The following is a 144179-nucleotide window of genomic DNA, read 5'->3' on the forward strand; positions in this document are numbered from 1 at the left end:
AGAGGTAAGGTTTTGGTTTTAAACTGGAGACATTGCCATCTGCAACAATATCAGGGAATTTTTGTTAATAAATACAGGTTCCAGTGTTGGGTAAGAAAGTAACAGTGTCTAACACAGTCTGGATTTGCTTTGGTTCTATCTAAAACTTAGTAAATTTCAAGCTATCTGCAGCATAGCATTCTAAACTTCCTCTTTTTTAACCCGAAAAGATATCTTTTATCAACTAACTTGGGGACTCTGTTTATCTCCCTAGCCCTTGACTTAGCAACAAGTAGTTACCTTGAGGCAATCCAAAATAAGCTTCATTCGGAAACAACCCCTTTGCCTGTCAGCTCACCTCTTAGCAGAAAATACTTAATGGAAGATGCCTGAGAAAGGCTAGAGGCCACAATGTAATCTGCTAAGGCTCACCACCTCATAGCAGCGCTTATGATGGTTTATGTTTGATGCACAGAGGTAAATATTTCCAACATTGCAAGGCTTCGTATTATAGGACTTTGGTCAATTTATACTGCAAGGCACAAGCAGAAAGCATTTCCATTAGCAAAGCTATATTTTCTTCATATCCACTTGCAGAATGGCTAGCTCTACCCTAATTTATTCCACTCTTGAAGAGTTTTGCTAAAACAAGAAAGAAGTAACCAGCATATGCCAATTATCTGATTTTTTTCCTTCAATATCCTTCAAGGCTATATCTTTGGTCAACATGTGGTCTATATCCCATTTACTACAGGTGACAACTTGACCAAAAGTTTTTCTGCTACATAACAAGGATCACCAGCTTGCAATATCTGGGTGCTCACCACTCATAGCCTACCTCTATCACTCAGCCAACTGTACATTGTTCTACACTCTATAACTGTTGGACCCCTATCTAATCAAATTCTCTATTAGTTAAAACTGCATATAGCTGCCTATGACAGAACATTAACAACAATGTTTTCATCAAAATGTCTCTCATGAGACAAGAGAGCGATATAGCACACTCGTGATGTCATCAGGAATCAAGCTTCTTCTGTTGTTCTGCTCAGCCATCTTCAGCAAGTGACTCTCATCCTTGTGATCAAACTTTGGATGTTTTATAGAACTGTGTCATAAAGGATGTAGGGAAGTATTTTTAACTTGGGACATTTTCACTTCCAAACAATGTTGGAGTTCTCTTTGTAAGAAAGAAGGGAGAGTGGATATTTATTAGACAGATAGCAGTGTTCGCCACAGGTTCTGAACACCAAGCTGGCGTAACACACTTGGTAAGGTGCATAGAGAGAGTTTGTCTTGTGAACTACAGCCAAGTCCTGTGGGAACATTTGATTTCAAGTGAAGTGTGATAGGAAGAGATCTTCTGATCCCCTTTACTACATACTCTGGTAGAAAAAATATGGAATCATGATGACATCTAGTTGATTATCTTAATATTTTGATTAATTCACCTGTTGCCAGAGTAATACTGTATAACACAACTCCATGGTACTAAACAACCATCATTTGTTTTCTTCCTATATCTGTGGATTGTTTGGGACTTGGATGATCTAGGTGGGGCTCAGCCAGTCTTGGCTCCAGGCCGTAAGGACAATGTTGGTTCAACATGATTGTCATTCTCCTGGCATCAGTGGACTAGCTGATATCTGTTCTTCCCAGCCAAGAGCCAAAAGCACAAAAGGGCACACCCATCCATGCAAGCATTATTTCAAGCCTCTACCAGTATTATATCTGCTAACGTCCTATTGACTAAAACAAGTCACATAACTAAACCCAAACTCACTCTGCTTCCTTAAGTAGAAACTCCAAAGACACATAGCAAAATGCGTAGATACAGAGAAGGGTAAAGAATTGAGGCTAATAATCAAATCTACCATAAGCCGGTGCATTCATAATATCTAACAAGGCACTCATTTCCAACTTAAAGCAAGTGGGACAATTTTTATGTATTCTATTATAGGAAAATATATATAAAAACAAAAAAATAATTTTTAGACAATAAGATTTGTTTGTAAGAATGCATGGTGTCATTCTTCACTTTGTACAAGAGACAGTGATAGTAATAGTTGCTTCATTTTGTGTTCTTCCTATAAGAAGGGAAAATTACTCCATAGTTTATGTCAGAGAACTTCAGACTCATAAAAAGATCAATCAAGGGACCCTAGTTATTTGCAAATACTTTTGGAAAGTTGTGGTTTATATTTTTAAAGATAAATTTAGAGATAATATATCTGTTTATGCCATGGAATGTTATTCCTGGAAGTATTCTATGAAACTGTTTATTCCAAAATCCAACCAAGTCTAGGAATTATTTTTCTACCTTCTTTATTGATGAACAATCAGTCTGTACTATACTTCCAGTGGTGGGATGGCCACATTTTCAGAAGGCAGATCATTCTATTGTTCCATAAGCCCAGTTGGCAAAATTACAGAGTCTTCCTCCCCTTGCTCTTAATTCTTAAAATCTAGAAAATGTTTTGCCAATTTTATTTCAAAACATATTCATTACTAAGGCTGTCATAGTAAATTGCCACAAACTGAATGTCTTAAAGTAACAGAAATTTATTATCTCATAGTTCTGGAGAGTAGAGCCTAAAATCAAGGTATTGGTAGGACTATGCTTTCTCCAAAAGAGATTCCCTCCGAAGAGGACTATGTTCTCTCTAGCAAAGAATCTTTTCTTGCTTCTGGTGGCTCCTAGCATCAGGTGGTTCCTGGCAATCCTTGGCATTCCTCGGCTTATAGTTAAATTACTCCATCTCTGCCTCTGTCCTTATAACACCTTCTTCCCTTGTGTCTTCGTGTATCCTCTTCTCTTCTTATAAGGACACTGGTCATTGGATTTAGAGCCCATCTTAACCAGTATGATCTCATCTTAATTTAATCGCATCTGGAAAGACTCTATTTCTAAATAGAGTCACATCCTGAGGCTCCAGGTACACATGAATATTGGGGGGACATTATTCAACCACTAAGAAGACCATTTCAAATATTTGAAGAGATATTATGATCCCACTTTGGTCTTATCCTTTTAGCCTAAAACCCTGAGTACCTTCAAGTGTCCTTAAATTATTTTGCCACAGACCTTTACCATTTAGGCCAACTTCTTTCAATTATATTCAAAGGCAACCATAAACTGGTGTTGTGAACTGTTAATAGGTAATTTTATTTATTTCAAGCATAACTACTTTAAAAACCTTCACGAAAAGTTATTTGTAACTTTTCATACCCAAGAAATAGTACGTAATTTTGTCTAACTAATAATTTAGCCTGGTGAGCAAAATACCTGCCCCTTGGATCCTGTACTTGGTGATCCAAGATGAGAAAGATATTACATTAGAAATCATCTGCTGATGCTGACTCTTATACTCCATCGGGTGCTTTTTTTATTGTATTTTACTACCTAAGTCAAAGACCAATACTGGTCAAGACTTACTACCCACGATTGAGCTGTAAAGAGAATGCTGAAAAGGGCATCAGAGGCTACTGAAAATATAGGTCATACTCTGCTAGGGCAAAAATGCCCCTGGCCCAGGACTTTATTAGCATTAGAGTTTCATTACTGCCCTTTCAGCTCTGCTTCAGAGCCTCCCATTGAAACCCAGGGATTGCAAAAGGATGTGAATATTGAAAATATGCCTTATCCTACCCTAAAACACCACAGTAGGGACCACATCTCAATTAATTCGATCAGATAAATAAGAGGTAGAATAAATGCAACTTTGTAGATGAATGTTCAGCCTCTGAACAGATATGGGCTTGCATGCACAACTCTTGATCAGCTACTTACTCATTAAATGTGACCTTGCTCAATTTACTAATCTCACTAAGCCTCAAATTCTTCATTTGGAAAATGGGAATGATAATCATTTTATAGTTTCGTTCTGTTTTTCAATACGCGGGCCTCTCACTGTTGTGGCCTCTCCCGCTGTGGAGCACAGGCTCTGGACACGCAGGTTCAACGGCCATGGCTCACGGACCCAGCCGCTCTGCAGCATGTGGGATCTTCCCAGACCGGGGCACGAATCCGCGTCCCCTGCATCGGCAGGCGGACTCCCAACCACTGCGCCACCAGGGAAGCCCCCATTTTATAGTATTTTATATGTATTTTATAGTGTTGTTTTCAGGACTAAATGAACAAATGCATGCAATGTACTTAACAGAATGTCTGGCACTCAGTATAACATTAGTTGCTTTCATTAAAATAGTGGGAAACAAAAGAAAACAATTTCAAAAAGGAAGAACAAAGTTGGAAAACACACACTACTTGATTGAAACACTATGATACCACATCAATCAAGACCGTGTGGCACTGGCAAGGGACAACAATAATTTGATTTGAAAATAACAGGTAAACTATTTGAACACATACTTCACCAAAGAAGACATATGGATGGCAAATAAGCACATGTAAAGATAGTCAACATGCTTAGTCATTAGGGAAATACCTATTAAAGCCACAGTGAGATGCCACTACCCACCCACTAGAATTTTTAAAATTCAAAAGATTGAAAACACAAAGTGTTGGCAAGAATGTGGAGCAGCTCTAACACTCACACACTGCTAGTGGGAAAGTAAAATGGTACAGCCACTTTGGAAAACAGTTTGGCCGTTTCTTACAAAGCTAAACATACTCTTAGCATATAACCCAGTATTGCCCTCCTAGGTATTTCCCAAGAAATATGTTTCTACGCAAAGACCTGCACATGAATGTTTATTGTTGCTTTATTTCTAATCACCCAAACCTGGAAACTACCCAAACCTGGAAACTACCCAAATGTCCACCAACTTATGAATAGATCAAGAATTGTGGTATATTCATATAATGGATTAATGTTCAGCAATAGAAAGAAACAAACTACCAATATGTGCAACGACATGGATAAATCTCAAAAACACTGTGCTAAATAAAAGAAGCTAGACACAGAATACCACATACTATATGATTTCATTGTATAATGTTCTAGAAAAGGAAACTCTATAGAGACAGAATATAGATCAGTGGTTTCATGCCAATAGCTCAATGGGCTGCAGTAGTGGGGAAGGGATTGACTGTAAAGGGACGTGAGGCATATTCTGGACATAATGAAAATGTTCTATATTCTGATTGCGATGTTGGTTACATAACTATGCACATCTGTCAAATCTCACCAAATTCCATGCTTCAAAATAATAAATTTTATTTCATGTAAAACATACTTCAATAAAAATAGTTTATTATAGTAACATTTAAGACATTATAAGGCAATGTTTGATTTATCAAAGGAGACAGAAAACTAGAGAATCATATAGTCATCTGAATGTTAATACATCTTGTCCAATGAACCCATTTTTTAATTAATTTTATTGGTGTAGAGTTGCTTTACAATGTTTTGTTAGTTTCTGCTGTACAGCAAAGTGAATCAGTTAGATTGACATATATACACTACTATGTATAGGATAGACAACTTATGAGAACCTACTGTGTAGCACACGGGAACTCTATTGAATGCTCTGTGGTGACCTAAATGGGAAGGAAATCTAGAAAAGAGGGGATATATGTGTACATAAACTCATTTTTTAAAGGAGGACAAAAGTCCAGAAAGTGAACGGATCACTAATTGATTACACATGAATTGACCTTGATCATCTAGGAAGGCTTTTTTTTTTTTTTTTTTTTTTTTTTGCAGTGCACGGGCCTCTCCCTGCTGTGGCCTCTCCCACTGCGGAGCACAGGCTCCGGATACGCAGGCTCAGCGACCATGGCTCACGGGCCCAGCCGCTCCGCGGTATGTGGGATCTTTCTGGACCGGGGCACGAACCCGTGTCCCCTGCACCGACAGGCGGACTCTCAACCACTGCGCCACCAGGGAAGCCCTAGGAAGGCTTTTAAATCGAATGCAGTTGCCATAGAAATGCATTGCTAAACCCCCATTAATTAAATAAAATCCACAGCCTTCCTTCCTATCACTCCTCAGTTTTAGGTAAGTGTTTTAGGTAAGTGACTGGTGTTGGTGAGGAAGAAATTTTCCTCTACCCTTCTAGGATCTTCTGTCTGTTCTAAGAAATAAACTGAGATGAGGGAGATGAACAGAAGAAAATCAAACAAAAGTTTAGTAACATGTACACATGGGAGAGACCCAGGAAAACTGAATAACTCACCAAAATGGCCCAAAATTTCACCTTAAATACCATTTTCAGCTAAAGACAAAAAAGAATGTTGTGGAGTAGGGGGTGGAGACTTCAAAGGGGAAGGGAATTGACATGAAGATTGAAAAGCAAATGTTTAGTAAATAAATGTTTGTTGGGCCCTGCAGAGACAATGGGACACAGAGTGGATTCTGATCTCTAAGAGTTTCTCCCAGCACACCTAGCCCATATATTTTTTTAACATCTTTATTGGAGTATAATTGCTTTACAATGGTGTGTTAGTTTCTGCTGTTTAACAAAGTGAATCAGCTATACATATATCCCTATATCCCCTCCCTCTTACATCTCCCTCCCATCCTCCCTATCCCACCCCTCTAGGTGGTCACAAAGCACCAGGATGATATCCCTGTGCCATGTGGCTGCTTCCTATTAGCTATCTATTTTACATTTGGTAGTATATATAAGTATATGCCACTCTCTCACTTCGTCCCAGCTTACCCTTCCCCCTCTCCGTGTCCTCAAGTCCATTCTCTACATCTGCGTCTTTATTCCTGTCCTGCCCCAAGGTTCTTCAGAACTTTTTTTTTTAGATTCCATATATGTGTGTTAGCATATGGTATTTGTTTTTCTCTTTCTGACATACTTCACTGTGTATGACAGATTCTAGGTCCATCCACCTCACTACAAAGAATTCAATTTCATTTATTTTTATGGCTGAGTAATATTCCATTGTATATACATGCCACATCTTCTTTATCCATTCATCTGTCGATGGACACTTAGGTTGCTTCCATGTCCTGGGTATTGTAAATAGAGCTGCAATGAACATTGTGGTACATGACTCTTTTTGAATTATGGTTTTCTCAGGGTATATGCCCAGTAGTGGGATTGCTGGGTCATATGGTAGCTCTATTTTCAGTTTTTTAAGGAACCTCCATACTGTTCTCCATAGTGGCTGTATCAATTTACATTCCCACCAACAGTGCAAGAGGGTTCCCTTTTCTCCACACCCTCTCCAGCATTTATTGTTTCTAGATTTTTTGATGATGGCCATTCTGACTGGTGTGAGGTGATACCTCATTGTAGTTTTGATTTGCATTTCTCCAATGATTAGTGATGCTGAGCATTCTTTCATGTGTTTGTTCGCAATCTGTATATCTTCTCTGGAGAAATGTTTATTTAGGTCTTCTGTCCATTTCTGGATTGGGTTGTTTGTTTTTGATATTGAGCTGCATGAGCTGCTTGTAAAGTTTGTAGGTTAATCCTTTGTCAGTTGCTTTGTTTGCAAATATTTTCTCCCATTCTAAGGGTTGTCTTTTTGTCTTGTTATGGTTTCCTTTGCTGTGCAAAACCTTTTAAGTTTCATTAGGTCCCATTAGTTTATTTTTGTCTTTATTTCCATTTCTCTAGGAGGTGGGTTGAAAAGGTTCTTGCTGTGATTTATGTCATAGAGTTCTGCCTATGTTTTCCTCTAAGAGTTTTATAGTGTCTGGCCTTACATTTAGGTCTTTAATCCATTTTGAGTTTATTTTTTGTTAGGTATTAGGGAGTGTTCTAATTTCATTCTTTTACACATAGCTGTCCAGTTTTCCCAGCACCACTTATTGAAGAGGCTGTCTTTTTTGCATTGTATATTATTGCCTCCTTTATCAAAGATAAGGTGACCATATGTGCATGGGTTTATCTCTGTAGCCCATATTTTTTACAGATATTTCTGGTGATATCTCAATTCTAAGAACAGACTTTCTATCTAAATTCTTTTAGGCAGTTAGGGGAAACGTCAAAGTTTCTTCCTGAGTCTTGGGCCTTGATTGTTTTCAGCTGAAAGTAATCTGCATGCAGGAGACATTTTGGGGTGGCAATTTTTGCTTCCGTATACTGGAAATGAAATGTAGAGGAGATGTGTAGACAAGGAATTGGTAAGAGGAATTCCTACTTATTCCTGAAAAACCTCCTTTACACAGTGATTTTAGGAGCCACTTTGCAAGGTGACAGCATGTTGACTTGGGAAGTCAATAATACAATCTTGGATGGCTGGGGGAAAACAGCAGAATGGATGGAATTTTTGAAAAATAAAGGCTCTTGAGAGTGAAGCAGCATGTGGGTAGGAAAACAGAGATGCTGTCAGAGTAATGTGACTTTGAAGATCAAGGTGTGGACCTTGGTCCGGCTCTGAATCAATAGGGAGATATTTTGTCAGTTTAGTCTCCAGATTCTCTCAAGAGAGATCTGAAAACTAATTTGACTGGCCTAGGGAGCCATTTGCTGGAGAGCATTCTTGATTGGAAAAATGATATAAATTGTTTGAGAACTGAGAGTGTTTATTGAACCCCTCTGAGTAGAAGGGCTGGGGAATAAAGTGGACATCAAAGAGCTAGATTCTAGACCTGGCTCTGCCAGGTTAACCTGTGTAGACTCCTGGGCTTCATCTCAAATTCCTCAGTGGTTAAGGAGAAAGAAAAGAAAAGATAATTCTGGGGTAAGTGGGTGATGCTAGAGACATATATAATAACTGACTGGTTATTTGGGTGAGACAGTCTAATATAAATGGAATGATATGGGCTGTGCCTCTCTATCTAAATACTTATAGTCTATTCTTTGTAGGACTGCAGGCAAAGCTGCAGCCTTTTTTTTTTTTGTGGTACGCAGGCCTCTCACTGTTGTGGCCTCTCCCATTGAGGAGCACAGGCTCTGGACGCACAGGCTTAGCGGCCATGGCTCATGGGCCCAGCCGCTCTGCGGCATGTGGGATCCTCCCGGACCGGGGCACGAACCTGTGTCCCCTGCATCGGCAGGTGGACTCTCAACCACTGCACCACCAGGGAAGCCCTATACTCTATTCTTTTTGAGAAGAATAAGCAATATCCCAGGGAGTTCATATTTGAATTGATCTCTAACTTAGTTCAAATGAGGAATGATTCCAAGTAGGTGATCAAAAATTAATATATGTGTCCAGGTAACTCTCCAATGGGCACTGAGGTTCAAAGGCAATGAATGTACAGAAGGAGGAAATAAGATCATGTAACTAAAGATCAATAGGAGACAGTGGCTTGATCTATAAATACCATGTCCAAGAGGGTAATCTCAAATTGAGCATATAAGGTTAAACGCAACCAAATGTCACATTCCTAGTAGAAAAAGATCAAAGAAATCAGAAATAAGTGCTGTGGAGCCTTTGGTGTAATGCTGATGTGCAGCATAGACGAAAACCAAACTGCTCACTTCCCAAATGGCATCTATCCTTCTGTCAAAGGAAAAAAGAAAATAGAATGGGCATCCATGAAGACAATATAATTTCAGGGTGGTGAAGAAGAGTTCTTTTCATCTGAAAGGCACTACCCTTTAACAGTGTGGAAAGCATAATTCTCATCATTGCAGCTGAAGGAGAAAATAAAATCTAAGGTTAAAAGGAATGCGGCATGCAGGAAAATGGTGTCCCACTAATCCGCTGGAGGGAGCCACATCAGTGGGAAGGTTTCTGCAGAGAACAACAGATAAAGAGTCACCTCAAATTGTGTGTCTTATTTTTGTTAATACTTCACGAGTGTAGCCAAATAGCATGAACTTCACACAAAAATTTAAGAATGTATTTTCAGAGGAGGCACTGAAAGACTCAGAGCGTGTTCCCAGAATTGAAGACTAGCTTGGTAATTATCTTTCTAATTTGAGTAATAATAATGGCAATTACAATAATTTACATTCAGTAAGGTGGGAAATTTCCCCATGATAACTAATCCTATGAAATCACCATTAAACAAGTACAGTTTTCCATAAAATCTACCAAGATAAATGGAATTGGCGCTCACAGACATGACAGTTAGGGAAACTATCCTAGCCACTCTATCTTTACAGCCCCAGAAAGCAAGACTTATTGAGACCAACTGCACATTCAGTAATGGACAAAGGGCACAAAGAATGTCACCTACAACCACCAAAGCCTTCACGAATTTCTAGATGTGGCCCTTCCAGTGGACAGAGTGGGGTTAGTGTTTATCACGTGGCTCAGCCACGTGTCCCAGATGTCTTACTTCTTTGTGGACTTCTGTTTTGTTCTATTCCATGTATTTTCCTGTAGTATTGGGCAAGCAACAAAGAGGCATGTGCCCTGAGCGCGCTGATGGCAAATGAAGCAAAGCAGGAACCGGCCTGCTGGGGAGGGAGTGGGCGGAGGGAGGGACTCACCAGGTTGACAGAGCTGCTGACCTTGCTGTTCATGAGTGCCACGAGGCCATTCACCAGGTCGCTGGAAGAGAGGGAAGGCTGCTCAGGTGCCCGCTGAGGCTTGCAGGCGCCGTGCATCAGACACAAGCCAGCCACCTCCCGGAAGGAAACGAAAACCCCCGTGGGAGACTGGACATAAAAATAAAACCCTGCACATAAGAAGGTGCAGAGGATGCTCAAGTGTTTGCAGATGAGATGATGTGGCATCTGGGATCTGCCTTCTGTGGGAGGGTGTAAGCAGATGGCTGAAGAGGATGGAAGCTGAGTGATGGGGCTGGTTTCCCTGCTTTGTATATTTCTGAAATCCTTCAGCAATTAAAAAACGAAAATAAAGTACGCACACACACCCCCAAAAAACTCTTAAATTGTGTATAGCACAGGGACCCATATTCAATATCCTGTAATAAACCATAATGGAAAAGAATGTGAAAAAGAATATATATATGCATATATATACATATATATATATAACTGAATCACTATATATATATATATATAATTGAATCACTTTGCTGTATAGCAGAAATTAACACAGAACTGTAAGTCAACTATACTGCAATAAAATAATTTTTTTGAAAAAAAGAAAAAATAAATTTGAATTGGAAGCACATGCAAACAAGGAGTAATGTGGAGCTCATCATGGATTCTAGAAGAAAGGAAGTCAAGCAGTACAAATTTACCAGCACTCCTCAGGTGAGATTCTTCTAACAGGCCAAACAACAGAGCATCTTAGGTACAAAATATGACAATGGCTGTGGGAATACTGTGCAAATGTCAGATATATTCTAATATAAAATACTCTTTTCCATGATTTTCCTGGCTTAATGACAGTCTGCTTGTCAATTATGTTTTTCTATAGAAATGTCTAGTGTTCTGATTGGTCAGTCAGTGTCTTGTGATTTTGATCAATTTGGAATTTGGCTCAGTTCTTTGACCTGTCATAACCCAAAGAACTAAAAAAAAAAAAGTTTTATTTTGTATACAGTACTCTGGCGGACCCTGAAACTAGACAACTCAGCAGGGTAAAAATGCTGCATAGGCTTAGCATAAAATACCTGCCATTTTTTTCTACTATCTCACCATGACACCCCAACCTTATTCATATTATCCCAAAGCTATTTACCATCTGTCTTAGACTCTTTTGGTTACAAATAATAAAAACTGAGCTGGGCAAATAATTAAAGCAAACAAACAAAACAAGTGAAAAAAAGTGAGGTGTATATGATCTTCTTTTTACGAAATGGCTTTCTCTACTTCTAGGCATGCATGGTAGAATACAGCGGCCCCCTAATGCCCAAGGTTGCGTCACCTCTATTCAAACTCAGTATATGATAAACTGAAATCTCTCATCCACATTTCAAAAAACTTAGGGTTAGGGTTAGGGTTAGGGTTAGGGTTAGGTTTTCTAAATACTGAAATCAGAGAATTTGATTGTCCCACCTCTGATCCAGCATCCACCCCCAGGCCAAACAACTGTGGCTACAGAGGGGTTCACAAAGTATTGACAAGACAGTCATAAGAGGATGAGAGGGGCTAGATAGACTGGGTGGATGGGTATCGTTCTCCAGAAGAAAAGTCTTCATGTCTTCAGAAATGTAGCAAAATATTCTGTGCATCAGTGCTTCACTAGCTGTAATACATCTATGAATCACCCGGGAGGTCTTGTTGTACTGATTCTGATTCAGCAGTTTCTGTGGGGCCTGAAAGTTTGTATTTCTAGCAAATAAGGTTGATACTCTGATCTGTAGGTATACTCGTCATTCAACCCAAATCGCTGGTCTCCTGTTTACACTTCAATGATTATCATCCTGGGACAGCCAGCATGGTGAACTACTCAGATCCTGATTCCAAAAAGGAAGCTGCCAGGAGCAGCACAGCTAGCTGAGAGCCTCCCGCTATCCTAGCCTTTAGGATCTGTCTAGGCTTACAAACTGAGGCCAAATATTGTTTGGGCAGCTCCCCAACAGTGAGTGAGTACAGTCATGTTACAAGGCCTTGTCATTTCTGTGCCAGATAATGGAGCTTAGGTGATGACGTCCTGGGGCAAGGAGCAGGGCAGAGAGGCTAGAAAACGCACCTGAGAGTTGGAGTGGAGAATTAGCAGCCCAGCAGGGTAAATGCTAAATTTAAGGTCTAAACAGAGCACTGCACTATTGGGAAAAGGGAAAGAATGGTTGTGGAGAAAGGTGACCTTCCTTAAATCAAAGAAGAATCAAAACATGACCTTGATGTCTGTCTTTAGATATTTAAGAATTGTCTCACGGAAGATGGTTTTAAGTTTTCTGTGGTGCTTTAGAGAACAAGACAATGTTTCTAATAGAAAACATATTTCAATAGAAGGGAAACACTTGTTTTCAATGGAGCTACCCTACCATTATATGACTTATGAGAGGGGGTGAGTTTTCCATTGCTGGAACGATCCATGAAACGATTGTTGGAACAGTAGCTTGGTTGATGGTATGATCAGATTAATTATAGTTAACTAGTGCCAGAGACCAGACAGGCCTAAGGGAACATATAAGCTACTGGGGTGAGGACCAAGGTCCTGGAATTAGGAGGCGTTTGATCAGACATTATTTCCCAGGTCTAGTTAGGCTGTATTCCAGACATCATAACAGGTGCTAGTGACCAAAACTCTCTCATTGACCAAACTTTGTCAGGTTCCTCTAAACTTTCTTCTCAATTAGGACTCAATCTTTGGACTTCTGTGTCTATCTTTGTACCACACAATTTTAGCAAAAATTCTGCTAAATCAGTTTAGCAACAATCCCCACCCTGGATTTTTGATTACCCCTGATATCTCACCAAATTTCTCATCCCGGAGGGGGAAGATAGTGGAAGAGTGAGACGTGGAGATCACCTTCCTCCCCACAAATACATCAGAAATACATCTACACGTGGAACAACTCCTACAGAACACCTACTGAATGCTGGCAGAAGACCTCAGACCTCCCAAAAGGCAAGAAACTCCCCCACGTACCTGGGTAGGGCAAAAGAAAGAAGAATAAACAGAGACAAAAAAATAGGGACGGGACCAACACCAATGGGAGGGAGCCGTGAAGGAGGAAAGGTTTACACACACTAGGAAGCCCCTTCGTGGGCGGAGACTGTGGGTGGCGGAAGGGGAAGCTTTGGAGCCATGGAGGAGAGCGTAGCAATAGGGGTGTGGAGGGCAAAGCGGAGAGATTCCCGCACAGAGGATCGGTGCCGACCGGCACTCACCAGCCCGTGAGGCTTGTCTACTCACCCGCCGGGGCAGGTGGGGCTGGGAGTTGAGGCTCAGGCTTTGGTCAGAGCGCAGGGAGAGGACTGGGGCTGGCGCTGTTAACACAGCCTGCAGGGGGTTAGTGCACCACAGCTAGCCGGGAGGGAGTCCGGGGAAAAGTCTGGACCTGCCAAAGAGGCAAGATACTTTTTCTTGCCTCTTTGTTTCCTGGTGCGTGAGGAGAGGGGATTAAGAGCACTGCTTAAAGGAGCTCCAGAGATGGGCGTGAGCCACGGCTAACAGCGTGGACCACAGAGACGGGCATGAGATGCTAAGGCTGCTGCTGCCACCACAAAGAAGCCTGTGTGCGAGCACAGGTCACTCTCCACACCTCCCTTCCAGGGAGCCTGGGCAGCCCGCCACTGCCAGGGTCCCGGGATCCAGGGCCAACTCCCCCGGAAGAACACATGGTGCGCCTCAGGCTGGTGCAACGTCATGCCGGCCTCTGCCGCCGCAGGCTCGCACCGCACTCCGTGCCCCTCCCTCACCCTGGCCTGAGTGAGCCAGAGCCCACGAATCAGCAGCTACCTTAACCCTGTCCTGTTTGAGCGAAGAACAGATGCCCTTCGCTCTGTTGAAGAGGAAGGAGGAGCCAAATCCAAATCCATGAAGAGGAGGAGCCAAATCCAAAGCTGAGACCCAGGAGCTGTGTGAACAAAGAAGAGAAAGGGAAATCTCTCCCAGCAGCCTCAGGAGCAGCAGATTAAATCTCCACAATCAACCTGATGTACACTGCATCTGTGGAATACATGAATAGACAATGAATCATCCCAAATTGAGGAGGTGGACTTTGAGAGCAAGATTTATTATTTTTTCCCCTTTCCCTCTTTTTGTGAGAGTGTATGTGGATGCTTCTGTGTTAGATTTTGTCTGTATAGCTTTGCTTTCACCATTTGTCCTAGGGTTCTATCCATCCTTTTTTTTTTAACTTAAAAAAATTTTTTTCTTAATAATTATTTTTTATTTTAATAACTTTATTTTACCTTACTTTATTTTATTTTCTTTCATCCTCTTTCTTTCTTTCTTTCTTTCTTTCTTTCTTTCTTTCTTTCTTTCTTTCTTTCTTTCTTTCTTTCTTTCTTTCTTTCTTTTTTTCTTTCTACTTTTTCTCCCTTTTATTATGAGCCATGTGGATGAAAGGCTCTTGGTGCTGCAGCCAGGAGTCCGTGCTGTGCCTCTGAGGTGGGAGAGCCAACTTCAGGACCCTGGTCCACAAGAGACCTCCCAGCTCCAAGTAATATCAAATGGTGAAAATCTCCCAGAGATCTCCATCTCAATGCCAAGACCCAGCTTCACTCAACGACCAGCAAGCTATAGTGCTGGACACCCTATGCCAAACAACTAGCAAGACAGGAACACAACCCCAACCATTAGCAGAGGGGCTGCCTAAAATCATAATAAGTCCACAGACACCCCAAAACACACCACCAGATGTGGACCTGCTCACCAGAAAGACAAGATCCAGCCTCATCCACCAGAACACAGGCACTAGTCCCCTCCACCAGGAAGCCTACACAACCCACTGAACCAACTTTAGCCACTGGGGACAGACACCAAAAACAACGAGAACTACAAAACTGCAGCCTGCAAAAAGGAGACCCCAAACACAGTAAGATAAGCAAAATGACAAGACAGAAAAACACACAGCAAATGAAGTAGCAAGATAAAAACCCAGACCTAACCAATGAAGAGGAAATAGGCAATCTACCTGAAAAAGAATTCAGAATAATGATAGTAAAGAAGATCCAAAATCTTGGAAATAGAATAGAGAAAATGCAAGAAACATTTAACAAGGACCTAGAAGAACTAAAGATGAAACAAGCAATGATGAACAACAAAATAAATGAAATTAAAAATACTCTAGAAGGGATCAATGACAGAATAACTGAGGTAGAAGAACGGATAAGTGACCTGGAAGATAAAGTAGTGGAAATAACTACTGCAGAGCAGAATAAAGAAAAAAGAATGAAAAGAACTGAAGACAGTCTCAGGGACTTCTGGGACAATATTATATGCACCAACATTCGAATGGTAGGGTTTCCAGAAGAAAAAGAGAAAAAGAAAGGGACTGAGAAAATATTTGAAGAGATTATAGTTGAAAATTCCCTAATACAGGAAAGGAAATAGTTAATCAAGTCCAGGAAGCACAGAGAGTCCCATACAGGATAAATCCAAGGAGAAACATACCAAGACACATATTAATCAAACTGTCAAAACTTAAGTACAAAAAAAATCTCAAAAGCAGCAAGGGAAAAACAACAAATAACACACAAGGGATTCCCCATAAGGTTAACAGCTAATCTTTCAGCAGAAACTCTGCAAGCTAGAAGGGACTGGCAGGACATATTTAAAGTGATGAAGGAGAAAAACCTGCAACCAAGATTACTCTACACAACAAGGATCTCATTCAGATTTGATGGAGAAATTAAAACCTTTACAGACAAACAAAAGCTGAGACAGTTCAGCACCACCAAACCAGCTTTACAACAACTGCTAAAGGAACTTCTCTAGGCAAGAAACACAAGAGAAGGAAAAGACCTACAATAATGAAACCAAAACAATTAAGAAAATGAGAATAGGAACATACATATCGATAATTACCTTAAATGTAAATGGATTAAATGCTCACACCAAAAGACACAGACTGGCTGAATGGATACAAAAACAAGACCCATATATATGCTGTCTACAAGTGACCCACTTCAGACCTAGAGACACATACAGACAGTGAGGGGATGGAAAAATATTTTCCATGCAAATGGAAACTAAAAAAAAGTTGGAGTAGCAATTCTCATATCAGACAAAATAGACTTTAAAATAAAGACTATTACAAGAGACAAAGAAGGACACTACATAATGATCAAGGGATCAATCCAAGAAGAAGATATAACAATTGTAAATATTTATGCACCCAACATAGGAGCACCTCAATACATAAGGCAAATACTAACAGCCATAAAAGGGGATATCGGGGCTTACCTGGTGGCACAGTGGTTGAGAGTCCACCTGCCAATGCAGGGGACAGGGGTTCGTGCCACAGTCTGGGAAGATCCCACATGCCACAGATCGGCTTGGCCCGTGAGTCATGGAAGCTGAGCCTGCATATCCAGAGCCTGTGCTCCACAACGGGAGAGGCCACAACAGTGAGAGGCCTGTGTACTGCAAAAAAAAAACAAAAACAAAAAAGGTCTTCCAACAAACAAAAGCCTAGGGCCCGATGGCTTCACAGGCAAATTCTATCAAACATTTAGAAAAGAGCTAACACCTATTTTTCTCAAATTCTTCCAAAATATAGCAGAGGGAGGAAAACTCTTTCTATGAGGCCACCAACACCCTGATACCAAAACCAGACAAGGATGTCACAAAGAAAGAAAACTACAGGCCAATATCACTGATGAACATAGATGCAAGAATCCTCATCAAAATACTAGCAAACAGAATCCAACAGCACATTAAGAGGATCATACTCCATGATCAAGTGGGGTTTATTCCAGGAGTGCAAGGATTCTTCAATATACGCAAATCAATCAACGTGATACACCATATTAACAAACTGAAGGAGAAAAACCATATGATCATCTCAATAGATGCAGAGAAAGCTTTTGACAAAATTCAACACCCATTTATGATAAAACCCTCCAGAAAGTAGGCATAGAGGGAATTTTCCTCAACATAATAAAGGTCATATATGACAAACCCACAGCCAACATTGTCCTCAATGGTGAAAAACTGAAAGAATTTCCACTAAGATCAGGAACAAGACAAGGTTGCCCAGTTTCACCACTCTTATTCAACATAGTTTTGGAAGTTTTAGCCACAGCAATCAGAGAAGAAGAGGAAATAAAAGGAATCCAAATCGGAAAAGAAGAAGTAAAGCTATCACTGTTTGCAGATGACATGATACTATACATAGAGAATCCTAAAGGTGCTACCAGAAAACTACTAGAGTTAATCAATGAATTTGGTAAAGTAGCAGGATACAAAATTAATGCACAGAAATCTCTGGAATTTCTATACACTAATGATGAAAAATCTGATAGTGAAATCAAGAAAACTCTCCCTTTCACCATTGCATCAAAAAGAATAAAATATCTAGGAATAAACCTACTTAAGGAGACAAAAGACCTGTATAGAGAAAATTATAAGACACTGATGAAAGAAATTAAAGATGATACAAACAGATGGAGATTTATACCATGTACTTGGATTGGAAGAATCAACATTGTGAAAATGACTCTACTACTCAAAGCAATATATCTATTCAATGCAATCCCTATCAAACTACCACTGGCATTTTTCACAGAACTAGAACAAAAAATTTCACAATTTGTATGGAAACACAAAAGACCCCAAATAGCCAAAGCAATCTTGAGAATTAAAAATGGAGCTGAAGGAATCAGGCTCCCTGAGTTCAGACTATACTACAAAGCTACAGTAATCAAGACAGTATGGTACTGGCACAAAAACAGAAAGATAGATCAATGGAACAGGATAGAAAGCCCAGAGACAAACCCATGCATATATGGTCACCTTATCTTTGATAAAGGAGGCAAGAATGTACAGTGGAGAAAGGACAGCCTCTTCAATAAATGGTGCTGTGAAAACTGGGCAGGTACATGTAAAAGTATGAGATTAGATCACTCCCTAACACCTTACACAGAAATAAGCTCAAAATGGATTGAAGATCTAAATGTAAGGCTAGAAACTGTCAAACTCTTAGAGGAAAACATAGGCAGAACACTCTATGACATAAATCACAGCAATATCCTTACTGACCCACTTCCTAGAGTAATGGAAATAAAAACAAAAATAAACAAATGGGACCTAATGAAACTTCAAAGCTTTTTCACAGCAAAGGAAACCATAAACAAGACCAAAAGACAACCCTCAGAATGGGAGAAAATATTTGCAAATGAAGCAACTGACAAAGGATTAATCTCCAAAATTTACAAGCAGCTCATGCAGCTCAACAAGAAGAAATCAAACAACCCAATCCAAAAATGGGCAGAAGACCTAAATAGACATTTCTCCAAAGAAGATATACAGACAGCCAACAAACAGATGAAAGAATGCTCAACATCATTAATCATTAGAGAAATGCAATTCAAAACTACAAGGAGATATCATCTCACAGCAGTCAGAATGGCCATCATAAAATCTAGAAACAATAAATGCTGGAGAGGGTGTGGAGAAAAGGGAACACTTTTGCACTGCTGGTGGGAATGTGAATTGGTACAGCCACTATTGAGAACAGTATGGAGGTTCCTTAAAAAACTACAAATAGAAGTACCATATGACCCAGCAATCCCACTACTGGGCATATACCCTGAGAAAACCATAATTCAAAAAGAGTCATGTACCAAAATGTTCATTGCAGCTCTACTTACAATAGCCATGAGATGGAAACAACCTAAGTGTCCTTGATTGGATGAATGGATAAAGAAAATGTGGCATGTATATACAATGGAATATTACTCAGCCATACAAAGAAACAAAATTGAGTTATTTGTAGTGAGGTGGATGGACCCAGAATCTGTCATACAGAGTGAAGTAAATCAGAAAGACAAATACCGTATGCTAACACATATGTATGGAATCTAAGAAAAATAAATGTCATGAAGAACCTAGGGGTAAGACAGGAATAAAGACACAGACCTACTAGAGAATGGACTTCAGGATATGGGGAGGGAGAATGGTAAGCTGTGACAAAGTGAGAGAGTGGCATGGACATATATACACTACCAAACCAAAAATTGATAGCTAGTGGGAAGCAGCCGCATAGCACAGGGAAATCCACTCAGTGCTTTGTGGCCACCTAGAGGGGTGGGATAGGGAGGGTGGGAGGGAGGGAGACGCAAGAGGGAAGAGATACGGGAACATATGTATATGTGTAACTGACTCACTTTGTTATAAAGCAGAAACTAACACACCATTGTAAAGCAATTATACTCCAATAAAGATGTAAAAAAAAAAAAAAGTTTCTCATCCCCACCATTCCCCAGGCCATAAGTGATCACCCTGGCCTGTCTTCAGCAAGAATCCTATCAAGTCAGTTTAGCCAGAATTCTCCCTGACTCTTAATGTTTTCTCTCTGTAATTTTCCATCTCCTGACCTCCACACTGCTCCTTCGCTACAAACCCTATTTTTCCAGACAGTATTCCAAATTGAACCCAGCTGTACACATACTGAGGTCTCTTTTGCCTATTGCAATAGTTCATGGGTAAAATCTCTTTTTACTGCTTTAACTACTGTCCGGCTCTGTCTTTTCTTTAACACTGAGGTTATCCTGGTTAGTAACATTCACCTGTTTTCAAGGATGATATACGCTAGTAGAAGGAGACAAACATTAATGAAATAATTACAAAATAAATGTATACTCATAAATGAAGATGAAGACTATGAAGAAGAGATATTTTTAAATGATTTAGGCTATAAGAGATCAGAGACTATTTCCCTGTATATATGATACCTGAGCTAAGATCTCAGGAGTGAGAGGGTTGCCAAGGCATGTGTGTGTGTATATGTGTGTGTGTGTGTGTGTGTGTGTGTGTGTGTGTGTAGTCAAGGGGGTGTATCATACAAAGTCTTGGAAGGAAGGATACAGGTTATTCAAAGAGGGGAATTGAAGAGAGTTTGCTGAGGAGAGTATTACAGAGGTGTGGAAAGCTGAACAATAAGGGCTGGGAAAGCACACAGCTATCAGCAGCAGTGGAAGCCTGCAGAGCCAAGACAGAGGTTGTCCCTGTAAGCCAGGGAGACCCAGATGTAGGAGGAGTCTAGTCTGATGAGGCTTTTGTCACAACTAGGGGAACACAGCCTCTCAAATCCTAAGAGAATTCAAATGAAATAGTCTGCAGAGGCAAGCATCTCAGAGCACAGGACAGGGCTGAGACAGGTGGAGAATATCTCTAGAGAGGCAAGTAAAGAATAACCAGCACAAGGGAAAGAGTGGTACAGGATAAAGATGGAAGGTAGTCTGGTGCTTAGACCATGTTAAAGAATTTGGACTTTATAAAGAACAATGGAAATCAAAATGTCAGGGCCAATCAGCAGCTCGGGAAGTGTTTGGGATCAGAAGGTCTCAGCTGGTATCAGGAACCTGCTGTGGAAACTGGATACTTGGTCAAGACTTTAGTCCTTGGATTCCTGTAGTGATGGGAGGTTAGACTATAATGAATTGTGAAAGAATTTTCACCTCTGGTTAATAGTGGCTGCCTGGAATGCTTTGTTGAAGAAGATGCTGAGGCACTCTCCAAGTTGAGCAGGAAGAGTGCCACTATTGATTAGTGATGTGCAATCCCATTAATCTGTTTTAGCAGGAAGTGGGTAGATCACATCCTTGGACACGTTCAAAGTGCAAGATCTTATTAGTGATCACAGATTTCAAGTTTGTTTTTTTTTAATATTAGTGGCTTAACTATTTTAGAATTAAATTGACTCTAGAAATTCTGAGGCTTCTAACAACTTGATAAAGCAGTTGTGCTGAAAACTTCATTGTTGAAGAAGGCTCTTCAAAAATTGAAAATACTTAAGAGAGAAAAGTTAAAATCTTGGAAAGAAAATTTTCCTCTGTATTTAGTAATATTTAAAGATCATGTTTTGATATAAAATTCCTTCTGGTTTACATTTTTAAATCTTACTTATGGGAAAAGAAAAATAACTGTGTTTAATAAATTGTTAATCAGTTCTGAAAATTACAAAGGAAGTAAAAACTTGCTATGAGATTCACTTGCTCATTATACCCAGGATGGGTGGGGGAGAATATGGCATCCTTAAGGTTTATTTTACACAAAGGAGATCTGTGTGATTTGAGGAAAGGAAATAAGGTATTCATGGCTTTTCTTTGAGTATGAAGAATTAATGAATTAATGTCTATTTTAATTTATCTATTATCCATAATAATATAATTATTTATTGAGCATTTACTAGATACTGGTCACTCTGCCACGCATTTATATGAATTATTTCATGAAAGCCTCATACCCAATGCTATGCTAATAAACCAGCTCTTTAAAATTAAATTAAATTAACTTTTACAATAGCCCTGATTTGTAATGTTTGCCAATTTTTGTGAATTACCATGAACAGTTTAACAACCAGCTCAAGAAACTCCTGACTATTAAACAGCTGTCTCTCAAGAATTAGTACAAGCTTGGTCCAGTACAATATTACTTAAGAAACTGTATCTGTTAGAACACTGTGCCACAAACTGCTGTTGAAAAGAGAACTACAGTACAGTGGCCGAATAAGAGGAGTTTATTTCTCTCTCACATAACAGTCTGGGATGGGCTAGAGGTCTCTGCTTCTCAAAGTTATCCTCTAATCCAGGCTGGAGGGTCAGTCTGCCATCCTCAATTGCATAGCTTCAAACAGAGTTCTAGCAACAGCCTTTGCAGACAGCAGAAAGCAGAAGGAGGAAAATCAGGGCAATCGCTCTTAAGATTATCTGAGCTGCCCATATCCTTTCCATTCACATTCTTATTGTAGTCACTTAACCACACCTACCTGCAAAAGAGCCTGGAAAATGCTGTGGTAGCCCTATGCCCAGCTAAAACATGAGTGCGTTCTCTAGGAGTGGACAGGGCCCCCATGAGAGTCAGTCATTTCTGCCACACACCGCTGCACGGAATGGCCATGAGGCAGGAGCGTCCTGAGGTCACCATTTAAATCCCAGGTCATTTTACCAGCTATCTGATTTTCAGATGAGTTGTCTCAGTTTCCTTGTCTGTAAAATAGAGACAATAATAGTACTTACCACATGGGTTTTTTTGGTAAGGAATAAACAAGTTAATAATATTGAGACCTTGGAATAGTTCATGGTACATTGTAAGCATTCAGTTTAAGGTAGCTAGTGATTTTCTCATTTAGTAGACATGGGAAGAGGCATATGAACATCATACAGCTGACAAGCAATGATGAGAATTTGCGTTTTCTCCCTCCTACTTAATTCTAGACGTTTTTGACAAATCATGTTGACTGCTTTGCTTCCCTATCACGCTTGTATCCTAGCCTAAACAAAAGGACTTTCAAGGGAAGAATCAAAGTTGTAAACAGCAGAGGCCAGGAGAGGTATAATCGTATTTGCAATCCTGAGAAGTTTTCAGGGTAAAATTTAAATGACAGATGAATCCTGTGGAAATGAAATTCTTTGTTATGCGGTTTTGGCCAAATCCCACGTCAAATAATTCAAGCACAAAAATGTATACCAACCTGCAGTGACAATCTTAACACTGTGGTTGGGTGGTGGGCAGATCGACACAGCTTTGTGAAAAGCTACTGAAATACGGTTTTGAATTACTCATTATTATCTGGATTTCTAGGATTTTGTTCCCTTCAATGAATATGAATAACTCAAAGTTAGTTGAACATATATAGCAATAGTAATTTTAAAAATTATGGCCAATTTTTTTTTAATTCAAAGAATGGCATACATCTTCTCCGGAGTGAATTCCCCACAGACTGGTATTTGAGATCATTTTCTTGTGACACCACTCATTTTCCTGATGTGGCAGGTACACTAACTTGCCACAATTCTGGAACTTTGTCAATCAAAATTCATTTTCACTGACAAATAAACACTCATCTTTTCCTGGTGGATTCTATATTTTTTCCTTGAACTTAGTTGCTCTGTTTGACAGTGTTAATGATTCCATCAAATGTCCTGATGGAACTAAAGAAAAGAAATAGAGAGACATCTGGGGTTTCTCTGAAACATTGTCCCCAAACTCTCTCATCATGGGACTAAGAACAGGGCTAGTAGGATTGTCTAGTGCCCTGAATAAATGCAGATCACTCTACTCCTCTCTCTGCCTGAATGATTTTTGTTTGTCATATTGCAGTTATTTGAGGAGCCATGAGGATGCCCTGAGAAATGAGGGTAAGTAGGAAGGTGTTTTGCCGCAAGGTATTGTGAGGTAGCACAACACAAGGAGAACCTGAATTGGGAAGGAAGAGAACCACAATGGGAGACAGCATGCCAAACCTTGTCTGGAAGGTTACATGGTCTGAATATGAGAGATTGAACATCACACTCAAAAACCAAAATGGAGTGTGGAAGGGAAATAGATCAGGACTATTTACTCTGCTGTCACCAGAGAGAGAGCTCAGATCCATTTTTATTTGGTGTCTGGATTGTGGTCCCTGGGTCCCAGTGGCTGCTGGGTTAAGAAAGAGAAATCTTGTTTCTAAAGACAAAGCCGCTTCCTCAAATCTGGGTCTGAGAAAGGGGACCATTTTCCCACTCTGGATCAGATGAAGATCAGTTTCACATTCTACCCATGTTTGTGGCATCCCAGTGCCTTCACATTTCTGCCCATCTACTTTCCCTCTGCAGATGCTGTGGCACTACTCCCCTCCACTTTTTACAATATGTCCAACTTTACCTGTCCACTCTCCTATTCACTCAGCTCCTACAGTCTGTTTTTCAAGACTGTCATTTTGAGTAAATGCTCAAGAAAACAAATCAAATACAATGTTTGCCTGCAGTGCCTGTTTTTTTATTAGGTACACTTGCATTCTCAACAGCGTGGCCAGGACGTGGCACTAAACATTAGGTCATGTGCCATTGGTGACTTACATCTTTTTTGTTTTTGTATTCTTAATACACAAAAATCACACCATATCTGCAAATTGTATGTGGTTTTTGGATGAACATTATCTCTATAATTATGATTTTTTAACAGAAAACAGCACATGCACCACCTGTCCATCTTTCAGCTTAAAAAATGATCAACATTCTGCTGTTCTGTTACTAATGTTGAATGTTTATCTTGTTTTCCATACCTTGCAATTATAAATATGCTGCAAAGAATGGTACTTAGGGTATATTATGTATTTAGTTCATCTCCTTGGCACAGATACCCAGAGGCAGAATTTCTGAGAGTACTCCATCCCATCTGTAAGTACTCCACGTATCAGGGGGTTAAACAATGGTCCACTGGTTCTGTATATGCTCATGCATTGCCCATTAAAGACAAGCCTTACTCTTTTTGGTTGCTTTGCAGATAAGGAATGATCCAAAGTGGGCTCCAAGCTCAGGGTTAAGGACTGCTTTACGCTGTGGGCAAGTCTTTGGGGATCACTTTATGAATGTCACAGAAGCTGTTGCTGTGATTGTAGAGAAATGTGAGGAGCACGGATCAGAGTCACAGTCAAAGTTGCAAATAATTTCTTTGTGTATTTTAACCAAAGAACAGTTTGCACGCAAATTATTTTTTTCTCCCTCCCCCAAGCCCTTCTTGACAACACAACAAATGATAATCTGAAATCAAACACAACACTCTACCTGCAGGACCCGATACTGACAGATGGAGCTGTGTTTAAGTAGCTTCATGTTGCCAGTTCCAATAAAGAAAAAGTACACAAAAGCCCAAGTCCGATGGGGAAAGAGCAAGCTCTCTGAATTTTAAAGGGAGTCAGGTAAGCATATTGGTGATGAGAATCATCCGACCTGTCAGTACACGGGGCAACGTTTCCTCTGTTTGGCTGGAAGAGCCATAGCTGTGGCCTGCGGCCAACTCAACATGGGTGGTGGAGTGGTGGAAAGTTTGGGGATGCTAAGGGCTTTCGTTTAGCTTAGATGGGGCATGAGGGAACCCTGCCAGATTTTTGATCCATGTTAGGCTGGTGGGTGTGCAACAGCTGCTTTTGTTATCTGAGGATGAGGCATCCTGGAGCTGTGGGACTGCTCTAGGCTTAATGATTCTGGGGTTTTGTTAAATAAAGGCACTCAGATGACATTCCAGTGAAGGATAAGGCCTCAGAAGGCTCCAGAAAGGAAAACAAGCTTTATCTTGAATTTTTGGGTTTGGTTCTTATGGGGTGGCTGTTTTGTATCAAGTTGAAAAACCCATGAAATACTTTGTGGGAAGAAAAAAAAAAAAGGGTTTTGTCCTCAACCTGATTTGAATTTGTTCCAACACCATCTGGAGAGAATGTTAAATTTGGTCTCTTTGATCAAATATGGCAAGGAACTTTGCTTCACTCTTTGTGGCCTTTTTTTTTTTTTTTAAATTGAAGTAGAGTTGACTCACAATGTTGTGTTAGTTTCAGGGGTACAGCAAAGTGATTCAGTTATATACTCTTTTTCAGATTCTTTTCCACTATAGATTATTACAAGATATTGAATATAGTTCCCTGTGCTATACAGTAGGTCCTTGTTGTTTATCTATTTTATATATAGTATTGTATATAGGTTAATTTCAAGCTCCTAATTTACCTCTCTTCTCCCCACTCCCTGCTATCCCCTTTGGTAACCAAAAGTTTGTTTTCTGTGTCTGTGAGTCTATTTCTGTTTTGTAAATAAGTTCACTTGCATCACATTTTAGGTTCCACATATAAGTGTTATCATATGTTATTTGTCTTTCTGTGTCTGACTTACTTCACTTAGTATGATCATCTCTAGGTCCATCCATGTTGCTGCAAGTGGCATTATTGTATTCTTTTATATGGCCGAGTAATATTTTATGTTTGCAGACTTTTTAATCCTCACCTTTCAGGAACTAGCTTATATCTGTTCCATAGCACTCACAGCAATCTAGAGCAGCGGTCTCCAACCTTTTTGGCACCAGGGACCAGTTTCATGGAATATAATTTTTCCACAGACTGGGGTTGGGGGTGGGGGAAAGATTTTGGGATGATTCAAGGGCATTACATTTATTGTGCAATTTATTTCTATTATTATTAATTGTAATATATAATGAAATAATTATACAACTCACCATAATGCAGAATCAGTGGGAGCCCTGAGCTTGCTTTCATCTGCCACTCATTGATAGGGTTTTGATATGAGTCTGCAAGCAATTGATTTATTATGGTCTCTGTGCAGTCAAACCTCTCTGCTAATGGTAATCTGTATATGCAGCCACTCCCCAGCAATAGCCTCACGGCCTCAGCTCCACCTCAGAACATCAGGCATTAGATTCTCATAAGGAGAGTGCAACCTGGATCCCTTGCGTGCACAGTACACAGTAGGGTCTGCGCTCTTGTGAGAATCTAATGCCGCCTCTGCTCTGACAGGAGACAGAGCTCAGGCAGTAATGTGAGCAATGGGGAGTGGCTGTAAATACAGAGGAAGCTTCTCTCCTTCACCCACCCCTCACCTCCTGCTGTGCGACCCAGTTCCTAATAGGCCACAGACTGGTACTGCTCTGTGGCCTGGGGGGTTGGGGACCCGTGATCTAGAGTTCTTGCCAGAGATGTCCTGGGTGCTTCATTGACTTGGAATTGGCTTCATCCTGATGTCCTTCAGTTGTACTGGAGAGTCGTCCTGTATCCCTGTCACCATCTTTAAAACCCACTGATACACGGAGTCCACTAGACTTATTGGTTAATCTTTTTGCCAAGCTCTGTAGGAAATACTGGGGTTGCAAAGATAAATAAGACAGTCACTAAACTTGAAGAGTTCATAGGAGGGACAGGAGGCAGACATTAAATACATCATTATAAAATAATGAGCAATAGTCAGGGCAAGTTTTATAACTGCCAGAAAGGTTATGAGGAGACCGTGACACATTCTACCTGGGCTTGTTGGTAAGAGCTGCCCAGGAAGATCTGAGGAGAGTTCACCAACTGCTCATTAAGAGAAAGGTAATCCACAAAAAGTTACTATTTATGGAGTACTCAGAATGTGCCAGGTTTTAAGCTAGGTAATTTAATTTAATTAAGTGCATATAACAACCCCATGCATTAGATATTATGAGTCTCAATGTACAGCTAAGAAAGCTGAGAGAGGTAATGAGTTGCAAGATACCCAATAAGAAAGGGTCAAAACACAGAGATGAATTTAGTATTTTTCTGACTTCAAAGCCTGTGCTCCTTGCTCAATATAACACTGCTTTTGAACAAAGAGAAGTGACAGAGGTGTGCACCCAAGCAGAGAGGTGGAGTTACTACCACCAACTTTTCCCATCTCTTCCTTTACCTTTTTCCTGCAGAAGAGACTCAGTATCCTGACATTTTTCTCTGCCTTCTCAGTCACCTGATTGTGACATACTAACTGCATTCCCTTCCTCACCCCTTCAAAACATGCATTCCTTGACAGACTCCCCAAGACAAACCTCAGAAACTCATATTCCTGTAAGAACAAACCAAAAAAGTGAAAAATCCAACAAAATCTTCTAAAAATGACTGATGGGCTTCCAGCCTCCTCTAGAGTCTAGATGGCTTTGCCGTGTCAATGGTCAGGGCAGCCTGGTATCAAACCATGATTTGTGCATTTTTTGCAGAGCTCTCTGCTGGTCTCAATTAACTAAAAGAACACCTCTACTAGTTTGGTCACAGCCCTACAAAGGCATATGGACAATTTCTGAAGAATAGGATGAGCTAGGACCTTAGCAAACTCCAACAGGAACACTAAATACAATGCCCCCCTCCCGACCAGGTAGAAGCCAAGAGGATAGAAACTCTGACTCAAGAGTTACCACAGACCACAGGTTTTGACTAGTTATTGATCAGCTGAATATTGATGAGTTATTGATGAGCCTCTCTGTTGTCTTTGGACATTTATTATGCACCTTTATTTGTGTAGAAGGAATGAATTATTGATCAAATTTCACTCTACCGCAGCACATGGGGATGCACCTTGGTTTGACTTAGCTTGTGAAATATTTCACGGATTTAGTGACATTTACTCAATGTGCAGGTGCAATGGCCATGTGTACTGTGTGGTTATACTGAACAATGTCTCATCACTTACCTTGCAGTTAACCTTGAGAACAAAATGGGTAATACTGGCCTTTCTGACTAGAGATGCAATGCCTGTCTCACTAGTCACAAGCCCTTATTAGATGCCTCAATTTTCATAAGCCATTGACAGTCCAAACCTAGCCCAGCTGACTATTAAAGCACATTATTTTATTCTTAACTGGTAGTAAATAGTTTGTCATATGAATATTCATATGTCATATTCAATGTCATATGAATCCCCTAGGGCAGGGGTCCCCAACTCCTGGGCCACCAACCGGTACTGGTCCAAGACCTGTTAGGAATGGGGCTGCATAGCAGGAGTGAGTGGCAGGCGAGCGAGTGCCACTCCCCATCACTCCCCATCGCTTGCATTACCGCCTGAACAACCCCCTACCCCGTCCGTGGAAAAACTGACTTACACGAAACCGATCCCTGGTGCCAAAACTGTTGGGGATCTCTGTCTTAGGGGGATTCCCATGCATATTCTGATTTCATAGGTCTGGGGTGAGTCAAGATTTGGTATTTCTAACAATCTCTTAGAAATACTCCTGATTCTTTGACCACGCTGAGTAACAAGGTTAAAGACCACATTCAGCGTCCTTATCAGAGAGCAATCTCTAACACATGGCTACTCAACCACTTTTGAGGATCTAGAGAAATGAATAAATTATGTAGACTTTGGAAAATCCTCAGTAAATAGTATTTATCTCAGTTGAGCTTTTGAGGATTTCTCTAAAGCGTTAAACAATACTTCAGTGTATGTTAATATAATTTCTTGTTTAACTCTCAAACAGGCTTAAGAAGTAGCTACAGTTATTGCATTTATAGATGGGAAACTGAAGTTCAAATGGTTTCAGTAACTCACCCAGCCAGCCAGCGCTTAAACAGCAGAGCCAAACTTGGACCCAAATTTACTGTGATTTATTCTGCCTTTTACTTCTGATTTCATTTTACTTTCTTACTCTTAGTTCCATTTTCTATTATTTTTCTTAGTTACTTTAAATATATCTTTATTGTTATAATGCATGGACTCTTTATGCTATCTAAAACACTTGGTTTTCTTATTCATTAAATTTCTTTATTAAATAAATAATTCAAGTATGAAAAATTTGAACATGGAGCAAATCATAATTAAGGAAACACAAAAGCGCTTCTACTTTCTACCTTCAGAGATAATTCTTAAAATCCTGGTTACTCCCCTTCCATGTATATGCTTTGTGATTGCCTTTTTTCATTTAGTCATATAATTTAATCATCTACCCATACTAATGAACATACTTCCAAAATGTCATTCTTAATAAGATACTGGTTTAAATGAGTAGAGACTAATTTATTTGTTCTATCTCTTGTTCTTGGGTATTTACATTGTTTCATTTTTGTTTGTTTTAGGAATTTAAGTAATGTCACAGTCAATAATACCCTGTGTATTTGTATCTGTGCACATTTTTAACTGATTTTTTTCCAGTTACTAAAGTGACACAGAATGTTATTTTTGAACCATCTTTATCTAAAACAAGTAAAGAGGAACTCCCTTCCATTCTGAATTCCATTTCTCTCCCTAGAATCCTCTCAATTGGGGTGTTTCCTTCAGTACCTCTCTACTTTGATACACAGATGTACATAGTGAATGGTTCTAGGATTTTTTATATGAATGGGAGCAAACCACAGGCCTCCTGAAATCACATTTTATAAGATATATTTCTTAAAAAATATACATTGCTTGGTGTAAATGTCAGAGCAGCCTTTCATTCCACCCTGCCATGACTGCCCATTGTCTTCTGTTTATCTTTGTCAGGTTGGTAAGTGATAATTAGTACTCAGTAGTACTTTTAAATTAATTTGAATTCTATAAATATACACAAACACATTTTTCTTAACACTTTTAAAACATTGCTTCTATCTTTAAAATTCTCTTTGTCAGTCCTTTCCCCACAGTCCTTGCCCCTTCTTCCACCCTTCAGGAGTAATCACATTTAAGAATTTGTATGCATTATTTTAGACCTTTTCCCAAACTTACATATTCAAACAGACAAGTTTACACACACTAAGGATATATACTGCCTTATATGTGTGTGTGTCCTTTTTAAATAAGTGATATAATCTACAAGTTGCCTTGTGAAATGAACAATATTTCTTAGCGAACAATTCATACAAGTGTAGATCAGTGTAACTATTGTGATTTGAGGCCAGATCATTCCTTGTAGTGGGAGGCTTCCTTGTGCATTGTAGGATGTTTAGCAGCATCCCTGACCTCTACCAGATAACAGTAGTACTTCCTTCCATCCCCTTGCATTTGTGACAATCAAAACTACCTCCATACACTGCCAGATATTCCCTGGGGAGCAAAATTGCTCCTGCTTAAGAACCAATGATACAAATGTACCTCATTCCTTTTTCATACTGCATTACATTCCAAATCATTTAGCAGTGTTTTCCTGTTACAATGTTGCAATGGAAATCTTTTTACAAGAGAACAATTCTCTTGCGAGATAATATGACATAATGGAAAGAACACAGTTTCTGGAGCCAGACTACCTGACTTCAAATTATAGGTTCAAAGTTTGTAAAATGGGGATACCAAAGGGAACTAATGAGGATTAAAGGCATTTAAGTATGGAAAGCATTTAAACCAGTGGAAGCAATTTATCAATAAATGATACCTATTATCACATGACTCCACAGGCATGCGTGCAAGTGTTTCTCCAGGATAGAAACTGAGCAATTACATAGCTGGATTGTATAAGAGATGTATGTTTTTAATTTGAAGAGATGTTGCAAAATCTCCTCCCAGAGAAGTATAGCCATTTATACATCATCAATAATATATGACAGTTAGTACCTCATGCACTCACCAGCATTTTTATATCATGTTCTAATACTTTTTCTAATCTTGTGGAAGATAAGCAGTATGTCATTTTTATTGTAATTTGCATATTCCTAATTTCTAGAGTTTGAGCAATTTTTCATACATTTATGGGCTATTCACATTTCCTCTTCTGTGAATTGTCTGTTTCCATTTTTTGCCATTTCTACATTTTTTGTTTCTCTTTTTCTTATCGATGTGTAGTACTTCAACTATTTTGCTTAATAACCTCTTGTTTTATGTGTTACAAATATTTTTTCACAGAGTCGCACTTGATTTTTAACTTTGTATATGGCAATTATTGCAATGCAGAGATTTAAATTTTCAATGCAGTCAAATGTATTGATCTTTTCACTTGGATTTTTGCTTTGGAGGGGTTCCTGTTTGAAAGAAGGCAGGTTATGAACAAACTGTCAATTGATTGGGAATTATCTATCTTACCAGTCCAGAGAAAATTAGAAGCAGAAAATAAGATGATAGAAAAGGGAATAAGAGAAAACACAAATATCGTGCATGAAGTAAACTAATATTAATGAATTCACCAATATGCACTAGGGCTTCCCTATATATTAAATCCATTTCACTGACAGTTGATCATTTCACACTTCAGGAGAAGACAGAAAGAATAAATGAAGATGCCATCATAGTAAGCTCATAGTAATTGCGGACAGTCAGTGTAGGAGCCAAGTTTAGTAATAACTCCTGAACAATTATGGTACAGTTTAATCATTGGATTTGGCAATAAACCCTGACATATTTTGAACATTCTGTTTGAGTATGGCATTCCCTGGAATTATATTTACATCATAAGTGGCTGAAAGAAACGTTGGTGTCTTTGTTATTTTAAAAATGAAATATTTTGAAAACGCTGCATCTCTATGAAGTTAAACAAAGTGCTACTATTTCTGAATCATAGTAACATGGCATGAAAATTTTTGTACCCACCTTACCTTTTCTGGTTGTGGTGAATACCACCTCTCTGACTGGATCCCTGCTGCTATCAATCTAGAAATAGGGATGGTCAGAAAAACAAAGCAAAATGAGGAAAGTGACTTGGACTCTGTGAGCATAATAACACATTGCAGTTATGTCAAGTGCTGGTCAACCTCACCAGTTTAACATTTAACCATAAAGCTGAGTCTGAAAGAAAAATTTTCTTCAACCCCTCAGACCAGGGGCAAAATCTGATTTTATCCATCCTCCCTCTCAACAAAACTACATTTATTAAAAAAGAAAAATAAGCTGTGTGTAACCATCTAACTTTAGTCAGGTTAGAGGGTAAGAGGAAGAAGAAATAAGACATTGTGAGGAAGTTAGGGGATTAGAAGACCAAGAGGCCATGAGGGGAAAGGGAGAGAAATCATAGAGGAGGGCTCCTTTATGCCTCTCTGAGGTGGACTAAGTGTGGATTGACAGGAGAAAGAAGGAGGGAAGTTAAGAACTGTTTCCATTCCCAGGATTTGGTGCACAACTCTTCTTGGGATGGACTTCTTGCCTAGTTTAAGTTTCAATATCTTGTAAAATACTTCCAGATACAGTGAAGTATTTGCAAAGACTAAGGGAGAAATAGTGGCTGGATACATAAGCAACTCTTTCCTGAGGAGTCTGATAGGAGGAAAAGCCTGCAGTAAGTGAAGGCAGTAGCCTTACCACACAGCAGGTACATTCCAGAAAAGCCCTTCATTTCGTCTGCATCTGGCTTGGTCTGTGGAACTGACAGGTGGTTACGAATCCTGGGTGAGGGCAACCAGACTGATGGAGGGTAGCAAATCAACTCTTTCCCTGAGCAGTGATAAACTTATGCATTAGAGACAACTCTGCAACTAAGGAAAGACTTGAACTTCAGTGAAATGACCCTTAATAAAAAGAAAAGGATGACATGCAAGGAAGACATGTTTTACTTTTATGCAGCTCCTGTATTCCTGTAAAGTTGGATGTAAATTAAATACATTTTCAAAGGATAAAAGTATTTTTGCACTTTTTTAAGTGTAAACTTTTTATTGAAGTATACATGTATATTTCAGAAAAATATCCAAGTAATTAGTTTCAGCTTGGTGAATCTCTCAAACTAAGTATGTCCATGTGACTGGAACCCAGGTCATGGCCAGCTCCCAGGAAGACCCCTCATGCCTCCTCCAGTCACTACCCACCTACCCCAAAGGACCTCACCCTATCCCAACATCTAACAGCAGAGAGCAGTTTTCCTAGTCTTGATCCTGATAGTAACATCTAATCTAAAGTCATAAAAATTTTTCTTATGTTTTATTATAAAATGGTATAATTTAGGGGCTTCCCTGGTGGCGCAGTGGTTGAGAGTCCTCCTGCCAATGCAGGGGACATGGGTTCATGCCCCAGTCCGGGAAGATCCTACATGCAGCGGAGTGGCTAGGCCCGTGAGCCATGGTTGCTGAGCCTGCGCGTCCAGAGCCTGTGCTCTGCAACGGGAGGGGCCGCAACAGTGAGAGGCCCTCGTACTGCAAAAAAAAAAAAAAAGTATAGTTTTATATTTTATATTTAGCTCTAAAATCCATTTTGAATTAATTTTCACATAAGATATAAATTATAGGCTGAGGTTCTCTTTTTTTAATATATGAATGTCCAATTGTTTGTTGTAAAAAAAAAACAACAAAACTATCCTTTCTCCATTGAATTTTCTTGGCACTATTATCAAAAATAATTGGCTGTGTTTCCACATGTCTGTTTCTAGCTTCTATTCTTTCCATTTATCTATCTGTAGATCCTTTCTCTAATACTAAACTGTCGGGATTATTATACCTTTATACCAAGTCTTAAAATCAGGTAATGTATTTTTATTCTTCTTCTTCAAAGTTGTTTTGGCTATACAAATCTCTTTCCCTTTTCAAACAAATTTAAAAACCAGCTTTTGATAGCTACAAAAAATTCTAAAAGGATTTTAATTACATTGAATCTGTAGATCAATTAGTGAAAATTGACATCTTAAATATCTGCTTCATCACATCCATGAACATAATATCTCTCCATTTACTTATGTCTTCATTGATGACTTTCATCAGACTTTTGTAGTTTTCAGCTTGAAGATCTTGCACAGATTTTATTCGATTTATGACAAAGTATTTCATTTTCCTTGGTGGTATTTTAAATGGTACTTTTATTTTTTACTTTTGATTTCCAGTTGTTCGCTATTAGTATATAGAATTGCAACTGATTTTTGTATATTGACTGTGTCCTTCAGCCTTGTTAAACTTATTTATTCATTACAGCAAGAGAATATAGAAAGGAGAGGACAAAGGGACTAAAGTTAGGAAGGGTTCTTACTTGGAGTCAAGATAAACAGAGCAGAGCAGCCCGGAGAGATACAGAAAAGGAACGGAGATGAAAGGAGGCATGGTCAGAGGCAGTATTATTTAATACTCCTCTAACTCAGGTCGTCTTTCATCAAACTCTTGAAAATCCCAGAACCTGCTACACAGTGCATTATTCAATTATACATTTACTTCACTCCAATTTTGTTTAATATCTTCAAATTTTACTTCCTCTACTCACTGCCATCCCTTCAAAATTCTTAGATGACTTTTGAAGTCAGGGACAGGGCTTAAACACTGGCTCACGGAACAATCATATCTCATTCTCTGTCTCTCTCCCACCCCTAACTCTTTTCCTATATTTTTTACAATGTTGAAACAAGCTGGGGATCTTTTCTTTAACAAACACGTATTTATCATGTACTAGGTGCAAACTATTGTACAGGAGACTGTGGGCTTGGAGTTACAGAGCAGGAACAACATTACAAATAATTAACAACTTGTACAACATCTAACCTATTTGAAAGGACAAAGCCATAGCCTGGGCCAGGATCCTGCAGACCCTGCTGGGCCAGGTGTCAACCTTTTAGTTATTTGAATGAGGGGACATGGGGTGTCCTGAGGGAAGGGGTGAGTGACTCTTTACCAAAGGTTATAGTCGAATTTCAATACTGTGATAACGGCTATGTCCCTATCCACAGTGGTCCCAAGAACTGGAGAGTTTATTGCTCTTGCTAATCAGAAAGACAATATACAAATGAATGATGACAATATCATGAGGAATATATTGAGTTCCTCAAGAGGGCATGAGGGAATTTTTATTGAAATTCAGGGAGGTAAATAGCATTTCTTTTGGGAGAAAGAGTAAGGACATGTCAAATGGCAAAAATAAAACAATGTAGCTTGATGTCCTTTATTCAAGGAGAACAATCTGTGTATTAGAGGAGTACAGTGCCTAACAAGTAGTGGAGCACTCTTCCTGAGGGATCTTGGGCAAAAACGAATTTTATAGAGTGTTAGAGGCAGCATCACAGAGATAACATGGTTGGCTGGGGTTGCATATATTGAGACAGGCTGGGACCTGGGACCTGGGATCCTTTGCTGCAGGGCTTGCCCCTGGACACACGTCTCTTCAGCTCCTCAAGCAACTTAATACAAAGAAACTATAAGGGACCAAAAATAACTGTGTGCATGTGCAGTTGGGGCAAATTACGGACAAAGAGATACAAAAAAGACTAAAAAACAACCCAACTGACACTTCTGAAGAGCCGGGAACAGAAACAGGGTGCTGGGAGCAAAAGCAGGGTGCTGCACATGCCCCCTGCACTCAACACCACTAAAGAGATGGACAAACCACCTAATGCCCCCCTCCGCCTGACCCCTGGACACACGCCTACCTTCACCCCATATAAGAAACCAGCTTACTGCCCACTTCGGGGAGTGAGCGAGCAAGCGAGGGAAACTGTTGTTTGTTCTCGCTCCCCACTGCTGCAGCAGGGGCCCCAATAAAGCCTTGCATGAATTTCTTGTCTGGCCTCTTATCAATTTCTATTGATTGGGGAAAGCCAAGAACCCTGGTCGGTATCAATATGACCTTATTTAGAAACATCAAGGAACAAAAAAATAAGTGTAGAGCACAGAGTGGCTAGGCATTTGGGGATAGGGCTGCCTGGAGTGACTGCATTTCTGGTCAAGTGGAGTATTTATAAGAACATGAAAGTTCCATCTGCTGACGTGGCATTCCAGGCAAGAGTAACTCCAACTTGGGCTTAGATGTTTACTTCAACAGACATTTTTGTTGAGTCCCAAAGACCTGTGTTGTTAAAACAGAGCTGGTTGTTAAAGCAGAAGCAGTAAAGGTAAAGAAAGTTCACAGATTAAGCAAAGGCAGAGAGGTAAAAGTGCACTGGGTTTGCCTGTAACAAAGAGGCCCAGGAAAACAGTGAGAGATAAAAATGGCAACTAAAACAACAATAAAACAACAGTGGGGGGGGAAATGAACAAATTTTGGGATTACCGATTGATTCTTTGGACATTACAATATATCATAGAATTTTGGGGCTGAAGAGGGACTCAGGGATCCTACAGGCCAAACCCTTCAACCCTTTTGTTGTATAGGTGAGGAAACTGAGACCTGTGGGCAAAAGGGAAGATTATACAATTACTGACCTCAGAAGCACAGGCTTCTCAGTTCACAGCCTTCTCCCCCAGGCCTCATTGCCCTCCTCTCCTCAAGTTTTTTAAAATGCAAAATAAATAAATGCCTGTAAGCATTAGCTTCTGATGAAGAGCCTTTGATTTCTCCCCGAGAGGGCTGGCATCCTGCCTTACTTCCTGAGAATGCATTCAAACAGATTCCACTCTTCAAGTCTCTGCTCTCTCTTCAGGTGCTTTAATAAAAGTGAGCACTGTAAGTGGATGCTCTGGTGTCCCTCCACACACACAGAGTCAAAATCAGCTTTCTTTCCTTCTCCGAAGCAACGATAGCACAGCTCAGCTGTCTGCTGGAAGACTGATGAAAAACACGTTATATAAGTTTCCTCCTCTTCCCTCATCTTTTCAGACACAAAGCTAGTGTCCTGAAGGCTTTTCTCCCTTCCCCTTACTCTCACTCCTACATTAGACTTGCTTGTTATTAAGCAAGTTGTTATTAAGCTACATTCTCTTCTAAGATATTATTGGGAATCATTTTATTTCCCTTTCTGTCATTTCTTCTACCAGTCAAGAGGAAAAGAGATAAAAAGCCTGCTTTGAGAACAAGTAGGAAATCTCACAGTTTTGAACTCACCCAATGTTCATCTCTTCCTGTAGATTTTGGGCTTAATGGACAATAATCGTATTTCAGGACCCAATAACAGAGCTGAACATTTTACCCAGCCTTTCCCTAATATAACTTTACAATTCTGACTTTGTAACATTTAACTCTTCTGAGCACAAACTTTTAACCTATTTATGACTCTTCATAACAGAGTTTTATTTCTTAAATATTATCTCCCATTAGTATTATGATTTTTATTTAGACTGTAAGGTTTTGAATAATTTCCACTGACATTTATTGCATTCTTTCTGTGACTACATAGCAAGCTCTACTAAACGACAAACATACATCAGCACAGTTAGTGGCCACAATCAATCCTCTGAGATAGACATTTTTATTATCTTCTTATACATAGGGGGAAACTGAAACTTAGAGATATTTAATTACTCACCCCCAGTCTTCTAGCTAATAATTAGGAGAACCAGAACTTGATTCCAGACAGCATGAGTCTCATACTTTCAGACACATCTGCAATATTATCCAACCCTATTCCAAGATGTACTTTATTTTAACCAGCCCCATTCCAAGTAGTTAATTACAGCATAGTACCCTAAAAATGCACTCTATAAATTTCATTCACATTGGTCTAGTGATTTCAGAGAGTAAAGATTTACTCCTTATGAAAGAAAGAAAGAAAGAAAGAAAGAAAAAAAGAAGGAGGGAGGGAGGGAGGAAGGAAGGAAGAAAGGAAGAAAGAAAAGATACAAATAAACAAAACAACAGCAATGGAAAACTATGACTAGAATAACACACGGAAACATTTTTATTTATAAATATAATCATAATAAAACAGTACTTTCTTTTCCAGGAGGTCAGTGTTCTTGACAGTTCAGCAATTTAGGACCTCATCTTGAGCAAAAGGTGCCCCCGAAAAGCTCTTTGATGTCACAAATACCACATGCCAACTTCCATGCAATTTAAATAAAAAGCTAGGGACTGAGGTCATTGCTAAATCATCATCAACTTGTATGTATTACACAGTGGTTACATTTGGCTATATAGGGTATTTTTAACTTATAAAGTATTAAAAAAATAGTAAATTAGAAAATGTGTAGAGAGGGGTAGACAAGAAGCAGATACATAGAAAACAAGAAAATCACAATGAACAATAAGACAATAGGATGAGAAGAAAACCTAAATCAAAGGAGTTAGCAAAGGTATAAATAACATCCTTGAGCAATTTAGAGAAGAAAATCAGCTTAAAATAATGATGACCACCAAAGATTGCCTATGGTATTTCAACAGCACAGTGCATGATTTTGCTAATGAAGAACCCAAATCATTCCCAAGAGGATTAAATATCATTTTTAACACTTTTATTAATTGTCCTGAGAAGATAAAATACATGTTACATATTTTATTTATTTTAAAATTTACATTTGTTTTATTTTTCCAGTGTCATTTATTTTCCTTTTAGCTACTTCCAACTTATCTTAACATTTTTGCTGAGTTTACTATTTCTTCACGATTTTCCTGGAACTCCAATCCCTCACACTCCAACTGCTTCTGTTGCCAGGGAACATCAACACTGTGCTCTGGAATCTCTGTCTGGTGTTCCCATTTTATAGGAGTGATTGCTTTGCTAAATTTTATAATTATATGAGAAATTATTTGGGCATAATTTTCATAATGTGAAAATATTATCCCAATGAGTACTTTTCATCCCTCATTTGCTTTCCTTCTTTATTTCTTTATATATATATATATATATATATATATATATATATTTCTTTATATATATATATGTATTTTTGTATAGATTCTCTGTTGTTCTTTCTGGAGGTTCTGTACTATACCTCAGAGGAGCAAGATTTTTATTTATAAATATTTTGTGCTCATATTCTTTTAGCCCCTAGTGACTCTTAGAAATAGGAGCAAGGCAGCTGAGGGACTGTTTACGCGGAAAGGCTCTCTATATCCCTTTGCTGTGATAACAAAATGTCTTATCTGTGTGATTTATTAATTAGCTCCACCTCACCTGCTTCTTAGTTCCAAACTATGTGTATAAAAGTTCCTGTCACCAGTCCATGCACTTTGTTTCTGTTATTACAAACAAGAGATTCAAATTTTGTACTGCAGAATGTGTATGTCCCTTTGGAGAAGTGTACTCTGAGATCTGCAGCCTGGGGCATCCTCACTATATACTCCCTCCTGGGCTTCTGTAGTCCCTCTGCCTTTTTCATGGTTCAGAGTTTTGGTTCTCTACTGCTTTTACTGAAGAAGAAATTGTGTCTTCACTTGTCATTGTTGCATTTGGGTGATTCTGGAGAGGAAAAACGGGAAAGCCAGACTTTGTGCCATTATCTTCAAGCTGCAGGAGGCACTAATCATTTTCTGAAGATCTGGCACTGAAAGCATTAAAAACATCTAAAACTTGAGCATTTTTTAAATCAAACTGTATTTTCGCTGGTTTGCATAGGTATGACACAAAGCAGTGGCTGGACCCTTCAAGTTATAGAATTTTGTCTGGCCTAAGATGGAAACCATTCTACTTTAGTTAGTAACTCTGAAGAATCCCACTCTTATGCTTGTCAAAAAGGGATAAATATTAGCAACATCATTTTTAAAGTTGGAGAAACTAAAATATAGAATATTTGGAAGAAATGCTCCAAATTACATGAGATGAACAGATGCTAACTATATATATGCTAACTATAATTTGTGGCCTTCACATACATTATTAATTCTCAGAAGAGCCTTTTGAGAATTAAAATTCTTATTCTTGAATAATTATTTTCTTGGCTTGACAGAAATTATTTTTCTTGACTTCACAGATGAATAAACTGAGGCTCACAGAAAGAAGTGATTTTCCGATGGCTATTTAGGCAGTAAGTAGTTTATAGGTGATTTACATAGTTATTGCAAAATAGTCACAGAGTCTTCTCTTCAATTCTTAAGCAATTGAGAGCAGATACCAGACACAGATGAAGATTTTCATCAGTGAACCTGTGCTGAAAGATATGCTTTAGTCCTCTCACCACATCCCTAATCTAGATCTTAGGACCTGCTGGGGGGAAAGCTAAGTCTACAGAGCAGACTCTGGGACACACTTATCCCACCATCTTCAACAAGGCTTGTAACCTGCATTACACCTCATTTAGGGAGAGCACGTTCAAGAGAGCTGGACAGAGCTCATATTCCACCCAGCGCATATTGCTACATGGAATAAGAGCAGAGAGAGATTTAACAGGCATATCTGAGAGGAAAAGAAAGTAGGCAGGAGCTGGGGCTACCCAACTCCACCAATCCTATGTCAATCCTCCACCATGTAGGCAGAGGAGAGGACTGAGGACCGAGAGAGAGGTTGGGATGTCCCTCCAGTATTATGCTCTCCTAGAGATAGGGAAGTCTTCTCTCCTTTATAAAAACAGGAATAATGGGTATTAAGTGTCTCGGTCACTTTGTAGGAAAGATATGCTGTTTCCAAAGTCGTGAGCCATCCAGTGCCCTCTCTACCTGCCTCCATGACTGCGTCGGCAGAGGAGAGGAAACAGGAGCGTTTGACTCTTACCTTTAATTTCCAACCTTCACCACTGATTAAAAGTGGATGGCTGGAGGACAGAAAGCCTTGCTCTCAGGGGGAGTTTCATTGGGTCTCTCACTCGACTCCCTACCACTCCCACCAGCTCCCTGTTTATGGTGTAAACTGCAGCCTTCTCCAGAACCATTCTTCCAGTCTGGGAGTTAAGCTGTATCTCACACTCTGTCTGCTCCTTCATGGGAAGGTCAACACATCACTAATTTTTCCTCTCCTTCCATCTGAAGAACACTTGCACTGAATCACTCCCCTCACCCCTCTTTTTTTAACTGGCTCCTTTTTAATCTGTCCGATTTGCTTTGCTTTCTTTCTCTAGCCTATTAATTGTTTTCCTCCAAGTGTATTTCCTACTCATGCCCTTGAATTCCTGCCTGTGCTCATCTTGAATAAAGTTCACCCTTCTTACTTAATAAACATCTACATAGCTTGTCCTCTTTACAAAGTCCTTTCAGTTAAGGCCTCCTTAATAACTCCGGAAGGTGGTTGGATGGCTTTAAATCTACCTCCCTGGTAGAGGAGGTCCTCCCTTTCTACTTCTTGCTCAAATCTCCTCTCCCTTATTTCCACCCTGATTCACCATTATTTGCCTGTCATTTTGTTTCTTCCAATACACCTCCTTTAGCTTTTCAGATAGATCTTCATAGACATTTGCTCTGGGGTCAGCTGTGTGGACCCCCAAGCCTCAACACCCTCTGGGTATATATGTGGGAGTGCTAATATTAATACCTAATCTTTCTGGCTCATTTCCCCAAACTGCTGATGCATGAACCTCAGCTTCCTGAAAATTCCCTCTTAAGAATGTTTAAAATCTCCAGATTAAAATCTCCACTGCCATGTCCTCCTGCCACCCGGCGGGGCTGTCTCTGTCCCACTGCTCTTTACAGTGAAGCCATTCTCTGAAAATTGCTCCATTCAGCACGGCAGGCACCGTCACTCCATCGTGCTGCCCCTCTGGGTGTCAAGATCCTCTTGTTGATTCCCAGCTCAGCAGTTCTCATCTGACAACACCTCGAACGTGCCAGAACTCAAATCTGCTCTCTGGTGTATGGCGGGTGACAAAGACTCCCAACTCTGTTCTGAACTCAGGTAAAGGTGTCCCAGGGGAGGATTGCTGGGAGACTATATTTCTTTGCTCAGGCTGCCACAACAAAGTACCACAGAAGGGTTGGCTTAAACCACAGAAATGTAATTTCTCACAGTTCTGGAAGATGGAAGTCCAAGATCTAGGTGTCAACAGGGTTGGTTTCTCCTGAGGCCTCTCTCCTTGGCTTGCAGATGTCTGCCTTCTCTCTTTTGTCCTAGCATGGTCTTCTCTCTGTGCATGCCCAACCCTGCTGTCTCTCTCTAGGTCCTACTCTCCTCTTCTTATAAAGGACGCTAGTCAAATTGGACTAGAGGCCACCCTAAAAACCCCATTTTAACCTAGTTCCCTCTTTGAAGACCCTCTCTCTAAATATAGTCACCTACTAAGGTACTAGGATTAGGGCATCTTTGGGATACATGATTCAGCCCATAATTCAGATCATAGAGAAACAGTTCTTTCTCTCTTTCTCTATGGTATGGACATGGATTCTAAAGCCTAGAATCTGGTAGCCCCTTCCTCACCTCACTGAGAATTCCTGCACAACTCTAGAAGCTAGGCATGCATTAGTACTGTGTGGCTCTGTTCCTAAAGACCCCACAGACCTCATGCCAAAAGCCATATCTGGAGCCAGGTAAGTTCAGCACACATACCCAGACACACCAGAACCCTCAACAGTGGAGACCATCTGGACTTAAAATGAATTACTGGTAAACATGATGCTCAGAACATTGTTTAGACTGTGGGCTCTACAGCTAGACTTGTGTGCGTCATATTAACTCAGCCTAACTTCTTAGCTGTGTGACCTTGGGCAATCCACTTAACTTCTCTTTGCCTTAGTTTCCTTATCTCCAACATAGAATTGACAATAATAGTACACATCTCAAAGGGTTGTTGTGAGGATTAAACTTGTCAATACAAATAAAGCACTTAGAACATAGCAGAGTATATAGGAAACATTCAATAAATTCTAACACTTATTACACTATTTTAGTGCCATGGGGAAGAAAGTGGACCCAGAAACTTAACCTGAACTCTCTCTATAAAATGTATTCAGTAAGGACTTCCTTGGTGGCGCTAGTGGTTGAGAATCTGCCTGCTAGTGCAGGGGACACAGGTTCGAGCCGTGGTCTGGGAAGATCCCACATGCCGCGGAGCAACTAGGCCTGTGAGCCACAACTACTGAGCCTGTGCTCCGCAACAAGAGAGACCGTAACAGTGAGAGGCCCACGCACTGCGATGAAGAGTGACCCCCACTCGCCGCAACTAGAGAAAGCCCTCGCACAGAAACGAAGGTCCAACACAGCCAAAAATAAATAAATAAATTTTTTTTAAAAAGTACTCAGTAAATATGTGTGTAACAAGTATATTATTATTACAACATTTATTTACCACATTTTAATGTTTATTCAGTTCTTACATAGATTATTTTATTTAATCCACAAAAAGGTAATAATTTTCATCCCATTTTATAGATGAGAAAACTGATGACCAGTGATTTAAAGAAATTTGACCAAAATATCACACAACTAACAGGCAGAGTAGCTAAGATTTGAACCTCTCTCTTTCTCCCCATATCTCTTGCCTCGTAATTAGTACTGTACAGTCCAAACTCCTATCCTGCCTACCTTCTACTGCAGAGCAAAAGTGAACCATCTCCACCTCTTGTGGGTAAATGTGTTCTTACCTGGTTGTCCTTCACTGTATCATTTAATTCTGTGCTTAGATCACCACTTGGACGTTGCTGAAGGCCAGTTTGGCTAGAACACCTTGAACAAGTCTGTGATCAAACAAAGGTGGAGGAAAATCTCTCAGTATGAATAGAGGGGTCCATCATCCCTTGGGTCAAGTGAACCATGGCTTTGCACCAGGAGTTAGCAAATGTTTACTGGAAATGGGCAGAGACTAAATATTTTGGATAGGAAAACCACATACCCCAAATCTCTGTCATGACTATACAGTTCTGCTATGATAGCACAAAAGCAGCCATAGATAACACATAAGTTCAACGTCATGGCAGTGTTCCAGTAAAATGTTATTTACCAAAGCGGGCAATGGGCCGTATTGGACTCAATTGCCAGCCCCTGCTTCATACACATTTCTGATTTTAATTTTCACCACAATCCTACAAATCTGGTGTGTTCATTCTTATCCGAAGGTGTGGAAATGGACTCAGTATGGACTAAGTGCCGGACCTACAAGTCTGGGAGGGAGGAAGCCATGAGAACATCAGCCTTAGGACCCTTTGTTTTGTTCCAGCGTGCTGAGTTTTCTACTCTCCATCCTGATCACATGAGCCTGCATATTTGTGTAGCTGCTTATGTTACATTCAAATCCTTTTAATGGGCAGTGTGATCTGACAGTCACTTTTCCAGTGCTTCCTGGCAGCCGATGACAGTGATGTTATTATTTACCTTCACTTGTTAGATGCACAAGTTGAGTACTTAAGAATCTGTTTATGCCTTTCTTGCTCCTTTAAGTGAACACAGGTAAAGTACCACAAGATAAGGTGATTTTTCATTCTCACCTTTTAGTTTCTAGATAAGAATATGAGCTTTGGAGTGAGAGTTGTATTTGGTTTTCCGTAAATCAGAGATAATATTACTTGCTTTGTAGGACTGTTGTGAAGAATCAATGAAAAGATGGTTAAACACAATATGGCGTTTAGAACATAGTAAAAGCTGATTAAGCATAGCAATTATTACTTATTTTTCTGTATTCTCTCCCTTCTTCCATGTTCTCCCCCACTTCCTTGCCAGTGCTGGGCTGGTATTCATCAGTTCTAGTTTTGGGAAGTTAGCACAGCTCAGGGTTTCTCAGCCTCAGCACTGTTGGCTTTTGGGGTCAACTAATTCTCTGTTGTGGATGAGGCTGGTGGTGAGGGGGCTGGTCTGTGCATTTTGGAATGTTTAGCAACATCTGTGGCCTCTACCCACTAGACCACAATAATGACAGAAGTGACCACTATTTTGTAACAACCAAATATGTCTTCAGACATGCCAAATTTCTCCTGGGGGAAAAAATTGCCCCCAGTTGAGAACTCCAGACCCAGCCCATAATGAGCCCCTTTCTCTAGTCTCCATTCCAACACCTGGGGAGCCAGCTGTGGGCTCCCTGACCTCTGCGGCATTGCCCACAGATTGGATCAGGAGGGAGAAACTGATCTAAGCCAAGCCAATCAAAATTTACCTCTTGTGAGTATGAAATTAAAAGTGAAAGCTAGCCATTCTACTTCATCAGGACTCTTACCCCAAGGGGATGAATACTCAAGGGAGACAGGACCGTATCTTAGACCAGCTTCTGCTCATGAAAAAGAAAGACCGTCTGCAGAAACAGAGCATGATGCTTAGAGAATCAGAGAAGAGAGATGCAGGCAGAGCCCTGCAAGGGGTTTCTGGCCATTTCCACATTCAATTTTCAGGCCTTGGGGAGGCCTGATGATCCTTCTATCTTGAGTTTGGTGAACTATTCCAGATTCTTTCTAATACATTCTTTACCTGCTTGCCTGTCTTCTACTTTAAATTCAATTGTGTATCTTGCAAACAAGAGTCTTAACTAAGACATTATTGTTGAGGTTTTAGAGGGACAGTAAATAGCACCCCTTTCCCTCCCTCTTGAATTTGGAACGGTGTCGGTTAGTGTCCAGGCATGAAAAAAAAAAAAAAAGAAATGCTAGCAGTGTCAAAAAGAGAGAGTTTTACACAGCAAGTAGCTTACAGAGGTTATGAGAGAAATGAAAAACCCATGGTTTCATGAAAGAACCCAGAGATTAATACTGTTAAACCACCCTCCTACAGTTCATTCAGTGAGCGATCTCAATTTATTTCCTCCTTTTCTCCTTATCCTTGGTTTGAGCTTGGCCGTTTGACTTGCTTTACCCAATGACATGTGGGTGAATGTAAAATTTTACCAGTTTTGAGACTAGATCTTAAGAATTCCAGTTTCAGATCTGACATGTAAAGAGCTTAGAAGTAATTACTCCCATTTTACAATAAGAAAAAGCTGGAAAAATGGAAAATCAGTTATTTTTCTTACACCAATCAGAAAACTGATGTTTCAGGGCAAACTGCCACCCCAAAATTTAGAGAGACAGGCCTAGCCAGAGACCCACAGCTGAGGTCTGCTTACCTGGACCGGAAGCTACTGGAACCATAAACTGATAGGAGCATTTAAATGGCAATTTTGAGGAATTGCTGGTGGCTGATGTGGACTAGCTTGAGGGTGAGAAACTCCTGGGGGCCATGTTTTTAGGAAGGGCCCAGACTTTTGCAGGATTTATCTCCAAAAACCCCACCAGGTTCTCATGGTGAACATCTGAGAAAGATCTCCTCATGGTTCCTTGGAGAATAGTCATTGTGAAATATGCCCAGAATGTTCTCCATAACAAGAGAAGAGCATTCTCCAAGAAAAAAGACTTTGGCAGAACCTCATCCCAGTTGGAAGAAAGGTATCTCACACAGTCCAACTGCTGCAGACTTCCTATCTCGTCTAAGGAGGAAAAAGTAATTAACAGGAGTCAAGTAAACGGACTGAGAACACAGCTAGGGAAAGGTGTAGGAAGAAGTGGAAAAAGTTATATGACCAGAGAAAACACTTGTGAGGGTCACAGCTCCAAAGACTAAAATTTAATAGGAATGCTATATAATGTTCTCTCTTTCTCACACCTTAACACAACACCAACAGGGTTCCAGTATAATAAAGTGAATTGCAGCTGAAAGAACTGAAAGACGCTAAGTATTCCTGAGGAGTACTTAATGAAGACAAAAGTCAAATCGAAAAACAAAATCCAGGAATCTAGAGGAATTTGAGGCCATTGACACTTATAGCTATAGCAAATGTTAAACCTGTGCAAATCCTAACCATATTAACATAAATCCTCACACTAAAGATTTATTTACCTCAGTTCCTAATACCTGATATAACATGTCTGGCTGCCAAGAACAAATTACAAGGCATGCCAAAAGGCGAGGAAAAAGATACAGTCTGATGAGACAAAGCAATTATCATCAGAAATAGACATATATAACATAGACATTAGAATTATCAAACAGGAAATTTAAAATATCTATGATTAATGTGATAAAGGCTCTAATGGAAAAAGATTCACGAATAGACAGGTAAGGTAAGCAAAGAGACGGAAACTAAGAAAGAATCAAAAAGAAATATTAGAAGTTAAATTAGAAACACTATAACAGAAATGGTTTCAATGGGCTCATCAACAACTCAACACATCCAAGGAAAGAATCAGTGAAGATGAAGACAGATTAATGGAAAATTACCAAACTGAAATGCATAGAAGATAAAAGAGCGAAAAAAAGCCAAACGGAAGATCCAAGAAATGTGAAACATTTCAAAGGATGGAATATATGGATACTCGGAATAAGAGAAGGGGATAAAAGAAAGAACAAAGCAGAATAAATACTTGAAGAAATAATGACCAAGAATTTTCCATTAATAAACACCAAAGCACAAATCTAGGAAGCTCAGAGAATACCAAGAGCAATTAATATTAAATTAAAAACAAAAATTTTGTTTTAATATTAAAAACAAAACAAAAATTGACAACATGAAAAACACTTAGACATATTCAAACTGCAGAAAATCAAAGACAGAAAATCTTAAAAGAAGGAAAAAGAAAATAAATAAATTTTTATTGAGGAATAATGGTAAAAATCACAGCATACTTTTTTTTACATACTAACAAAAATTATTTTTAATGGTGTGCTGACAAGTAGATTAGGTTTCCTTCAATTTCTTTATTTCTAATTTTTATTTTATATTGGAGCAGAGTTGATTAACAATGTTGTGTTAGTTTCAGGTGTACAGGAAAGTGATTCAGTTGCATACATACATGTATCTATTATTTTCCCATTTACGTTATTATAGAATATTAAGCAGAGTTCCCTGTTCTGTACAGTAAGTCCTTGTTGGTTATCTATTTTATATATAGCAGTGTGTATTCTCAAACCCAAACTCCCAATCTATCCCTACCCCTACCTTTCCCCCCTGGCAACCATAAATTTGACAACAGACTTTTTAATCAGAAACCATGAAAGAAGAGAGTGGGGTGAGATAACTAAAAGATTGAAAGATGAAAAATTTTATATCCAGCAAAATTATCCTTCAAACATGAAAGAGAAATAAAAAATTTCTCAGGCAAAAAAAAAAAAAGAAAAAAGAAAAGAAAGAAAGAATTCAACAGTAGCAATCCTACTGAGAAAAAAATGTCAGGAAAATGCCTCAAAAAAAGGAAAACTATATAAATCAGAAAATCAGATCTACATAAAAATGCTCAGAGAATTATATAAAAAAAAGAGAGAAAACTGAATAAAGAATAAATGTAATGAATAGTACAGTTATAAGCATGGTAGATATTTACCCACAATCACTTTATATATAAATGGTATAAATATACCAATTGAAAGTCAGATACTGTCACAGTGGATAAAACATAAATAAATAAAAAGGCTCTCAGGTCCTTGCTTCCTCCTTTGCCACCTTAAAGTGATTATCAGCACAGAAGCTGAGGGATCTCTTCACAATATCAATTAGCTCATGTCCCTTCTCTGCTCAGAACTCCGCAAGAATATTCTATTTTACTCAGAGCAAAAGTTAAAAGCCTTACATTAGCTTTCCAACCTTGTTTTTATGATCTGACTTTCTCCCTCTCCTCTCTGGCCACTCTCATTTCCTTGCTTCTCCAGCTTGTGAGGCAGGCAATTACCTCCCAGATTTCTGTGTGGCTAACTCCCTCATCTCCTTCAAAGTTTTGCTCAAATGCCACTTTCTTTAAAGTCTACCCTAACACACTATAAAGTTTATTGTTTATGCCATTTGTTGTTCATTATCAGCTATTACAAATTCATTATAAACTCCATTAGGCAAGGATTTTTGTCGGCTTTGTTTGCTGATCTCCTAGGACAGTACCTGGCTCAATAAATATTTGCTGAATGAATGGAGTCCCTAACAATATCTACAGACACCTTCCAAAATTTAAGGCTTATATTCTGACACACACTATGTTCTGAACATGTATCTTGTACCACAGATACCACAGAAAATTCAGCAAAATACAGCTCTGGGGCCAAATCTGTCCTGCTGCTCTTTATGTAAATAAAGACTTATTGGAGTATAGCCACACCCATTTGTATAGTTATTGTCTATGGCTGCTTTCAAACTACACAGGCAGAGTTGAATAATTGCTCCCAAAATTCTGTGGTCTTTGAAAACTAAATATTTACTATCTGTCACTCTACAGAAAAAAATTTGCTACCCCCGATATAGATATACATCTGGCCCACTGATTTCAAACATACAAACAAACAAACAAAAAATTAAAGATTTCAAGTCTGTCTTTCTTTCATTTCTTTCTTTTCTTATCACAGAAAGAGATACCTTCACTAGTAAAGTCTTTCATTTCATTTTATTTCTCTGATTGAGTTCATTATGTGAAGGGAGAGGATGCAGAGAACACAGGGAGGGAATATATAGGAGAGAGTAGGTGCATATTTTAATGGGCATTATATGGAACAATTGATAACTTCTTCTGAAAGTTGAGCCCTTTCATATGCTTTTAGCTGCAGAAATTTTCTTCACACAAAACTCAAAGTGTTAAAAAAAAGTGTTGAAAGAATGCCTTCCTTCTCAGCTGGTGAGCCTTATCTGGTTCTTGTGTGTCACCTAATGAAGAGGGAGTAATTTAGAGAACTGCTAGCTGAGGTGAGAGGGTGGGGGATGCATCTATTTTATCTGCAGAGAGGTCTGGGGTATACTGGGTGCTCCTAAAGGATGCCCAGGCCCTGGGTAGGTGTTGATGGACAATTATCAGACAAAACAGCCAGATGAGAACAGTGGGACATAGAGCAGCAAACTCTTGAAAGAACTACAAATGGATGCAGCCCCAGAAACTCTCCTGGGAGCACCCCAGGTAACTTGCTCTGTCTCCACGTCAATGTTCTTTCTGTTTTGCCACAATGAGTACACGGACAAGCAGAAGTATGAAGAGAGAAATTCAGCCACAAGGAGGTATGTAAATAAAGACTACTCAAATGAGAATAGATTCTATCGATTCAGAACTTGCTCTAGCAAAGAAGTCAGAAAACATCTTGGTTTGGAAGAGGCTCAAAACTCGAAGTCAGGAAGAGGAGTGGGAAAACTTTATAGTGGAAAAAGGGGGATAAGGTCTCAGGTATGCACTGATTGCAGCCTGTTGGTGTGGGGAAACTAGAAGTGATCAGACTAAAGGTGAAGCACCTCATGTGATGATTTGGGGAACACATTTGTCTTTTACTCGTTGGCCCTGAGTTGGAAACAAGGGCAAAGAACAGGGAAGTTGGTAGTCATTGATGAAGTCCTTACTGTTCTGGGAACTACTGCAGACATTGTGGTTGGCTTCCCGGACTGGCTGCTATAGAGGTTATGGGTCAGAGATCTATTGTCATGTATGGTCTGGCCATTGTCTATTTGTATATTCAGTCTCTCAGAGAAAAAGAAAACTATTTTTATGGTTCTTTGAATAAATGCAGAGAAGAAAAAGGAAAAGTTCAAAGGAGGAGAGATGAAGAAAAGAGGATGATTCATAACAAAGAAAGGGATTGTTACATCTTTGATTAGATAATTGACATCACTTAGGTGGAGAACAGTGCAGAATGAAAATCTACAATATCCTTCCCACTCCTGGTCATATATCTGAAAAGGCGAAAACTCTAATTCAAAAAGATTCACACACCCCAATGTTCATTACAGCACTATTTACAATAGCCAAGACCAAGAAGCAACCTAAATGCCTGTCAACAGATGAATGGATAAAGAAGATGTAGTACATATATACAATGGAATATTTCTCAGCCATAGAAAAGAATGAAATTATGCCATTTGCAGCAACATGGATGGACCTAGAGATTATCATACTAAGTGAAGTAAGTTAGAGAGAGCAAGACAAATATCCTATGATATCACTTTTATGTGGAATCTAAAAAATATAATACAAATGAACTTATTTACAAAACAGAAATAGACCTACAGACATAGAAAACAAATTTATGGTTACTAAGGGGTAAAGGGAGAGGAGATAAATTAAGAGTTGGGGATTAACAAATACACAGTACTATATATCAAATAGATAAACAAGGACCAGACCTACTGTATAGCACAGGAACTATATTATTTATGTGTGTGTGTGTGTGTATATATATATATATATATATATATATATATATATATATATGAATCACTTTGCTTACACCTTAAAATAACACTACATTGTAAATCAACTATATTTCCTATAATATCTAAATCACCCATCTATATCCTTCATGTCCCTTTAATAAAGAAGCAACAGTCTGTGTTTTGTTTGTTCTTCATTTCCACAAACTGAAATGAGACTTTTACTAAGTCATTCCTACTTCTTAAGGCTGGCATTGTGATTAAAAAAAGATGTGTCGGGCTTCCCTGGTGGCTCAGTAGTTAAGAATCTGCCTGCCAATGCAGGGGACACAAGTTTGAGCCCTGGTCCGGGAAGATCCCACATGCCGCAGAGCAACTAAGCCCATGCACTGCACTACGGAGTCTGTGCTCTACAGCCCACAAGCCACAATTACTGAGCCCATGTGCCACAGCTACTGAAGCCCGAGCGCCTAGAGCCTGTGCTCTGTAACAAGAGAAGCCACCCCAATGAGAAGCCCATGCACCACAACCAAGAGTAGACCCCACTCACCACAACTAGAAAAAGCCCACATGCAGCAATGAAGACCCAATGCAGCCAAAAATGAAAAACTTAAATAAATAAATTTAAAAATAAAGATGTGTCTTCACACATCCTGTAAAATATTCTGGAGGCTGAGGAAACCCATACGTAAATATAAAAGCACAATTAGATAGATTGATAATACCCACCTCTTGGAAATGTGGGACATCACCTCGGGAGCACTCTGCTTCTAGAAGGCTTGTTGACATTTTATTATCCACCCTGTAAGGTAAGGTGATAACTCAGCTATTCTAATTCCTACCAACCACAACATTAGTACACAAAATATTTCAACTTAAGGGTACCACTTGGAGACCGTCAAGATGGCAGAAGAGTAAGAGGTGGAGATCACCTTCCTCCCCAAAAATACATAAGAAATATATCTACATGTGGAACAACTCCTACAGAACACCTACTGAACTCTGGCAGAAGACCTCAGACCTCCCAAAAGGCAAGAAACTCCCCACGTACCTGGGTAGGGCAAAAGAAAAAACAGAGACAAAAGAATAGGGACTGGACCTGCACCAGTGGGAGGGAGCTGTGAAGGAGGAAAGGTTTCCACACAGTAGGAAGCCCCTTCGAGGGTGGAGACTGCGGGTGGCGGAGGGGGGAAGCTTTGGAGCCTCGGAGAAGAACGCAGCCACAGGGGTGTGGAGGGCAAAGCAGAGAGATTCCCGCACAGAGGGTCAGTGCCAGCCAGCACTCACCAGCCCGAGAGGCTTGTCTGCTCACCCACCAGGGCGGGCAGTTGCTGGGAGCTGAGGCTCAGGCTTCGGAGGTCGGATTGCAGGGAGAGGACTGGGGTTGGCTGCGTGAACACAGCCTGTAGGGGGCTAATGCACCACAGCTAGCCGGGAGGGAGTCTGGGAAAAAGTCTGGACTTGCCAAAGAGGCAAGAGACTATTGTTTCGGGGTGCACGAGGAGAGGGGATTCAGAGCACCATCTAAATAGCTCCAGAGATGGACGTGAGCTGTGGTTATCAGCGTGGACCCCAGAGATGGGTATGAGATGCTAAGGCTGCTGCTGCAGCCACCAAGAAGCCTGTGTGCAAGCACAGGTCAGTATCCACACCTCCCCTCCCAGAAGCCTGTGCAACCCTCCACTGCCAGGGTCCCGTGATTCAGGGACAACTTCCCCGGGAGAACGCACATCGCTCCTCAGGCTGTTGCAACATCATGACGACCTCTGCCACCACAGGCTTGCCCCGCATTCCGAACCCCTTCCTTCCCCCGGCATGAGTGAGCCAGAGCCCCTAATCAGCTGCTTCTTTAACCCCATCATTCCTGAGCCAAGAACACAGGCCCTCAGGGGACCTGCATGCAGAGGTAGGGCCAAATCCAAAGCTGAATCCCAGGAGCTGTGCGAACAAAGAAGAGAAAGGGAAATTTCTCTGTGCAGCCTCAGGAGCAGCAGAATAAATGTCCACAATCAACTTGATGTACCCTGCATCTGTGGAATATCTGAATAGACAATGAATCATACCAAAATTGAGGCAGTGGACTTTGGGAGCAACAATATTTTTTTTTCCTTTTTCTCTTTTTCTGTGTGGCTGACAGGGTCTTGGTACTCCGGCTGGGAGTCAGGCCTGTGCCTATAAGGTGGGAGAGCTGAGTTCAGGACATTTGTCCACCAGAGACCTCCCAGAGATCTCTATCTGAACGCTAAGACCCAGCTCCACTCAATGACCAGAAAGCTAAAGTGCTGGACACTCTATGCCAAACAACAAGCAAGACAGGAACACAACCCCATCCATTAGCAGAGAGGCTGCCTAAAATCATAATAAGGTCACAGACACCCCACAACATACCACCAGACACGGTCCTGCCCACCAGAAAGACAAGATCCAGCCTCATCCACCAGAACACAGGCATGAGTCCCCCCCACCAGGAAGCCTACACAATCCACTGAACCAAACTTACCCACTGGGGGCAGACACTAAAAACAATGGGAACGACAAACCTTCCACCTCTGAAAAGGAGACACCAAACACAGTAAGTTAAGCAAAATGAGAAGACAGAGAAACACACAGCAGATGAAGGAGCAAGGTAAAAACCCACCAGAACATACAAATGAAGAGCAAATAGGCAGTGTACCTGAAAAAGAATTCAGAGTAATGATACTAAAAATGATCCAAAATCTTAGAAATAGAATAGAGAAAATAAAAGAAACGTTTAACGAGGACCCAGAAGAACTAAAGGACAAAAATGAACAACACAATAAATTAAATTAAAAATAAACTAGAAGGAATCAATAGCAGAATAACTGAGGGAGAAGAATGGATAAGTGACCTGGAAGATAAAACAGTGGAAATAATTACCACAGAACAGAATAAAGAAAAAAGAATGAAAAGAATTGAGGACAGGCTCAGAGATATCTGGGACAACATTAAAAGCAGCAATATTCGAATTATAGGGGTCCCAGAAGAAGAAGAGAATTAAAAAGGACTGAGAAAATATTTAAAGAGGTTAGTTGAAAACTTCCCTAATATGGGAAAAGACATACTTAATCAAGTATAGAAAGCACAGAGAGTCCCATACAGGATAAATCCAAGGAGAAACATGCCAAGACACATATTAATCAAACCATCAAAAATTAAATACACAGAAAAAGTACTAAAAGGAGCAAGGGAAAAATAACACACAAGGGAATCCCCATAAGGTTAACAGCTGATCTTTCAGCAGAAAGTCTGCAAGCCAGAAGGTAGTGGCAGGACATATTTAAAGTGATGAAAGGGAAAAACCTATAACAAAGATTACTCTACCCAAAAAGGATCTCATTCAGATTCGACAGAGAAATTAAAACCTTTACAGACAAGCAAAAGCTAAAAGAATTCAGCACCAACAAACGAGCTTTACAACAAATGCTAAAGGAACTTCTCTAGGCAGGAAACACAAGAGAAGGAAAAGACTTACAATAACAAGCCCAAACCAATTAAGAAAATGGTAATAGGTACATACATATTGATAATTATCTTAAATGTAAATGGATTAAATGTTCCAACCAAAAGACATAGACTGGCTGAATGGATACAAAAACAAGACCTGTATATATGGAGTCTACAAGAGACCCATTTCAGAAATAGGGACACACACACAGACTGAAAGTGAGGGAATAGAAAAAGTTATTCCATGCAAATGGAAATCAAAAGAAAGAAGGAGTAGCAATACTCATATCATATAAAATAAACTTTAAAATAAATACTATTACAACAGACAAGGTGGACACTACATAACGTTCAAGGGATCAATCCAGGAAGATATAACAGTTGTAAATATTTATGCACCCAACATCAGAGCACCTCAATACATAAGGCAAATGCTAACAACAATAAAAGGGGAAATTGACAGTAACACAATCTTAGTAGGGGACTTTAACACCCCACTTTCACCAATTGACAGATCATCTAAAATGAAAATAAATAAGGAAACACAAGCTTTAAAAGATACATTAAACAAGATGGACTTAGTTGATATTTATAGGACATTCCATCCAAAAACAACAGAATACATTTTCTTCTCAAGTGCGCATGGAACATTTCCAAGATAGATCATATCTTGGGTCATATATCAAGCCTTGGTAAATTTAACTGAATTGAGATTGTATCAAGTATATTTTCTACCACAACACTATTACAACACAATTACAGGAAAAAATCTGTAAAAAATACAAACACATGGAGGCTAAACAATACACTATGTAATAACCCAGAGATCAGTGAAGAAATCAAAGATTAAATAAAAAAAAAATACCTAGAAACAAATGACAATGAAAATACGATGACCCAAAACCCATGGGATGCAGCAACAGCAGCTCAAAGAGCGAAGTTTATAGCAATACAATCCTACCTCAAGAAACAAGAAACATCTCAAATAAACAACCTAAACTTATATCTAAAGAAATTAGATAAAGGAGAAAAAGAGAACCCCCAAACTTAGCAGAAGGAAAGAAATCAAAATGATCAGATCAGAAATAAATGAAAAAGAAATGAAGGAAACAATAACAAAGATCAAGAAAACTAAAAGCTGGTTCTTTGAGAAGATAAAAAAAAAATTGATAAACCATTAGCCAGACTAATCAAGAAAAAGAAGGGAGAAGACTCAAATCAATAGAATAAGAGATGCAAAAGGAGAAGTAACAACTAACGCTGCAGAAATACAAAGCATCATGGGAGATTACTATAAACAACTATATGCCAATAAAATGGACACCTGGAATAAATGGACAAACTCTTAGAAAATCACAACCTTCTGAGACTGAAGCAGGAAGAAATAGAAAATATAAACAGACCAATCCCAAGCACTGAAATTGAGACTGTGATTAAAAATCTTCCACCAAACCAAAGCCCAGGACAGATGGCTTCACAGGCAAATTCTATCAAACTTTTAGAAAGGAGTTAACACCTGTCCTTCTCAAACTCTCCCAAGATATGTCAGAGTGAGGAAGACTTCCAAACTCATTCTATGAGGCCACCATCATCCTGATACCAAAACCAGACAAAGATGTCACACAGAAAGAAAACTACAAGCCAATATTACTGATGAACATAGAATGCAAAATCCTCAACAAAATACTAGCAAACAGAATCCAACAGCACCTTAAAAAGGTCATACACCATGATCAAGTGGGGTTTATCCCAGGAATGCAAGGATTCTTCAATGTATGCAAATCAATGAATGTGATACAGCATATTAACAAACTGAAGAAGAAAAACCATATGAACCTGTCAACAGATGCAGAAAAACTTTCAGCAAAATTCAACACCAATTTATAATAAAAACCCTCCAGAAAGTAGGCATAGATGGAACTTACCTCAACATAATAAAGGCCATATATGACAAACCCACAGCCAACATCATTCTCAATAGGGAAAAAGTGAAACCATTTCCACTAAGATCAGGAACAAGACAAGGTTGCCCACTCTCACCACTATTATTCAACATAGTTTTGGAAGTTTTAGTCACAGCAGTCAGAGAAGAAAAAGAAAAAAAAGAATCTAATTTGGAAAAGAAGTAAAGCTGTCACTGTTTGCAGATGACATGATACTATACATAGAGAATCCTAAAGATGCCACAAAAATCTACTAGAGCTAATCAATGAATTTGGTAAAGTTGCAGGATACAAAATTAATGCACAGAAATCTCTTGCATTCCTATACACTAATGATGAAAAATATGAAAGAGAAATTAAGGAAACACTCCCATTTACCATCACAACATAAAGAATAAAATACCTAGGAATAAACCTACCTAAGGAGAGAAAATACCTGTATGAAGAAAACTATAAGACACTGGTGAAAGAAATTAAAGATAATACAAACAGATGGAGAGGCATACCATGTTCTTGGATTGGAAGAATCAACATTATAAAAATGACTATACTACCCAAAGCAATCTACAGATTCAATGCAATCTCTATGAAACTACCAATGGCATTTTGCACAGTACTAGAACAATATTTCACAATTTGCATGGAAACACACAGGACCCAAATAGTCAAAGCAATCCTGAGAAAGAAAAACCAAGCTGGAGGAATCAGGCTCCCTGTCTTCAGACTATACTACAAAGCTACAGTAATCAAGAGAGTATGGTACTGGCACAAAAACAGAAATATAGATCAAAGGAACACGATAGAAAGCCCAGAGATAAAACCACACACATATGGTCACCTTATTTTGGTAAAGGAGTCAAGAATATACAATGGAGAAAATAGAAAAGCCTCTTCAATAAGTGGTGCTGGGAAAACTGGACAGCTACATGTAAAAGAATGAAATTAGAACACTCCCTAACACCATACCCAAAAATAAACTCATAATGGATTAAATATCTAAATGTAAGGCCAGACACTATAAAACTCTTAGAGGTAAGCGTAGGCAGAATACTCTGTGGCATAAATCATAGTAAGATCCTTTTTTACCCACCTCCTAGAGAAATGCAAATAAAAACAAAAATAAACAAATAGGACCCTATGAAACTTAAAAGTTTTTGCACAGCAAAGGAAACCATAAACAAGACAAAAAGACAACCTTCAGAATGGGTGAAGATATTTGCAAATGAAGCAACTGACAAGAGATTAATCTCCAAAATTTACAAGCAGCTCATGCAGCTCAATATCAAAAAAACAACCCAATCCAAAAATGGGCAGCAGACCTAAACAAACATTTCTCCAGGGAAGATATACAGATTGCCAACAAATACATGAAAGAATGCTCAACATCACTAATCATTAGAGAAAGGCAAATCAAAACTACAATAATGTGTCACCTCACACCAGTCATAATGGCGATCATGAAATAATCTACCAACAATAAATGCTGGAGAGGGTGTGGAGAAAAGGGAACCCTCTTGCACTATTGGTGGGAATGTTAATTGATATAGCCACTATTTAGAACAGTATGGAGGTTCCTTAAAAAAACTAAAAATAGAACTACCATATGACCCAGCAATCCCACTACTGGGCATATACCCTGAGAAAACCATAATTCAAAAAGAGTCATGTACCACAATGTTCATTGCAGCTCTATTTACAATAGCGAGGACATGGAAGCAACCTAAGTGTCCATCAACAGATAAATGGATAAAGAAGATGTGGCACATGTATACAATGTAATATTACTCAGCCACAAAAAGTAATGAAACTGAGTTGTTTGTAGTGAGGTGGATAGACCTTGAGTCTGTCATACAGAGTGAAGTAAGTCAGAAGGAGAAAAACAAATACTGTATGCTAACACATATGTATGGAATCTAAAAAAAAAAAAAAAAAGGTTATGAAGAACCTAGGGGCAGGACAGGAATAAAGATCCAGATGCAGAGAATGGACTTGACGACATAGGGAGGGGGAAGGGTAAGCTGGGATGAAGTGAGAGAGTGGCACGGACATATATACACTACCAAATGTAAAATAGATAGCTAGTGGGAAGCAGCCGCATAGCACAGGGAGATCTTCTTGGTGCTTTGTGATCACCTAGGGGTGAGGGATGGGGGAGTGGGAGGGAGACGCAAGAAGGAGGAGATATGGGGTTATATGTATATGTATAGCTGATTCACCTTATTATAAATCAGAAACTAACACACCATTGTAAAGCAATAATACTCCAATAAAGATGCTAAAAAAAAAAGTGTACCACTCTTCCACTTTTTGAAAAAAGAATATAAATTGTCATTTTTGATTTTTAGATAGAATAGATTTTTCTTAGTCTGTACCATTTTTGCTGTCAGCTCAACTGTCAATAATAAATAATGTATATAAGACACAATTATAGAAGTTTACACAAAGTCAGGTTTTAAAGTGGGCTAATTTTTATGGCTTCCTACCCATAAAATGGTCTAATTTTTAGCAATTTTCTGCTCATGAAAAGCCCTTTTTAAAAATCAACTTTTCTTTGAAACGGAACATGAACAATGGCTATTTTCACTTACAACAGCACTGAGCTTCTAAATGTTGATTGGTATTTCATGAGAAATGTTTTTTTTTTCCCTCACCTGCTGATGAAAGCAAATCTATTGCAAATTACAGAAGTGAAATTCCATATTATCCTTTGTTATCTAAGTCCTAGAAATAAAGACTTTTCACATGAGCACTTTTCACATGTGCTTTTTATAGCACATGTGAAAAGAATAGATGCTATATAAATGGATGTTTGTTGAATAGCCATTGCCCATAAAGTTTGAACATTTATAAACCTCCATCAGGGTTCAGCTTGATTTAAAATCACTGTTGCTCGAGGTCTTCAGCTGGCATCAGCTCTTCCTTAACTTGATCTCTATAGGCAATAAAACAACAATAATATTTCCTCATTTGTTGGCACAGGGCAAATGTAACCCTGGCCTCAGAGTCAGGAGGCCAGTGTTCTGGACTTGTCCCTGTCACTAATAGACATGTGGTTGGTGGCAATCCCTGACCTTTCTGGACTGTAGTTTGCTCACCTGCTAAATGAGGGCTCTACATTAGATAACCTCCGAGGACCTTTTAAAGGCAATGTGATTAACTGGCTAGCAGCTGACCTTCCCCAAATGTTATGTTTTTTAAAGAGCTGAGGTGCCAAGCTGATGGTCTCTGTGTTCTCTGAAGAAAAGTGCTGTGAAATATTGTTTAATTTTATAGTTTCATCAAAATGAAACATCTATATTTTCTGCAAAATATGTAAATGAACAAGTAAAATAAGTAAATGCTTGCATGGAAACATGCAGAAGGAAGAGAAAGAAAAGAGGAAAATAAGTGACAATGGACATTTATGTGTAGGATATCCCCATCTTTGGGGATATCCATAGAAAATATCACAGTCACAACATGTTGGGATGAGAATGGGATTAAAGGAATTGTCAGCTTCTTTCCAAACAAGCCATTCATTTATTTGTCTACTCATTCACTTTATTCGTCCAACAATTTTTTGGCAGACTATGTGACAGGCACTCTTCTAGACTCTTCTAGAGATAAATAACACAGACAAGGTTTCTGTGTGCATGGAACTTACATTATAGAGGAAATGACAATGAACAAGTGAACAAAGGTTAAATAATAAAATTTTTAGTGAGTGATAGTGTTATGAAGAAAATAAAACATGGAACATGAAGAAGAATGGGAGGTGGGGAACAAGAGGCATGAAGGGGATGTAGATTAGATGGTGAGGGAAGGAGACAATCATCTGAAGACCACATGTACACCCTCAGGGGAATCCAGGTCCTCCTTTATTGCATCAGGATCTGATTATGAGAGGTGTACCCACTTTGCCTGGCATTAAACACGTCTCTTCATTGTGGTGAGCCTTGGCATAAACACCAATGGTGTTGGTATGTTATTGCTCATTATAGCAGAGTGTGAGTTAAAGCAGGATTGAGTTACTGAGAGAGGAAAAGGAAGTACCGAAGTTGAGAAGACAGTGAAGAGGTAAAGAGTGAAGGTTAAGGGGGGTTATCAGAGGCCAGGTAACAAATACGAGGATAGACTTACAGAGCAGCACAATCAAGAAAGAATCCAAGAATAGGTGAGCATCCATGAACTTGGATGCCCATCATCCTAGAAGTCAGGGAGCAGGGTAAGTTTGTCAAAGAGGTAGGCAGCTGACCTAAAGAAAGAAAAATGTAACAGAAGCTGAGAGCATGAATAGACAACCCTAAGTTCAGGAAAAGTACACCTGCAAAAACAAGGTCAGCAAATAATTGACCAGCAATATCCCAATATTAGTTAGCAAACATTTATTTTGTGCTTGCTGAGAGCCACTTCTGAGTAAAAATGGCAGGTAGAGGGTGATAATTGGTAGGGTAAGACTGTCAGGAAAGGACAGACATAATTCCTCTGTCAGAAGTTCCTTCATGATTCTGTGCACCACATGCACCCACCTGTAAGGACTTTGGCAGAATAGCTGGAGCAGGGCCTGGGTAAAATGCAAAATGGCATCATAGAAAGCTCTCTTCATATACTTTTCTAAACTTACTATCCCATTCATTTTATTCCACCGAGGATGGTGATTTGATCAGGTCAAGCAGATCTAACTGTTAGCACCAAAATTCTTCTTCTAGGGCTGCCCATTTGGTGATAGCTTTGCCATGCTATTAGTAGTAGTGGTAAATATAAATTTAATTTCCTTTCTTGTACGATTAATGTGATGTTCAACACTTTTCTTCACCAGGCCCCAAACTTCCTCTCCAGCTTCATTAGACATTATACTCAAGTCACTTTTCATTAGATGTTATACTCAAGTCACTTTTCAGACCTTTGCCTGTTTGCTCCTACTCTTCCAAGAGTTCTTGACCTGGGGTCCACAGATCTAGGCATCCAAGGATGGATTTCATGGAAACCACGAGTTCTTGGTAACTTCATGTAAATTATACATGCAAGTTTACATGTGCATTTTGTCAGCTTCTTAAAGGAGTCTATAACTCCCAAAAAGTTAAAAATTATTATGCTATTCCCCCAGCCTCAAATGGTTATTTTCCTATCAGCATCCTTAGGTGATATTATTTATTCTTATTCTTTAAGACCTACATGATGTCATCTCCATTCTAGATTTCCCCGGTCAAAATCAAATCAATCTTTACTCTCCACTTCCATCATGGTTTGGATGAACCTCTAAAGAGAACATATTTCAATTTGCCTTATTGTAAGGTCAATAATTAAATGCCTGTATATCCTAAAGGACTGATAACTCCTTGGGGAGAGGAAAACCCATACTACATTTGTCTTTGTGTACAGTAGTTGTAGTAGTATTTTATAAATAGTAAATACACAAAATAAAGGTTTCTGTGTTAAATTGAATAGGGTGCTGTCCATTTTTATTGGATTTAACAGACTCTGGAGGTGTCTGCCTGGGTCTTTGTTACCCCCTGTACTTCTCATTCCTTTCTGACTTTGAACTCTTGTTGACGTAAGTTCCATTGGCTTGAGTAGCTTCTGCCATGCCTGAGCAGCCCTACTCCATACACATACTTCTAACCTCATTCTTATATGGCATTAACTCTACATTTAGTCCTAAGCACAGGTCTCTGCCCACTAGTTCCCTGCAGTTCTGTGTGAACTTCATTTTCAAGTCAGCTTGTCAACATTCATTCAACAAAGACTTTTGGAAGGGGTTTTTATTATGTACCAGAGACTGAATTTAGTATGGGGAATCAAATGGTGAATAACAGACACTGACATGCAACCACCACCTATAGTTTGCAGAACTCTTGAAGGTCAGTGTTGGTCCCTGATGTGATACCAGGCTCATATCACGCATTAATTCCTCAATGATTATGTTCACCTTTCTCTGCTGGGCACAAGAAGTAAGTTGTGAATGCTGACTCTCGTCAGCCTCTAAAAGACCCTGGAAGGGTGTGTTGCTGTTTTCAGAATTTGATATCACATACATAACCAAAGTTTGACAGCCACACTTTATTTTTCTAGTTTTACAATTCTGTTTTACTGTCATCCACGGACTGCCTTGTACTAAAGCATAAGGGTTACACATTAGGATGAAAGATGTTTCCTCCAAATATGGATTAGTTGCAAAGCAATCATAATAATGAAATGGATTGTGGGTGTAATGTGTCTATGTTTTCTCATTATAACATATTTTGCTGTGATGTTCCTGTAATAAAGGTACCACTTGTATGCATTAAAAATGATATAAATGACCATTATAGAAATATTGTCTTTCTCCCATGACAATATTGAGGACTGCTTTTTTATTGAAAAGAGTACTATCATTTGCATGTTAAATTTTAAGTGGATTTCTTTATTTTAAATTATAAGTAAGAGAAGGAAGTTTAATAGAACATTTGCTGCACTTTTCTTTTTCTGTTGTTTCTCATTTGTCCTGATGTCTTTGAGACTCCCAATTATACAAGGATCATTTCCACATTTAGATGGGTCTGATTAGCTAATGCTATGAGAAGCTTCTGAAAAGCTCAGACCTATCTGAGTGAAAGAAACCTTGATTTTGTCTTACACAGAGAATAAAAGAAACTTTTAAAAGTAGTGACTCCTTCAATGTGAAATGTATCAGAGTATGGCCAGGTCCCCTTTATCTCCATCCTTCCTCCTTAATCTCCTTTCCATGAGCTGTAGAGGAAACAAGTCACCATGTGTGTATTTGTTATGACCATTGAGGTTTCTAGCTCTTTAATTTCCTGGAGTGTTGATAGTTCCAAAGGGTTTCTGGTGCTTGTTTACCTGGAAAGATTCTAAATGTTGTTTGTATTGATGACACAATAACCATGCCATCCATTGGCACTATTTATACCTCCTTCTTTTTTCCCTAGGCTTCTATGCCAGCTTAGCTTTTCCTTCCTTGCTCAATGCATCTCACTAATTTGTCTTCTTTGAACTTCTTCCTCTAGTCACTTTCAAGCAGTTTAGGTTTTAGTTGCAGTTGTCTCATGTGTATGTCATAGTTTATTAGATATATGACTTTGGGCAAGTCACATAATTGTTCTCAGCATCGTTTCCTTCTGTGAAAAGTGGGAGTAACATCATTTACTTTGATGGGTTCCAAAAGAAGACATCCCTCCCTTTTTTGTGTCACATTCCTACCTTAGTCTCCAGAGAATGAAATTTAGCCTTTTTTTTTCCCTCTGCCAACATGCTCTGGAAGTGTCTTCTGCATAACTCTCCATCTACTTGCTGTCATCACCAAGAGAGGTTCTGACTCTACAGATGAAAAATTCACCTTCATTAGGTCATGTTTCACCCTTGCATAGAGTTATGATATTCAAAGTTACTGTTCACTCATGTCATCTTCTTTTGGACCAGGGTCACTCAGGCGAGATGGGTGCTCTACCTCCACTTCCTACTGCCAAGCCACAAGCACACCTGGACAAGGTTATTGAGTGAAGAATATTGCTGGTTTTGCTCTACACTTTCCTGAGAGTTTGGAAGGTATGCCTGCTCTACTTGCATCTGGGTGGGAAAATCAGAGTCTACTCTGTAGACCTAGCACTGCAGGTGGGCCCCCAACATTAGGGTAAAGAAAAACAAGGAGACACCATCACTTTGGCCTCATTTCCCCACCATGACCTCCCATCTAGCCATAGCAGAGACCTTGTTCTTTAGGGATGGCTCAGCCCAACAATAAAACTAATACTTGGATTTCACTTGCTCTTCTTGTATCTATATTCCTATTGTTTATAACCCCAAAGAGTGGAAGTAAGCATGTTAAAATATAGTACACTCAGGACTTCCCTGGTGGCCCAGCTGTTAAGACTCCACACTCCCAATGCAGGGGCCTGGGTTCAATCCCTGGTCAGGGAACTAGATCCCGCATGCAACTAAGAGCCTGCATGCCACAGCTAAAGATCCTGCATGCCACAACGAAGATCCTGCACGCAGCCTGCAGCTAAGACCCCTCAGAGCCAAATAAACAGATAAATAAATATTAAAAAAATATATATATATATATATAATACACTCATGCTTTCCCATACCCAGCCAAACCTCAACAAATTATATTGACAAATAAATGAGAGCATATGTAAGAACATTTAGCATTCCTTACATTTTTGTTTATTCTTTCATTTTGAACATGGTATCCATTTCCTTTTATGATGTAGTTTATACATGTAAAGTACATCGTGACATGTTAGACATTAAGTAGAGTGCTCCATAAAGTTTGTTTTATCTTGATTTAAAAATGGCTTTTAGGTGTTCAAAAGACACAAGGCACTTGTCTTCCACAGCAATATGAGGAGATGCTTTTTGTTCTGGCCACATCATTTTATTTTCTTGCTTTGACTTTTACCTCATCTAATGACATAATTTTACCTTTATAAATCCTCTAATTAAAAACTTACAAACTTGTTGCTTAAAGTTAATTCATTTCTGCCATTCAATATAATAGGTTTCATTTATGATCAATACTTCCCATATTATATACATACCTTTTTTACATGGTATATGAACTAATATATATAATTTACTTTCCTTTGTCCAGCATTTAAACCACTCATCATCATGTGAGTAGTTAAGGACCCTTTACATTAACTCTGCTTTTAAAATTGTTAACATATTTCATCAGTAACTCATATCTTTTTCAACTCTTCTAAGTCTTCTTTGAGTAGAATTATTATTTATGTTTCCATTTCATTTGTTCCTATTTCTTCTTTGGTTGAATTTTCATTCTCTTCCATCATCCATAACTATAATATATTTGGTTTTACTGTACTCACCTCCTCATTCTCTCCTCCAAGTAACTTTTGCCTCAAAATAAAAGAAATAGATTTTACAGATGAAGAAACAAATTCAGAGGTTAAATTACTGGCTTGAAGTCTTACTGGTAGTAAGTGGCAGGACAGCATTTAAACTCAAATTTTTATTTTAGATTTGAACTTCAGTGCTTTTTCCACCAGACTAAGTGATCTTATAAATACAATTACTTCATTTCCTTGAGGCCCACCTGGATTTATTATCAGGTTTGGGATGTGTTATAATAGACATGCCCAACATTATTTAATAACTTGTTAAATTTTGTTAGTTGGCAAGTTTATACAGATAGTGAATTCTAGTTTTAAATTTTGGATGAAAGATATCTTTCTCCAAGTAGATATATAGATAAAGGTATAACTATGCCTCTATTTTTCAGAAAAAGTCTTAAAACATTTGAATTTAACTTTGTCCTGTGTGCTTCTTTATAATAAATTTACATTTCAAGAGTAGTGTGTTTTTTGTTCCCTGAATCCAATGTTCTATTGGTATTAATTACTAATATTTAAGGAGAACATTTAATTACTAATATTTAGGTAGAACATTAAGTTTAATAACTGTTTTCTTGATTTCTCATGAGATTCTCCCCACCCATTTCTGCAGATAAAGAAATTGAGGTCCAGAAAAATTGATACTTGTCCAAAATCACAAAGTTATAGCTTAGCAGAAGCTTGGAACTAGCTTTGGTCTCCAAATTCCCTTTAATTTTTTTTAACCTAGTTTTGTTTTTAGCCTAACCAGAATGAATTTGAAATTTGTGCCTAAGAGGCATTTTTTTATTCCTTTCCAAAGAGTTTCAGTTTTTTCTTTGAACTATAGTTGATTTACAATATCATGTTAGTTTCAGGTGTACAGCAGAGTGATTCATTGCCTAAATATATATATATATATGTGTGTATATATATATATATATATATATATATACGTGTGTGTGTGTGTTTGTTTGTTTTTGTGTGTGTGTGTGTGTGTTCATTTTCAGATTCTCTTCCCTTACCGGTTATTACAAACTATATTGAGTATATGCATCTCTTTAGCTCTTCTTAGAAGATTAAAGTAAGCTTTCTGATGGATGATTGAGATAACCCAAGGCTTATTTTGTCCAGCATGTTGTAGAAGCTGAGTTAATTTGTTTAAGTGAACCACAGGTTCACTTAAAAAACCACAGGTTTTTTGTACTTAGTTCCATCCAGGAGAGGAACTAGAGAGGTAATATTTAAGGTTTTAAGGTCCAGATACCTGTAATTATATGATAACTTACCAGAAAATTTTCAAGCCTTATAAAATGAAAATGGACTTAGGAACCAAATTCATTTGAAATGATTGTCTTTACAAATACCAGCATGGATATGTTGATAAAAGAACAGGGTTCTGGGCTTCCCTGGTGGCGCAGTGGTTGAGAGTCTGCCTGCCGATGCAGGGGACACTGGTTCGTGCCGTGGTCCGGGAAGATCCCACATGCCGTGGAGCGGCTGGGCCCGTGAGCCATGGCCACTGAGCCTGCGTGTCCAGAGCCTGTGCTCTGCAACGGGAGAGGCCACAGCAGTGAGAGGCCCGCGACCACAAAAACAAAAACAAAAAAGTACAGGATTCTATGAGTTGCTTTTGCCTCGTCTCTCTGTTTTTATATCAAACTAATTGACATCCAGTTGCTGGCAACTGTTAATTAATAAATAAAACATAACTTTGATTTTACAAGTCCTACTGAATAATATGTGCAATTTATGGGGACACTCTAAAGAGTTGTGTTTTTATATCAGATCTTTAGCAGTCAATTACACTGAGCTGGTCAATTTGCATATTTGTGTAGATATTTATACTCCCATAAGATGCCTATTGATTTTTTACTTCTCCTGAAATTATGACTTCCTTAGGATGGTTGTAAGAATTCATTGGTCTTGACCTCAATTATTCATTTTCCTATTCTCTCTTCTCCTGGGGCTCATTAGGAGAATATATCTTGAAAAGTAAAATGCATGTTGCCAAATCTATATAAACTGTTTTCACTGGGGTCATTTGTTTATTTATTCAACAAAGCATATTTGGGCCACTGCCATGTGCCAGATGTTCTGCAAGGTCCTGGGGATTCAGGGGTGAGTGACCAATATATGGTCCCTTCACATTCATGGAGCGTCCAGTTTAGCAAATAAGAACAAGCCAAAATAGTAAAGACCAGCAAAATGAGAACCAAAAAGGTAAAGTATAGAGTGCAATGGGGTTGGATAGTATATTAAGAAGCTGAGGACTACAGACAGAAAGAGTCCATTTCCACATTGTTTAGGAGAGCGAAAGAGTGGAGGAGAGGTATAGGTGGCAGAAAATTAGGAACAATGAGACAGGCAGAGAGAGAATCAGAGAAGGAGGAGAAAAGACAGAATAGCATAGACATAAATAAATAAATAAACAAACAAACAAGCAAACCAATTGAAAAAGAAGCTGAGTGACCAAGGACTAAACAAGGCCTAACAAAGATAAAGATGAAGTGACTTTGGAGAGGGTGTGGTTGAACACTTGTTTTTGTCTCCTAAGATTCCCTTCCTCTCCCTCTGGGTGGCAGTACACTGCTTTGTATTCTGGAAACCAGTGTTCCTAGTGTCAGCCCCCATGGGTTCAGAAGGATTGATCCCAGACTCTGGCATTGTCAAGCTGGTGTTGGTGGTATGTTCTCAGCCTGTCAGACGCACAGCTCGGATGTGAGCAACAACCCCAATCCAGGCCAGTGAGAGTAGTCCCACGAATTTTTGCTGGAGTGATTAGATTCTAGTCTTTCCCTGGACGGTTAAGCTGATGGAGCCTCTGCTTAGAGTTGCTGATGGCCACTCTTGGTAGTATGTGAGGGAGCTTAGTGAAGAATAAATCCAGCCCAGAGGAAAACAGAGTTAATTTAAGATAGAGATTACTGGAGAGAGTTTGAGTACCTGGATCCAGCCATACCTGATTTGTTTAAGGGTGTCTCCTTTTAGCCAGCTGTGAATTCGGTTTTTCTGACATCTAACACCAAGCGTCCTGACTCTATGTGGTTTAGGGCATTTGTGGATTGAGGGTAGTGGGGAAGGGTGACAAGGAAGAAGGTCACATGCAATTAGAATTGTTTTGTCTGTCAAGATGGCACATTTTGAGAGATGAATGCCCTCCCTGGCCCTTTCCAAGGCTGGGTCAGTCAGGTCTGGATCAATTTCAGGCTTGTAGACCATGTTAAGTTATGTTAAAGAGCAAAGACCCGCTCCGTGTAAGGGGTGTCTATGGAAAAGAGCGACTTGATCTTAGGTCCAAACTTAGACGGTCGGGCCTAAAACTGAGGTCTTCTAGCAACAGTAGAGTTGGTGAAGCAGGCATTCTACCTCAGTTTATGGCCTTTCTGTGGATATGAGAAGTAGGAGCCAACAGTAATGAATATTGGGTGACACCAGAGTTGGCAAATAAGACAGGGTAGAGGACAGAGATTTTCCAAGGACTTCACTAATGATTTACTTGTTTCTTACTATGTTCCAATTTCTATGTCAGGCTTTCTCAATGGTTTTATTGTTATTATCATTATTGTTGTTATTTTTATTATTATTACATTTAAAAATTTAATCTGAAAGTGTACATATAGCAAATAACTTCTATAACACAACTTAACAAATTAAAAGGTTGTATTTTGTCTTTTCCTTTTCTTATCTTTGCACTACCTAATCCTTTTTTAAAAAAATCCAGTTCAATTGATACAGCCACTATGGAGAACAGTATGGAGCTTCCTTAAAATACTAAAAATAGAACTACCATATGACCAGCAATCCCACTACTGGGCATATACCCTGAGAAAACCATAATTCAAAAAGAGTCATGTACCACAATGTTCGTTGCAGCTCTATTTACAGTAGCCAGGACATGGAGGTAACCTAAGTGTCCATCAATAGATGAATGGATAAAGAAGATGTGGCACATATATACAATGGAATATTACTCAGCCATAAAAAGAAACAAAACTGAGTTATTTGTAATGAGGTGGATGGACCTAGAGACTGTCATACAGAGTGAAGTAAGTCAGAAAGAGAAAAACAAATACCATATGCTAACACATATATATGGAATCTAAAAAAAAGAAAAATAAAAGTTCTGAAGAACCTTGGGGGAGGACAGGAGTAAAGATGCAGACATAGAGAATGGACTTGAGGACATGGGGAGGGGCAAGGCTAAGCTGGGACGAAGTGAGAGAGTGGCATGGACTTATATATACTATCATGTTCCTTCTGGAAGTTCCAGAGAGAAGTCCATTTCCTTGCCTTTTCAGCATCTAGAGGCTGTCAGCCTTCTTAGGTAATGGCCCCCTTTCATCTTCAAACCCAGCAGCAAAGCACCTTCCAATCTCTCCTCTCTGACCTCTGCTTCAATTCTCATATCTTCTTCTCTCTGACTCTGATCCTCCTGTATTCTTATTAGGACCTTTGTGATTAGATTGAACCATCCAGATAATCTCCCAATCTCAATATCCTTAACGTAATCACCTCAGTGCAGTCCCTTTTGTCATGTAAATTTCTGAGGATTAGGGTGTACACCTCATTGGGGGCCAGTCTTCTGCCTATCACAATTATCAAGAGGAATAATTCAGATATTATTATTTGGCTGGGCCAGGAGGCTTGGCATTTGATTCAAGTCAAGAAACAATTATTAAGGTTTGATATGTCCAAACAAATGAGAGACTGTTGTGTTACTGATGGTGGAGTACCCCACCATCAAGGAGCTTACAAGATAGACCAAAAAAGACAAAGTGAAGCACAGCAGAATGAGTGTGGGTGCTCTTGCTGTTCAGACATGAGAGACAAGCCTCTTGGCAACAATGCATCAAGGGAATTCAAGGTTCTGATGGGGCTAGATTAGGTGACTTTTCAAGCCGATTTCAATCCTTATTATTTCCATGATTTCTGCTGCTGAGTAGATTCTTAGTAACAAATTGAATTTAAGAATTGTCCTCTGTCAACTTCTTAAAGGACTTGTGACAGTGCGTATACAAGAGCACAGTGCAAGATAAGAAATTTAAGAATGTTTATATTTCTAAATTATTACTTTTCATGTTACATGTCCCATGTATTTTTTTCTGGCACATATGTAGCAGTGCTTTCTCTTATTTGTCCTGAAAATTATTGTTTAATAAAATTTCAAGAGAAGTCTTTTAAAAAGAATGAGATAGAATGGAGTCCATTTGACAGAATTGGGTCTTTTAAGCTTCAGAACTGAGTATATTGAAACTCTTGAGTCTTTAATCTTTTGACTATAATGTCAAAAAATATATATAAGTAAGCAAACATTTTGAAAGTGTTGGAGAAAGGACAGGAAAAATTTAAGCAGGAATTTATTATTCAAATCCTTGAAAAAGGGCTACCCAATGGCATAAGTGCTAATAACTTCACCTGTATCTTTATGAAGGACATAGACACTTTCAGTAAAAATGATTGAAACCCAAACAATACTCTGGTAAAAACTCAGTGACTCATTTTATCCTTTTGATCCCTCTTTCTCAAAGAAATTCCTTCCATAGAATTTTACTGCACTTTAAAATGTTCCAGGGACTTCCCTGGTGGTGCAGTGGTTAATAATCCACCTGCAAATGCAGGGAACATGGGTTCAATCCCTGTCCAGGAAGATGCCACAGAGCGACTGAGCCTGTGCACCACAACTACTGAGCCTGTGCTCTAGAGCCCATAAGCCACAACTACTGAACTCATGCACCACAACTGCTGAAGGCCGTGTGCTCTGGGGCCCTCGTGCTGCAACTGTTGAGCTCGTGTGCTGCAACTGCTGAAGCCCACACACCTAGAGCCCATGCTCTACAAAAAGAGAAGCCACCACAATGAGAAGCCCGCACACCGCAACAAAGAGTAGCCCTGGCTCACCACAACTAGAGAAAGCCCACACGCAACAACCAAGACCTGACACAGCCAAAAATAAATAAGTAAATAAAAATGAAATGTTCCAGGGATTATTCTTTTTTAAAGAATTTCTTTGGGCTATTATTCATCCTTTTGCACCAATCCCTTAGGATTTTTCAAGGCAAATTCAGATTATTAAGACCTTGGGGAGAAAATCCAAGCTTTTGGTCATTTAAAAGAGTCTGCTGACCACTACGATTTCCAAGTAATGGGAAGCATTGGCATATGTGGATATGATTAGCCACATCTGCTCAGAAGGAAGCCTGGATGGCTTGTTGGAAATAGGATGGCAAGAAATCATTCCTGGGTGCCTCCTACGTCCACTCCTGAGAGACATTAGTAAGCAAACAACCCACCAGGAGTGACTGACTTCATTTGTTGTGAATGCTCTCAGACTACAGAAAAGCTGCATGGCCGGGACAGGAGGGAGAAATGATTGCCCTCCTAGAACAGTCAAAAGACACAGTGACTTTAGTGCTGTGTACCTTTTAGCATTACTGTATATTATGCTTTTTAATGTTAAGATGATAATTACAGAGAAAGTCTCCTACAGAACCATAAATTAGGCATGCTTTCTCTACCTGGGTTTTTGTGCTTTATTCACATCAAAAGTGTGCACATTTTTTGTGCACACTTAATCCCACCAGTTTAACAGGGCATGTAAAATATGCCTTGCAAATTTGTCATTTCTTAATCTTAAGCTTGATGAAAATGAGAGCCAGCTAACCATTTAGATTCTTAAAAACAACAGCTTGCCCTTCAATAACTTAACTTTAATTTGGCCAAACTCAGGAGGTCCTGAAGGAATCTCTATGAATATGGTGTGTAAACAGGTCAGATTTCTTCAAGTACCAGGCAAAAGTAAACCAGATTCAAGCTCACTTAACTCAGAAGAGAATACATTAGCTCAAGGAAGTAAAGAATCTAGGGGAATATCTTCAGGCATTGTATGTGGCATGAAGCTCCAAGAAGGTAGCATATGCATAGTTTCTGTTTGACATCTTAACTGTCCCCACTCCAGAATACTCATAGAACACTTTCCAGAGTTTGAAAAATGGGGCTGTGTTATAGGCTGAATTAAATCCCCTCAAAATTCAAATGTTGAAACCCTAACCCCCAGTACCTCAGAACGTGAACCGTATTTGGTAATAGTTTCTTTAAGTAGGTAGTTAAATTAAAATGAGGTCTTTAGGATGAGCCCTAATCCAATTTTACTGGTGTCCCTATGAGAAAAGGAAATTCAAACACAGATAGGTACAGAAAGAAGATTCTATGAGGACACAGGGAGAAGATGGCCGAAGACGGCCATCTACAAGTCAAGGAAATATGCCTCAGATCAACACTGCTGACACCTTGATCTTGGGCTTCAAACCTGTGAAAATTAATTTCTGTTGTTTAAGCCACACAATCTGTGGTGCTTGTTATGGAAGCCCAAGTAGATTAATATAGGCTCTGAGATACTTGACTCTGAATTTTAGAATTCTCTGCATTTGGATGGTGACTATTGTTCAGAGAGCTTCTGCCTGAGCATCCAGAAAAAAAGATGTGAGGACAAATGTTCATAGTGAGCCAAATGTCCTGACATAAGGGTAGATCAGAGTAAATTCAGCTTACTATTCTTGAGGATAAACTGAATTATAGATACATTATTTGGTAGGAAGTGATTCAATTTAGAGGGTGTCTGGAGGCTTGAGACTTAATCTGAATATTAATTGCAAAGATGATATTCTTGTACAAGTCTGCTTCATCGTTTTATTCTTAATTAAAGACCATTGTATGTTTGATGTTTTCCCTCTGGTTATAGTCATTGTATTTGCATGTAGAACATTTTATTTCCCTCACTTCTTAACTAATTTTTCTCTATCAACCTCAGAAGAAACATCAGTGTTTGTCTTCAAAAACCGGTGGAGAAAAATATTTGTAATTGTAAAACAAAACCCCAAGCCTCCCAAGTTATGGCAGAGTACAGTGTCTTTACAAGGCAAAACTGTCAGGCAAAGAGACATTGATTCATTCCCTGAAAATAGTCTTTTCTCACAGTGGACTCCCTACAAGAGGCTGAGACAAAGCCATGAAGGGCCTCTGATTTTTTGGTCCCCCATTTCTGGAACATTTCCACTGATAGTCAACCTCCAGGGAATTGCATAGCAATCTTGGGTCCACCACACCTGTGAAAGTCCTTCTGGAGGAAGTTGACAGAAGCTTTTAACATCCTCATCCTCAGTCTCTTTCATTTCACCTGCTACTGTGCATGTGTAGTAATAATTCTGTTCCCAGCCAAAGAACTTACTTCTCATAATTCAGTCATAGAGAACCAAGTCTCCAGTGGGAAAAATCATGTGTGCAGAATAATGCTGGCTTTTCCTTTTTCTTTTTCTTTTTTTTTTTTACTTTTTCCTTCCTAAAACTAGTATCATATTATTCCCAATCCATTTCTTTCTATTCTTGGGAACATAGGAAAAGTATAATCCCCACCCTTCTTGCATCTAGGTGTGGGTCATATGACCGGTTCTGGCCAGTGGAATGTGGGAGAAGTGATGTACTCCTTTCCCAACCTGAACCCCCAAAAAAGTCTCCAAGACTTTTTTCTCCCTCTTTACTGGTCACATGTGAGGATGGCATAGTGTCCCAGGGTGGAAGAAATCTGGGTTCCTAAGCTATTTGGAGAAATTCCTGCCTGGAGATAGGAAAGTACATTGTACACTATTGAGATTTTTAGCATTATTGAATCTCACAGCTAATTTTTTAACCCTATGTAATACAAAATATTTTTTGATTTGTGTAGGAATGGTGATGGCCCTCAAAGATTTAGTACTTGTGAAGGAGTGAGCATATTATAAAGATAATTTCAATTACACAGTAGCTTAAGAAATACTAAGCTGAATCAATCATGTAATCCCTCTAAATCCAATCCTTTTCTTACCTTTCCTTCTTTAACTCCAAATCCAATCAAAAGTGTGGAAGGTTATTTCTGGTTAGTCTTAGGTACCTGCCAAAATGGTGCCTGTGAGTGGCAGTGTCGCAGGAAGACCACTGGTCCGAAAGCTGGGAGGCTAGAGTGAAGTCTCAACTGTGCAGCTGACCAGCTATGGAACCATAAATAAGTCAGTTCCCTCTTCATATTATATTATAAGCATAAAGACATACTTGCCATATCAAGGGTTTAAACTATATACCTGAGCCCCTAATATTTTGAAATTTGAATTATCAAATTCAGAGCTCAAAGCCTGGCAGCCTATGAGTGTATAACTGTGGTCATTTGGACTTCATTGTGTCTTAAAAATAAAGGTATTTCAAATGCAAACCCAAGTTCCATCTTCACTGATAACACTTGCTTACTCATACAGGAACAAAAAGTTGGAGCTGAGTAGCAGCTGCCCCATTTAGATGGGGTAGGTACTTCCCATGCCACAGTCCCTACCACTCCCTAATTATACATTGGCCTAATTTTATCCCTTAGTCACTGTATACATTGGAATTTACATGAAGGATAGAGTGAATTTAACCTTGCTTAAACTTGCCCATATGAGGGATGTAGGAGGAAAGTGGATACTGAGACAGAACTGAGATACAAACTTGGCAGAGACAGGAGCTGCTAGGAGCTAAGGGTGGAAACCAAGCTTGAGAGCAAGCATTGGAGTCTGTAGCTGCATCAGTCTAGAACAAGGTGATAAATTGAGATAAGATTATCATAGTATTTCCTAGACAATTTCACATAGTGCCTTTGCTATTCCCTTGATAGGTCAAGTATCCTAAACTCTTTCTTTCTCAAGTTCTTCATCTATAAAAAAAAGGTGAATATATACCTCTCTTAGTGCTATTTTGAGAGTTAATGAAATGGTTTGTATAAAACACAAGACCTAGCACATAATAAGTGCTCAGTAAATTGTGGCACCACTGTCCTCATCACAATTGATAAAGGTGATTTTTAGATACGTAGCAATGGGACTTCATTTGGAGAGAGTTGTGAGATAAAAGTGGGGGGTTGACTTTCATTACTGGCAAGTAGGGAGGACTCAGGGAAACTCCCAGTAAGGAAAAGGAAGGTAATTTTGCCAGCTTACACTTAAGCTTGTTCTTAACACTCATGACAGGCGACCACCTATATCACCTCCCTCCCTCCAGACAGCAAGTCAAATGTATACAATCACTCTTTTTCCTTTGTTTGGTGTCTTTCAGACTATATACCACTCTTCTGAGATCTTTTCTCTTTCAAATTTTATTATATATTGCTTTCATTCATATTATAAAAATTAGGGAAAAAACAGAATTCATATCAAAGAGAATGTTTAAAGGAACAGGTATTGATTAAGCACCCATTATGTACCAGTCACTGTGCTTGGTATATTCATCCCAAGACTACTGCAGATTTGATACCATGAGTTCCCTTTGATGGATAGTGAAACTGAGATTATGACATTTTTCTGTTTTATTTTCATCACAGCCCTTATCCATATATGAAATATATTTTTTTATCCAATTGTCAGCTTGCTTTGTTGCCTATTTGCCCTAATCTAAATTCCACAGGAGATGAGATCTTGCTGTTTTCTTTAATACTTCATATTTCAATATTTCATTCATACTTTAATGGTACCTGGCCTATAACCTGGTGACATAAATATTTTGAATGCATGAATCAATTAATTAGTGAGTGAGTGAATAAAAATCCCATGGCGCTAACTTTGATCCTGGCATGTCCGTGCCTAAGTCCACACTCAATCTGCTTTGACTATGAAGGTAACTGTTCAGAGGCACTGAGCATGGCAGCATGGCATGCACACAATGGGCCTTTGGTCTTCCCATCTCCTTCCACTAGTTATGAGAAAAGGTGCCTTGGGCAGAAGACCTAAATAGACATTTCTCCAAAGAAGATATACAGATGGCCAAGAGGCACATGAAAAGATGCTCAACATCACTAATTATTAGAGAAATGTAAATCAAAACTACAATGAGGTATCACCTCACACCAGTTAGAATGGGCATCATCAGAATATCTACAAACAACAAATGCTGGAGAGGGTATGGAGAAAATGGAACCCTCTTGCGCTGTTGGTGGGAAATGTAAATTGGTGCAGCCACTGTGGAAAACAGCATGGAGGTTCCTCTGAAAACTTAAAATAGAGCTACCATATGATCCAGCAATCCCACTTCAGGGCATATATCTGGAGAAAGCCATACTTCAAAAAGATACATGCACCCCAGTATTCAGTGCAGCACTATTTACAATAGCCAGGACATGGAAGATATCTAAATGTCCAACAACAGATGAATGGATAAAGAAGATGTGGTATATATATATATATATATATATATATATATATATATATATATATATATAATGGAATATTACTCAACCATAAAAAAGAATGAAATAATGCCATTTGTAGCAACATGGGTGGACCTGGAGATTATCATACTAAGTGAAGTAAGTCAGACAGAGAAAGACAAATATATGATATCACTTATATGTGGAATATAAAAAAGCATGCAAATGAACTTATTTACAAAAGAAAAATAGACTCACAGACATAGAAAACAAACTTATGGTTACCAGAGGGGAAACCTGGGGTGGAGGGAGACATAAATTAGGTGTTTGGGAATAACAAATACACACTACTATATATAAAATAGACAAACAACAAGGACCTACTGTATAGCACAGGGAACTACTTTCAATATCTTGTAATAACCTAAAATGGAAAAGAACCTGAAAAAGAATATATATATAAATAAATATATATATACATATATATATATATATGAATCTGCTCTACATCTGAGACTAATAAAATATTGTAAATCAACTATACTTCAATTATTTTTTAAGGTGCCTAATTGCCTCCATTCTTCCAAAAATGCCTCCTCTTGAGGATTGAAACACCAGTGATATTAGGTGTGTCTACATTATTGTCTTTTTGCTGGAAGATCTTGCCATATGCCCTGTATGGAGAAGCAGGAAGAAGATGTTCCTAATGCAGAGGTATCTACTGTCTCAGCCAAGAAACGTCCTGCTCACATCATCTTAGGGCAGGGGACACACAGAGGCATAGTTATCCTGTTCTGGGCTTTGTCAGATTTGGAAGACTGGCAACTCTGGTTGCTATCTAGATCTCACCACGCCTGGTAATCTTATTCCAATAGCTTTTACTGCCTTCAATGGAATAAAAATACTATCAAAGGTGCTTTTACACCCATGGTGCCATGTTATCCTCAAAGAACTCCATGCACTAGAGCTGGTGCTATTAGTCCCACTTAACAGGCCACAAAATAAAGGCTCAAAAGCCAAAATGACTTCTCTAAGGCCACAAAAAGTTATCAGCAGAGGTGGAGGTCAGGGACTTGAACTAGGTTGGGATATTTTTAATAGGCCATGCAACATCTTGGCCTCTTCACTTGTTCTACACAGTTGTAATGAAGGCTTAGTATGTTCTGGGTTCTGAAGTAGGTACAAGGGCACAGAGGCAGGAAGCTTGATGTGATGGACATAGCGCAGACATTTAGCATCACAAAGACCTGGGACTTTATGCCTAGGCAGGAGTCAAACCCAGGCAGCCTGACCCATTGTCCACCCTCTTACTATACTCGAGCAGGACCGTATGGGGTTTTTCTGGAACAGACCTCCCCCATGTCGTCCTCCTACCTCTTGTCTGTAACCTTTTGGCCTTCTCTGAGAGTAAATTTAATCAGAGAAGTGAGAAAATGCAGGAAGAAGGGAAAAGAGTCAAGCAAGACAAAGTAATAATAGTTTAGCCATTAAACAAAGTCAAGGAACTTTAGTTCCTCCTCAAGAGCTATAGATAATATTCTGAGCCATGTCCTCTGAGCTGTTTTGCAGATACTGAAATCCCACCAGCTGGAACAAGTTAACTGTATGCTGCCCACAAGCATGTAGACCCCAGACTGGTGAAAACCAGAAGACTGATGATGTTGACCCCTAGTTACCTCACCACCAACCAATCAGAAGAAAACCCACGAGCTGATCAGTCATCTCGCAACCACCCTCCTTCTCCCTATCTTTAAAAACCTTTCCCTGAAAGCCTTCATGTAGTTCAGGCCTTTTAAGCACTAGCTACTTGGACTCCTTGCTTGGTGCCCTGAAATAAATGCTGCACTTTCCTTCACCACAACCTGGTGTTGGTAGATTGTCATTACTGCATGAGGGCAAACGGACCCAAGTTTTGTTTGGTAGTATCACCGCTATCCTACAGGTCTCCTGCCTAGAAGGGCTGACAAATCTAAACCACATTACCATGTTTCCTTTGGTTTCTGCTGAGCTTTGAACACAGAACTTTTGGCAGCTGTGGCTTCTGTCTGAATTCAGTACACTCTGCTCTCTTCAGAGCTAGGCTCAACTTCATAACGGATGGCAATGACCCACTGGAGTGAAAACGACTCCCATGATCTAGCATGTCTCTTATCTACTATCTCCAGGAGTCAGTGTCAGCATTTCTTACGTTAAATTGCACCAGGGACTTTTCCCCATTCCTTGACAGCAGAACAGATAGCCCCATGTGAGCTTAATTACTTCTGCAGTTATGTGGACACAATTTTGCTGAAATCATCTTGGGCCAATAAACTAAGGTCTATCTTCGTGCCAAAGAATGATAAAATCTTCTGGAAGAGGAGCAGCTTCCTCCTTATAAATAGAATCAGGCTTCCATTGGTTGCAACAAGCCATTTGCTTTAGAAGAAAAAAATGTGCAGTGAAGAATTATTAACAATTTTTAGAACCGGTACAGTTTGGGCAGCATATTTGTCTTAAAAAGACATTGGAAGCAAACATTTTCATCAGGAGGGTGAAGTGACAGTTAACAGCAGAAATATATGGGAAGCCAGTTAAAAATATATGGTTCTACCCTGGGTTTGTAAGGAAACGGTGAATGAAGAGAAAAGTTTGTAAAGGATCCATACCTCAGAAAACAATTCTGTGAGTTGTACACTTAAAGAGGGAGAAAGACTGTTAAGGAGAGTCATATTTTGATATTCCAGAAGTGCTTGATGGTACATAATCACTTCCTTTCAGTAACATGCCTCTGGGAAGATGAAAGATTAAAAACCACAAAGAAGGATCATAGTACACCAGCTCCCTATCTCTGTTCCCAGGGACAGAGTATTTATGGCATCAGATGAGAGACAATGCTAGAACTGAAGTCTCTTTTCTTCATGGACTTGAAGAAAAAAATAGTGGTTACCAGGGACATTTTCCTGGATATTATACCTTTTTAGGTCATTATTTCACTTCTCTTTCATCGAAAATTGTGTTTTATCTTAACAGGATATTTGTGGTTTGGGAAACCGGTAAAACATTGGAGAGTGAAAATAGACTTTATGGCTCAGATTGAATGTCATAAATCACAAAATCTTATTTTTTTTTAATTTAAAAATAGTATTCAGTCATTTGTTAATAGTGAGCCACAGGATACAGAATTGAAAGAAGCCCAGAAGTCATCTAACCTAACCCGGGGCAGCGTCCGACACAAAATCTCTTTCACTAGAGATTCTCCGGCTTGACCTGGGCCCTTGTGGGGTCAGAGAGCTCTCTCTAGTTTCCCTAAAAGGTTTTCTTTAAATTGGACCTTACTGTTCTATCCATCTCTTGATCCTAATTCTTTTTACCAAGATGGTATTTAAAAATAAATTAAAGGTATTTCTATTCTCTTCATCTTTACTTCCCTGAGGGTCATCCTAACTCCTTACCATCTGGTTACTTCCTGTGGGTTCTGTGTGTTTTCTCAACTTCCATTTTAAAATGTCACATCAAGAACATGACACAGACTTAAATTTATCAACATCTGTACACTGGTCAAAACAATGTCTGGCACATGGCAAGTGCTGAACAGGCTGGGCCCCGCTTCTTCTCCAGGGATGTTCCAACCGTGGCTGGAGAACACAGAGAACCGTGGCTGGAGAACACATTCTCCTTTGTCTGGAGAATGCTTTTCCATTAGTGTCCTAAAAATATGTGGTATTGTTACCTAATGTTAAGACTTTAGGTCATTGGAAAACCAGAATTGGTGCCAAGCCATGCCTCTCACCTCTTTCAATCTAAATGTAGCAATTTATTTATTAGCCTCGCCATGCACAGCTTGTGGGATCTTAGTTCCCTGACCAGGGATTGAACCTCCTCCCTCGACAGTGAAAACACAGAGTCCTAACCACTGGACCTCCAGGGAATTCCCATAAATGTAGCATTTTACATTTAACCCCTAAGACTATCTTGGAATTCCTCTAATACTGCAGATAATCAAAATCTTCAGGCTGTTTTCCTTTATATGAAAACTTTCTCCTTTGGGTGAAAGATACAGACTTAATGACCTTATCTTTTGTGTTTTACTCGGGTAATTCGTGAGCGTTTTGAATAAGACGAGACTAAGAACAGAGCCCTGTTTTCTACAGGTAGAGATTCTCCTGCAGCTTGATGGCAATTTATTAATCAACAAGGTTTGGGGGAAGTTGTTTTATCTCATCTCTTTGTAATGGACTTTCGAACATTCTCCTGTTTCCCCATTGTGTCTATGTGATCATGGTGAGAAGCGTCATTTCACGCTTGGCTGAATGTAGATAGACACTGTAGAATTCTACTGATCCGCCATCGTATGTGTCATCAAAGAAGCAACGAGTGTAGTCGGGCTTGACTAAGAACATGGTTCTGTCTGCCCTGTAATCAATATTTTCTCCCCAAAATATTCAAATGCCACCCATTTATTAGTCTACTCAAGAATTTCGAAGAGTTATGTCAAAAAGAAATGTTTGTCCACATTTCTTGAGTGTCACCCTCTGGTGGGTGCTAGTCTACAAACTCGGCAACATTATTAACTTAGTGCTCACATCAAGCAACGAAAGTTAACTGTTACCATGTCCATCTTTCAGCTCAGGAGATGGAGGCATGGAGGTAAGTCACTCACCTAAGGCCAAGAGCTAGAATGCTAGAAACAGGATGCAAATCTGAACAAGCTGGAGCCAGAATGCCTTGTCCTCAGCACTAGACACTGCCTTTCCTGCTCTCTTGGTGTGCTGCTGCCTCAGATGCATTTCCTGCTCTCTGCCAGCCCCCTCCCTCCTTGTCCTATCTTTCATATTTCATGATATCTCAGCAGTAACTTAAAATACATGTGCAATCCTATATCCTCTCTACCCTGCAATTTCACTGATTTTAATCTGGAATCGTAATTATTTAATGCAACTGGGCACTTTCTTACCTTCTTCCCAATGATATGTCAGGTGGCAGCTCAATCTTTAGTAGTTTAAAACCCAGCCTCTTAAACAAAGAAAATAGAAAGAAAATAAGAGTTGGACATATCTGCTTTTTGTCATTCTGACCATGACATTTTCCTCCAGAAGTAAGAGGTCAGTCCTTTCCTTGTCTAAATCCTTTCTCTGTACAAAGCTTAAGCAAAGTCCTTTTTGCCAACTTCATCATTTTGCCTGAGCTTCTCTGTTCTGGTTCTTACTATTAGGAGATAATTGTGTTACACTATGCAGAGGTTATAAATGTATTAGAAGACAAAAAAACTAATGAAAATTTGAGATTATGATTTAGGGGAACTTAAGAGAAGTCTATAGGAAAGAACATCAGCAAATTAAATATTCTATCAAATGAATTATCCACGAGGAAATAACTGGCATCCTCGTGGGGTACTTAGTTATCTTTTGAAAGAACAAATTTTGAATCACCATGGGTAGGGGAAGTGAACATCACTTGGAGGAAAATGATCAAGATGGCTTTCCTGATTGGGGGAATACCTGGCTGAGGGGTAGTAATGAAATTGCACTAGCTGAGTGGAATGATAAATATGAGAGAGGAGAATGGTGAAAGAATGACTTAGAAAGGTGTGCCATGTTTTCCCAGGTCATTTAAGATCATTCAATATCACCTTTCATTGTGGAGAGGCAGAGAGAACAAGTGACTTGCAGAAAATCACACAGCTACTTAGGGACACTTTGATAGGACCAGAATTCAGGTCTCCCACCTCCCAGATGAGTTTAAAATGGTCTGAAATTGAAGTCAAAGATAATTTGTTTTAAGCCTTCACTAGAGCTAGATTTAAAGCTGTAGGGGCTTCCCTGGTGGCGCAGTGGTTGAGAGTCCGCCTGCCGATGCAGGGAACATGTGTTCGTGCCCCAGTCCAGGAAGATCCCACATGCCGCGGAGTGGCTGGGCCCGTGAGCCATGGCCGCTAAGCCTGCGCGTCCAGAGCCTGTGCTCCGCAACGGGAGAGGCCACAACAGTGAGAGGCCCGCATACTGAAAAAAAAAAAAAAAAAAAAAAAAAGCTGTAAAGACCCTCAAACACAGAAAAAGTAACATAAAAAAAAAGAAAAGAAAAAATCAACATAAAACCATAAAATAAGGGCAAAGAAGTTCAATAAAATCCTGTTTTTTTCTTTGATTTTTTTTCTTTTTTGACCCACAATGACTACTTTGATGCTTCTTTTGCACTATCAAAATCAAATTTTCACAGGTTGATTTTCACACTATCTGTTTCCCTTCTACCATTTATTATAATACAAGACTGTGTTTATGGAATCTGATTTTGCCCAGCTTGAACTGGCATGGGAAGGGAGCACCATGGAGCAGAGGCAGCATTACAGTGGAAGCTACCAAAGCAAATATTCTGGTTGGAGAGGCAAATGCCACATTCCATAACAGCACTAGGTGCAATTTTCTCAGGAAATAATCCATGTGGTGCAGGTGATAATATAATAGATTTCTAAGGGTCAGGCAATAAATGAGTACTGATGAAGCCAATAAAAATTTATTGGAGAAAATGGAGTTTAAGCAGAGTTAGGAAAAAGTGGAAAGGCATTGCAGGCAGAACTCTAAGGGAGAAAACTAGCTGTAAATTTTATGGAATAAAGAGGTTAAGTTGGGATGCACGAGAAATGTGGCAAATTGGGGAGGGTGGAGCCAGATTGTGGGAAATTTTTATGTTTCAAAAAATGTTAATTATGTATCTGATAGATGCCAGGCACTGTGGTGGATGCTGGGAAATCGTTGGAGCACAATATCCATGGACTTGACAGTTCAGAAAGGAAGATGTTCTATTCCAAAGGAATGACACAATAGAATAAAGGGGATGATCGAGCAAACACCAGGGCTGATGTGAGCAAGTCATAGGAGCATCAAGCCCAACCCAAGAGGGTTGGGATGCAAGCCCATATGAAAGATGTGATGTTTAAGCTGGACCTACAGGGAAATTAGGGGTAAGGGAGGAGGAGAGGAATGTTCAGGGTAAAAGTAGGAATAGCGAATGTAAATATACAGAAGCAAAAGTGAACCATCTGGGAGATGGTTCGTGTAACCTGACATAGAGGAAGAGGTGAGAAGTGATATAAAATGAGGGTGGAGAGGAGGATGGCAGCAGGTCATAATGCCCCACTGGATCATTACTACGGAGAGGAACCAGGGGTACCTGAATGAATGTCTTACAGTTCTTGCCCCAAAGGTGTTTACAGTATAGCAGGGTGACAGGTAAGTCATTAAATAAAGGCATACCCTAATACCATGATAGAGATAGGCAAAAGATCTACTAAGAAACAAATCCATGGAATTTTGTCCACAAGTTATATTCATTTATGCAGCAAATATTTATTGACTACCTTCTATTATGTTAGACACTCAGGATATAAAAGCTCATGAAAATTATTTCCCATTCTTAAGGAACTCATAATCTCCTGGTTGTGACAAACAAGAAAGTTAACATTTACACCCAAGTGTGATAAGAGTCATGGCAAAGATACTCACAGGTCACAAAGGGAGAACAGAGGAAGATATTGTACCCAGCCTGAGGGCCAGAGAAGACTATAGGAAGAGACAAAGTTTGTTTATTAAAGGCTGGGTAGGAGATAGCTCCACTGGCAGGAGCAACTTCTCTAGGCGTATGATCTGGTACATATGAATCTGCCGATGTGATCCCTCATGTACACAGTGATGCAATCCATATGGAAATACTCTGTGACAGGGTTCATGGCACAACAACCCTATATTATGGCCCACCATAATTCATTTTAGTAGAACCTAAATCAATCCTCTCTTGAGCCTAGACCATATATTCAGATGGTCTCCCTGGGCATGATTTTATTACTTGTCTTCATGTTTTAATCACACACTCTAATAAAACATGGGCCATTTAAAGGCAGTCAGTCACTCAGGGACCGAAGTCACCTGGTAGGGTTTGGTTGTCTGCCAACTTAAAGCTTGGCCCTGTATTGCTAGGCAAAGAAAGATTGCCCCTAAGATAAATATTTGGAGTTCAGAAGACATGGCCAGACTGCAATATTTTTAAGTTATGGAAGATCACATTTGGAGCTTCAATTCTCAGGTATATCTATCGTCTTAATTTATTTGGTTAAATTAAAAAATACACAGGAAAACAGTGAGGCTTAAAAATACAATACTAGTAGGAAAATCTCAAGATAAACTTGTGCTGAACAAATATTAAGTCAGCAAAAATAAAAATGTAAATTTATAGTCAGAACTTTTATTCTAACTTTTAGTGTCCTAGTAAAGACATTAGGCTTACAGAAGGAAGAAGAAAGTGGTTTGGGCATATTTTTTCTTGCTTTTAATCTTGGATCAAGAAGAAAGGTAAGCTCCATGTTTGCCAGAAATTTCCTGTGGTAGTAGGAAGATCACTGGTTTAGGATTCAGGAATTCAGGAATCTCAGCCAAGCATCTCAACTCTCTCTGAGCCTGGGTCCCTCATCTTTTAAAAGGAGAATAATAATAGGAGCACTAGTGGAAAGATCAACTTTCTGAGCCTCAGTTTCTCCATCTGTAATGTGAGATAGTTGTATTGATAAAGGGAAGGCTGGTAGGCACCTTGAGGGCCAAATAGAAATAATTGCTAGTGGCTGCTAAGAGCATGTCCTAAGAAGGATGCTACAGTGATATCCTGGCCCAGAGGGACAGCTCCGTGATTAATTAAAGTCAGGCCATGGGCCAGCCTGTATTTCTTCTCATCATAATATTCATGGCCTTAACAGAGGCACAAACTATTAAGGAAGAGAGGTAAATGGGGGAATGAGGATTTAGGATATTATATCTGAAGTGCATTCAAATCCGAAGAGCATAACCAGACTGTGATCAAATGTCCTGGATTTCAAAGGATCTTTGTGGGTCTGGTGAAAATTGTTGCATATCCTCATAACTCTTAGCCCAATCAGTTAACATTTAAACCTGTATTATTCAAAAATCATCTAAATTGTCACTTCACACCCATTAAGCTAGCTATTATTAAATGTTTTAAATAACAAGCGTTGATGAGGATGTGAAGAAATTCTAATCCTTATACATTGCTGGTAAGAATGTAAAATGATGCAGCAGCTGTGGAAAAGAGTTGACATTTCCTCATAAACTTAAACATAGAATCAGCATATGATCTAGAAATTCCACTTTGGGGTATATACCCAAAATATTTGAAAGCAGGGACTCAAACAGATATTTGTACCACATGTTAATAGCAGCATTATTCACAATAGCTAAAAGGTGGATAAAACCCAAATGCCCATCAATGGATGAATGGATATACAAAATGTGGCATACATATACAATGCAATAATATCTAATCTTCAGCCCTGGCTAGCAGTTATTAAACAAATTTGTTATTAAACAAATTTCTTCCTCAGAAAAGTACATTTTTGTTGTTTGAAATAGACTTAATATATACCCTTCATAACTCAGATGGGATGTAAAAGTCACTATTGGACATTCAGAGTACACATTTAGAAGTGGTGATTTATTTGATATTGTTTTTGAAGCACCAGCAAAAAAAATTGAATGAATTCATTTGTTGTTTTATTTATCAGATACAACTGAAACAGATATTGCCAAAGCCATTAGAAAAGAAACCTCAAATTCAAGTGGTTAATTAATAATATTTGCCAATATTATCAAAAAGCAAAAGCTTTTATTTGTATTGACCAAATGAAGGGGGAAGCACATGCAGACTATCATTCTTAAGTAACAAAAATATAATGAAATGATAATGTTTTAAAAAATCAAATTACATTTATATGGCATTTTCCCATAAATACATTCATGTATGCTGGCATATATACTTTTTTATACAAAAATATAATATTCTGTATGTAAAATAATACCTATTAATTATCACTGTAATGACAAATGGGAAGTTTTTAAAACTGTATTGGCTATTTCAATGAAGACAGTACAGGATATTTGAAATGTTGAATTACGCTTCCAACTCAGGGTTTTCCTTGTTATTTTATAGACTGGAAAAGAAGGCAAGGCTTCCTTTGCATTTTTAACCTTCAGGTTTTCAAATTAAAGTACATTGGACCAAAGGGGGAAAAATTCCAGTCCATACCTGGAGAGAAAAGCATACTGTGAAAGTTAGATCCTCTTCATGAATCCAGGTAAGAAATGAAATTTGGATGATTACTGTAATTCACCAGAAACTTTATGTCTACTTCTCAGCTGACTGCACAGCAGGGCAATGAGATGGGTACTACCATGTCAATTGTACAGACAGGTAAACTGACCCTCCAAAGGGCCAAATACATGTACATGACCTCACAGCCAGTAAATTACAGAGCCTGTGCTCTTTCCACACTGTAAGTGCATATCCTGAGAGGCATTAGGGAGGTAATACAGGCTATGCAAGATTTATAAACATTTTTTAAGATCAGTATGTGCTTGGTAGCAAATAATTTTTATTAGAAGTCCTATATTATAATACTAAATTATATATATACAATATTATGGATTTATTATAACTATAGAGAGCTGACCTTGAACAACATATTTGAACTGTGTGAGTCCACTTATAAGAGGATTTTTTTTCAACAGTAAATTCTACACAGTCCTTGGTTGGTTGAATCTGCAGATTCAGAATGACAAATAAGGAAGAACCTCCTTTATGAAAGGCTGACTATAAGTTATATGCAGGGTTTTGACTGCACAGAGGGTTGGCTCCCCTAACCCCCTACTCCCGTTGTTCAAGGGTCAACTGTATATATGCTATATGTGTATATACACATATAGCATAATAATATATGTCTATATTACTATACTATTATGGATTTTTAATTTGAATTGTTTATATATGCCAATTTAATTTAAATCTGTTAACTTTATTTAAATATGCTAAATCCAATCTATTAATTGAATAAGTTTCTGGATACATACAAAAATATATGTAGACATAATCCTTCAAAGGACTGACAATTTAACGTGGAAGATAGAAAATTGATTCTAATGTAGGCAAATTGGGTTAAGTGCTATGATAGAGATATAAACAGTCATTAGTATGTAATAGAAAAAATTCGTACAGATGTCTTATTCAGCCAAGCATTTAGAAAAAATAATTTTTAAAAACTGATAAATGAAAATTATGATTTTATATATGGAATGGCCTCGATGGCTATGGATTGAGAATATAACTTGGACTCTAAAGAAATTCTGTGGAGAATTTGTCTTTACATCTATGAAAGTCAGTAGCAAGTTTATCTGCACTGAGGATGGGGTAAGTACAAACTTGTTTTAACTACAACGAGGAATTTTTGACAGGGAGGAAAAAGGACTTTCTGAGATATATATATACGGGTGTGTGTGTGTGACTTTGCAATGTGAGGAGTCATTATTCAAGAATAATAATAACCTGGTGCTTTTTATTTGGTAATATGCTCTCATGTATATTATTTCCTCACTAGTTTTTCTGTCAAGTAGGTATGGCTGGTATTTTATCTTCTTTTTTTTTAATAGACCAATTAATCAAGGCTAACTTACTCATCAAGGTTTATATAGCTGGTAAATAATGAACTCAAGCCTGAAATATAGGATTCCTTAGTCTAAAGTTTGTAAATTTCGTATTATAGAGTCCAAATTCAATTTGAATGTAGTTCTGCTCAGAGGGAGGGAAATGGGTGAGAAATGCAGAATTTTATTGATGAAAAATTTAGAAATTGTCTTCAGGAGTTGCAAACTTAATGCCTTGCAGGGCCAGATAGGTAGTGTAAATAGTGAAGCAGCTGGTTATAAGTTGGAGGGAGTGCATGTTCTGTGAAGCAGTCAGCAGTCTGGGTTAAGCCTCAGTAACAAAGAATTCCCAAATCTAAGTCACTTAGCATGTGATACCCATTATATTGGACAGAGAAGAGAAAATTTGGCAAGTCACTCACTGGCTTGCTAAAGTGGCTAAAGGCTACTCTGGAGTGACACATGCACTTCCACTTGATGCTCATGGTCATGCCTAATTCCAAGTAAGAGTTGAGGGGAAGAGAACAGAGGAAGTGCTGTCCTACCATGTATCAGAAAGTGATGACAGAAATATTTAACAAGGGGATGCAGGCTCCCTTCGTGTCACCAAATATTCAGTTCATTCTCCTTTTTACACAAAATAATACATTCTCATCACTAAGGGAGACAGCCCCAGAATCCCATTTTGTCAAAGTATCAAGCTAAAAGTCCATACTCTCTGGGTGACCTGTGAAGTCTTTACTTCAGTCCCAGATGTCTTCTTGCAATCTGGAGATCTTTGAACTAAAAAGTTAAACTTGCCTCCTCCGCATATCAACACACACTACGGGCTGGGGCAGAAAAACAGCAATGAACACTCCTGCAATGAAAAATCGCAGGAGTTGGACAGCAAACACTGGTTTATAGATATGCTGAAATCCCATGGTGCAGATATTTGCAAGGACTACCTTCATTGAAGATGGGGATATTCTTTGGTTAAACACTGATTCTACTCCTTGGAAGAAACTCTCAAGGCCCTTGCTCTCTGCAGCCCTCGGTTCTGCTTTCTGAAAGGTTCTTCTTCACCTATTATCTTTATCCACATGCATAGTAGGCATTGGGGAATACACTCTCTTTGGGACTGAGTAGCTTTCTCAGACCACTTCCTGAACACAGAAAGTTTCAGGGCCCAAAGATTAGGTTAATATTTATATGATCACAGATTGTTTAGTACATGCTGAAAGTTTCTTTGGCTGTAAGTCTCACAAGAACTTACTAGGTGTATTAGTCATGGTTCTCCAGAGAAACAGAACCAATAAGACATATATGTAAAGAGAACGAGGATTTATTACAAGGAATTGGCTCACACAATTATGGAGGCTGAAAAATCCCACAATCTGCACACAGAAAGCTGGGGGACCAGGAGAGCCAGGGATGTAGTTACAGTCTGAATCCAAAGTCCTGAGAATCAGGAGGGCCAATGGTGTAAATTCCAGCCCAAAAGCCAGCAAGCTCAAGACCCAGAATGAACCATTGTTTCAGTTCAAGTCTGAAGGCAGAAAAAAAAAGATATCCCAGCTCAAGGCAGTCAGACAGGGGAAGTTCCCTCCTATTAGAGGGATGATTTGCCTTTTTGTTTTATTCAGGCCTTCAACTAATTGGATGAGGCCCACTCACATTAGGGAGGGCAATCTGCTTTACTCAGTCTACAGATTCAAATGCAATTCTTATCCAAAAACACTCTCACATACACCTGGAATAATGTTTGACCAAATATCTGGGCACTCTCTGGGGCAGTCAAGTGGACACATAAAATTAACCATCAAAATAGTACTACCTGCATTTTTTTTCCTAGTTATAATCCCTAGATTATGTTTTCATGTATGTGTGTGGTTTGTGTGTATTTGCCTTCTCAACCCCATGATTCTCACTTTTGCTTTCTTGATTTATTTGTGGGTACCTTAAGTACAGCAGGCTTCAGTGAAAAGCCATTGTCACCTCTTCTCTGAGCGATTTTGTTTAATTGAGGGATTTACTGGATACCACAACAGTACTCTGAGACATCTTAGTCTAATCATACTCTTGATTTGATCCTTGTAATAAGGCTGAGTTCTAACCAATATTTGTTTTTCAAAGGCCTTTTTGGCTTTATGTTTTAGTTGTTGGGGTTAAGAAGCAGTTGTCATTTCCAAACCTACAAATACATGGATTTCATTATTCTTTCTCTTCTCTTTTATTTCTTTTTGAAAACTGGCCAATTGTCAGAGCTCATTTCTTTCATGTGATAGCTCAGTATTACCATTCTGTTTTCCTACTTCTTCCTCCAGTTACTGCAGATAATATTTTTACCAAATGTTTGCCATTGAATAAGATAGAAAACCATCCTTCCAGCTTTTGATATCAGTTTCCTTACCACCTGCCAAATGACCACTAAGAAAATGCAACATATATTCACTTATGGTCGTCGTTATTTTTAGTGGTGTTGTAATGTAGAACACACTACTGGACACTAATTTCTATAGCATTCAGCACAGGTGAGGTTAGGCTGCTATAACAACCACCACCATTTTATAAATTTGTAACAATATAAGACTATTTTCTGGTAAGACTACATGTTTGCTGTGGGCTCTGTTCCACATTCTTCACTCCTGGATCCAGACTGACAATGCAGCCACCATCCCAAACACTGTCACTTGCCATGACAGAGGAAAAACAAGAATGAGTCTAATTGTGCACTGGCTCTCAAACATTTGCTGTGTGTTTAACTGGCCAAAGCAACTCACACAGATACAAATAAATCCTAAGGAGTGAATATGGGCAATTTAATTGTGTGTCAGAGGAAGATAAGTGGAAATATTTGCTTAATAATAGTACTGATTACCACACACTTCCTAACTGCATATATAACCTGACTTTTCCAAATAAAATAAGTCCTTCATTTGGATGTGGGTTTTCAGTTTCTAATCCTCTGTCTAAATACACGTTCACATTTTTACAGATAGGATAACTGAAACTCTGAGGATTCATACAAAGAAACTCAGCAAGTGAGTTTCAGGACCTAATCCTCACTAAATTGCACAGAGCAGTGTGTTGTTTTAGAAAAAGCCCAGGCTTTGGTCTCAGTATGAACTGGGTTCAAGTCTCAACTACACAACTATGTTTCTGAGTTTATGTAGCTAAGTTAGTTTACCTCTCTGAACTTCGTGTTCTACATTTGCCATATAGAAAGATATTAGAGCTTGCTATCCTGCATGAGCTGTTGTAAAGATAAAGCTTAAAAAATTATTGAAGGTGCTTCAACAATTCTACCGTTAAATTAACATTTGTTGCTGGAGTGTGTCATTTTGGTGTAGACAAGTCAGGTCTTGCTAGTTGAGCTTACACTTTCAAGGACCCCTAAGCAAAATGTGATTGTTATTGGCATGTGTGTGTTTTTGAAGTCTTAGTCTTTAGGAAGTAACAGATTGTCTCATGAGAAGAGAGACTCAATTAGGCAACTAAGCAACAAAGAGGATTTTTTTGTGTGCTCAATAGTAAAGGCTCAGTGTGACTTCAAATGTTTGCTTGAGGAAAGAAATCAGAGAACAAAATGCCACTTGGATCTAGAGTCCTTTATTGTCTCCAAGCTCAAGGATCTCTGAAAACTGATTCTCCAAGGACTACCCTTCAGTTTGACTGAAGAGTGTGCTGACTATGCTAATTCCTAAAGGAACTTACTCAACTCATGAAATTTGATGGGTGGGAGTCAAAATGAAATGATGCTGGGCTTCATTCTGATCTCTCTTGAAAAATCCATCTAAACTGTTTAAGAGTTAAGAATGAGATACTTTCTTCTGAATTAACTGAATGTTTCAGTCTGAAAGCAGTGGTTCTCATACCACTCCATAATTTTCCATAAGAATTAGTTGAGTGTATTAGAACATTATGATTCCAAGATTCAGCCACCAAATTCCAAGAATTTGATTTGATGGTTTGGGGATCTGGCCTGGAAAGCTGTATGCATGAAGATCATGATTTGAGAAATTCTGGACCTACATCTTCCGATTTTGGCTGCAAATTAGAAATCACCTGGCCAGTTCTTAAAATTGAACTGTGCCTGGGCTCCATCCCAAATATTTGAGAATTTCTGAGGGTTGGGGGCCCAGGCACAGGAATTATTTTAAAGTACCCAAGTGATTCTAATGTGTAGCCAGGGTTGAGAACCTCTGTCTCTAGTCTAAAGAGACCTCTGTCAGGTTAAAGGATGCTATGCCAGTGTCCTGAAAGATATTTGATAGGATAGGTTTCTCTTTACTTTTAGTATCACAGAAAATTAGAGTAGAAGGTATCTAATAGGACTAAGGTTTTTCAACTTAGAATGTCTGCATTGTTCTAACAGGGACAAAAAAGTGTCAAGAAAGGAAATTTCCAGACCAGACTAGAGAAAATTGGTGCAAAGTTAACACCACTTTCCAGTCAGATCCATGCAGATCCTACCAATCTTTCAGCACTAACAAATCCCTAAACCCTCCTTCAACTCTTCATTTCTGTCCTCCTGGTTCTCCAAACTTGTCTTTCTGTGTTCAAATTCCTGCCCTCAACAGGGGTCTGAAAGCTCTTTTTTTTTTTTAAGTTCAAATGCATTTCTTTTAAATTTATGCATATACTTTTTTTAATAGATCTTTATTGGAATATAATTGCTTCACAATACTGTGTTAGTTTCTGCTGTACAACAAAGTGAATCAGCCATATGCATACGTATATCCCCATATCCCTTTCCTCTTGAGCCTCCCTCTCACCCTCCCTAACCCACCCCTCTAGGTCTTCGCAAAGCACAGAGCTGATCTCCCTGTGCTATGCAGCAGCTTCCCACTAGCTATTTTAAATCTGGTAGTGTATATATATCACTGCTACTCTCATTCCATAGACCATTTTTCTCTCAACCAGCTCTTATACCAGGTCTCTGCAAAGGCTTTTAAGTTATAAATTGAACTCCTAAAAGCTCATTCCTTTCTACAGATGTTCTGCTGCCATCTCATCCTAACTGCAGTTTGAATTTTCCTTAGCCACATACTTCCCTGAAAAGCATCTCCAAAGGAGACCACTACTCCTATTCTCACCCTTTGAGTTACAATTCACATACTTATTGCACTGCACTGAAGCTTTCAGATAATTACAGGGCTCTCATCTCTCAGTGAGTGAAATTTTCTGATTTAAATTGCACACCCATCATCTCAACATTGTGTTCAACTGATCTCTTCCCTAAAACTTTGGGTTTAACTCAACATATACTGAGCATCTTTAAAAAGCTAGGTACCAGTTATGTAAATAAGCATAATAGGATTTAAATTCTTTTTCTTTGAGTTTAATTTTATTTTAATACAGCAGGTTCTTATTAGTTATCTATTTTATACATATTAGTATATATATATATATATATATATGTCAATCCCAATCTCCCAATTCATCCCACCATGACCACACCACCACTTTCGTCCTTTGGTGTCCATATGTTTATTCTCTACATCTGTGTCTCTATTTCTGCCTTGCAAACCAGTTGATCTGTACCATTATTCTAGATTCCACATATATGTGTTAGCATTTGTTTTTCTCTTTCTGACTTACTTCACTCTGTATGACAGTCTCTAGGACCATCCACATCTCTACAAAAGACCCAATTTTGTTCCTTTTTATGGATAAGTAATATTCCATTCTATATATGTACCACAACTTCTTTATCCATTCATCTGTCGATGGGCATTCATCTGTCGATGTCCTGGCTATTGTAAATAGAACTGCAATGAACATTTTGATACATGACTCTTTTTGAATTATGGCCTTCTCAGGGTATATGTCCAGTACTGGGATTGCTGGGTCGTATGGTACTTCTGTTTTTAGTTTTTAAGGAATCTCCATACTGTCCTGAATAGCAGCTGTATCATTTTATATTCCCACCAACAGTGCAAGAGGGTTCTCTTTTCTCCACATCCTCTCCAGCATTTATTGTTTGTAGATTTTTTTTAACATCTTTATTGGAGTATAATTGCTTTACAATGGTGTGTTACTTTCTGCTTTATAACAAAGTGAATCAGTAATACATACGCTTATGTTCCCATATCTCTTCCCTCTTGCGTCTCCCTCCCTCCCCCCCCTCCCTATCCCACCCCTCTAGGTGGTCACAGACCAACGAGCTGATTTCCCTGTGCTATGGGACTGCTTCCCACTAGCTATCTATTTTATTTTGGTAGTGTATATATGTCCAGGCCACTCTCTCACTTTGTCACAGCTTACCCTTCCCCCTCCCCATATCCTCAAGTCCATTCTCTAGTAGGTCTGTGTCTTTATGCCCATCTTACCCCTAAGTTCTTCATGACCTTTTTTTCTTTTTTAATTCCATATATATGTGTTAGCATACAGTATTTGTTTTTCTCCTTCTGACTTACTTCACTCTGTATGACAGACTCTAGGTCCATCCACCTCACTACAAATAACTCAGCTTCGTTTCTTTTTATGGCTGAGTAATATTCCATTGTATATACATGCCACATCTTCTTTATCCATTCATCTGTTCATGGACACTTAGGTTGCTTCCATGTCCTGGCTATTGTAAATAGAGCTGCAGTAAACATTGTGGTACATGACTCTTTTTGAATTATGGTTTCCTCAGGGTACATGCCCAGTAGTAGGATTGCTGGGTCATATGGTAGTTCTATTTTTAGTTTTTTAAGGAACTTGCATACTGTTCTGCATAGTGGCTCTATCATTTTACATTCCCACCAACAGTGCAAGAGGGTTCCCTTTTCTCCACATCCTCTACAGCATTTATTGTTTGTAGATTTTTTGATGATGGCCATTCTGACTGGTATGAGTTGATACCTCATTGTAGCTTTGATTTGCATTTCTCTAATGATTAGTGATGTTGAGCATCCTTTCATGTGATTGTTGGCAATCTGTATATCTTCTTTGGAGAAATGTCTGTTTAGGTCTTCTGCCCATTTTTTTTTTTTTTTTTTTGCAGTATGCAGGCCTCTCACTGCTGTGGACTCTCCCGTTGAGGAGCACAGGCTCCAGACGTGCAGGCCCAGTGGCCGTGGCTTACGGGCCCAGCCGCTCCGCGGCATGTGGGATCTTCCCGGACCGGGTCACGAACCCGTGTCCCCTGCATTGGCAGGTGGACTCTCAACCACTGTGCCACCAGGGAAGCTTCTGCCCATTTTTTGACTAGATTGTTTGTTTTTTAAAATACTGAGCTGCATGAGTTGTTTATATAATTTGGAGATTAATGCTTTGTCCGTTCATTCATTTGCAAATACTATCTCCCGTTCTGAGGGTTGTCTTTTCAACTTGTTTATACTTTCCTTTGCTGTGCAAAAGCTTGGAAGTTTCATTAGGTCCCTTTTGTTCATTTTTGTTTTTATTTCCCTTACTCTGGGAGGAGGGTCAAAAAAGATCTTGCTGTGATTTATGTCAAATAGTGTTCTTCCTATGTTTTCTTCTAAGAGTTTTATATTGTCTGATCTTACATTTATGTCTTTAATCCATTTTGAGTTTATTTTTGTGTATGGTGTTAGGGAGTGTTCTAATTTCATTTTTTTTACATGTAGTTTCCAGTTTTCCCAGCACCACTTATTAAAGACACTCTCTCTTCTCCATTGTATATTCTTGCCTCCTTTGTCATATATTAGTTGACCATAGGTGCGTGCATTTATCTCTGGGCTTTCTATCGTGTTCCATTGATCTATATTTCTGTTTTTGTACCAGTACCATACTGTCTTGTTTACTGTAACTTTGTTGTATAGTCTGAAGTCAATGAGTCTGATTCCTCCAGCTCTGGCTTTTTCCCTCAAGATTGTTTTGGCTATTTGGGGTCTTTTGCATCTCCATACAAATTTTAAGATTTTTTTTTGTTTTGGTTCTGTAAAAAGTGCCATTGGTAACTTGATAGGGATTGCATTGAATCTGTAGATTGCTTTGGGTATAGTCATTTTCACAATATTGATTCTTCCAATCCAAGATCATAGTATATCTCTCCATCTCTTTGTGTCATCTTTAATTTCTTTCATCAGTGTCTTAAAGTTTTCTGAGTAGAACTCTTTGACCTCCTTAGGTAGGTTTATTCCTGTGTATTTTATTCTTTTTGTTGTAGGGATGAATGGGATTGTTTCCTTAATTTCTCTTTCTGACCTTTCATTGCTAGTGTATAGGAATTCAAGTGATTACTGTGCATTAATTTTGTATCCTGCAATTTTACCAAATTCATTGATTAGCTCTAGTACTTGTCTGGTGGCATCTTTAGGATTATCTACGTATATTATCATGTCATCTCTGAAGAGTGAGAGTTTTACAACTTCTTTTCCAATTTGGATTTCTTTTATTTCTTTTTCTTCTCTGATTTCTCACACTAGGACTTCCAAAACTATGTTGAATAATAGTGGAGAGAGTAGACATCCTTTTCTTGTTCCTGATCTCAGAGGAGATGCTTTCAGTGTTTCACCATTGAGAATGATGTTTTCTGTGGGTTTGTAGCATATGGCCTTTATTATGTTGTGGTAAGTTCACCTCTTTGTCCAAATTCTGGAGAGTTTTTATCGTAAATTGGTGTTGAATTTTGTCAAAAGCTTTTTCTGCATCTATTGAGATGATTATATGGTTTTTATTCCTCAATTTGTTAATATGGTGTATCCCATTGATTGATTTGCATATATTGAAGAATCCTTGCATCTCTGGGATAAATCCCACTTGATCATGGTGTATGATTCTTTTAATGTGTTGTTGGATTCTGTTTGCTAGTATTTTGTTGAGGATTTTTGCATCCATATTCATCAGTGTTATTGGTTTGTAATTTTCTTTTTTTGTAGTATCTTTGCCTGGTTTTGGCATCAGGGTGATGGTGGCCTCGTAGAATGAGTTTAGGAGTGTTCCTTCCTTGGCAATTTTTTGGAAGAGTTTGAGAAGGATGGGTGTTAGTTCTTCTCTAAATGTTTGATAAAATTCAACTGTGTAGCCATCTGGTCCTGTACTTTTGTTTGTTGGAAGATTTTTAATCACAGTTTCAATTTCATTACTTGTGATTGGTCTGTTCAAATTTTCTATTTCTTCCTGGTTCAGTCTTGGAAGGTTATAACTTTCTAAGAATTTGTCCATTTCTTGCACGTTGTCCATTTTATTGGCATAGAGTTGCTTGTAGTAGTCTCTTAATGTGCTTTGTATTTCTGAGCTGTCCATTGTAACTTCTCCTTTTTCATTTCTAATTTTATTGATTTGAGTCCTCTCCCTTTTTTCTTGATGAGTCTAGCTAAAGGTTTATTAATTTCAATTTTCTTCTCAAGAAACAGCTTTTAGTTTTATTGATCTTTGTTAGAGTTTTCTTTGTTTCTATTTCATTTATTTTGACTCTGATCTTTATGATTTCTTTCCTTCTACTAATTTAGGATTTTGTTTGTTCTTCTTTCTCTAGCTCCTTTAGGTGTAAGGTTCAATTGTTTATTTGAGATTTTTCTTATTTCTTGAGGTAGGATTGCATTGCTATAAACTTCCCTCTTAGAACTGCTTTTGCTGCATCCCAAAGGTTTTGGATCCTTGTGTTTTAATTTTCCTTTGTCTCTAGTTACTTTTGATTTCCTCTTTGATTTCTTCAGTGATCCTTTGCGTATTTAGTAACGTATTGTTTAGCTTCCATGTGTTTGTGGTTTTTATGGGTTTTTTCCCCTTTAGTTTATTTCTAATCTCATAGCACTGTGGTTGGAAATGATGCTTGATACCATTTCAATTTTCTTAAATTTACAGAGGCTTGATTTGTGACCCAAGATGTGATCTATGCTGGAGAATGTTCCGTGTGCACTTGAGAAGAAAGTGTAATCTGCTATTTTCGGATGGAATGTCCTATAAATATCAGTTAAATCTATCTGGTCTATTGTGTCATTTAAAGCTTGTGCTTCCTTATTAATTTTCTGTTTGGATGATATGTCCATTGGTGTATTTGAGGTGTTATAGTCCACCACTATTATTGTGTTACTGTCTATTTCCTCATTTATAGCTGTTAGCATTTGCCTTATGTATTGAGGTGCTCCTATGTTGGGTGCATAAATATTTATAATTGTTATATCTTCCTCTTGGTTTGATCCCTTGATCATTATGTATGGTCCTTCCTTGTCTCTTGTAACATTCTTTATTTTAAAGTCTATTTTATCTGATATGAGTATTGCTACTCCAGCTTTCTTTTGGTTTCCATTTGCATGGAATGTCTTTTTCCATCCCCTCACTTTCAGTCTGCATGTGTCCCTAGGTCTGAATTGTGTCTCTTGTAGACAGCATATATATGTGTCCTGTTTCTGTATCCATTCAGCGAGCCTGTGACTTTTGGTTGGAGCATTTAATCTATCTACATTTAAGGTGATTATAGATATGTATGTTCCTGTTACTATTTTCTTAACTGTTTTGCATTTGTTTCTGTAGGTCCTTTTCTTCTCTTGTGTTTCCCACTTAGAGAAGTTCCTTTAGCATTTGTTGTTGAGCTGGTTGGTGGTGCTGAATTTTCTTAACTTTTGTTTGTCTGTAAAGCTTTTGCTTTCTCCATCAAATCTGAATGGGATCCTTTCTGGGTAGAGTAATCTTGTTTATATGTTCTTCCCTTTCATCACTTTAAATATATCATGCCATTCCCTTCTGGCTTGTAAAATTTCTGCTGAGAAATCAGCTGTTATCCTTATGGGAGTTCCCTTGTATGTTATTTGTCAGTTTTCCCTTGTTGCTTTTAATAATTTTTCTTTGTCTTTAATTTTTGTCAGTTTGGTTCTATGTATCTCGGTGTGATTTTCCTTGGGTTTATACTGCATGGGACTCTGCACCTTCTGAACTATTTCCTTTCCCACCTTAGGGAAGTTTTCAACTATAATCTCTTCAAATATTTTCTCAGGTCCGTTCTCTCTCTCTTCTCCTTCTAGGACCCCTATAATGCGAATGTTTGTGAGTTTAATGTGGTCCCAGAGGTCTCTTAGGATGACTTAATTTCTTTGCATTCTTTTTCTTTATTCTGTTCCACAACAGTGAATTCCACCATTCTGTCTTCCAGGTCACTTATCTGTTCTGCAGCCTCAGTTATTCTGCTATTGATTTCTTCTAGTGTATTTTTCATTTCAGTTATTGTATTGTTCATCTCTCTTTGTTTGTTCTTTTATTCTAGGTCTTTGTTAAACATTTCTTGCATCTTCTCAATCTTTGCCTCCATTCTTTTTCCAAGGTCCTGGATCACCTACCATTATTCTAAATTCTTTTTCTGGAAGGTCACCTATCTCCACTTCATTTAGTTGTTTTTTTTTTTTTTGGTTTTATCTTGTTCATTCATCTGGTACATAGTCCTCTGCCTTTTCATTTTTTTCTATCTTTCTGTGAAAGTGGTTTTCATTCCACAGGCTGCAGGACTGCAGTTCTTCTTGCTTCTTCTGTCTGCCCTCTGGTGAAAGAGGCTATCTAAGAAGCTTGTGCAAGCTTCCTGTTGGGAGGGACTGGTGGTGAGTAGAGCTGGGTGTTGCTCTGGTGGGCAGAGCTCAGTAAAACTTTAATCTGCTTGTCTGCTGATGGGTGGGGCTGAGTTCCCTCCCTGTTGGTTTTTTGACCTGAGGTGACTCAGCACTGGAGACTCCAGGCTGTTTGGTGGGGCTAATGGCAGACTCCAGGAGGGCTCATGCCAAGGAGTACCTCCAAGAACTTCTGCTGCCAGTGTCCTTGTCCCCACAGTGAGCCAGTCACTCCCCTCCTCTGCAGGAGACTCTCCAACACTAGTAGGTAAGTCTGGTTCAGTCTCCTATGGGATCACTGCTCCTTCCCCCTGGGTCCTGATATGCGCACTCCTTTGTGTGTGCCCTCCAATAGTGGAGTCTCTGTTTCCCCCAGTCCTGTTGAAGTCCTGCAATCAAATCCCTACTAGACTTCAAAGTCTAATTCTCTGAGAATTCCCCCTCCTGTTGCCAGACCCCCAGGTAGGGAAGCCTGACTTGGGGCTCAAAACCTTCACTCCAGTGGGTGGACTTCTGTGGTATAATTGTTTTCCAGTTTGTGAGTCACCCACCCAGTGGTTATGGGATTTGATTTTATTGTGGTTGTGCCCCTCCTACCATCTCATTGTGGCTTCTCCTTTGTCTTTGGATGTGGGGTATCCCTTTTGGTGAGTTCCAGTGTCTTCCTGTCAATGATTGTTTAGCAGTTAGTTGTGATTCCAGTGCTCTCACAAAAGGGAATGAGCACATAACTTTCTACTCTGCATTCTTGAACCAATCTCAAGATTTATATTCTTAATGATAGGGGAGGAAACTGAGTCTCAGTGAGGTATGATTTGTCAAGTAAATGAGACGGAGAGGCAGAATCTGAGCTTAGATCTGTTCGACTGCAGAGTGCAAGCTCTTGATATCAGTTTATTTTTAAATTAGTTATTTATTTATCATTAAATATTTCAGAAATACACAAGATTTTGTAGACAGATAAGTTAGGGAGTGTCCCGAGGAAGAGAACCAGATATAGTTTTCTTGACATAAAAGAAATTTAGGCCTAAGTCACTTTGTGATACAAGCCTGGCCACAATGCCCACCATACAGAAGAACAGGTCTCAGTAGTTAATGAATTTAAGGGAACAAAAGAATGTAAGAACAAACAGCTATTACCAATCCAGGAAAATAATATAATCATATCAGAGACAATAAATCAGTCACAAGGACTCCCAGTTGTTTTCAAAGGTAAAGGTTAGCCTGAAGCACATTCTTGAGCTGTTTTGAAGGGTTTAGACCCTCTTGAGTATTCAACCACCAGAGTAACTGGAGCCAGAATTGATAATCCTGATCTTTGCTGGTCTTTGGGACTTCAATCAACTAGGACCTGGACTATGTCAATCTAGAATGACCTTGGCCTCAGTTCTATGCTGACATCTCCTCTTCACCATGCAAGCACAGGTAGGACTCACTCTACCTGGATGACTATACCCACCCCTCAAGAATATGCATGCACTCTTATCTTAAAACTTCCCCAATTTTGCTGTTTGGAGAGACACGGCTTTAGAAAATATCCCCAGTGTTCTCCTTACTTGTTGCAAGTAATAAAATACTTCCTTCTCCCATTCTTTGACTTGGTTGTGCATTTGACTTGACACCCACCAAGAGGTAAATCCAGTTTTCAGGTAACAGTATAACATGTAATAGAATGAACATCTGAGTACTGGCCACTTTGCTTAAGAAATACAATATTAAAAATACAGCTGAAAGCCTTATAGATACCAGTCTAATTGCATTTGCCTCACTCATCTTCCTTCCCCAAAGCTGACAACAGATAGAGCTGGAGTTGGAATGGCTCTTCAGAGTTGTCTCCAATTGAGATAAGAGGCCAGGTTTTTGTACCCCTGCATTTTTTCAAGTTCTCATGAAATATGTATGCAATTTAACTTTATATAAGGCCTTAAAGTGACTTATATTGTGGATCTATTTCTTCATGCACTATAAAATAACAAATTAGGAAGTCATTGGTGGGGAGGGGGTGACTTTTTCTGGAGAAACCTGAGGCAGCATGGTTTAACAGAATGTTAATTTCTTTGGGATTTTCCAGAACACAATAAGAGTGTAAATTTTAGTTTTAAACCTGTGTGGGGCTAGATCTTGGAATTTTAATGTTCTTACATGTTCTTAAGCTGATGCTTATAAAGAATTATGGAATAGTTTGAAAACCACTGCCATAATAGTGAAGCATCCAATTAATTCAGAAAAAAGTACCTCATTCCTAACCCTTATAAAGTTTGATGAATTTCCCAGGAGGGTTAAAAATGAAGCATAACATCACTTCATTTGACTCCCACCCATACAATTCCATGAATTCAATGTGCTCCTTTGAGATTTAGTATAGTCAGCATGCTTTTCAGTCTAATCTAAGAGTAGTCCTTGAAGAACTTGTTTTCATGCCTGGGGTCACTGAGATAGATGTCCTTCCACATCCCTTCATTGTCATGGATCAAAGAATCCCATTAATAAGGATCTAGCCTACCATTTGAGTACAGATATATATCTCTGTTGGAATAAATGTGCTTCAGGGAGGACAGACAATGAAATTCCCAAGGAAAATTGTTCTAAGACAAGAAGTTTGAGTGTCTGGACTAAGTGGCAGGAACAGAATATAAAGTAGCTGGTAGTTCCAGCTGTGGTGTGAGGTGGGCCTGGCTGTCTGACTCTCTCTTGATTTAGTCCCCTCTCCACCCCCGTACCCCAGAGCACCTGTGTGCCATGAGAAACAAGATCACCAGCTGAAAAGAACCATGTTCCAGGTGCCCATCAGCTTTGCTGTGGTTGACCCCTCTGAAAGAGCTGACAGTGATAACAGAAGCATGGTGGAGAGGGAGGGGGTCCTCAAGATAAGTGGTCTGGATGGGGCAGCAGTGAAGCTATCAGCCTGCCATCCTCATTCATGTGGGAACACACCCTCATGCCTCACCCCTGTCCTTATCTCAGACTTTCATGACCCTTCCCTGGTGCTTTTGGAAGAAGTAACTAGTGTGGATATTCCAGGAAATGAGTGAATATCATGCTGTTTGGTCTTGTGTCATTCAGATTTTGTGGAATATTTTACTCACTAGTGAATTAAACCTGGAACATACTGGCTAACATTTAATCCAAGATTATTCTGAATTCTTTTGCAGTCCCCACATATATCAAATTTGAAATCACTACTCCTAGGAAATGTTAAGGCTAGTGGAAATAAAGCCATCTATTGTGCTATTTCCCAACCTACAGCTTCTCTCCATCTTCAGGCACTGTCATCTTCTGTTCTTCTATTAGATGAGAGTTGTTTTTCTTCTCCTTTTCAGGAGGACAGTCCCTCTTGTAATGCTTTCCCATTTGCCTCCTTTAGGATATTTTTCTATTAATAATTCCCTTTCTCTCACACATTAAATTTTTCTGTTCTTTTCTGGCAATTTTCCTCTTCTAATACATATGTTTAAGCCTATAGATCCTAAAAGCAAACAAAAGACCAAAATGCAAAGCTTCATCCACTCATAGAGTAGGAGTTCCTTGGATACTACTGGTGAAACCAAGCAGGACCCTGTGGGGTTCCTGGGCATGGAAGCCTTTCAAACAGTTGCTAATCAGGGAAGTGAGGTGATGAAGAGACATGGGAGGAGCAGCCAAGAAATAATAGTGCAGCCTTGGGGTAGGGTCCTGGTTCTGCTTCAAGGGATACACATAACAATATCTTTGAGCTCTTTACAGAACTAAAATCCCCAACAAATGGAAGGTGTTAGCATTCTTCACTCCAGAGAAGATCATAGTTTGATAACCTCAAGAAGTTCATCAAGAGACCACCAGAGGCCAGATTAAAGGAACCAGAGAAGCTCATTAGGACGAGACCACCTGAGGCCAGATTAAAGTAGTGCAGACCCTGCACACACCCTAATCCTTACCAGCAACCCCACACTTGAACCATTGCTATAAAACTCTTCACCAAATCCTCCCAAGTTGGGACACACAGTTTTGAGGGGCACGAGCCCCCTGTATCCCCCTTTGCCTGGCAAAGCAATAAAGCTTTTCTACTTCACCCAAAATTCTGTCTCCAAGATTCGATTCGGCACCAGTGCACAGAGCCCAAGTTTTTGGCATCACTGGTTACCACTTCGTTATTCATTCTCCCTATGGTTTCCCTTCTTAAAAAGACTAGGGAGGAACTCCATCCCAGTCATATGCCACAGGGTAGAGTGAAGGATTCAAAGTGTTCATGCCTTTTATCCACAGTTGTGATAAAACACAGAGTCACCAAAGCCAAGGGTTGGTCCAGGAATTAATTGGAGTGCATACCAGGAAGAAATCCAATAGCCAGTTTCCCAAATTTGAAAGATGCCATTCTAAAGTAGAGGTAAGTTCAAATGGGTACCAGCCAGAGAGCCCAGATGGTCCTGAGAGTGAAGTTCAGGAGAACAGCAGTAATTCTGGAGCCAGCGTGGAGCTTCTACTGCATGTGATTTGTCCCTGGTGTCCAGGCTTTCAGGTGCCCATCTAAAATCATTCAAGGTAAAACAAGAAGTAGACAAGAAAGGGAATAGTGGAACTTGAACTTTGGGGTTTTGTTGCTATATCCATTTTTCTGCTAAGAAAGACTCAAGTCCAAGACTCAGGTAGTCCAAATTCGCATGTGCATGTATCAGCTGACTCATTGACAGGCAGGTGGATGGCAAGCAAGAGGGTTGGCTACAGGTTAATCCTGACTAGTAATGAGTCCTATATTTTAATTTTTTTCTTAACCTTTTTATCTAGATCTTCTCTCTAGAATCAAGATGAATTTTCCTTTAACCTGCTCAGTGCCCTAATGGTTACATTTTGTAAAATTCCTCCCTTTATTGCCCAGAAGATATGAATGAAAAGGATTCACAAGTGCTAACATCACTGAAAATGTGAATTCTGAGAAGAGGAGGGATACCAGAGGCCTGATTCTCTCAATGCAAACTATTATAAATATCCCTAAAAAGAAAAACATTAAGATTTAAACAAGCAAACACATATATGGCAATAGCATCCAAATTCTACTTGGGGTAAGATCTTATGTAGGAATAATTTTAGTTCTGAAGGCTGCTTTAGTCTAGGAAAAACAACTGAATCTACATGCCTCCTCTTTTTATTTCAAAGAGATAATCTCTATTTTTCCCTCGTCAAAACTTTCAACAAGCCACTGTTCTTCTAAACATACTTACCTGTCAGCAGCGAGCTTTGATTCCTGTGGTGTTGATCTTCAGCTCAGACACGAGTTTATTTTTGAAAAACAAAAGTACATGTTAGTGCATCTTAGCTGCCAGAGTTTCTGCTCATTTTCTCTGAAAGCACAGATTCCTCACCTCCGAGCATCAGTCTCACTCTCAGCAGGCCTTATTATTCAAAATGCATAATCTCCTCTTCCATTATCACAAAACTGCTTGGAGAAAAACAGACATTTTTAACTTGCCAGTTCCTTCACAGCCCCACTCAGCTTTCTCTGCTGGTGGCGACTGAAAAACTCCTTGGTGAGACCAAGGTCGGAGTCTGTTAATGTCGCTGTTGGGGGGCTCTTCTGAGCACCTGTTACCAGGTGTGCTCCCTGCCACTGTGCCTTTGTAGGGGGGCCTGATGACAAGGGCATCTCAAAACTTCTTTTTCTTATAACAAGATATTGAATATAGTTCCCTGTGCTACACAGTAGGACCTTGTTGTTTATCTACTTTATATGCAGTAGTGTGTATATGTTAATCCCAAATTCCTACTATCCCTCCTCCCCCGTTTCCCCTTTCATAACCATAAGTTTGATTTCTATGTCTGTAAGTCTGTTTCTGTTTTGTAAATAAGTTAACTCATATCATTTTTAGATTCCACAAATAAGTGATATCATAAGATATTTGTCTTTGTCTGACTTACTATCTTAGTATGAATCTCTAGGTCCATCCATGTTGCTGCAAGTGGCATTATTTCATTCTTTTTATGGCTAATATTCCATATTCTTCTTTTAATGAGGATTCAAGAGTACCTCAGAGATTCGTGTTGCCTGACAAAATGTAGCAGTATGAGACTAAATGGGCTGAAAAGCTGAGGGCTTTTAAAACGGAAATTGTAGGAGTGTGGCAAGGTATGAAAAATAACTGCAAAAAATGTTAAAAATCTCTCCCCTCCTCTCTCTGTCTCTGTCTCTCTCTTGTTTTCCACCTCCTCCCACCCCACCCTACATTATTCATTTTTCTAAAATCTATATATTGTATGGAGATGCGAAGAATGAGTCAGAACCCAATTTAAACTTTTGAGTTCCCTTCTCACAGGAAGAGATAAGCTACTTAAGATCTTTCCTTGGATCTGCCCTCTGTTCCTTCTGGACCTCTGGACCCAACATTTGTACAAATTACTTTCCCTCTCTTACTCATTTTAGCTACCTAATTTTTCTGATTCTTATCATCAGCAAGCTTCTTTCCCCATGACCAAATCAAATGATAACCTCTGCTGACCCCAACTTCACGTAAGGCTGTGAGTGTTTGTGGATTCAAAGAATATAAAACTGTATAGGAAAATCTCTATTCCCACATTATTTCTGAGTTTAGTGAGGGGTGGTTACATGAACTAATCCTTACATGAGCACCAGGAGGGAAGCACCATTATCATGGTACTTGATACAGGAAGTACATGAGGAAATGGGGGCTCACACAGTTTAAGGGATGTATCGCTATTCATGCTTAGAGCCATATTTTGAATTTGTTTGCTGATTGCAAAACGTTTGCTTTTTCCCATTCACCATACTGTTCTCACAGTTCAAGGAAACAGTCGCTCTCCTAACGCTTCTTGTACACACTTAAATGCCAGAGGATTGGCACAGGCAACAGTCCCTACAGTTCATGTGTTTAATCCCCACGTTGGCATCAGCTACAGCAGTGACGATGGGGAGGAGGAAAGAAATGTGAAAACCTATTCAGAGGGAGTGATCCAAGACTTAAAGGATGCATAGAAAGCTTTTCTCAAACAAAAGTTAACCAAGAAGTTATGGTTTTTGTTTTGTTTTATTTTGTTTTTCTGTGTCATGCTCAGACATTAAATTGCACAGAGAATGAGACAGTAGACAGCAAAGAAAATTTACATTAAAGAAAAATGGATTTCTGGTTTTTTCATCAAAATGCATGTTATTGTTTCTAGTAGCCACTCAATATAAGAAATAAAGTTATAGAAATATCCTTGATGGAATCCCTGCTTCAACGGCTGTTGTAAACTCAAGAGACTGAGAACATTTTCCAAGTGTCGTAATTTTTCTGATAAACAGAATTGAACCATCTACTGGTCTAGGCTCAGAGCACACCAGGAGGTAAACCAACATCAGGCATCAGTACAGGGAGAAGATAGGAGGTGCTTTATGGTGTCTGGGATTAAACCAGTTGGCTTTCCTAAAATAATTTTCAAGTAAATTACATCAAATCATTTATTATTCAATTATTTAATGCCTACATGAGCTAGATCTGGTGATAAAACAGCCAAAAAGACAGATATATAGTAGATTAACTAATGATCTTTCGAAGATGTCTATGATCTAATCCCTTGTGAATATGTTATATTATGTGGAAAAGGTACTTTACAGATGTGATTAAGGCTGGCCTAGAAATGTAAATAGTCTGTTCGGGCTGCATTAACAAGATACTAGAGACCTGGTGACTTAAACAACAGAAATTCACTTTCTCACAGTTCTAAAGGCTGGAAGTCCAAGATCAAGGTTCCATCACGGATGGTTTCTGGTGAGACCTCTCTTCATGGTTTGTGGAAAGCTGCTGTCTCACTGTGTCCTCACATGACGTCTTCTCTGTGTGTGCTCAAAGAGAGAGAAAGACATCTCTGATGTCTCTTCTTCTTCTTGTAAGGACCCCAGGCCTGTCAAGTGATGGCCCCAGATTTGTGGCAGGATTTAACTTCCTTGAAGCCCCTATCTCCAAATACAGTCATATTGGAGGTTTGGGATTGAGCATACGAGTTTTGGGGAAGCACAAATCAGTCCATAACAAATAATATCCTGAGTTATCCAGGTGGGTCCAGTCTAATCACATGATCCCTTAAAAGCAGAGACTCTTCCTTGGCTGAAGTCAGGAAGATGGATTGGAAAAGGAAGGTAGGAGCGATTTGAAACATCAGAGGAATTCAACCTGCTATAGTTGGCTTTGAAGATGGAAGGGGCCACGAGCCATAGAATGTAGGTGGCTTTTAGAAGATAAGAATGACCCTTGTGACAAGAACTCAGTCCTATAACCACAAGGAACTGAATTCTGTAAACAACCTGAATGAGCCTAGAAGCATATTATCTCCCTGAACCTCCAGAAAGGAGTACATACAGCTCTGCTGATACCTTAATTTCAGCCTTTGAGACTCAGAGCAGGGAAACCAGCTGAACCCACTGGATTTCTGACATACAGAACTGTGAGACAATAAATTTGTGTTGTTATAGCCTGCAAAGTTTGTAGCAACATGTTATAGCAGCAATAGAAAACTAATATAGATATGATCCCTTCTCTCCTAGAGCTTATATTCTAGTGGGCAAGATAACAATAGAGTAAGTTGACAAAATAATTGCAAAATGTAAAATAATTGCTCTGTGAAAAGTAAGCAAACAGATGAAACAGAGAATGTCCTAGGGGACCTATGTTTTAAGATCTGTTGGTAAAAGTGATATTTAAGCTGACCAAAAAGGAAGAGGAGGAGCTAGCTGCTCAAAGAACCAGAACAAGAGCATCCCATGCAGAGGGAACAGATATGCAAAGGCCTTGAGCTGTGAGACAGCTCAGGGTATTCAAGAAAATGAAAGATGTTCAGAGGTTGAGCACAACAAAGGACAGAATTTAGAAAAATGAAGTTGCAAAGATAGGCTGAGCAGAAAGAATGTGGTGTTTTTTCAAACATGATTAGAAATTTGCATTTTATTCTAAGTACTGTAGGAAATCCTTGTAAGGTTTTAAAAGGAGAAGGGTGCTATGAGGTTGGGATTCTGAAACAGAAAAATGACATAAGTAGAAAAACTGGAGAAATTCCAGAAATGTCCTTAGTTTAGTTAATAGTGTTAATTTCTTGGTTTTCTTTTTTTTTTTTTTTTTTTTTTTTATTGTGCGGTACACGGGCCTCTCACTGTTGTGGCTTCTCCCATTGCAGAGCAAGAGCACAGGCTCCGGATGCGCAGGCTGAGTGGCCATGGCTCACGGGCCCAGCCGCTCCGCGGCATGTGGGATCTTCCCGGACCAGGGCACGAACCCACGTCCCCTGCATTGGCAGGCGGACTCTCAACCACTGCGCCACCAGGGAAGCCCCAACTTCTTGGTTTTAATAATTGTATCATAGTTATGTAAGGTGTTGACATTAGAAGAAGCTTGGTGAACTATTTATGGGAACGCTCTGTACAATAAGAGTTGTATATGTTTGCAATACTTCAGCAAGTCTAAAAGTATCTCAAAGCAAAATGTTAGAAGGAAAAAGAATGTCAGGACCCACTTTTAATTTAGGAAGATCAGTCTCACTTCTCAGTTGGAGGAAAGGTTGTAAATGCCAAAGAGTGAGTGTGAATGTGTGAAAACCAGTTAGGAAACTAACTCAGTAATCCAAGTAAAAGACAGTGAAGCAGAGAACTTGGTAAGGGGCAAGTTCAAAATCTGTTTTTGAAGTAGAATCCCCAGGTTTGATGAAGAATGACATGTACGTGTGTGTCACGTGCAAGAGCGCACATGTGTGTATCCGTTGTTGGGATAAACAGTGAAGGAGGAATGGGAGAAATCAAGTTTTAGGTTTCTAGCCTGAGAAATTAGGTAATGGCCTCATTTACTAATGAGAAGTTTGCAGAGTGTGGGGAGAAAGAAATATGAATTTTTAAGGTTAATGGGCCTCAAAGTGAGGATATCAAGCGTGCTGAAACTCTAAGGTGAGGTCTGGGCTGGAGATGTGTGTCAGGTGGCTACAAGCAGCAACGTGATATTTACATGCTGCTCTCTTGTGGTAGGAGGTAAGAGGCATCTGCTTCTTATAAACGACCAGGAGACATAACGTACAGGAAAGAACCTCTTAAGTTCGGACCAGCAGACTCATGCTAGAGGGTCGAAGATTGTCCACTAGAAATAGAATGCTTTTAACTTTTCACTGTGCCTGCCTTTTTGCTTTCTCAATAAAATTACTATCAGAAATGCCGTGATATCACAGCTCTGCTAGGCAGAATCAAGGAAAAGAAATTTGTTAATGCTTGAGTCAGAGAAAAACTGGGAGAGTAATGGCAGGTGAATCAAGACTATGGACCATCTATGGAAAGGACTCTGGGAACAGAAATTTTGTCAGCATTTTGAGCTAGGGGCTTCTCTTTTCAGTGACCACTTCTAATATGTGCATACATACATACATAAAATGGATAGATAGATAGATGGAGATAGAGAGATAGACTTATAAAATATATATGTGTGTGTGTACACTTATGTTTTTATTGACCTAAAACAAGTCAGCTATTTCTTCATACCAGACATTCTGGCACAGAGGTTGTGGCATCTGAAAATCATTGCTGAGCATCTTAATCAGAAAATCCATAAAGGAATTTCCAGGCAACATATTCGAATGTAAAGTGTAAGAAATTTTATATTAGACCCCAAATCAAGGCACTGAGATCGGACGCTTCTTAGTGAAGTATTAGTGAAGCATTGATGAGGTCTCAACTAGGTTGATAGCCACGTGAGATGGGGAAATGTGCACACTTACAGACAAATAGTGTATCGAAGCCAATGGTGAAGGAGAATTCCCCTCATTTCCCTCTTTTCTTAGAATTATTGCATAAAACATTCATTGATCTCTAGTCCAGACTTACAGAGTTCAATTCCTATCTCCCTCCTTCAGCACAACATGTGAGATTAAGTTTTAATAAGAGACTATCCAGAGGCCAGAGACAAAACCTGGACCACATTTCCACGTAGCTTGGATTGTGTTGCAAAATGGATAGTCTGAATTTCTTGGTTAGTTTGTCCAGTTGTTACATAAGAAACACATATTCCTTTTAATTAATTTTTAAAAGACTGGATTTTAGATATTTTGCATAATATAATATGTTACAAATACCCTTTTTGATATAACAAATACATATCTATTATTAAAGAAAGTATAATTAATTTCATTGGCATGAATTTAATTTTGTTTTCCAAATGGAAATATATTCCAAATAAATTTACATTTTTCAGTTTGATTTAGAAACGAAGACAGAATATCCTTTACTGCACAAGTTTCTTAGTTTTCATTTAAATCTATTGAGAAAAATAGAGGCAGGGAATGTTAGATTACAACCCTAACCCATGACTCTACGAGGTTGCACCTGACTTTTCTAGTGCTCCCTTGCTATGGAGCAGAAGGCTCCATTGTGCGAAAGCTAGAGATGCTTGTACGATCCAGTTCTCTACAGTTGTTATTGCTGTTGCTTTCCGCTATAGATGCCTAATTTACCCAGAGAGTGGTCCAGCTTTCGGCTGCTGGGCAGTGTGTCCAACCCCAGCGATCTACTACTCCCAGCATCAATTTCTTTGCTGTTGACCCCAGCTGCAGGGGTACATAATAGTGCACTGGCATAGACTTCCTTTCACAAGGCAGTTACTTCAGTATCACAGTCCAGTGGGGGAACAAAAGGAAGCAGATAGAGCTCTTTAAAAAGCTAGGGAGTTGTTGGCACTACCTGCTGAGTCTATTGAGAGGAACTCCCAGACCAAGTTGACCCTTCAAGGAAAGAGCGGAGATATCCCATGAAGCAAGTGTACAAGCCTCTTAGTGGAACTTCACTCTTTAAGCGGATCACCTGGTGGTTGACATCACTTCCTTGCTTAAAAAAGCATTACCGTTTTCTGTGTTTTAACTTGGTTATCTTTTTGCAGACAGAACCCCCTGCTGAAATCTTCAGACATACGCTACTCACCCCAGTATACCCTCTGTGGCAGTGGGTAAATGGCAAATAAAAAGGTTCTCTCCATCAAGTCGATTGACGAGGGCAGGTGGCAGGGTACCCAATGATGCTTTTGCTCTCCAAGCTGCTTAATGTCTCCGAGATCAAACACAAAGATCATGGGAGGAACAGGTGATCAGCGGGCGACAATAGATGACTGTACTCGGTCCTGGATGAGTTGTGTGACTCAGACAAAATGGATGGCCCCATTTAAAATAACTTCAGAATTATCAAAGGAGGTCTCTGTAGTTACCGAATGTGCCTTCAGACTCGAATATTATTTTTCAGCCCTGCTGGTGCTACTATTGCAGGGTGAGAAAGAAATGTAAAAAGGGATTTCTCATCATTCAGGCTTCTTCTTCATATGCTTTTTCCAAAGACGGATACAAATTTTATACGAGGGTTTGGGAATGAGCCTGGGACAGTATAACCCCATCCACAGAAATGTCTGTGGGATACAAGAAAACAGGCACGCTGTGTGGACCACAGGTTTTCACCAAGAAAAAAGTATGTAATTTTGCTATTGCTCATTAGGGACATTGTGTCCTGCCCCCACTAGAGAAAAGGTAATCATAAGAAAAGTTACATATTTTAGTTGTTATATTTATTGACCAAGTTTAATTTCCCAGACTGAAATTTTTTGTCAACTTATTTTATTCTGTAATAGAAATACAAACTGCCCTCTACATATACATCAAACTTTTATAATGGCTAAAATGAAACCAAAATTTCTCCCAAAATTTTATATAACAAATATGTTTTGTTTTTTTAAGTATTGATGTTTTTAACTAATATCATAAAAACGTAAACAGTACCAAGGGGTATCACATGAAAAGTCTGTCTCCTTCCCACTTGAAATCCCCAGTTTCCTCATTCTCTCTCTCTCAGAAATAACCACTATTCCTTATTTCAATGTATAGTTCCAGAGATCTGCATATTTACAAATATATACATATATATATATACACACACACATTTTTTCATTCTTTTTTCATGTTTTACGCAATTGAGGACCTACCATCTTTGCTGTTCTATACCTTGCTTTTTTCCATTTAACTATGCCTAAGAAATATTTACATAAAGGTACATATATGTTTACCTAATTTTCAATGGCTACATATCATTCCATAATATACGCACTTCAAAATTTACTTTTCCTGTCCCCTATGGATTGACATTTAAAATGGTTTTCACTTTTTGCTATTATAATCCATGCAGCAACTAATTCTTACACAGATTTTTTTGCACGTATGTTCAAATGTATCTGTAAGATACATTTTTCAAATGAAAATTTGAAGGAAAAACACTGCATTTTTGACAGATATTACTGAATTGCCTTCCCAATAGTTGGTACCAATCTAAATAACCACCAATAATATATATTCCCTATTTCCCCTATACTTGACAGCATGATGTATATTTACACTTAATTTATTTTACCCATTTGAAAATATTATTTTTAAACATGCTTTTCATTAATTATAAATGAAGCTGAGTTGGTTTCCATGCATTTAGACACCTTTTTTGTGAATTTCCATCTTTTTATCATTGATTTGAAATGCCACATACATATTAGGTTGAGCCATATGAACTTGCCATTTTCATAGGTCAGAAAGGACTCACAATCAGCGATTTCATATAGTACAACCAGATAGACAAACAGACAGATAGATGGATGAATGCTACTTACCTCTATCAAACTTTAATTAATATGACTTAAAAATACATAACAAGGTACTTCTTTATTCTCCTTTTTCAGAAATATCTTCTCTGTTTGTCTATCTTATTTTTTATATGAACATATAAAGATGTTTTCTTTTTCCAAACAAATTAATATTGCCATTTAAAAAATTTGTACTAAATTATATTTTTAATTCAATTTAGAGATAATAGCTTTACGCTATTGAATTTTTCTATCCTCTTCTTCTGGGATACAAAAATGCAATCTTGTAAAAATATCAAATCCTTTATGTCGCTCAGTCAGTAGACATTTAACATTTTTCTTTTATATAGGTCTTATTTTTTTAATTAATTTTATTTCTAGGTATTTTATAAATATCATGATCATTACAATGAGATTTTTTTTCTTCTATTATATTTTCTAGTTTTGGGTCTTTAGAGAAAAATGCTACTTTTGAATACTAACTTTATAATCTAATACACAATTTTTTTCTGTTAATAATTTTACTTAATTTCATGAATTCTCAAATATATAATCATACCATTTGCATGTAATCATAATCTCTTACATTTTTATACTTCTTTTTCCTTCTTACATGTAATTGTATCAACTAGTACTTAGAAAATAATATTTTGTTCTTAAACAAGTTTCTAGTTTCTGGTTTGAAATTTATATATATATATATATATATATATATATATATATATATATGAATCCCTTTATTTCTGTGAACATTTTACTAAGAGTTTTTATGCAATATGTCTGTTAAATTTCATCACATACTATTTTGGAATACCTTTGACAGACAGTGAAAGGATTGTATGACTTTTCTCCTGTTATCTCTACTAACAGCAAATTTTATTAATAAATTCACTAAAACTGAACCATCCTTGCATTCCTGATGTAATTTCACTCGTTTTTCTTTCATGCATTGCTGAATTCCATTTCTAATGTAGTATTTTATTTCAGAATTTCATATTAATATTCATGTGAGATTTGTTTGTAGCTTTATGGTGCAATATTATCAGTGCAATAATGGCCTTAGAGAAAGTAAATTGGAAATTTTCCACCTCTCTCAATTCTCTGAATAACTTGGCAATATTTGAGCCATTTGACCTCTGAATATTAGCAAAATTTCCCTGTGAATTTTTCTGTATCTGGTGTTTTAGGGAAGAATAGTTCTTTGGCAAAATTTTTGATTTCTTCTAAAATATTTAATATGTTTTATTTTCTCTCAAATATTTTATTTTAATCATTCCTTCTATATAATTTTAGTGTATTTTATATTTTTCTCAGTTTTTCAATGAAACAGGCTATTGACAATATAATAGAATGACACAGTGAACATACTTTGAAGGACTTTTAAGGAAGAATTTAAGTCAATGATCAATTATCCATGAAACCTTTGTGTTTATCTGTGTGACCTCTCTAGTTCCTAAATATTAATGACCAACAGAATCAGGAGACAGAGAAAGTAGTTTTATGTGTTTATGTCTTGTATGTGTAACGTGGGTCTAAGGGGGCTTCTGACAACATTTCTACCAACAATGAGTTTCAATTCACTATTATATACTTGCACGAAATCTTAAAATCAGAATATAATACAAAATTATGAAAAATAAGTAATTTGCCCAAGTTCTTAAAGCTAATAAAAGGTTGAGCTAGGACTAAAGAGCATGCCTGAGAATTCTAAGACTATTTCCACTCTACTATATTCCTTTCTTTTCTCAAAAAGCATGAAGAATTGTAAGATGACTAATTTTAGCAGTGTAGCTTGTAGTTTAAGTGTATATAAGGGTTTTAAACAATTAGTAATGATTCTTTAAATGAGAAAATACTGTCAATAAGCCAGGAGAATTTTTTTTTAATTTCTCTTCAACATATCTATCAGCATAGTAACTACATTTAAAAAATAATTTATGTAAATTATAGTTAAGATAAGATTTGTCATGCATTATTCTGGTCTCTCTGATATGCAAAGAAATGCTTATTAACAACCAAAGGAGTAATGTTTTAAACTACAAAAATTATTAAAAGACAATGTCATTTTGAGCTCTGCTGTTCATTTAAGGGAAATATTTGTGAGAATTGTGAGTGTTTCTGGTAGGTTCATGGGAAAGGTAAGAACTGTCCTTAAACACAATAGACATTGGTGAAAATAGATATTTGGAATAGATATTTGGAATTTGGAGACATTTTTTTTCAGTTTCAAAGCCACATAGGTGTGTGCATAGATGTCAAAATGACATTTAAATGGTATAGTGATAAAAAGAGAATTTTTCTCTTAAATCCTTTAGAATTTTCATTTGTCTGATTATGTTCAACTAAATGGGATATGAGACTGTGTACCTGAACAGAAGTAGAGTCGTTGTATGCATTCTGACAACTAGAACCATTTCCTGTTTTGGCCATTATCACCAATATGAATGGTTGGAATCGGGTTAGGTACATTAAGACACATATGCTTGGGACTTTACAGGCACCGAAAGCCCAGAATTCCATGAGAGTTGGGCAGTGAGCCACCCAAGACTGACATAACCTGATATATTCATAAAAAAATATTTTATAAGCCAACTTTCATCAACAACTTCCCTGGTAACTACCTACATCTTATGGTGGCTAGGAAGTTGGGGAGGGGAGAAAAGATGGAAAATATTAACTCAAGGAGATCTTGATTCTATATTTTCCAAACCTTCAGTCCTTTCAATATTCTAAATATACCATAGCTAGATGTTGCAATGTCCCATACCAAACATCAGAAATCAGAATGATCAGAATGAGCCTCATAGGAGAAATAAACCTTCACTTTCTTCCTTTCACCTATATTCATCTAGAATTGAAGCAGGAGAACATTACCAAGGATATTCTTATTTTGTTAGCTATGAATGAAGACTATAAAGGACTGGCAATTATAAAATTTTTGCTTTAGGAAACCTCAGTCAATAGAGGAAGACATACTTGAAATTTTTGTCTGCTGGTTTGTGTTATTAACCACTTTTTAATTAATATAAATTCCTGTCTGAATATTACTATTCCTCAACAGTATGAATTTGACTGTGTCAAACATGGTTATTATATAACAAACAATGAAATTAATCTTACCATGATTTTGCACTAAATCTTGGTGGAAGAGAAAGGTCATAAAACATGAGTGACTACAAAAGTCACTGCATCCTTCCAGGCCTCAGTCTCCTCACCTGTGAAAAGAAAGTGGTGGCCAGATTAACTTGAAGATGCAAAACTTCCAGTTACTAAACTGCTCCAGTTGCTAAGCAACTCTGGAGTTTGCTTCTTTTTTTTTTTTTAACAACTTTATTGGAGTATAATTGCTTTAGAATGGTGTGTTAGTTTCTGCTTTATAGCAAAGTGAATCAGCTATACACATACATATATCCCCATATCTCCTCCCTCTTGTGTCTCCCTCCCACTCTCCCTATCCCACCCCTCTAGGTGGACCCAAAGCACCGAGCTGATCTCCCTGTGTTATGCAGCTGCTTCCCGCTATTTAGGTCGCTTCTTTACTTATATCTCTTCTAAAGTTAGGAATCTTTCCATGAAATGTAAGTTTCATTTAGGAAGAAGGAAAGGAGGAGCAGTCTTCCAAGATAAATAAATCATTCTTAAATGATCAGTGAATATAGAGGCATCCAGCACTACATAATGAAGCAAGAATATTTTGAGCACAGTCCCAAATATTCACCAATAGTTTCAGAGACTTATTCCCTGATAATAGAAAGTCATCTCCTTCCATTGAATTTACCTCTTTTATTATGAAGCAGAGACTGAGCCTACATTTCAACATAGATAAGCATAAGTTTAGAGATTTCTCTTTACTTTCTCTCTAGATGTCCAGATGTAAATGTGTGTGGTAGGAAAAAACTATTTTTACCTTGATAGCTTCCATTTCTAAATATTAAACATCCTCCCCATGACAAAATTTAAAATCAAACATTAATTATAGATTGATTCTAATGACAGGATATTAACTAGAAGAGTCCACTCACAGGGCAAAAGAGCATAATTCTATATTATAATATTTAGAATTGTGAATGCACTCAGTATTTGTCCTGTGGCGTTAACTGTTATCCATGAACCAGTTAGACAGTGAATGCTAATTGTAAGAAATGCAAAAAACAGGTCAATATTCACAATGCTGAGGGAGCTATAAATATAAAATATGATTTCTGTACTCCCCACTGGGAGCTATAAGTAAAGCTGAGTACAAGGGACAGATATCTTGTGTGGGAACATCAGCACAACAGCAGGTTATGTGGGAAGACAAAGTCACAGGATTTTATGGTTCTTAATTGTTCCAGCCCTTAATTATATTTATCTGTAAGTTGGCCATGAGTGATGAGAGCCAACGTTTTATTGGGAGCATTGAAAGGCATCTTGCCTAACACCTGGGCCACAATGCACTGGAAATCGCTAGGACACTATGGCAGGAAGGCAAATGCTGGTGGCCCCAAAACCATTGCCGATTGCTGAGCTAAAAGTGTTGTTTGAATCATGTTTCTATGACTTCATCTAGCAAGATGGAAAACAGCTCATGTTTTGACAACTGTCGGATGTTCATACATCCGACAGTTATGAGGAAATTCTGAGGAAAAGTTTGCTATGGAAACTGTCAGGAAAATGTGGCTAAGTGGCATCAAATTGCAGAAAGTACTTTACAGTAATTAGAAGTGTTTATGAACTAGGTACATGGTGAGGGCCATGTACAAAAAAAACAAGGAGTATAAATATTCTGATTAAATTTCCATGGCAGGAGAGACAAGAGACTATGGTAGAGGCTGTTTTGGAAGAGGAGGTCTTATACATGCTTAAAGTGCTATATGTCAATTATATCTCAAAACTGGAAGAAAAAATAAAATAAAATAAAAATGCTCTTTGGTACCATAAAGTGTATATATTTTTAAATGGTAAGACTACTTCCACTTTCTTTTTTCCTAATGGGAGTTGTAATCATATTTTGTCTAGAAAACCATATTTAAAGGCCATAGAGGAGTGAAGAGTGTGTTTTTAATGCAAAATGGCATTCTAGAACATTTGGCTTATATGGTGACCTGGAGCTGCTCATTGAACTACAGTCCATATTTATGCCTTGCACAGAGTGGCAAATGTGGTAACTGGATTAGGACTCTGGAGACAGGAATCTGGGTTTGCCACCATGAACTGAGTGATCCTGGGCAGTTTATTAAATCTTGAGACACAGTTCTCATTACCTAAAGAATGAGCACAGTCATTTCTGCACCACTTACTCCACAGGTCAGTGGGGACAATAATGGAAGATAATTGCTATTGCAGTGTTTTGATTAAAATATGACAATAAGTAGAATTCTAATACTTTGTTCATTTATTTGACAAATGTTTTACTAAACACCTAAGGCATGGTGGGCACTATTTTAGGTGCAAGAAATTCAGTGCTTAATCAAATAGTACTTGCCCTTATGATCTTACATCTTGATGGAGGAGTCAAATGTAAATAAACTTAGAATATCAGGTAGTGATAAATGCTAAGAAAACTAATGAAGCAGGGGGAGAAAATAGACAGTGATTGTATTTGAGTGCAGAAACACTTCTGAACAAGTTACCAGTGAAGACTTTTCTGATGAAGTGATATTTGAGTAGAGATCTTAATTGCTTGAGAGGTGAGCCTTGTGAAAATCTGGGGCATGAGCATTAATGATTAAAGGAGCAGGTACAAAAAACTGGGGTATGAACATATTTGGAGTGTTTGAGCAACAACAAGAAGACCAGTGAAGCTAGAGCAGAGAGAGAAGAAGAGTAATGGACAATGGAAAGGCAACCAGGGCAAATCATGTATGACTAATCATAATGATTTAGGATGTTATTTCAAGTGCGATGGACAACTATCGGAATGTTGTGAGCAATAGAGGCTATGCACTGATATCTTCTTTCAAAGGATTATTTTGGCTTCCAGGTAAGAATAAAAATGGAGGCTTCTGCAGTAGTCTGGTTCACAGATGATGGTGGCTTGGACTAATGTAGGTGCAGTAAAGGTAATAGACTCAGAATGTGTTTTAAAGGTAGAGCCTAATGAGTTGTGAAAGAAATTCTTTATCTTAATGGAGTAGACCTTTGAGCACTGCTGTGACTGCTCCCTGGATAAAGGGGATTGAGCCTTTATATTTCTGGGCTCCTCTAACCTAGTAGATCCATGAATCCATGGATTCATAATCCATGAAGGTTGTTTTAAACTAAACTTACAGTATCTCTGAGAGGAACTGGGGAGGTAATGGACAGCTACATCTACTCATTTGTCTACCCTTTACATGATTCGTTTGCCGGTTGGTAATAAACCAAAATGAAAGCAACTTCCAATGCAATAGAAAATATATTTTCTTGGTGGAAAATAAAAAAAAGCAAGGAAATTAGTTGAGAGCAAGGTGCTGGAGAGCTGGTTTTGAATATTTAAAGTGAGGGGAGGTGTAAAATAGTTATATTGAAGAGAGGAAAAGTAAATTGACTAAGGAAATGTAGTGAGACTAATAAGCATGATAATGACCCACTTGAAATTAGTGGTGACCATTTAACATTAGACTAGTTAGCATGGCAGTGTATTTTTCATATCCATGTACAGCTGCTTGTAATCAGGAGCACAGAGGTTAGAGCGCTGGAGGTAACCACCTTCGGATTCTGCCAGAAAGTATGATGCAGGAGAAAGGGAGCTGAAGAGACGTGGAATATAAGTTGGGTAAGAGACATGAGAGGATGGATACTGTAAAAGTGGTTAGGTCAATAGATGGAAGGACTATTAAAGTACGCAGACTGAAGAGAATATTCTAGAAAGATAGAAGGTGTTCAGAGATGGAATCTTTGAAATTGGTAGTGTCATTATCAGTAATTGACCAGGTTTGGGGTATGGCCCTGGGCATGAGTGGCTACACAGACTCAGTAGCTTAAATAGGAAAGACATTCAAGTATTTTTGGCTGATGATTGAGTCTAGTAGGGGCTTCTAAATCAACTTTGAGACTCTGAATTCTTTGTAGAGCATTTTTATTTGTATTTTTGGTCCTCTTATCAACCTTGTGTTAAGTTTGAAGTGTTTAGGATATTTTCTTTGAGAAGATAGGATAACAGGGAAAATTCTCTTCCTGTAAAGCTCATAGAAAATATAGATTATTTGGGATCTTTCTGAGACTTAAACCCTCAAGTGTGAAAGCACTGTTTATTAGAGATCAAAATTTCATGCTCTAAGATGAAGTATTACTTGAAGACTTTGATTCATTTATTTCCTCATCCTCTTTTCCATCCTCTTCTTTTTTCTCTTTCTCTTGCCCTGTCTCCTTCTTTGCTTCCAGATAGACAGAGAGATAGATAGATATGTCAATAAATTGGAAGGTAGATAAATAGGTAAATAAAATATCTTTACAATAGATCTTAATTTACCCTTTTGCATTCAAATTTACCTGAAATATACTGAGAATCAAATTATATCACTGCTGGATAGCAGCAGCTTTTTAGCATCAGAAGAGATAATACAACCATGAAACAAATATTATACATTTCAAAGACTTACGAAACATCAGGCTGTGTGTCCATAACTCCCAGAAAATTAAGAAATACACACAGAAAACAGAATCTAAAATAATAAGCCACCCTGTGTTACAGATAAAGACAAATTAACATAGAAGGTATGACTATATAGTAAATGATTTAATATTTTTTAACCAAACACATCAGAACTTATATTTCAACTAGAGTTTCCCCCTTCAGAGTAGCCACCTGAATAGGTTATATATTATATATTTATTCCAGGAATGAGTTTAGCAAAGATATAGACTGGTTTAGTTGCAAGTATTATAGACCAACTCTGAGAGCAGTTCTCAAAGAAAGATGACTAATGTTTTGAGCTATGGCCCCACCATTGTACTAAATTCCTGACCCTCTAAAGTGACCATTTTGCAGTAGAGAACTCTCCTTTGGGGCTTTTGCCTCCTGACCCAAAGGAGAGAAAAAAGTAGGGATACCTGATAGTAAGCATTCAGTTTCTCTAGTTCACAGTCCCACAGTCCATTGAGTTACAGTTAAAAAACATTTTATTCTTCAACAAAATTAAAATAGTTAATACCAGAATGAGGCCATGGTTGGATTCCTGGGGAAGCACCTGCAGCCTGTCTTGTGAAATGCCAAGAAGAGCAGAGAGAGGCAGCTTCAGCAGAGGTCCTTTCTCCCATAGAATTAATTCATTGCAAGAATATCTCCCCCAGGTCATGGCTGGTTCAATCCACACTGTTCTTGAAAACACAGAGGCTCAAATGACAGCCACCTTAGTCACCTGGCTGACTGAGGATTCATTAGTGATCAAAACTTGTGCTGTGGGAATCCTGATGTTATTTTTAACATCCCAAGCTCCTTTACCTGTGATTCTCAGTAAAAGCATTATCCAGAATGTTGTTAGACGTTGATTTGAAAAAATTTGGCCTCTGGAACATCAGGTGTTCCTGCTCTTTGCTCTCCTGTGGGTCAAGAACAAATCCTCTCTCACAACCCCTCTCATGTCCAATTTCTATCTGGTGGGTAAGGCTATTTTCCTCCTCAGCTTCTCTGCTCCCATCATGCTGCTCTTTGAAAGAAATGAAAGTATTCCAGTGTATCATGCCTACCTAAAGAGTGGCAATCCTGTTGTTAATATAAAATGATATACACTCTGGTGAAGAGACTTTTATTTTCAAAGATCTATCTACTACACTATTTTATTTCCATCTCCCTGAAAACAAAAGATTCAATTTTTATATAATTGGGAATAGTTTAATGCTCTTGGGGAAGGTTATTTTCCTAGTTATAATGTCTGTTCATTTTTATGTAGGTAATAGGGGGATTTCAATGACATTGGCATTGATGACAACCTTGTCAAGAATAAGAAGGAAGGCCCTGGGTTTGTCATATATGACCTTTATTATGTTGAGGTATGTTCCCTCTATGCCCACTTTCTGGAGAGTTTTTATCATAAATCGGTGTTGAAATTTATCAAAACATTTTTCTGCATCTATTGTGATGGTCATATGGTTTTTATTCTTCAATTTGTTAATGTAGTGTGTTACACTGATTGATTTGCAGATATTGAAAAATCCCTGCATCCTTGGGAAAAATCCCATTTGAACATGGTGTATGATCCTTTTAATGTATTATTGGATTTGGTTTGCTAGTATTTTGCTGAGGATTTTTGCATCTATGTTCATCAGTGATATTGGCCTGTAATTTTCTTTTTTTGTGGTATCTTTGTCTGGTTTTGGTATCAGGGTGATGATGGTGGCCTCGTAGAATGAGTTCAGAAGTGTTCCTTAGTCTGCAATTTTTTGGAATAGTTTCAGAAGGAATATTCTCTAAACGTTTGATAGAATTCACCTGTGAAGCCATCTGGTCCTGGACTTTTGTTTGCTGGAAGTTTTGTAATCATAGATTCAATTTCAGTACTTGTGATTTGTCTGTTCATATTTTCTATTTCTTCCTGGTTAAGTCTTGGGAGATGTACCTTTCTAAGAATTTGTCCATTTCTTCCAGGTTGTCCATTTTATTGGCATACAGTTGCTCATAGTAGTTTCTTATGATCCTTTGTATTTCTGTGGTGTCAGTTGTAACATGTCCTTTTTCATTTCTAATTTTATTGATTGAGCACTCTTCCTTTTTTTCTTGATGAGTCTGGCTAAAAGTTTATTAATTTTTTTTTATCATTTCAAAGAACCAGCTTTTAGTTTCATTAATCTTTTCTCTTTTCTTCATTTCTATTTATTTTTGCTCTGTTCCTTATGATTTCTTTCCTTCAACTAACTTTAGGTTTTCTTTGTTCTTCTTTCTCTAGTTGCTTTAGGTATAAGTTTAGGTTGTTTATTTGAGAGTTTCCTTGTTTCCTGAGGTAAACTTGTATTGCTATAAGCTTCCATCTTAAAACTGCTTTTTCTGTGTCCAGTAGGTTTTGGATTATCATATTTTTATTTTCTTTTATCTCTAGGTATTTTTTGATTTCCTCTTTGATTTCTTCAGTGATACATTGGTTTTTTAATAGCATATTTTTTAGCCTCCACATGTTTGTTTTTTCTAAAGGGTTTTTTTTTTGTAGTTGATTTTTTATAGCATTGTGGTTGGAAAAGATGCTTGATATAATTCAATTTTCTTAAATTTACCAAGGCTTGCTCTATGACCCAGCATGTCATCTATCCTGGAGAATTTTCTTTGTGCACTTGAAAAGAATGTATATGCTGCTCTCTATATATAATTTAAGTTCATCTGGTCTAATGTGTCATTTAGAGCCTGTGTTTCCTTATTGATTTTCTGTCTGGATGATCTGTTCATTGATGTAAGTGGGGGTGTTAAAGTCCCAACTATTATTCTGTTACTGCTGATTTCTCCTTTTATGTCTGTCAACATTTGCTTTACATATTGAGGGGCTCCTATGTTGGGTGCATATATATTTACAATTGTTATATCTTTTTTCTTGGATTGATCCTTTGATCATTATGTAATGTCTTTTTTTGTCTCTTATAACAGTCTTTATTTTAAAGTCTATTTTGCCTGATATGAGTATTGCTACTTCTGCTTTTTTGGATTTCCATTTGCATGGAACAACTTTTTCCATCCCCTCACTTTCAGTCTGTATATGTCTCTAGACCAGAGGTGGGACTCTTGTAGACAGCATATATACAAGTCTTGTTTTTGTATCCATTTAGCCAGTCTATGTCTTTTGGTTGGAGCATTTAAAGAAGGAAAAATATACCATGGTCTTGGATTGGAAGAATCAATATTATTAAAATGACTAGACTATCCATGGCAATCTACAGGTTCAATGCAATCCTTAGCAAATAACCAATGGCATTTTGCACAGAACTAGACCAAATAAATCTAAAATTTGTATGAAAGACCCTAAACAGCCAAACCAATCTTGAGAAAGAAAAACAAAGCTGGAGGAATCAGGTGCCCTGACTTCAGACTATACTACAAAGCTGCTGTAACCAGAACAGTATGGTAGTGGCACAAAAACAGATATGTAGATCAATGGAACAGGATAGAAAGCCCAGAAATAAACCCACACACCTATGGTCAATTAAACTATGACAAAGGATGCAAGACTATACAATGACAAAGACAGTCTCTTCAATAAGTGGTGCTGGAAAAACTGGACAGCTACATGTAAAAGAATGAAATTAAAATATTCTCTAACATGATATACAAAATAAAACTCAAAATGGGTTAAAGATATAAATGTAAGGCCAGATCCTATAAAACTCCTAGAGGAAAACATAGGCAGAACACACTTTGACATAAATCACAGCAATATCTTTTTAGATCCATCTCCTAGAATAATGGAAGTAAAAACAAAAATAAACAAATAGGACCTAATTAAAAGCCTTTGCACAGCAAAGGAAGCCATAAAGAAAAAAAAAACACAAAAAGACAAATTACAGAGTGGGAGAAAATATTTGCAAAGAATGCAATCAACAAGGAATTAATTTCCAAAATATACAAACAGCTCATACAGCTCAATATCAAAAAAAACAAACAACCCAATCAAACTGGGTAGAAGACCTAAATAGACATTTCTCCAAAGACACATACAGATGGCCAAAAAGCACATGACAAGGTACTCAACAATGCTAATTATTAGAGAAATGCAGATCAAAACTATAGTGAAATATCACCACACTCCAGTCAGAATAGCCATCATCAAAAATTCTACAGGCAATAAATGCTAGAGAAGGTGTGGAGAAAAAGGAACCCTCCTACACTGTTGGTGGGAATGTAAATTGGTGCAGCCACTATGGAAAAAAGTATGGAGGTTCTTTAAAAAACTAAAAATAGAGATACCATATGATCCAGCAAACGTACTCCTGGGCATATATCTGAAGAAAACCATACTTCAAAAAGATACATGCAGAGACCTTCAAGATGGCGGAAGAGTAAGATATGGAGATCACTATCCTCCCCACAAACACATCAGAAATACATCTACATGTGGAACAACTCCTACAGAACATCTACTGAATGCTGGCAGAGGACCTCAGACTTCCCCAAAGGCAAGAAACTCCCCATGTACCTGGGTAGGGTAAAAGAAAAAAGAAAAAATAGAGACAAAAGAATAGGGACGGGACATGCACCTCTGGGAGGGAGCTGTAAAGGAAGAAAAGTTTCCACACACTAGGAAGCCCCTTCACTGGTGAAGATGGTGGGTGGCACGGGGCAAGCTTTGGAGCCACAGGGAAGAGCACAGCAACAGCGGTGCAGAGGAAAAAGCGGGGAGATTCCTGCACAGAGGATTGGTGCCAACCAGCACTCATCAGCCTGAGAGGCTTGTCTGCTCACCCGCTGGGGATGGTGGGGATTGGGAGCTGAGGCTCAGGCTTTGGAGGTCAGATCCCAGGGAAAGGACTGTGGTTGGCTGCATGAACAGAGCCTGAAGGGGGTTACTGCACCACAGCTAGCTGGGAGGGAGTCCAGCAGAAAGTCTGGAACTGCCTAAGAGGCAAGAGACCATTGTTTTGGGTAGTGTGAGAGGAGGGGATTCAGAGTACCGCCTAAACTAGCTCCAGAGATGGGTGTGAGTCGTGGCTATCAGCGTGGACACCAGAGACGGGCATGAAACACTAAGGCTGCTGCTGCAGCCACAAAGAAGCCTATGTGCAAGCACAGGTAACTATCCAAACCTCCCCTCCTGTGCAACCCACCACTGCCAGGCTCCCGTGATCCAGGGACAACTTCCCCGGGAGAACACATGATGTACCTCAGGCTGCTGCAATATCACACTGACCTCTGCCACTGCAGGCTCATCCCACATTCCGTACCCCTCCCTCCCTCTGGCCTGAGTGAGCCAGAACCCCCTAATCAGCTTCCTCTTTAACCCTGTCTTGTCTGAGTGAAGAACAGATGTCCTCAGGTGACCTACACACAGAGGCAGGGCCAAATTCAAAGCTGAAACACAGGAGCTGGGTGAACAAAGAAGAGAAACAAAAATTTCCCTGTGCAGCCTCAGGAGCAGAAGATTAAATCTCCACAATCAACTTGATGTACCCTGCATGTGTGGAATACCTAAATAGACAACGAATCATCCCAAAACTGAGATGGACTTTGGGAACAACAGTAGACTTGGGGTTTACTTTCTGCATCTAATTTGTTTCTGGTTTTATGTTTATCTTAGTTTAGTATTTAGAGCTTGTATTTAGTATTTAGAGCATTGGTAGATTATTTATTTGATTGCTCTCTTCCTTTTTTTAAAAAATATAGATATACATAGTTGTTCCTTTTTCTTTTTTTTATTGTTGAAATTTATTTAATTAATTTATTTATTTATAGCTGCATTGGGTCTTTGTTGTTATGCTAGTTGCAGCGAGTGGGGGCTACTCTTCATTGTGGTGCACAGGCTTCTCATTGCAGTGGCTTCTCATTGTGGAGCATGAGCTCTAGGTGTGTGGGCTTCAGTAGTTGTAGCACGTGGGCTCAGCAGTTATGGCTTGTGGGCTCTACAGAGCAGGCTCAGTAGTTGTGGTGCACGGGCTTAGTTGCTCTGTGGCATGTGAGATCTTCCTGAACCAGGGCTCGAACCCATGTCCCCTGCATTGGCAGGCAGATTCTTAACCACTGTGCCACTAGGGAAGTCCCCATTTTCTCTTTTTGTGATTGTGTATGTATATGCTTCTTTGTGTGATTTTGTCCATATAGCTTTGCTTTTACCATTTGTCATAGGGTTCTGTCTGTCTGTTTTTTGGGGTTTCTTTTAGGATAGATTTTAGTGTTTTCTATCATTGGTGGATTTGTTTTTTGGTGTGGTTGCTCTCTTCTTTCTTTCTTTCTTTTTTTCTTTTTAAAACTTAAGTTTTAATCCTTTCTTATATTTAATAATTTTTATTTTATTTTTTTCTTTCCATCTTCCTTTCTTTGTTTCTTTCTTTCTTTCTCCCTTTTCTTCAGAGCCATGTGGCTGACAGGGTCTTAGTGCTCCGACTAAGTGTCAGGACTGTGCCTCTGAGGTGGGAGAGTCGAGTTCAGGACATTGGTCCACCAGAGACCTCCCAGCTCCACGAAATATCAAATAGTGAAAACTCTTCCAGAGATTTCCATCTCAACACTAAGACCCAGCTCTGCTCAAAGATCAGCAAGCTACAGTGCTGGACACCCTATGCCAAACAACTAGAAAGACAAGAACACAACCCCACCCAGTAGCAGAGAGGCTGCCTAAAATCATAGTCAGGTGACAGACCCCCCCAAAACACACTACCAGATGCGGGCCTACCCAGCAGAAATACAAGATCCAACTTCATCCACAAGAACACAGGCACGAGTCCCTTCCAGCAGGAAGCACAAGTCATTGAACAAAACTTAGCTACTGGGGGCAGACACCAAAAACAATGGGAACTACAAACCTGCACACTGCAAAAAGGAGACCCCAAACACAGTAAGTTAAGCAAAATGAGAAGACAGAGAAATACACAGCAGATGAAGGAGCAAGGTAAAAACCCAGCAGAACAAACAAATGAAGAGGAAATAGGCAGTATACCTGAAAAAGAATTCAGAATAATGATAGTAAAGATGATCCAAAATCTTGGAAATAGAATGGAGAAAATACAAGAAATGTTTAACAAGGACCCAGAAGAACTAAAGAGCAAACAAAGAATAATGAACAGAACAATAAATGAAATAAAAAATTCTCTAGAAGGAATCAATAGCAGAATAACTGAGGCAGAAGAACGGATAAGTGACCTGGAAGATAAAACAGTGGAAATAATTACTGCAGAGCAGAATAAAGAGGAAAGAATGAAAAGAATTGAGGACACTCTCAGAGACCTCTGGGACAACACTAAATGTACCAACATTTGAATGATAGGGGTCCCAGAAGAAGAAGAGAAAAAGAAAGGGACTGAGAAAATATTTGAAGAGAGTATAGTTGAAAACTTCCCTAATATGGGAAAGGAAATAGTCAATCAAGTCCAGGAAGCACAGAGAGTCCCAAACAGGATAAATGCAAAGAGAAACATGCAAAGACACATATTAATCAAACTATCAACAATTAAATACAAAGAAAAAATATTAAAAGCAGCAAGGGAAAAACAACAAATAACATAAAAGGGAATCCTCATAAGGTTAGCAGCAGGACTTTCAGCAGAAACTTTGCAAGCCAGAAGGGAGTGGCAGGACATATTTAAAGAGATGAAAGGGAAAAACCTACAACCAAGATTACTCTACCCAGCAAGGATCTCATTCAGATTTGACATAGAAATTAAAACCATTACAGACAAGCAAAAGCTAACAGAATACAGCACCACCAAACCAGCTTTACACCAAATACTAAAGGAACTTCTCTAGGCAGGAAACACAAGAGAAGGAAAAAACCTACAATAACAAACCCAAAACAACTAAGAAAATGGTAATAGGAACATACATATCGATAACTACCCTAAATGTGAATGGATTCAATGCTTCAACCAGGGCTTCCACTGTGGTGCAGTGGTTAAAAATCCCCCTGCCAATGCAGAGGACATGGGTTCGAGCCCTGGTCTGGGAAGATCCCACATGCCACAGAGCAACTAAGCCTGGGTACCACAACTACTGAGCCTGTACTCTAGAGCCCATGAACCATAACTACTGAGCCCATACGCCTAGAGCCTGTGCTCTGCAACAAGAGAAGCCACTGCAATGAGAAGCCCGCACACAGCAATGAAGCGTAGTCCTCACTTGCTGCAACTAGAGAAAACCATGCACAGCAACAAAGAACCAAAGCAGCCAAAAGTGCATAAATAAAATAAATATATTTTTAAATGCTCCAACCAAAAGACATAGACTGGCCAAATGGATACAAAAACAAGACCCGTATATATGCCATTGACAAGAGACCCACTTCAAACCTAGGGACACATACAGACTGAAAGTGAGGGGATGGAAAAAGATATTCCATGCAAATGGAAATCAAGAGAAAGCAGGAGTACCAATTCTCATATCAGACAAAACTGACTTTAAAATAAAGACTATTGCAAGAGACAAAGAAGAACATTACATAATTATCAAGGGATCAATCCAAAAAGAGGATATAACAGTTGTAAATATTTATGCTCCCAACATAGGAGCACCTAAATACATAAGGCAAATGCTAACAGTCATAAAATGAGAAATTGACAGTAACACAATCATAATAGGGGAATTTAACTCCCTACTCTCACCAATGGACAGATCAACCAAAATGAAAATAAATAATGAAACACAAGCATTAAATGATATGTTAAACAAGATGGATTTAATTGATATTTATAGGACATTCCATCCAAAAACAACAGAATACACTTTCTTCTCAAGTGCTCATGGAACGTTCTCCAGGATAGATCATATCCTGGGTCACAAATCAAGCCTTGGTAAATTTAAGAAAATGGAAATCATATCAAGCATATTTTCCAATCACAATGCTATAAGACTAGGTATCAACTACAGGAAAAGATCTGTAAAAAATACAAACACATGGAAGCTAAACAATACACTACTAAATAACAAAGAGATCACTGAAGAAATCAAAGAGAAAATCAAAAAATACCTAGAAGCAGATGACAGTGAAAATACGACGACCCAAAACCAATGGGATGCAGAAAAAGCAGTTCTAAGAGGGTAGTTTATAGCAATAGAATCCTACCTCAAGAAACAAGAAACGTCTCAAATAGACAACATAACCTTATACCTAAAGCAATTAGAGAAAGAAGAACAAGAAAACCCCAAAGTTAGTAGAAGGAAAGAAATCACAAAGTTCAGATCACAAATAAATGAAAAAGAAATTAAGGAAATGATAACAAAGATTAATAAAACTAAAAGCTGGTTCTTTGAGAAGATAAGCAAAATTGGTAAACCATTAACCAGACTCATCAAGAAAAAGAGGGAGAAGACTCAAATCAACAGAATTAGAAATAAAATGGGGAAGTAACAACTGACACTGCAGAAATACAAAGGATCCTGGGAGATTACTACAAGCAATTATATGACAATAAATTGGACAGCCTGGAAGAATTGGACAAATTCTTAGAAAAGCACAACCTTCTGAGACTGAACCAGGAAGAAATAGAAAATATAAACCGACAAATCACAAGCACTGAAATTGAGACAGTGTTAAATATATTCCAACAAATAAAAGCTCAGGACCAGATGGCTTCACAGGAGAATTCCATCAAACATTTAGAGAAGAGCTAACACCTATCCTTGCCATACTCTTCCAAAATATAGCAGAGGGAGGAACACCCCCAAACTCATTCTACGAGGCCACCATCACACGGATACCAAAACCAGACAAAGATGTCACAAAGAAAGAAAACTACAGGCCAATATCACTGATGAACATAGATGTAAAATTCCTGAACAAAATACTAGCAAACAGAATCCAACAACACATTAAAAGGATCCTACACCATGATCAAGTGCGGTTTACTGCAGGAATGCAAGGATTCTTCTATAAACAAAAATTAACCAATGTGATACACCATATTAAGAAATTGAAGGAGAAAAACCATATGATCATCTCAATAGATGCAGAAAAAAACTTTCAACAAAATTCAACACTCATTTATGATAAAAAAAAAAAAACCTCCAGAATGTAAGTGTAGAGGGAACTTACCTCAACATAATAAAGACCATATATGACAAACCAGCTAACATCGTTCTCAATGTTGAAAAACTGAAAACATTTCTTCGAAGATCAGGAACAATATAATCTTGTCCACATTCACCACTATTATTCAACATAGTTTTGGAAGTTTTAGCCACAGCCAACAGAGAAGAAAAAAAAATAAAAGGACTCCAAATTGGAAAAGAAGTAAAGCTGTGACTATTTGCAGATGACATAATACAGTACATAGAGAATCCTAAGGATGCTCCCAGAAATCTACTAGAGATAATCAATGAATTTGGTAACATAGCAGGATAAAAAATTAATGCACAGAAATCTCTTCCATTCCTACACACAAATGATGAAGAATCTGAAAGAGAAATTAAGGAAACACTCCCATTTACCACTGCAACAAAAAACATAAAACACCTAGGAATAAACTTACCTAAGCAGACAAAAGACCTGTATGCAGAAAACTATAAGACAGTGATGAAAGAAATTAAAGGTGATACAAACAGATGGAGAGATATACCATGTTCTTGGATTGGAAGGATCAACATTGTGAAAATGACTATAGTATCCAAAACAATCTACAAATTGAATGCAATCCCTATCAAACTACCACGGGTATTTTTCACAGAACTAGAACAAAAAATTGCACAGTTTGTATGGAAACACAAAAGACCCTGAGTAGCCAAAGCAATCTTGAGGGAAAGAAACAGAGGTGGAGGAATTAGACTCACTGACTTCAGACTATACTATAAAGGTACAATAATCAAGACAGTATGGTACTGGCACAAAAATAGAAATATAGATCAGTGGAACAAGATAGAAAGCCCAGAGATAAATGCACACACCCATGGTCACCTTATTTTTGATAAAGCAGGCAAGAATATATAATGAAGAAAAGACAGCCTCTTCAATAAGTGCTGCTGGGAAAACTGGAAGCTACACGTAATAGAATGTAATTAGAACACTCTCTAAGACTGTACACAAAAATAAACTCAAAATGGATTAAAGACCTAAATGTAAGACCAGACACTATAAAACTCTTAGAGGAAAACATAGGCAGAACACTCTATGATGTAAATCACAGCAAGATCCTTTTTGACCCACCTCCTAGAGAAATGGAAATAAAAACAAAAATAAACAAATGGGACCTAATGAAACTTCAAAGCTTTTGCACAGCAAAGGAGACCATAAACAAAACAAAAAGACAACCCTCAGAATGGGAGAAAATATTTACAAATGAAGCAACTGACAAGGGATTAATCTCCATAATTTACAAGTAGCTCATGTAGCTCAATATCAAAAAAACAAACAACCAAAAAAAAAAAAAATCCCACAAACAACCCAATCCAAAAATGGGCAGAAGGCCTAAATAGAAATTTCTCCAAAGAAGATATACAGATTGCCAACAAACACATGAAAGTATGCTCAACGTCACTAATCATTAGAGAACTGCAAATCAAAACCCAACGGGATATCACCTTACGCCAGTCCGAATGACCATCATCAAAAAATATAGAAACAATAAATGCTGGAGAGGATGTGGAGAAAAGGGAAGCCTCTTGCACTGTTGGTGGGAATGTAAATTGATACAACCACTATGGAAAACAGTATGGAGGTTCCTTTAAAAAGTAAAAGTAGAACTACCATACAACCCAGTAATCCCACTACTGGGCAAATACCCAGAGAAAACTATAATTCAGAAAGAGTCATGGGGCTTCCCTGGTGGCACAGTGGTTGAGAATCTGCCTGCTAATGCCGGGGACATGGGTTCAAGCCCTGGTCTGGGAGGATCCCACATGCCGCGGAGCAACTACATCTGTGAGCCACAACTACTGAGCCTGCACATATGGAGCCTGTGCTCCGCAACAAGAGAGGCCACGAGAGCAAGAGGCCCATGCACCATGATGAAGAGTGGCCCCTACTTGCCACAACTAGAGAAAGACCTTGCACAGAAATGAAGAGCCAACACAGCCAAAAATAAATAAATAAATTAATTAATTAATTAAAAGAAAGCTCAACATTTTTAAAAAAAAGAGTCATGTACCACAATGTTCATTGCAGCTCTATTTACAATAGCCAGGACATGGAAGCAACCTAAGTGTCCATCAACAGATGAATGGATAAAGAAGCTGTGGCACATATATACAATGGAATATTACTCAGCCATAAAAAGAAATGAAATTGAGTTATTTTGTAGTGATGTGGATGGACCTAGAGTCTGTCATACAGAGTGAAGTAAGTCAGAAAGAGAAAAACAAATATCGTATGCTATCACATATATATGGAATCTAAAAAAAAAAAATGGTTCTGAAGAACTTAGGGGCAGGACAGGAATAAAGATGCAGATGTAGAGAATGGACTTAAGGACACAGGGTGGGGGAATGGTAAGCTGGGACGAAGTGAGAGAGTTACATGGACATATATACACTACCAAATGTAAAATAGATAGCTAGTGGGAAGCAGCCTCATAGCACAGGGAGATCAGCTCGGTGCTTTGTGACTACCTAGAGGGGTGGGATAGGGAGGATGGGAGGGAGATGCAAGAGGGAGAATATATGCAGATATATGTATATGTATAGCTGATTCACTTTGTTATAAATCAGAAACTATAGCTGATTCACTTTGTGATAAATCAGAAACTAACACACCATTGTAAAGCAATTATTCTCCAATAAAGCTGTTATAATAAAAAGCTACATGTACCCAAATTTCATTGCAACACTATTTACTATAGACAAGACATGGAAGCAACCTAAGTGTCTATTGACAGATGCATGGATCAAGAAGATGTGGTATATATATATATATATATATATATATATATATATATATATATACACACACATATACACACACAATGGAATATTAGCCATAAAAAGAATTAAATAATGCCAGTTGCAGCAACATGGATGAATCTAGAGATTATCATACTAAGTGAAGTAAGTCAGACAGAGAAAGACAAACATCATATGATATCACTTATATGTGGAATCTAAAAAAACAAAAATGATACAAATTAACTTGTTTACAAAACAGAAACAGACTCACCAGACTTAGAAAACAAACTCATGCTTACCAAAGGAGAAAGGTGGGGAAGAGGGATAAATTAGGAGGTTGGGGTTAACATATACATACTATTATACCTAAAATAGATAATCAATAAGGACCTCCTGTATAGCACAAGGAACTCTACTCAGTAGTCTGTAGTAACCTTTATGGGAAAAGAATCTGAAAAAGAATAGATGTATGTTTTTGTATTACTAAATCACTTTCCTGTACACCTTAAACTAACACAATATTGTAAATTGACTATACTCTAATATAAAATTAGAAAAATAAAAAATAAATTTTTTATTTTTTTTAAATTTAAATTTAAAAAATAAATTTAAAATTAGAAAAATAAAAAATAAATTTAAAAAAGATACTAATGAACATACTTCCCAAGCAGAAAGAGACTCACAAACTTATGGTACCAAAGGGGAAATGGGGGCGGGATGAATTAGGAGTTTGTGATTAACATATACACTCTACTATATATAAAATAGATGAACGACAAGGACCTACTTGATAGCACCTACTTTATACTCAATGTTTTATAATAACCTATAAGGGAAAAGAATCTGAAAAAGAATATATATAATACATCTATGTGTACATATATATGTATAACCGAATCACATATACATATATATGTATACCTGAAACTAACATGACACTGTAAATCAACTATACTTAAAGAAAGGAAAAGAAAAGAAAAGAAGGTCCTGGAGAGGAAGGAGCTGGATTAATAAAAAATGTTTCCAATGACTAGGGATTTATTGTGCTTGTCAGGGCTGGAAGGTGGGGGACATGGGAATATTCTGGTCAAAGGTTACAAACTTCCAGTTTTAAGATGATAAGTTCTTGGAATTCAATGCACAGCATTGGGACTACAATTAATAAAACTGTATTATATACTTGAAAGTTGCAAAGAGAGTAGATTTTAACGTTTCCACCACACACAGAAAAATGATAATTATGTGAGGTGATGGAGGTATTAACTAACTCTATTGTGGCAATCATTTCATTTCATTTCACAATAAATTCATGTATCAAATCATAACACTGTACACCTTAAACTTAAGCAATGTTATTTGTCAAATGTATTTCAATAAAACTGAGAAGAAAAAAGAAATGCAAATTCTCATTTCTCACTTCATATCTACTGAAAACTCCAGAGGTAGAACTTGGAAATAAGTATCTTATCAAGCTTACAAGGTCATTCTAAAGATGTTCAAGTTCAAGGACTATTGCCCTAGAGAAATCTTCCCTATGACCAGGCCTAATATGCCTTTTCCTCCTGTCACCTTTTAAGCTTAGGCCAGACAGACCTAACTTCCATTAACTTACTATTTCTGAATCCCTGCTTCTCTGTTCATTTGTGATCACCTGAATTCCAGATTGCTAACTGTCCATTGATAAAAGTGTCTGCTTGGTCAGACCCAGCTTGCCTGCCACAGTATGTCTGAGTCCTATTAAAACTGGATGATGCCAGTGTTAACAGTTTATGAGTTACATTCTAATAAGTAACAACACTGCTGCACGTCTCCTATTATATCATGACTAATATCTGGGTACAACCATCTCTCAACACAAAGCTGACCTCACACAGCAATTTGTGTCTTGCCATGCCTCTGAGCAAAGGCATCCAATAGGATAGATATTTAAGAAGTACTGGGGTAGCAAAGACCTTTGCTTATTGAAACTTTAATCATCCCTATTCCCTCCCAAAGAATCCTCAGCAATTGAGAACCAACTTCAGAAATAAATCACAGCATTTTCCTGGTAAAATCAATACTAAGAGACTTTTGAACCTAGTGTCCTGTTGAATATAAACTACCTCATCATACTGGTGGTAGATGCTTAGTTGAAGCCAGTGAGAGGTATATAAAATGTAATAGCACCCCAGGTATAAACAGATGGTATAACTCCAGTCATTTTGCACTTATGATCCTGGATTTGAAAGGCCAAAGGGAATTGTGTTCCAGGGCCTGAAGAAAGTGTTTGTTGCTAACACAGGGCAAGTGCTAACCTCTGTGGATCATATATGAGGTTAACTCCAGGCGCTGGGGAAATGTTATTGTAAAGCCAAATTTAACAGTTAGTTTTAATAGGAACAATACATCAGAGATCAATGTGTATTTCTGTATGTTTGTTTTTCTCCAGGTTTTTTTCCAAGCAGCTTCATTTCCCTATAGCAAATTCTTTTCCCAAAGAGCCAAGCAGAATTTATTAGTCCGGAGTTTGATAAAACATAAGTTTGAGAAGTGATTGGGAGTGTGTTGTTAGTTACTGGCTGCCTCTTAGTCCTGAAAACCCTCTATGGATGAGGCTGACTTGAGAATGTGATTGGAGGCCCTTGCCTATGGTACCGTTGGATCCAGGTACATTCATGGTTTTTGCACAGCTAGGACAAGGAAGGTCTTGTGTCTGTAAAATGTATAGGTACAGCAGTGTAGAGAATGAGGTCATGTTTCTAACTAGGTAGAGCCTGGTGAGAAGAAATTCATCCAAGGGTTCCTGAAGGCAAACACTGAATATTCAGTCCTGCATTGCTTCCCACCAGAACATGCCTAATCTTGAGGGCATGTTCTGCAAATACCTGTATCTGAGCATATTTGATGGACTAGTGGGCAAGGTGCCAGGAGCCAACTTGCACAGGGATTTTATGGTTTTTGGATTTTGGGTTTTGGCCCAGAGGATTCTGGAAAATGAGTGGAATCAGAAGGCCAGATAGTGTTTACCTATGATACTGGATCCCAGCCTGGTCTAGTCATCTATATGAGCCCTAGTGAGAGAAGCAGAAAGTCCTGATTTCATAAGTCACTCAGTAAGGAGATGGAGTCCAGGTGAGAAGAACTTTCAGTGTGTGGAGGAGGTGGCCTCATACCCACTTCTATGAGTAGCTTTGACATGGCAAGGACAACAGGGCACTGGGGACAGCACCTAAATCAGAGTCATCCTGATCATGTTATACTGGCCCTGTTAGCAATGGAGGTCATGAGGTGTTGCCCTTTCATAGCCACTGATCACCAAGGGTAAAAGTCCAGAAGACTAAGAAAGATTACAGAGTGATGAGGTTCTAGGGAAAGTCCCAGTAGATTTTGGGTATCTGTCTCATGTGACCCATGTTTATTCAAATACTGGTAAAGCTTGAGTTACACCAGAAAGCTCAGGTCTATGAAGTCCATTAACAAGTCAGTCCTGCTTCTCTTTCCTCATGTCAGCTCTTTGTTCTAAACCTTCCAGAAACTCCACTCCTACAGGATAAACTCCAAATACGTTATCTTGGAATTCCAGATCACTAAGTCTGTCCCCACCTAACTCAATGATCTTCTCACTCACTCTCCTCACAGCACTTTGGCCACACATTGGTCTCTGTAGTGTCCTTCGGTGCTTGTCTTATTTCTGCCTCTTGGCATATTCCTTGCCTGTCAAGGCCCCAGGTCAAGCTCTGCCATTTTTTCAAGTTTTTTGTAATCATCTCAGCCCACAGAAATATTTCACATTCAAATTATTTCATAGTCCCATATTTCCTTCCTTTATTATTTACTTAGTTTTTAGCATTCGTCACCTTATTTGTTAGTCATATTTTCATGTAATATTTTGTTCATCTCCTTGAATTTCAAGCCCATTTGTTTCTCAGCCTCCTCCTGGGCCTAGACCACTGTTGAGTATGTGAAGTTGGTAAGGATTGTTGCATGACTGAGTTGCTGATGATCTGAAATTTGTATCTTGGTGTGCTTGTCTCATGCTTCATTTTTGTTGAGATATGGAAGCAGAGCAGAAAGTGCCAGTAAATGGCCTGTCAGTAATGAGTATATTCATCAGGACTCTGGCTCTCATGGACTCTTGCCCTTCTGGTGTCTACCTCTGCTGACTGGGTTTCCAGACCATTCCAGAGAGTGGGTGGTTTGAGCCATTTGCTGACTTTCTGAGTGGGAGTGTGGTGCCCTGGGGCAAGGATGAAATTTTGGGGCTCATTTTCATTTTTGAACATAAGCTCCCTGGAGCCTAGAGTCGTTTTCTTGGAATAAAGTTATTTAATCATAGAGTGTCAGAGGAGAGAAGAAATGTGTATATCGTATTATTATCTTTATTAATGAGCCACATGAACTTGGGTTTGAATCATGGTCTTACATTTATGACTGTGGGACCATGACTTAGGTCAGTAACTTTCCTAAGACTCTGTTTCCTCAACTGCAAATTGAAGATAATATTTCTTACTTAAAAAGTTTCTGGTGGAGATTAAATGAGTTAATATATGTGAAGCGTCAGCAGTCACAACTGACATATAACAGGTGCTTACTAGATGATAACTGTAATATCAATTATAATTATCAACCAAGTAATTAGTTTGAGTATATTTCTTATAATAGGTACCAGAGATATAAATGAGTTATCATGCATTGTCTTTTTCCCAAATGCTCTTAAATTCAGTTAGATAAATTGAACATAAGTGTCAAAACTTGACCAAAATTATTGAATCCTTCTTTTGTGCCAGGTACTAAGAATATCCAAGCTACACAAAAATGACATATTTCTACCTACTCTCAAGGAGGTATCAATGTAGCCAGGGAGCTGTATGTAATTTGCAGTAACAAAATAGGAAAATTAGGTGCATACATGAAATGTAGATATCAGAGCCCTTTTGTCTGTAAGTAATAACTTTGAAAAAGTTCAAACTGTCTTAAGTATTAATGGTGATATATTGTTTTTAATATCAATAAGTCAGACTAAGGACCTCAGAGCCACCAGTCACATCTTAGTCTATATAAATTCAGTTGTAAAATGTATAAACTGCATGACGCTATGCAGTGGGCCTGCATTGGGTAGGATTCAGGGCTAGTGAATTAGTAGTTCAACATTATCAAGACACAGATTTTTTTTTTCTGTCTTTCCACTCTGCTATCTATAGTGCTGACTTCAAACTTGGGATTGTAGTTTGATTCATGATGGTCACTAAAGCTTCAAATTTCCTGTCCAGGAAGAGAGATAGATGGCATGATTGATAGAAGATAGATAGATAGAAAGTGTGTAAAGGAGACAGAGAATCAAAAGTCTTTTAGTCTGACTGGGCCAACATATTCACTTAGACAAGTATGATTTCATGTTACTGGCTTAAGTTTGGATTCCTAAACCATTGGTGATGGTGGTTGCCCCAGACTAATGAGGGTACATCTTTGGAATTAGGGCCCACATGGCTGCTGCACAAATGGGAGAGGATGGAAAATACACTGGAAGTCAAGCACGATGTCCAGAACTGGGTCTATGTCCAATATGAGACAAGTTGACCTTGTGTCTTTATTTATACATTGATTCCTTTTATCAATATTCTTCATCATATTCCAGTGTCACGATTTTTTTAGTGGGCTAGTTATTTCATAATGCTAAAATATACTGTCTCTCATTACAATTACAATGCCTAAATTGTATAAATCCCCCAGAAGGAAAGTGGGCAATTATCAAACACAGAAATGATGGATTCGGTTTGGTCCTACTGGCCTACCAACTAAAGGAAGTTTTGTTATTTTTCCTCACTGTTTTTCTAAACATCTCGGTATTTCATTTCCATATTCTTGTTCAGAATACAAGTAAGCCACCCATCTATCACCAACAGTGAGAAATTAATTCTGGCAAGTATTAATGGGTCTTAAAGGATAAATAGGATTTTACCAGACAAAATAGGTGACAAGAAGAATTTCCAAGGCAGAGGAAATATCATAAGCACAGATAAAGAAGCATGAAATTATGTGATACATTTGTGAGAAGGTAAATGCTCCAGGACTGTCAAAGCATTAGGCTTGTAGGGAGGAAAATTGAATGCGGAAATGGAGTTTGAGGCCCGTGTACCAGTTGTTTTCTTAGCTGTAAGCAAGAGATACTGTGACTGGCTGATTGATGCCCCAAAAGGAGATGTAGATTTAAACAGATTTTGAATAGGTCACAGAATCTCCCAAAGACCTGGAAATATCAGGCACAGAAAACAGGCAAGAAAAAGAGAAGCTAAGTGGCCCCCAAATTATCCCAAAAGTCTCTCCCAAATTAGTGCTGGGATGACACCACTGCCCTCACAGCTTCTCCCACAGACACTACAAATGCTGGACCCTGGACGCTGGACCCCGGACGCTGGACCCCATTAGGTGCTCTGTCATTGCTGCTCCTGAAAACTTTTATTGCAGCTGCTGACCCACAGCTGGCCTGAATCCTTCACTGCTGCTGTGAGTCACTCACTTCTGGGTCAGAGTCAGGGGCGGACATATCTGAGAGACAACATAAGTCAAGTGCCTGACACAAGAGAGGCTGGAACATTTGGGATCATCTTCCATCAAGACTCATATGGTGGATAATTTCCCAAACTTATAAAACATTTATAATTAATTCTTTAAGCAATAGAGGATGTTACTGCTGGTGGCAAGAATGATGGGGAGAATAATAATAACAGTGACCATCACCATTTAATTAATGCCTATATTATGCTTACCCTTACAACTTGATGAAGGGCATTATTATTCTCATTTTACAGATAACAGTCTTAGAGAAGTCATCCATGTAAGGTACTCAAAGGGGGAGTGGCACAATAAAGGTGCTCTAGAAAGATCCCTTTCACAGCTGTGCAGAGGAGGATTAGGAGTGTAGAGATGGTAGTTAGACCCATCAGAGGATGAGAGCGTCAACAAAGGAGGAGAGGAAGGATTAGAGCAGTTGTTCTGGAACTTCAGTGCCATGCACATCAGCATCACTTGGAGGGCTTGTGAAACCACAGGTTGCTGGGCTCTAACTCCAGAGTTTCTTGACTCAGCAGGTCTGGCTGGGACCCAAGAATTTGAAACACTAACAAGCTCCAAGTTGATGCTGCTGCTACTTATTGAGGGGTCACATTTTAAATTGAATGGACTGAGTGGATTTAAATTAAATGGATTAAAGAACTATTTCTCAAACCTCAGTGATATATGGACCACTTTTAATGAAATACATTATTGAGACCACCAATACCTCCCCTCCATTTTTATTATAGTAGTACTTAAAAATATACAGATATAAAATTAGGTATAAACTTCTTTTGTATATAGCTCATATACAACAATAAAACCTAAACCATATTTAAATTAAATACAAAGTATGAAATTAATAAAATTTAAATTAACATTAATTTTAATGTAACATATTACAGTGTTCTGCTGAAATTAAAGGACCAGTGTTGTATTCAAGAAAAATATATATATAACCTTAAAACCAATTTTGGTTTTAATCTCTTTTTGTAATACTTGTGTAAGGAATGGCTATTTGCATAAGTATATTCAACAAAATGGTATTAATAACTTCCAGGCTCTGTTTCCAACCTCATGCTTAATCAAAACTCTGCCAGTGAGCACTACCATAGTGGAAGCTTTAATAAGATGTTTCTTAGTAGCTCTGCGAAGCTAGTTTCTTGTGCATTCTAAGCGAATTGTGGTATTATTGAAATCTGGATTAAATAGTTACCTAGTGCAGTTATCACTGAACTTAGGAACATAAAAACTTCTCATTACATATTTACTGCTATACTTTTGCTGCTAGTGATCTGTTTCAAGTTGAAATGTGCCATGGCCTGATCCATAAAAGCCTTTACTTCACACACAGATGTGGTACTACCATATGCTATATGATGATTTGATTCTACTTTTGCAATTCTCTTCTCAAATTAATGCAAAACTTCTATCATATATTATATAGCATCTGACTTCATTTGGATTCTCCAGAAGCAATCCCTAAGACAAGGATCCTAATGAATGGAATTTATTAGAAAGTACTCTCAGGAAAGACTAGTAGGGGAATGAAGAAATGACAGCAGCATAGAAGGAAGCCAAGTGAGGGTCTTATGTCCTTGCAGAGGATAACGTTGACTTAATCCTGCAGGGGAAGTCTGGAAACACGGTACGTCACACCCAGAGTTCTCCTGACTAGGGACAGGGGAGCCTAAATATTTATGCTCATTCACTCATTACACCCATCAGTCATTGGATAAAGGAGGTCCCAGGAGAGACATAAATTACCAGGCACTTCAGGAAAGCAGGCTCTGGCAACCTGAGTGTAACCCTCTGACAGATAGGTGCTGACTGCTGGGTGTAAAAGCAGGCCATGAATCAGTGCATGAAAATGAGGAAAGGATTGAATGGATGGAGCCTTCAGAGACTAATCCCAAAGCCTGGAATAGGCATGTCTTGCTCATTCATTTTCTTCAGATCCCTGCTCAAATATCACCTTCCTAGGGAGCCCTTCCCCATCAACTCTATTAAAACAACACCTCCCCCATAATTCACTGTCCCCTTACATTTATATGTTTTGCATTTTCCCACTCACCAGTATAAATACATACTATTTATACATTTATGTGTTTTGTGTATGTACAATCCTGCTAGAATATAAGCTCCACTAAAACAAGGACTTTTTGTTTATTGCTACATGCCCAGCAGTAAGAATAGTTTCCTGACACATAGTAGACACTCAGTATATATTTATTTTATTTTATTTTTTTACAGTATATATTTATTGAATAAGTACATGAATGAATTAATTGATTAAGCTGGAGAGTTAGGCAAGGACCAGATCAGAGAAGGCCTTGTAGTCCAAGGTAAAGAACATTCTAAAAGCAAATCAGTTTTAAGCAGGCAGGCTGACATGATCAGACTCATCTCTTAAAAGCTCATTCTGATTGGAGGAGGAAGTATGGGATGCAGAGTAATAAGCTAAAATATGATGGTGATAATCATGGGGAGGATGATACTGGCTTGGACTTGGATCATGACAGTGGAGATAAAGAGATGTGAACATACTTGAGAGGTACTTAAGAGGTGAAATCAACTGTGAAATATTAAATATTGATGGAAGAGGGAAAGGAGGATGTCAGATATGACCACAGAACAGGATAGATAGGAAACACTGAAACTAATCATATTTTATATGAATCATGAGATCATTCCAGACTCGCAGAGTTTTAAATTGAGACATCAAGGTGGCAGATGGACATTAATGTCTGGAGCTCAGAGGAGAAATCTGAGCTGATGATATAAGTTTATAAGTTTATCTACCTATGGATTGTTATTAAAACCTTGGGTACAGATGAAATTGCTTAGGGAGAGAATAGAGGATAAAGAAAAATGATGTCTGGTAGTGAGCCTTAATGAATGAAAATAGTATAGCTAGGCAAAGGACTGGGGATCCCCTCCAAGGAGACAGAGGAGGGCCCATTACATAAGTAGGGTAAGACTAAGAGATTATTGTATCAAGAAAATCAAGGGTAAGAGATTGTTTCAAGAATGAAAATACCAAATTCTACTGAAAGACTAAATAAAATCCAGTTGTACTTTTTGCAAAAGTACAAAAGCAATTTAATGGAGATAGTATGGCCTTTTCAACAAATGGAAGTGTAGAAAATGGGCATCCATATTCAATAAGATTCTTGACCTACACTTCACATGGCATAAGAAAATTAACCCAAATGAATTATAGACATGAATGAAAAAGGTAAAACTATAAAAGTTCTAGAAGAAAACTTGGGAGAAATTTGTCATAATTTGATTTAAGCAAAAAGTTCTTAGATATGATACCAAAATTACAACCAATAAAATTGAAAAATTGGATCTTATCAAAATTAATAACTTTTGATCTGTTAAGGACACTGTTCAGAGAATAAAAAAACAAGTCACAGAATTGGAGAAGATATCTGCAAATCACTTATCAGACAAAGGACTTGTATCAAGAATATCTAAAGAACTCTTAAAACTCAAAAATGAAACAAACAATTCAATTTTTTTAATGAGCAAAAGATTTGAAGAGACACTTCACCAAAAAATATGCAGATGGCAAATAAGCACGTTAAAAGATGTTTAATACCATTAGTCATTATGGGAGTTCAAATTAGATCCACAGTGAAATACCATTACATATCTATTAGAAGACCAAAATTTAAAAATACTGACAATATCAAATGATGGCAAGAATGTAGACCAACAAGAATTCTCATACTTTGCTGGTGGGAATGTGAAATATTTCAGCCAACCTAGAGAACAACTTGGCTATTTCTTATAAAGTTAAATATACACTTTATATGACCCAGTAACCTCACTTCTAGATATTCATTCTTGAGAAACAAAGCTTACGTTCACTCAAAAAAATAAACACAAAATGTTTATAACAGAATTATTCAGAAATTCCAAAAACAGGAAACAATCCAAATGTCTTCAACTGGTAAATGGATAAACCAATATAAATACGATGGAATGTAGTTCAGCTACTTTTGCATTGATTAAAATAGTTATCCTGATTAGTTCCTGGTTAGCAGGGACTCTAAGTACCTGCCAAAATGCAGTTGTTCTGATACTCTCCAATCATCTCCCAAAGTAACCTTCTACCATTCCTTAGTGGAGGAAATGCCTTTAAAGTTTTGGGGGATCTTTTGCTTTTTTTTTTTTTTATTGTTGTTCTTGTTCTCCATTTGAGTTCAGGAAAATCAGGTGACTACAAACAACTCAATTATCTCAAAATATGTTAATTGGGGTCAG

This window comes from Lagenorhynchus albirostris, chromosome 6 (assembly GCF_949774975.1).
Source record: "Lagenorhynchus albirostris chromosome 6, mLagAlb1.1, whole genome shotgun sequence".
NCBI lineage: Eukaryota > Metazoa > Chordata > Mammalia > Artiodactyla > Delphinidae > Lagenorhynchus > Lagenorhynchus albirostris.